Raw genomic sequence first — 130,926 nt, 5'->3', positions numbered from 1 at the left:
TATATATATATATAGATAGATAGATAGATAGTAATACATATAATATATATAGATAGATAGATAGATAGATAGATAGATAGATAGATAGATAGATACAGTAAAAAAATAGACAAAAAAAAAAAATATAGTATGTATGTATATATATATAAAAATAAAAAAAAAAAAAGAAAAGCAAATCAGCATATTATAGTGATTTCTGAATTATGTGACATTGAGGACTAGAGTAATAGTGCTGAAAATTTTATATTGTGTTGTATTTCTATTGTATTCGTCTGAAAGAAGAAAGTCATAAACACCTAGGATGCTTTGAGGGTGAGTAAGTCATGGGGTAATTTTCATTTTTTGGGTGAACTATCCCTTTAACTTCATCTAGAAACCCCCTTACCCCTACACTCTAAAAAAAGGTGGGTTGTTTTAACCATACTTCGGGTCAAATATTGACTAACCCAATTTTGGTTTAAAGATTTAATGAAAAAATGTAACCCAACACCTGTGTTAGTCCATATTTGACCCAACGTTGGGTTGAAACAACCCACCATTTTTAGAGTGTATCTACCTCCTCCATGTTAAATCACCTTCCACTTTCTACCCACCCTATCAATTCACCCACCTACCAACCCTACATACCCTGACCTAATCCAGTCCCCACCCCACCCATCTACCTACCCTTCCACGCACACTTAACCTAAACACCACCAACCACCTTCCCATCTACTCTATACCTCTCCCACTTCTTCTTTCTCTAACCCACCGATCTAACTGATCTACCTTCCTTACTTAAGTTAACCATCCCCTTACCAGCCATCACACTGTATGCACCAACGCCTCTATCTACCCAACCTAACCTACCAAACACACAAACTACTTAATGGCCTCACCCACACAAACTATCCTTACATTCTCTAAAATGTTACTTGCTCCTCAGTTGAGAACGGCCCTTGTGCAGTTGCTTGGAATTGCAGCTTATTCAGCCGTGATGAATGGGCACGGGATAACCTTTCTCACACCCAGCAGAAGCTTAAGCCAAATAACTAAAAATCTCTTTCATCATTCAGCCGCCTCTACCTCAATCATATGTTCTTTGAGACTGCCACATGTCAACATTTTGGCTCTGATTAATTAAGAATTTCAGAAAGAGCCTAAATACACACCACCTGCTTGCATCTAAATTGACAACAGAATGTGGCCTCTACAGAGGAAACAACTCACTCTGAGCAAGATGCGAGTGCCAGCACTCATTTCCTGTTCCCTGCAGTATGGCACATGCCTTGGGTGTGCCCTCTCCTCAATTCAGGAATTAAATAGCTGTAAAGTGTGTGAGGAGTAAGTTTTTATAAAAAGATATGGAAGGGCTAACAACCCCCACGCTGTGAAACACTCTTGAAATTCTTTTGAAGTTCAACTAGATAAAAGCAAGCTGTGTGAACTGTTTTCTCTGCATAACTTTTTTTTTTTTTTTTTTGTCATCTGAAATCTTTAAAGACCCCATGAAATGCCTCAGTGAACAATGAGCCAATAAACAATAATAATATATATTTTTCCTGTTATGATGTCAGTTTTATTAAGACAGTTGGGGCAGATGCTATTAGTCTGCCATTGGACATAAACACCACAAATGATGCACCTGATTGGTCAGTTAAATCATCAATATGTTTCATTTATTTTCCTTTTTTAGCTTTATTAACATTTAGCCATATACCATCATGTAGATGCCAAAAGGCGAACAGACAAATGCTAACAGTTCAGAGGTTCTCTGTTTGCAAAAAAAAAAGTACCAAAATGGCTTTCTCTTTCACTGAATATGGAGAACGGCTGGATTAAATTATGCATAATTCAATTACTAGAGCTGCCCACCAAGAAAAAAAAAATGTACAGGTGTGGCAGCTAAGGCTCTTAGCGTTATTGCGTTTCCAAAAGGAAAAATTTCCACTGGGAATCTCTCTTGTCTCGCCTCACCGCCTCATCAGAGATGAAATAATGGAACGCAGTGTCACACTCCGACGATTCGCTATACAACACCTCATTCACACACAGAAGATTAATCATGTGCTGAATACTAAACCGTTCAACAAATATGGTCTCTACAAACCCTAAATCTGGATTTAAGCCATTTCCAAGGGCCATCATAGTAATGATAACCTAGTAATAACTACACTCTCTAGCAATTCAAATGCCGTTTGAGTTTTGAGGGCATTATTTTCATCCTGATAAAAGGGGCCTTCATTTAGAGATGAAAAATAAACGCTGCTCATTATGATTAGGATCTTAGCCAAGTGTATAAATAATGTAGGAGTAATGCTGTGCAGTCTATCGCTGCTCCCCCTAGAGGTCCTTCACCTCAGTTGTAATGAGGGCAGCGCTGGCCTCACGCTGTGAATTATTAAAACCCTGAGCAATTACAAAAATTACACTACATGCCATAGAATGGCTATTAACATAAGCTGTGTTGGCTCTGATCGTGTTTGAAATGTGCAGAGGTTGGGTCATTTCTGCACTTAAAGTGGATTCCCAGTTAACTTTTGATTTCTTAGCATGAATTATTCTTGTTTACTGAATGGTGGACTTATGAACTCATGCATTTTGATCATTCTCTATTCTTGCTAATCAGGTCATATGAGAGGCACACATTAATTTGAAGTTCCATTTTGCTTGATGGTTTCTGGTTTTGGAATGGCATTGTATACTGTATGCACCTATGCAACATTTTAAGTGCAGGAAGAGTTTAATGTTTGATGTTTGTCCCAATGGTTGCCATTTTCCAATGTCAAGACTTGCCTGCCTAGCAGCTAGATTTGAACATTCTGTGGTTTGACCTTACAGGTCTGGGTTACTTTGTTGGAGTTGGATTTCCAATGAAATTCTTGGTAGAGGCTTGCAGAATGAGGAAAGAATGTGTCTCTAGTTTGTGTACAGTAACGGCATGAGGTTAGAGTTCCCTTTCTTCTGACACATAGATGTACACAAGCTCAATTTATATGGTTGCGGAAAGCTTTAACGCAAGATTGGCAATTTTGATGAGGTGCTTCTACTCAATGCCCAAAATGAGGGCTCAGAATTGGCCAAGCTCTTAAAACGCAGCATTCAAAGTACATACACCCTCTTCAACTTTTGAGAGAATTACCCCAACATCCCACTCTATAGTTAAACATCTTCAGCTTGTTATTTTTCATGCTAAACACCGGTATGCAGCTCCGAACAAGCAGTAATAAGTAGTTAGACATTTCCTGCGTCTGTCTGGCTCCATGTGATCCAACCTCTTAAACCAGCATGGAAGTCAAATCAGGTCTGGATGAAAGATGATAAATGCATAGCAGCGCATGACTGAGCCAACGTGTAAGTGATCTATCTGAAATCACGCCATATCCACAAAGTGTATGTGGAAATCCACCACCATACAAGAGCTGTTAATTTTTTTTTTTTTTTTGAGTGTGTAAATTAAGGGATTGTTGGCACATAAAAAGTAATATGTCCCTGATTTAACTAAAAACAAGTTAATAAAATGTTTTATTCATTTCAGTAAATGCATGTAGTCAGTTTCCAAAAATGCAAAAAGTTTACATAAATCTCCAATATATCTATTTATTTTTAAAGTGCCTAAAAGTTTTTTTTTTTTTTTTCCTCTCTAAAATATAACTCCTGTTTCAATATTTTGACAGATCACATTTGGTCTCTCAACATTTTATGAATACCACTTTTTTTATATAAAAAATCTTTAGAAAACTACCTTTACAAGGTTATATATTCTCTTATACGCGTCTCGTCATATTGATTTTATACTTCCAGCACAAGCACGCTCTACTCCGTGATATTCACAAGTGACTCAGTAGGACAATTGATTAATTGCCATCAATAAATCCATCAATGCATGGCTGTGTGCTAAAGTTCAGTGTGCAAGCAAAGCACACACAGGGCAGTGACGGTTCAGTGTTATTTGTAACTATGAGTGCTGTGTGTGTGTGTGTGTGTGTGTGTGTGTGTGTGTGTGTGTGTGTGTGTCTATGAGTGTGTGTGTGTGTGTGTGTGTGTGTGTGTGTGTGTGCGCTTTTAATTACTCTAAATTTTGGTTGTATATTCATACAGCTAACTGTAAATTAGATCTATGAGGTTACACAAGATACAAATTGGCTCAGTCTAAATAAACAGGACTGGCAGGTTTGATTGGCAGCCGAGAACATAATTATGTGAAGGAGAAAAAACGGAAGAGAAGTCGGCTGTCCTCTGCACACGAGCAATTCAATTAGTGGCCTTGTAGCCAGAAGACAATCCTAGATTGTGAAGCAGTGAATGAATATTCATTATGTGAAAGTTCATTACGAACACAATTATGAGGCAAGGACCTTGAAATAGAGTTTTTGTTAACCCAAATGATCAAATATACTGTACTGGATTTAAAAAAAAAAAAAAATCCTGTTAGTGTAAGCGGAAGCCAGTTTAGTTGACTTATTATACTGCAGAAAATAAGCATCTGTTTTGAATGCATGAGAACTTAATGTGCCACACATTTTGATATTGACGGACAGAGTAATTGATGAGACCGACCAGTCAATGCAATGTTGTCGGCAGTTGGTGACAATTTAGAAAGTCAGTCAAATCGACTGGAAGTTCATTGAGATTTTATCTCTTCGACTGCCCTCGGTTTGATCCTAATTTACTTCTGTGATTTCAAGGAGTCGTGGTTCAACTGAACTCTTAGATAAAGGTTGACTTCATTTTAAAGTTTCTAGGCTAAAAAGACTGTTTGACATGTTAAGTAAATGACAAGGTTAGAAATAAAAGATTGAGTTTCTCAGACTGTGAAGAATGAATTGCTAGGCACTGAATATGAAAGAGTTTTAATGTTGCTCAAATTGCCTGCCTATAATATTATACTTGAAGTTCTGTATTGTATTGAGAACTAGGAATAGAGCATAACTTAAAGGAATAGATTATTCAGAAAATTACAATTTCTCATCATTTACTCACCCTTATACTTTAAATTTGATGGCATTGTGGTGGCATTAAAAAAAGCTTGAACATTCTGCCTAAACATTAAGTTTTTAACAATAAATAAATAAATAAATAAAAAAGGAGTTTGGAATGACACAAGGATGAGAAAATGTTAACAAAATTTAATTATGCATGGAATGTTCCTTTAAAATCTGTTTCTATCTCTGTTTAGGAGGACGTTTTAATATTATTCCTTTATTTTTAAACAACACATACATTGCAAAGAAGAAATCCGGAAATGCTTCTGTTTAGATGCGGTTTTCATTGAAGCTCGGCACTTTTAGGATAAATCGAGGAGAGGTTATCTAGTTGTACCCCTTTTACGATTAAATGATTTTGATGTGTAAATCAGTTCTCTGGGAAGCACTGATATACTAATTATATCTAATTCAAAAACACATGGCCATTAAATAAGCAAATATTTCTCAGTTTAACCTAATTACAAATCCTATTGCTCAGACTAATGTTTATTCAGATGTAACCCCTCACTATTGGGTATATTCTGTTTCTCATTAGGGTTTGGCAGTGATCTAGAAGAGGAGTGATGATTATGTGGTCAGATTGTTTTCTCAATAGACCCTTGATGGTGCTTTAATGGGGAAATTGTTCGTGGTGCTCATAATGTCTGTGATTAGGGAAATGACAATAGACCCTTGACAATAGAGGAGTGAGGAAGCCATTCAAGTATTGATCATGCTGATGACATCATCATGCAAAACCCAAAGCACACACACATGCAAACATTCGTCTGTTCATGACCTTGGTACATGCTGTTTAGCAAATGCTGTTTGTCTGGAGTGACAGTATCATCTATCACAGAATGTTTCCTGGGGTTTAGTGGCGGCTCGATGGTAATAAAGCAGAATTGCGATTTCAGTAATTCTTCGTTGAATCACGTAATTGTCGATAAACTCGAAAGTGTTGTGTTGGCAGTGACGATCTAAAACTATTAGCTCACAACCTCCCCTTGACCTTTGCACAGTAGCAGAAACAACCTTCTACACATGATTATGATTTTGAAATACTGAAGTATTTGTATCATTTTATATGTTTAGACATAATGCAAATTAATGAATTTTATGCTTTAAAATGAACTTTTTATTAATTTATTAATATATTATAATCTCTGAAAACAACTCTTAATAGTTGATGCTGCTCAAGGGATTTTTTTTTTTTGGCAGTCTAACGGTATTAAACTTTATGCCATGCACATAATTGCATGTGTTCATGCATCTGTCTTCAATAAAAGGCTTTATTGGGTATTTAGCAAAATATTTTATATTGTTTTTAGCAAATATCACGGAAATGAAGTGAATTAAATGCTTAAAAATGAACATTATTTTATTAGAATATTTTATTCTCTGAAAACAAGCCTTGATATTTGATGCTGTAATACAAGACACATATATTGATTATTGAATATTTTATTGAATATTGATTTTTTTTTCAGCAGTCTTATTTTGTTAAGCTTTACTGCATGCACTTTATTGCATTCTGCATATAATGATATATATTAGGGTGTATAGCAAAATATCTTGTACTTTTTACATTCTCCGAAAATAAGTCTTTATATTTGATGCTGCTCAAGTGATTTTATCATGGCTTAAGAATATATGATGTTATACAAGACACGCTTTTAAATACTTGTGTGTTTAGCTAAATATTTTATATAGTTTTTACATAAAATATCACAAAAATTTGATTTTATGCTTAAAAAATGAACCTTAATTTATTAATTACATTCTCTTAATATCTTATGCTGTTTTGCTGCCCTGTTAATTTTATTTTGTTTTAAACAAGACTGCATATATCTTCAAAGCCTTTACTGGTGTGTTAAGCAAAATGTTGCATACATGCACACACATGTGGAAAGCATACAGTGTGTATATCATCAGGCAAATGCATGAATGATTAATATTTTATAAGTGTTTTTTGTTTTTGTTTTTTGTTTTGTTTTGCTTTCTCCGTTTTCAAGATCTAATGTTGCCCCACTCACAGCAATGCCCCAGAATATGGAAACTTTATTCCACATTAAAATATGGAAACTATGGAATCTTTTTTGAGATGAAAAATGGTAGTAGATAGCAACATCTGCATGAAAGATGACTCATAAAGTCCCAACGGTTTAAGTTGTATTTTATCATCGATCATTTTAAGACCTTAATTTAAGCTTTCATTTAAACCTGGCATGACTTAATCAGTGTAATAACAAGGGAACTGTATTCTCTTAGCAACACCAATTGGCAAACCAACGTATTTGGTGTCTTTAATACTCTTAGATCACATGAGGACATGGACCTTTTTAATTAAACAGGTCTATGTAAAACTGAAGCATGGCTTTTCTCTGCTTAGCATGCAAAATCAGCCATCAGTGGCTACAACGATCATAGGAAACATTAAAAAGAATGGTTCACCAAATGTATTTATTTTGTTTGTTCGTTCATTAATTTGTCACCATGTTGTTGTTCTAAACCTATATGCTGATATTTTTGTTGAGTGTGGCAAACATGGTTACTATTATAAAATATAACTATTCTTTTTACATAAATCTTTTCACACTGAGATCTCTGAAGCTCCAAGTCTATCGCCTTTCCAAGACGTTTGTTGTCATTGTAGCCAACTATATGGCAAAACCTGACTCAATGCTTGGACAAATCATGGTGATTCCTGGCTGTACCACATATTCATCTCCTTTGATTATGCTCCACAAAGGCATGGTGATGTGTGCTGAAAGGCTTCAGTCAGAGGCTGTCTTTTAGTGTCAAATGAAAAGAAGAGCAACCAGAGGAGCCACAGCATGGAAGAGCAGCGAGTGAAAAAATCCAGCTCTGCAGGACAGCATTCATGACTCCTTCCCAACAGATCAGTACGCTTCATGTAGAGGTTCTCCAATATGTTGGTGATCATCTCCCTCTGCTCTTGTACCTCATTTTCTTTCTGTCTGCTGCTCTTTGAATATATGGCGCCATTGATGTGGCTCTTTCAGCCTTCACACTGTATCTTTCTGTACATCCCAACTGTGAAGCCTTCAAAAAACTTTTGTTTCTTTCAGAGGACTATTTTGGTCGCCTATTCTCTTGCTGTTTCTTTTGCTTAATATCAAACCCAGTCTGACTGGAATCACAGGCAATCTACTTACTCCAAAATGGTACCTATACTTGCAATTCATTGCCGCTTTTTTAGCTGAAAGGACCACTAGTGACAGTAAAACACCAAGAATTTGTATTCTTTTTCACACAAATTATGATTATATGGGCAGATTGTAGATTAACAAAGACTTATTTTCATGCGCTTAGCACATGGTTTGCAAACTAATACATTATGATGTTTGCATCACATATACAGCTCCATATGTATGGCTTTTCTGATGTAGTAAACTTGCTTGGTAGCGCACCTGGTACATTGCACTTATGTTACAAACTTATGTTACAAAATGTCACAAATCATGATAAAAGTGCTCAAATGATTGTAAAATCAAGCTAAAATGACATGATTGCTTTAGTAAATGTATTTATTTATTTATGTATTTAATTTTATTTCACATTTGCTTTTGTAAACACTGTCAATTAGTTAAACTAGAAATGCTTTTAGTACCATGCACTGGGTATTTCACTTTGAAAGTGTCGTGAAACATAAAAGAAGCAATGTTAATATCATTTTTGCAGAAGTTTTTGCCACATATATGCTAAAAAAAATTTCCAGAGAGCTTGGGCTGTTAATAGCATTAAGAGAAATTGAATCCGCTGTAGCTAGTGTATTCGATCCATAAACTGCTATTTTAGTACAAATCAAGTATATCTTTTTAATGTTTGATTTTTATTTTATTTTATTTTTTTAGTATTATGTTTTATTGGACTAACCTACCATCATGACTAATATTTTAAACATATTCTTATTGTATGTTTGACATTACTTTAACAACACTTTTGCTTTACAAACAAAGAAAAACGTATCCAATGAAAGGAATGTGAGAGTGATTTTTACACTGAAGACAGGAAAAAGAAAAAAGTCTTCCATTATCAGGTGGAATTGTGGTTTGTGTAGCTTTGCACGCAATAATTAGCATTGTCACATTCCATCGCTATCCACAAACCAGAGCGGCGTCTTTTGATTCCTCCTTCACCCTCCCTCCATTCCCTGGCTGAAATTAGAATAGTAACACACATTGAGAAGTTGCTTTTATGTCTGTGGAAAAGTAACAGAAGAAATGTGGTGAGGTAATCCCCTTTGTGCCTCATTCATTTAAGAGATGTCCGGCTACATTTAGTGCTTTCAGACAGACTTTTTCCTTCCTTTCTCTGCCTGTTAGCATGATAGTGCATAACACTACGACAAACTGGCTTTTCCATGGCTGTATTTTTTTTATTTTAGCCTTGATAGTCCTTTTTAACATATTCTCTGGGGTTTACATTTGAGAGCTCTCTGCATTAAGTAAAAACCGTCAGTAATAGCAGAAGTGTTTCTTTCAGTGTCCCTAGCTACGTTAGTATGGGAAATTATGAGGTATGTTATTAATTTGGTAGACCTTTAACCATTAGCCTACCACAATGCACAATGTAATTTTTTAGTGTTTGCAGTATAAACTACTATTCACTGGGATATTTAAGATGTTTATGAAAGCAGTCTCTTATTCTTATCAAGAGTGCATTTACAGTATGTGACCAAACATATAGAAAAAATTAGTGTGCTCAAATTATTAATCGTGATTAATCGCATCCAAAATAAAAGTTTTTGCTTACGTAATATATGTATGTTTACTGTGTATATTTATTATGCATATGTAAATACACACACATACAGTATATATTTTGAAAATATTTACATGTATATACATTTATATATTTATATTCTTATAGTTTATATTATATATAAATGTATTTAATATCTAAACATATTATTTGATATTTTTCTTAAATGCATGCATGCATGTGTTTGCATTTATACATTTGTTTGTATTAAATAAATACGGTCATGTATAGAATTTACTATAATTTATACAAATTTGAGCTTTTCAAGAAAAAAACACACACGCACACACACACACACACACACACACACACACACACACACACACACACACACACTTGTCATGGCCCTATAAAACCAGTAATCTCAGTAACTTTCACATGATTTATGCAAGAATGCCAGAAAACAAATTTTTAATTGGAGAAATAAATAAACAGAAATACCTTCGCTGATGAATAACCTGAAGTTCAGACTGCCTAAAACTGAACATTTAGATATTTTAGAAGTTCACAGCTCAAATATTTCACATTTTAAATAAGAGGTCAAGTGCTTCAATTATCTCTGCTAATTGACTTTATGCCACAAGTACTGTCGATAGAGCTTAACTCATATTAAACCCTGAACATCCATTTAAAATAGCACAGAGTGGGTTTCCAGATGATCCACTCGTCTTGAATGTGTCCTAGATATAAGCTTCCTTTATTGCATCTGTCCAGTATATTTGGAATTTCTTGTAACGTATTGAAAATCAATGCTTTCTGAGTAGCTGATTAGCTGCTGCATTAATAAAACACAACCTGCCCCAATACCAATGATCTTTTACCATCTGATGTGTAATTACTGCTCTTACTTGACTCCATGTGTTTTTCCAGTAAGACATCATGTTAAAAAAAAAAAATATGTTAAGGTTATACAAACGGGAGCAATGATTTCTGCTGAATCGTTTATCCCTTATTTCCCATCTGTTAGAGTTCCTTGTATCCGAAGACTGGCGCCTGTTGCCCAGAATAAGACATTGCTCTGACACATGGGCACACAGTGCTGAGATCATGCCATCAAATAAGTGTAGAGATAGTGCAGGCAGTATGGCCATGGGCGCAGATTGGAAAAATCGCTATGTAATCTCCTAATCCCATTAATTATTACACACAGTCATTATGGGGAGCAGCGTAATCCCCCCACAAGACCCAGTCCATTCAGAGACACAACAACGCTGGAATAGAAGCCAGCCTTTCCTTCTTTTCTTTTTGTGATCTTGTGCAACAACAAATAATAGACTGTTTTTCTGAGGTGTTCCACTCCTCTGAAGCTGTTTCTAGATGTTTAGTTCAAGAATCAACATCTTAGAACTGGAAAAACAGCTCTGTTTTTGTTAGTCTGACCTTTTATGAACCGCAAAAGACTAATAAAGATCAATGAACTAATGTACATAGCCTGAAATAACTAGAACATAACTAGAAATTGCAGCAGTTGTAGTGAGTGTACTTTAAAAAAAAAAAAAAAAAAAGCACCGTTTTGATGGGAGATGTAACATTTAGGTGTTTGTGTGGTGTGTGCGTGCGTGCGTGCGTGCGTGCGTGCGTGTGTGTGTGTTTGAATGGCTATTTCACCAGCAATAATCTGAGTATATCAAAATTTCAAAGGCATTTCTGTTGTGTTTTTGACTGTAATCACTTTGATGAAATTAATATTTTAAATGAATGGCTTCTTTAATGAAAAAATGTAGGTTGGGTAAATAGTTTGTTATAAATATTCAATTATTTAAATATAATAATAATAATAATAATAATAATATAATACATGTCAGTTTTAATATCATGATGACTTTAATTGGATAGTTCACCCAAAAATGAAAATGTTGTCATAATATTTTGCTGTAATATTCGTTCCAAACCAGTATGACCAAAAGAGAAGATGTTTTGAAAAATGTCTGTGTTATGTACAGTATATATGGATGTATATACTGTATTTATTTTTTAGATCCAGTTGACTTTCAAAATATTTACTTTCTTTTGTGTTCTGCAGGAGAAAGATGTTCATACAAATTAGAACTGTCATGAGGGTGAGTTAAATAATAACAGAATTGTTATATTTAAATAAACTATCCCTACGACAATGCTTTGTGTGTGTGTGTGTGTGTGTGTGTGTGTGTGTGTGTGTGTGTGTGATCAAAAATCATATTGACAAACACTGGGAAAATCTATAAAGTTTAAATTATGATGTTACAGATGATTTAGTCTTCTCTCCAGAGCCTGATTAATTTAAAACTTTATGGTCCAGCTTTATGTGAAGGCTGTTTTTATTTACTCTCAGATTAAAGGCAGCTCTTTGAAAAAAAAAAAAAAAAAACAAAAAAAAAAACACCTTTGTTACATGGGGAAGGGCTATTTGAAATAGCGAATGCCGCATTTAATAAAAGAAGCAAAATTTAGTTCAAAATAACAAGCTTGTATTTTATAGATTGTTTCCTACTCTCTTCCTCTCTTGGTTTTGGTAAACTGTATTAATTATGGGCCAGACACACAAAAGTGCAGTGGGGGATTGGGTTTGATTCCTGCAGAACCTTCAGTCTGTGCAAAACTCTCTCTTGATGTTTTTTTTTTTTTTTTTTTTTCTCCCCCCGTTCCTTAAATTGCATTTTCCAATTTGTAAATAGACCAGATGTCTGCAAGTGAATCTGTCCGACTCTCTGGAGATGGAGAAGCCGACTGTCTGGAGAGCTCAGGTGATTTGTTCTCATTGTGGACATCGCTGCCATTAATTGAGACAGAGGACTGTGTGTCTGGCTAGCCCATAATTCCAGACCCTAATGAGAATTGCATATTTTGTCCAAATCGCTTGCCGCCATGCTGATCCAGACAGTCCTGAGCTTTGTGCAGGGTGAGGCAGCCTGCAGTGTGAGTAGTGAAATTTGTTGGAGCATGTATACAGATAATGAGCTGTTGGTTGAAGCATTAAATGCCAGAGATAGTGCTTGTATACAGTACGTCTGTTTGACCTCATTTTCCATATTGCCAAATGGAATGGATATAATATTGTTCTTAATCTATAGCATTCAAGATGAAATATAAAAACTAATATGCACTATGCTATACAAATAATGGTGTATAGCAAATTGCACTAATGCATAGATTTAACAGGGAAAAAAAATGTTGACTATTTGGATTTTTCTTAAACATCCTCTCCTCCTTAAGCAACCTCTTGGTCTCATCAGGATAAGAATGCCTGTATTTGTGAGGATAACATGCCTCGAGTACAGATACAAGATGCCATAATCAATTTTTAATGTCTTTAGCATGTACCCTACATTTTATGTTCAGCTTATGAAAGTCACTGCTGGGTGACTGCTTTGCTTCCATCGCATTCAAAAATAGTTTTTAGCCTCCTCTGAAATTACAACATTTTCAATCATTGTTGTGGTTATATCAGTTTGCGGCCATTACTTAAAAGCATTTCCGTTTGCATCAGTCTTACAAAATGCAATTTTCCTACAAAAACAGGGACAAGGGGGACGAGGTGCATGGAAGAAAGAGTGTTTAGCTCAAAGGGAAGTTTGGGTGCAAGGAGGCTGTGGTGGGGGTAAAACACTCTGAAGTCCATTCATGGTCCAGTGAATCAATGGAATTCCTTCTTTCTTATGTCTGGAGCACCCAGAGCAACCCTGAGCAACACATTCCCAAATGGCCACTGTCTCCCGGCTAAGTGTGTGATTTGTCATTTGGGACGGACCCTGGAGTTCTTTGCGATCGGGAATGTAGACTAAGCACAGCGTCCTCCGCTTTTGGGCCTTTGTGGGAGAGAATGTTTACACTGAGTTTGAAGCTGGCTTGAAAACCTTTATTTAACTTCATATCCTTTTTACAGAAATTACAGACATCTGTTGAACTGTGACTAATTTTTACTTGGCCCGAGCGTATTCCAAAGCTACAGCAGAGTCCTGATATCTAATTATAAGCAGAGGGATCGTTTATGCTGTCGTTGCGGTGTAGAAATTAAGTCCCCAATGCGATTCCTGCAGGGACTCTTGGCTTACCGATCAGAAATGTTAATCTGCCTGATATTTTCACAAGAACACCGCGGAGGAAAATGTCAGGAGAAACGGTAAATATTAAGGGGAACCATTCAACTTAACCTGTCATTTTCCTCTCAAAGAAAATTAGACTGAAATTAGAGAGCACTTTGTGCTCCAGCTGCCCCCATTAGAACTATTTCCACCCATTTTTTTAACCCTTGTATTACTTTTCATCTGGCAAGTGTTTCTCGGTTGAAGCCATTTTTCTTAGGCAAACCACAACTCTAGGGTTGCCCTTGTAGTAATAGAATCTCTATCCCACAGGTCAAAAGCCCTGGAGCAGTCAGGCCTATTAAAATTCTAGGTGAAATTGAGGAATTCCACCTTTGGGGAGCAGTGTTCATCTAACAGATTGATAAATTAAGCTGACAGGCAATGCTTGTGTCAGGAATTTGCCTGACAAATGCAAGCAAAAGGTTTGCAATTCATTCGCATTCCAGCATCCGTAAGAACTGCCCACCCAGAACTGATTGCCGGAAATGACACCTTTCTGGCTTTCATTTTCCACATCGAGATAAACATGCATTTTTAAGCCTTGAATCTATTCCCGAAACCCAGACTGGTATTTTGGACTAATCCTCTCACTAGGACTTCTAATCCTCGGTTTAAACTTTAACAGTCACTAATTAAACACCGAGTGCTAAATCCTGAGACCAACTTTGTGCCAGGATTAAATTTGCCAGACAGGAACTGAGCTGTCTACAAATACCAACGTGTCATTGGGGTTTTTTGGCCAAATGACTTTCCTGACACACATATTAGAGGCCATTACTTCACCTCACCTCACTGAAGATACATCTTAGCATCCTTCTCCATTATCTAGCCGACTGATGGACCACAACAGGATGAAAACAATCCTGCATACCCATGGGCTCCCGAAGCACCCATGTGGCGTTAAATTCCAATTGCGTTTGGGCCTGTCAGAGTAGATTACCTTAGTATTTTAAGCTGATTCACTCTCATCCCTGCTCGACCCACATGGCTTTAGATTGTCTTGGCGTACCAATTTTCAGCTCAATTGCTCAGGCTACTCGCATAATAAGAAGGCAGCGGCCACACTGTACACATCTGCAGGTGTCTACTGCAGACCTAGGTGGCTAAAATCTGCAGGTTCATTGCCCTAAGGCCAGAGTGAGTCAAAGAAAAATCTCTGCTGTCATTTTCAATGGATCAAACTCAACGGTCTGCACTTCAACCGCCAGTCCCCAGCTTACATATTGAACTGTCTTCCTTTTTTTCAGTTAAAAAGGGCTTTGCATGAGCAAATTCCTGACTGATCAGAAACAATGGTGATCAGCAGGGGTAGAGTGAATGTGGGCCAGCGTTCAAGCTTAGTGGTCTCAGGCAGAAACCCACCATCCTTCCCCTCACAGCACCCGCTTTTCTCAATATTTAACCCCCCAACCACTGCCCCTCCTAACTCAAACTCTAATAGCTGGGAAGGCTGTAGGACAAAGGGAACAAACAGGCATGTAATACCGCCCATTCCTTGCGGATGACACGGGGGACAGGAATGTGAAGGGACTGGAGGTGGTGGTGGGGGGCCATCAGGAAAAGGCAAGGAGCAAAGAGCCGACTGCCAGAGCCCACTGTCAGATTAGAGCCATTAGCATGACTGTGGAATGACAGGGAGCTCCATTCACACAATGAACACCATTTATCCCCTGCCTCTCTGTAGAATATTAGACTGGCTCTCCACTATCCCACACCCTACTGTAGACAGGACCAAACTTCCCAGCTGTTCAGAGACACTCATAAAAAAAACAAAAACAAAAAAACTGAAACACCATTTTGGGGGATTTAGAGGGAATATTGGATTGTTGAATAGCTTGATATTTCATTGAGGCCTGTCCATCCTCACCGCTAGTTAATCCTTGACTAATTGGAGAGCTGTGAGACATTGGAGACGATATGGTCTGTGAGCTACAACCATGCTTTCCTCTCTCCCTGCTTGAAAAAAGTCTTTGCTTCTCCAATCTGGTCGACTGGCTAGGCTGGTCTGTTTTGATGAGTTTTTGGCAATTGCTTGGCAGGCCAATAGGCAAAACCAGTTGAATAATACCTAAGCCTGGTTAGGAGTGGACCTAGATTTATAACCAACTTGGTCAGATTAAAAGACCAGCCAAACCATCTGAAAACAAGATTGGCAAAGCTGGGACAAGGTAAGGTGTAAGCTAAATTTCTCAATCTAATGGGATTTTGTTAAATGCGTATGTAATATTTCTATAATTGCACCAGTGACTTTAGTGTTAAACAGGCCCTTTACACCACATGGACAATGTAAGAGCCTCTCATTAGTGTTAACTTTCATGCTTTCGCATAATATGCAATACTTAATATGCATTTTTTTTTTTTTTTGGCACAGACACATCAAAGTTTGGCATTTGACTTGCTAATAAATGTGTCTAAGTGCAAACACATTGCCCAGTGTTCTCGATTAATAACACCCCTGTCAAGGCCCATCTATTCGGAATGCAGACACTATTGTTTCCCAGTAAGGCATGCATGATAATGATTAAACTGTACAAAATATAGAAACACACACTCATTCATATATACAGTAAGAGACCATTTGCTTAGCTTTTAGGGTATTGTTAAGGTAGAGCAAAGAAAAGCTCCCAGAAAGAGACCCTTTTCTCATGGGTGTCCTCAGTGGCTCTAAGACCACCCAAACACAGTTCAGGCTTTACTTCGTCCATGCTGTTGTCTACAAAAGCAGTCCATTTACCTCTCCCACCCCTCCTTCAACCATCAGCCCCTCCCTCTTTGTTTTACAACCACATGCTCAGCAGTCATCAGTCTTCATCCCTGCATTCTGTCAAATTAGCCCCTCATGATGGCCCACTTCAGAGGCTAACTCCCCCTGTTGACTTCCCCCCCCCCCTCCCCACACCCATGTTCCCATCAGATAATATTTCTGAAGCATTGTGTTCTTTGTGATTTCATTTCTACTTTGTGACTAAATGGGTGGAAGAGACAGAAAAGATTTACCGCTCTAGTTCTGTGGATCTCAGGGGATGCAAACCTTCAAGTTAAAGAAAACAAAAGCACCATAAATATCATAAAGAATAGTTAAAATAACGTGTGTTCTATAATATAGTAACTTTTAATAAACAAAAAAGTAAGTTATTACTCACAGAGAGTCTTCCCATTTACTTGGCTATTAAACTGTTAGTGGATCAGTTCAGTGAGTTGATCTCGAGAACCTGTCTGATTCATGACCAAATCATTCAGACTACTCTGAAAATATTGGATCAACTGATTTATTGAAAAGATTTGTTTCAAAAGAACAGTTCTCACATAAACTCGACAAGAGAGCTCGAGTGAATGCCAAGGTTTTTAATGCATGATACCTTGCATTTCTGTCTGTTCCTGACACAAGCAATCACATGGTTTTAGAAAATGTATGAATCACTTATATGATTTTTTTTTTTTTTTTATAACTTCTTTGGGGTCATTTTAAAGGCCAGGTCCTTCCTAAGCTGCCAGGACATTGCCCATAAATTTTCCTTTTGTATTCTATTGAAGAAAGAAAGTTAAAGTTACAGGACAGCAGTCCATTTAAGCAGGGGTGTCCGTTCCTGTTCCCGAAGGCCACCTTCCAGCAGAGTTTTGCTCTAATCCTAATTAAACACACCTGATCCAGCTAATCAAAGTCTCTGGGTTCACTGGAGATCAACTCTGTAGGAAATGTGCCTTTAGGAGCAGGACTGAACAGCCCTGCCTTTAAGGAAGACACAGATTTCATAATGCATGTTGAATAACATCTACCTAGAAGGCTGTAAACCATGATTACAGTTGTTAAAAATGTTGTCTAAAATGTTGACTGGTAAAGTTCTAAATTTTTGTGTTCATGACTTGCAAATGCAAAGATGCGGTCACAGGATAGACTATAGTCTACTTAGTCAACTCCGACTTGCATCCATTTTCTAATTCTATGCTGTGAATTATTACTAAATCCCAAGATGGGATTCACTCGCGAGCTAGGTCACAGAACCAAACCCTATCCGAGGAATTCCCTCGTGAGTGACTAGAACTTTTTACGTCCTCAAAATCTCTCAAACATCCCTTTGTCTCGATGATAATCGGATGGTTAAGGGACAGCGCAGGAGAGGGCCTGTGGAAACAGAGCTGCTATTTTTTCCACCGCACGCTAATGGCTTCAATATAAAATTACTGCCTTGAGGTTTAGAGCCTTGGAGTATTATTCATGTATTCCGCCCCTCTACAGATGGTCCTTGCTTTAGTCACTGCATATGTACAACGTGTGTTGCTACCTTTGAAAGTCACCTCAGAGAATTAAGTAGTATTTTCAATGAAGTGGATATAATCTTATACTGACTGGATTGGTCACAGAGGGCTAAAGGGGATGACTGGTGATAATGTAGACCCAGATGTGATGTGGATTTCTGGGAGTTCTCTGATTGGTCTGGAAAGATTGTAGCAGCATCACACATCTCAGCTGTTAACAAGAGTCAATTATAGTAATCTGTTTGAAAAGCTGGGGGCATGTTACATATTAAACTAATTGCTTGTTGTTCTACATTTAACCCATAACCACTTTATTACTTAATTACTACATTTTACCTTTAAAGGGATGGGAACGTGTCATGCTAAATAATTTTCATAGGTAAGAAAATGGTATAAATCTAGTGATCTAAAGCTGTCGAGAGCTGGTTTACCTTACTAGACCACCCTGACTGAACACACGTTGAGTGAAAACAACAGCACCTACCCCGTCAAAGCCATTGAGACCAGGGTTTTTAAAAACAAAGTATATCCCATGTTTTTTCTACGGCCTTCACAGTTAACGCCATGGTCTGTTAACGCTGCACAGTATATTACTCTTAGATTTATTGTCACAATACAGCGGTGGATTTCGCTCGTGCGATGCTTTGAAACTGTTTTGTTAAAGATCACTGACTGGCTTTTTCCCGTCCCATTTGCTCAGCTCGGTCTATCTCTACAGTTTGACGAAACATATGTTCTAGAGGAGAAATGTTTTACCGACAAAACACAGCGTGAGTAAAGTGCCGCCTTTTTAGTTCATGAAAGGAGAAACTGGACAGACTCTGCAGCTAGCGCTCAGTTTCTGTATATCCATGACGCAATACATCCTCAGAGGAGATTGATGATTTATTGGCACTCGTAAGAATACAATTCATTCAGCTGGTATATAGTAGTGGTCTTCTATAGGCCAGAATCAGGCTCACTCCGATTCATGCACCTCTGTCGAGGATTTATGGGGCTTTTTTTATATTGGACTTTCGATTAGGATCTGAGGCATAAGATGAATTTGCATGCATGCACAGACGGAGCAAAGCTGCTCCTTGAAAAGATGCCAGCCAGGCACTTTCTGCACAGGACAAGCACTGTGACTAATTTATGATGATGGTTTTGCCTGTTTGAAGACCCTACCCCCCGAACCCTGGTCTTCTAGAAAAGATGCAATAATAAAAGCACAATTTGGGGCAACCAAATAATAGAAAAAAAATGATTTTGTAGTTAAATGTGAGCACATCTTTAAAACCTTAAAACCTAAAACAATTGGGGGAATATAGCAGTTAAAAAGTTGTCTTTGTTAAACAGCGATGTTGGGATGCTTACTTTGGGAATGTAATAGGCTACAGATTACAAGTTACCCTGTTTAAAATGTAATAAGTAGTGTAACTATTTCAATTACTTTATTAAAGTAATGTAACATTAAATTTGATTGCTTTTCTAAATCTACTGAATGTTTTTTTAACTGTTAATCATTTTCAAAACTTTAAAGCAGACAGGGTTAACCTTACAGTAGTACTCAACACTTGTTACTGTCAGACTTTCAAAATCCTTCACCACTTGAATTAAGATTATATAAATTTAATTTTAAAAGCACAGCCACAACAAAATTAGACTTTAGCACCTGTCTTTACTTCGAGATCATTCTGAGGTTAAATACAGATTTAAAATCATAAGAAATCGTTTAATAGCCATGATACAATTTTTTTTTTTTTTTTTTTTTTTTTTCATAGTTCTGAGAGAAAACACTGGCATCTAACAATGCCTTCAGAAAAAAAAAAAAAAAAAAAAAAAAAAAAAAAGTATATACATAAAGCCAAATAGGAAATAAAAAGTTATCAAATAAGCATGTGTCATAAACTCCTGAATTATTGGTGTCTCATATTTTAGAGCAGTCGCAACCGTAAACTGCAATTTAATTACATGTTTTATCAGTAACTGTAACATATTACATTTGTTTTGTAATTAAATTACATAATTCCATTACATGTAACTAGTTACTCCCCAACACTGTTAAACACTGTAGTGTAACATGCATAAAGAAACAACAAATGTGGTAATAACTGCTTTATAACACGGTAATAATACAGTAATATAATGCACAAATAAGATTCTTAAAAATGAACTTAGAAATGGACCATATATCAAGATTCATTTAGATTTTGCTGCCCAGTTAACTAGAAAGTATTTAAAATCTTCAGAATCAGAATTAGCTTTATCGCCATAAAAAGAATAATGTTAAAAAAGAATAATATACAAATATACAAAATAGACAATGTGCAAAATAGCAAAAACAAAATATACAAAATAGACAATTTAGTATGTACAGGTATGTTAGGTGCAAATTTGAAATGTAAATAAGTATATGTGTTAAATAAATAAATGTATAATAGTGTTGTGTATTCCACGTTTATTGTCAAGTCTTCATGAGATGGATTGTCTGAGGGAAGAAACTGTTCCTGTGTCTGACCGTTCTGGTGCTCAGTGCTGTGTGCCGTCGAAGAGGAAGTGTGCTGGATGTAAGGGGTCCAGAGTGATTTTGCTATAGCCCCTTTGCTCACTCTGGATGAGTGTAGTTCTTGGAGAGTAGGGAGGGTTGTACCAATGATTCCCTCAGCAGTCCAAACTATCCAACGTCTTGCATGCATCATATTGATTTCACAGGTCAGGTGTTGTATAGAGCACCCTATGTTTAAAAATTATGCATGATCATTGCAAAAGCAGCTGCATTAGACCACACGTCTTTGTTTCAAGGCATTGTATTCAAATTAAATAATTATGGCTGTGCATGGTTTCAAACGCCCACAGCATGCTTCCAGATTAAGAACCACTTGTCAGCTGCATCAGACGGTGCATTAGCTGCCGGTCCAGAAAACATTAGGTGTTTCCTGCAGCTGATCTCCCTTTTTTCTGCAGGTAGAGGCCTTCTATGCAACTTGACCCCCGTTTCCCTCGCCGCGCTGCTTCCAATTGCCGAGCACATAGTGCACATTCCAGACGAGTCATGGAGGGGGGCTCCAACCCAGCTTTGACAGATCAGCAGTTAGTGATGAGAGTGGTGGTCGCCTGGGATTCGCTTGATCGCCTTTCATGTGACCCGGCGGCTTGACGTTTGCAAACTGACCCCTGAAACCGCGTCTTTCATTGTGCTGGCCTTTTAATGGCCTCAGATTAGGGAGCAGACAGCCGGCAACTCAGGGGAGCCAATAGCGCAGCCTTATCTTTTGTATTTTGTATGACCAGCTGGATTTGTTGAAAGTGTGAAAAGAGTTTACCTGATGCCTCTGGGGTCTTAGACTCGGTCAGAATCACACATGATGTTTTCAGCATCTTGAGTGACATGTAGGATTCAGATTTAAAGTGGGGTTAAAGAATAAGCATCCAAAGGTCAAAGCAAATGTTTTCGTATGTTTCATTTAAATTGCGTCAATATAGAAAAACGGGACTCTGGAAGGCTGAGAAGGACTGTTGTTGTTGTTTTTTTTCACCAGTAAGTGTACTTCGTCTGACAGCTAAATTGCACCTCTTCATTGACTTCTGCAATTATCCGCTTTTATTACAAATAGAATACTGAAGTTTCTCCTTTTGTACCAGGAGTTTGGAAGGTATTATTTGCTAGGCCTGCATATGATATGACAGCACTCTGAAGAGGTATGGCTATGTAAAGTGATGTTTTGCTGGCCATTTTGAAATCACAGATGTTGGGACATTTTTTGGACTAGTCTCTTCCTTATTTATTTATTTATTTATTTTCACATTCTTGTATTCAAGTGCAGTTTACACACTAAATCAATAATCCACACTTTATTAATGCAGATGATGTAACTGATCACTTTTTTTGAATTTCACAATAATGAGGCAAACAGTGTTATCTTTACATAAAGCATTATTGGTTTTAGTGTGTTGTTGTTGTTTTTTTTGATCATTTCTAGGATCATCTATAGAATCATCTATCTTTTTCTTCTGGAACTGATATATTGTCTTTTGTTTTTCACTTGTTTATTCATAAACCACAGCAAAATAAAATAAAATAAAATAAAATAAAATAAAATAAAATAAAATAAAATAAAACCTCTATAACCCAGATGTTCTTTTGTGAGATTCACCCTCCTAACTAAGCAATTTGAATAACTTTCCCATCTGTTTCATTCAATGCTAGTGTGATCAAAATGGCTCAAAGTGACACTTTTGTTTAGCTTCTCCACATCTCCGGCTAACGCTGTTCCTTTGGCACCGGTATCTTAGATGAAATCACTCGTAAGGAAGAACGCTCCCTAGAAAGTCTGAGATATGTCTTTTTGGTCACTTTTTCAAACAACATGTCTGTCCCTACAAAAAGGGGGGGAAAGAAAGAAAAAAAAAAAACCATTTCTTTTGTTTTGCCGTTGCAAATTCTCTCCAAAAACCAACCTAAAATCAACCTTCTTCCGGTTTTGCCGCTTTCGCTTCTTTGGAGAATGTCTTTGAGATCTTCCACTGTGCGGATGGCCATGCACTTTCTTTGGGGATGGGTGGGGAAGTGAAAGGGGAGGGTTCCGGTGTTGTTAGTAGCTGGGATGAGGGTCCATGAGCTGTCAGTGTGCCCATTTGGCCTGAGGGGGAGGAAGTCCACCTCCAGGACCAAAAACATTCAAAGCAATGCACCTCCCGACTAAAAAACTGAATAACATCTCAAACCCATCACAACAGATTGAACTCCTCCTCTCCTCTAACAACACTTCTCCTTTCTCCTGCATCCATGTTTCTTTTTTTTCTCCTGCATCCATGTTTCTCCACACAGTTAATTTCATCTCACTATTTTGGTCTAGCAATGAAGTATGCAACAAAAATCAGTCTAATAATTTGTTTTCAGCACCTCATCATTAAAAAAAAAAAATTTTTTTATCGGTATTCTTGTTTATTTCCTAACAGAAGAGTAAAACTCCATTGGATTGGTAATTGATTCTTCTTTGCTGAGTAATGAATTAAGCAAGATGTTTCCCCAAAATAACAGCAGGGTGATTTAAAAAAAATAAAAAATAAAAAATAAATAAAAAGTAAAATAAAAGGACAGCTTTTTCACAGCAGGCTATTTTAATAATTACATTCTGCTGTAAAATGAAATTAAATGAAATAAATTTATTAGACAAAAATGTGGAGAGGTCAGTTGAGAGGTTATTGAAGGAGGGATTATTAGATAATATTTGTTTCTACACTTCAGAAAATAATATTCTTTATAGTAATTTTTTTTATATAATTAAAAATTCTTAGAAATCATTCTAGAATCATCTAGAATGCAAACATATTTCTTTTCTTGTAGAACTGACATTTTCTTTTGTTTTTCACTTGTTTATCCATAAACCACTGTACAATAAAATGAAATAAAATAATTAGAATTAAAGTAAAAATGTGGAGAGGTCAGCTGAGAAGTTATTGAGGGAGGAATTATTAGGTTATATGTGTTTCCACACTTCAGAAAATAATATTCTTTATAGTATTTTTTAACAATTAAAACAAAATCTAAAAATTATCTCTTTACTGTACATGTTAAGGCTTATTTTTTGATAATTTCTAGAATCATCTAGAATGCAAATGTGTTTTTTTTCTTGTAGAACTGACATATTTTCTTTTTGGTCTTTTTGACACTTGTTTATGAATTAAAGTAAAAATGTGGAGAGATCAAAATAAATATTATTAAATAATTAGAATTAAAGTAAAAATGTGGAGAGATCAATTGAGAGGTTATTAAAGGAGGGATTATTAGGTTATATTTGCTTCTACACTTCAGAAATTAATATTCTTTTTAGTATAAACTCCACTGCAAAATAAAATAAAATAAAATAAAATAAATGTCAAGGCTTGTTTTTTGATAATTTCTAAAATCACCTAGAATAATCTTTTCCCCACTTGTTTATTTGTAAACTCCACTGCAAAATAAAATAAAATAAAATAAAATAAAATAAAATAAAATACACATAATAAAAATAAAATAAATAAAATAAAATCTAGTTGCAAGGGTGTTCTTGGTGATGTTAGGTTGTTGTAACATGGTGTTCCCAGTGAATTCAGGTTGTTATAAGCCAACTGGTCAAAAGTTCAAACACACAATATTTAATAATTATATTTCAAAATATAAAAAAATAAAGTTTTAATCTTTATATTTGGCTGTATATATATATATTGTATACAAAATCCATTTATACTATTGACATACTATATATACGATTATTTTCATTTTTTTTTTTTTAGTTTTCTGTGCACTGCACAGTTTAGGTTATTTGCCATGTCAGTTTAAACAAAAATACATAAACAATCACATACACTACCCTTTAACACAAAAAATGATAAATATTCACATACTTTTATATCAGGCCTTAAAAGCATTGCGAGTTCCCAAAAGTGCACAGATACTACACCACTGACTCTTTAATTGCCTTCTAAATAAAGCTTTAATAGAGTCTGTCGCCTTGTTATATCACGCGCCCTTAAAAGCATTGCGCAGTTCCCAAACAGTGCACGAGATACTTTGGCTGCAAATTCTCCATCAAAAATCTCCCAAAAGGCCCTGTTTCCACAACAACACTTCTCATTCGCAAAGCACGGCAAGGAAATAGAGCGGCGTGTAAGCTGGCAAGTTTTAGCGCAATCAGAGTCAAAAAGGAAGCCCATCAGAGTGATTCTTCTTGAAGCAGTTTTGTCTTCTTGCGGCGTTCTAGTTTTTGTAGTCCAGGAGTCCCCCTGCGGGGCCAACTGGAGAAGGAGGAAGGAAACGAAGGGGGCCCGGCGCTGCCGGGCAGCCCAATCGGAGCTTAAAAATCACATCCTCCATATTCAACACACAAGGAAACACAATGGGAAGGTAGATAATATTAATGCGTAAACCACTAAGGCAAAAAACACGGTCCAAGTCATCAGTTTCAACTTCTGGCAGCGGGTAGGCAACGGGTCCAGTGGCGCTGTAAAGAAAGCAACCCCTAATCTGGAAGGAGGGCATTTGGCGGTTTATCTTTTTTTTACTCATTTCCTTTCCCACTTGATGTTTGGAATGGGGAGGTTCAAGGGGTTACACGGCCACGGAAGCAGGGGAACATTCCTAAAAAAATGCCCCACTGATCTATTTACAAAGGCCACTTTGCTGACAAAGTACTTACATGTGTCTTGACAAAGTACTCTCAGTTCCACTCCCTTCTGCTTTCCCTCTTCCACAGTTGTCCTCCTGAAAGGAACCGCAGGTGACGTGTACGATTTCAATACACCTTATCCCAAAAGGCCTTCTAAACAACTGCGAGTTGGCACCTGTCAGCATCCCCACGTACATCCCTACGGACTTTTCGACAGGTCGATGTCCCAGTAAGATAATTTACCTTTTCCTGCTTTTCCTCTTTATTATTTATTTGCAAACTCCATCCTGTCAAGACTCGCGTCTTCCTCAGCTGTCTTTCCTTTCTGTCGGTCTCCCTCTCGCTCCTATTCGCGCTACTGTTCTCCTGTCATGTCAGCCTCTCGATGTTCGGCGGCCAGGGCTTTGAGACACACTGAGCCTCATCTGAAAATCAGTGAATTCTGTGCGGTCAGATACGCTGTCTGCTGAGAGCTGATTATTGGCCTGTCTGCTCCTCTGAGTGTTCCTGGACACTCAAGGGCAGTTTAGTCTAAGTGGACCTCTCCGTCGCGTCGAAAGCCCCTACGGAGCAACCCTACACACAATAGAGCTCCATCTCTCTCTCTTTCTCTCTATCCCTCATCTGTCCACATCTGTCTGGACAACCATAGAGTGGCGGTAAATATTCTTAATCCCTCATCAGTCCACCCAAATAGAAGCCTTGCACTAGTACTTACAAACGCAGCAGGCATTTTAAATAGCTAAAGACATTAATTCAATAAATAAATGATAAATACATAAATACAATAAATAAATAAAAAAATGGAGCACATGAAATGTGATATCGTAATATATGAACATATAGCTCATCTGAATCTAATGTATGAAGTGATATCAAACGATTAATCGCGATTAATCCCGAGCTTACTCCCATGTCATTTTTTACCTAATCGATGTATGTGTACTGTGTATTTTCATCAACTGTACATAAATATCATATATAAATAAAATTCATATACATATAAATTAATTATCATATAAAATATATACAATATAAAATAAACACAACCTAATATTCTCTGAACACTAACCTATGTTGAGTGCGATGAGTGCACTGGTAACTCGCCGACGATAGACGGTGTGTGTCCATTCGAATGTATCAATACTAAATCCCCACAGTCCACTATTCTATGCAATCTCGATATATCTATCTATTTCTATAATCTATATCGTAGTCTATATATATCTTCTAGTATACTATATAGTATATATATATATATAGATAATCTTTCTTGAGACATTGGATATGATTAATTGCGATTAATCATTTGACAGCACTAAGATAAACTAACCACAATTAAGCACACAAACAAACATATAAAAAAACAAAATCTACCTTAATAAAATAGCATTGACTTTGATTAACCTCTAGACTTGTAATAACATCGGCCCCTGACTTTGATTAACCTTATTCTTACAACTTATTCAGAATTAATAACCATAGTTTTCTGTAGCATTGTGCAGTTAGGTCATTCAAACACAATATATAAGATATATATATATATATATATATATATATCTATATAATATATATATCCATTGGATATGATTAATTTGCGATTAATCATTGATACAGCACTAAGATATACTCCCCAATTATGGCCATAACATAGTGGATAAATAATGTTCTTTTCTTGAGCAGGCATAAGGACTCCGCCATGCCTAGATCCAGCGGTGTGGGATTTCGAATCGGTTCCCCAGCCACCATGGAGGAACGGAGGGGGAGATTCCGAACTTAACCACCCTTCGCCAAAGGGGGAGTGAGGTGGGTGGCCTGGCGCAATTGTTTTGGACCATGGCGGTCGGGATGGGTTATAAATGATGCAGCACTGAAGGACTTTTTTTAACAACTGTCTGGATGACCCTTTACCTCAATGGGAGATGAAGGGGCTGGAGATCCTAGACTTTGGGGTTTACCCATTACCTGTGCCATCGCGGCTCAATGGGATACTTCGACCACACCTGTGTCTCCAGAGAAGAGGGCCGCCAGCCCAGCCACCACAGCACAAGATGGCCACCAACCCAGCCACAGCACAAGATGGTCACCAGCCCGGGCGCCACAGCACAAGATGGCCGCCAGTTCAGCACCACAGCACAAGATGGCCGCCAGCCCAGCCCACACAGCACAAGATGGTCAGCCAGCCCAGCACCACAGCACGAGATGACCACCAGCCCAGCACCACGGCACAGGAGGGTCGACCTACACCTGTGTTGGCAGACAAGATGGTTGACTCAACGCCTGAGTCTTCCGGCCAAGGAGCCACCGCACGCCATCATAGAGGCCGCAGGAGGAGGAGACAGGCGCCAGCCGTTCCTCAAAGCCCGGAGGATCGCCCCCAGCAGGCCGCCGTCAGCCCAGGAGGACGCCCCGAGCAGGCCGCCGTCGCCCAGGAGGATCGCCCCCAGCAGGCCGCTGCCAGCCCAGGAGGATCGCTCCCCAGCAGGCCGCTGCCGGCCCAGGAGGATCGCCCCGAGCAGGCAGCGGTCAGCCCAGGAGGATCGCCCCGAGCAGGCAGGTGGCCCAGGTGGGCGTCCCGGTGGTTCCCCGAGGCGGTGCCCGGGCGTGCCCCGAGGTCGCAGGCGGTGCCCGGCGTCGAGCCCGAGGCGGTTCCCCGATGCAATGCCCGAGGCCGAGAAGGTGGCCGAGACAGAAGCGGCGTTCCCGATGCTATGCACGAGGCCGGTAGGCGGTGCCCGAGGCGGTCCCGATGCCGAGGCGGTGCCCGATGCGAGGCGGTGTCCCGAGGAGGCGCCGGTATGCGGTGTCCCGATGCCCGAGGCGGTGCCCCCGAGGCGGTGCCCGATGCCAGGGCGGTGCCCGAGGCGGTGCCCGATGCCGAGGCGGCGGATGCCGGTGGCGGTGCCCGATGCGGTTCCCGATGCAAGGGCGGTGCCCGAGGCGGTCCCCCCGAGGCGCCCCGATGCCGAGGCGGTGCCCGATGCCGAGGCGGTGCCCCAGGCGGTGCCCGGTCGTAGGCGGTGCCCGAGGCGGTGCCCGATGCCGAATGCGGTGCCGATGCGAGGCGGTTCCCCGGCGCAATGTCCGATGTCCGATGGTGCCCGATGCGCGGTGCCCGATGCGGTGGCGGTGCCCGAGGCGGTGCCCGATGCCGAGGCGGTGCCCGATGCCGAGGATGCGAGTGCCGATGCCGCGGTCGAGGCGATGCCCGAGGCGGTGCCCGATGATGCGGCGCCCCGAGGCGCCCGAGGCGGTGCCCGAGCGCGGTGGCGCCGATGCGGTGCCCGCCGAGGCGGTGCCCGATGCCGAGCGGTGCCCGATGCCGCGGTGCCCGATGCGGCGGTGCCCGAGGCGGTGCCCGCCCGATGCCGGGCGGGTGCCCCGAGGCAGTCCCCGATGGTGCCCGATGCCGAGGCGGTGCCCGATGCCGGTGCGCGGTGCCCGATGCGTGCCCGAGGCGGTTCCCCGGCGCGGTGTCCGGATGCCGAGGCGGTGCCCGAGGCGGTGCCCGATGCCGAGGCGGTGCCCGATGCCGAGGCGGTGCCCGAGGCGGTGCCCGAGCGAGGCGGTGCCCGGGCGCCCCCGATGCCGAGGCGGTGCCCGATGCCGAGGCGCGGTGCCCGGCGCGGTGCCCGAGAGGCGGTGCCCGAGGTGTCCGTTCCCCGCCGGGCGGTGTCCCGAGGCCGCTCCTGAGGCCAATGTGCCCGGCGTAATGCGCTCCCGAGGCGGTGCCCCATGTTCCCGGCGGCCGAGGCGGTGCCTTGTCGCCCCGGTGCACCGGTCGGCCCGAGTGCCCCCAGGCCGTGCCCGGGCGGCCGTGACCGAGGCTGTTCCCGAGGCCGGCAGCCCCCTCAGGCCGCCCGAGGCTGCTCCCGAGGCCGGGTCCTTGTCCGATGCCGCTCCTGAGGCCGCTCCCGAGGCGGTGCCCGATGCCGAGGTCGCTCCCGAGGCGGGTGTCCTTGTCCAATGCCGCTCCTGAGGCCATTCCTGAGGCCGCTCCTGAGACCGCTCCCCGAGGCGGTGCCCGGCGCCGAGGTCGCTCCCGAGGCGGTGTCCTTGTCCGATGTCGAGCCCGAGGCTGTTCCCCGGTAGGCGGAGCCCGAGAGGCGTGCCCCCGAGGCCGCTCCCCGAGGCGGTGTCCTTGTCCAATGCCGCTCCTGAGGCCGCTCCTGAGACCGCTCCCCGAGGCGGTGCCCGATGCCGAGGTCGCTCCCCGAGGCGGGTCCTTGTCCACGCCGCTCCTGAGGCCATTCCTGAGGCCGCTCCTGAGACCGCTCCCCGAGGCGGTGCCCGATGCCGAGGTCGCTCCCGAGGCGGTGTCCTTGTCCGATGCCGCTCCTGAGGCCATTCCCCAGGCGGTGCCCGATGCTGTTCCGAGGCCGGCGCGGGCCCGAGATGGTTCCGAGGCGATACCCGCGGTCCAAGGCCGCTCCCCGAGGCGGTGCCCCTTGTCTGAGGCCGCCCCCGATGCCGCTCCCAATGCCGCGGACCTGGCCATCGCCACAGCCTGCTCCTTACTGGCTCCCCCGATTGGCAGGTTCCGCTCGGGCCACTCAAATGGCGAATTCCTCCCCTGGCCGCCTGCACAACGAGAATGGACTGATCCACCGCGGCCACCTGAACTGCCTGGCCCCTCGTGGGTCCCCTGAACTTTCGGGTCCACCGTGGCCACCTGAACTGCCTGGTCCCTCGTGGTCCCCTGAACTTTCGGGTCCACCATGGCCCCCCTGATCTGACCGGAGCCACCTGGGCTACCAGGGGAGCCATCACTGCCGGGTCCCAGTTCCCCACACGGCCTGGCCCGCCATCCCTCCCCTGTTCTGCCTCCACCAGTCCACCTCCCTCCTGGTCTCTTTTTTTTTTGGTTATTTTGTTCTGAGGAGCATCTGGAAGCTGCTCCTTAGAGGGGGGGGTAGTGTCACGGTGTCTGTTCTGTGTCTCCCCTGGGTGGCCACTAGAGGTCTCACTTCCCCTTATCGCCACCCCACTTTAGAACTGCATTTCCAATAGTCTTGTCTGTTTCATCACTGCTCATTGCACTCAGCTGTCCGTGGTTATCAATCATTGCACTCAGCCAATTCCCCGCTATGCTATTTTTAATTTTGTCAATATTGTAAAGTCATGTATCAATTGTGGACTGATTACAATTATTTTCCAAAAAATGTATATCATCTAATTAAATTTTTTGGAATCCTGATTACAGAGCCATTTGTAACATGTAAAACGTACTTACAGTAGTAACGTCAGCTCTGACAATACTAGTGGTCCCCGCCATTCTTCAACCTCAATTTACAATTAACCAAAATCCAAAAACATGTTTACCTGCATGTGCATGTGACCATTAGCCAAAATTTAAAAATGCAAAGACTTTCTGAATATACATAAGCAGAAGATGTTGTGAGGAAGAAAAATAAATAATAGAATAATAAAAGATTATACAATAATTTATTGCGCGCTATTTCTGTAATATAGATATGCTCAGTCATATGTAATCAACAGATGTCGTGAATCGCCGTATAAGTACTTCAAATTTTCAAATGTAATATAATCTAATTAAACTTTTTAACTGACAACTAAAAAAAGATAAAAAATAAAAAATTTATCTTACAGTAGTACTCAGCTCTGACTATAACTTAGTGTCGCCGTATAAGTACTTCAACCAAGAATTTAAAATCCATTGAAAATTATACAATTCTTACTAAATTCATGAAAAAAAAAAAATACATATATAATACTAATGTCATGTTAAAGGTATTATATCCTATATATTATAGTAAGCGATGTCTGATTGATAGCTAGTATGAGTACCCTAATAATGTCTTCATGTATTCATTTTTATTCAGCCACAAACCAGAGGCCCTTAGAGGTGACGAGGGATGAAGTTCATAAGAACAGATGCCACGTGAAGTTCCACCTGAACTTTTCACCAGTGAGCATTCCCTTACCGCCCGGTCGTCTTCACAACGTCACGGCAGTGAACTCACTGGGTCGGGCTTCCAGCGCCATCAGCTTCGAGGAGTCTTCAATAGGTACAGTGTTTATACTACACTAAAAAAAAAAAACATTGGAAAGTGCATTCACTCATAAAAAGTGCTGTCAAATGATTAATCGCGACTAATCCCATCCAAAATAAAAGTTATTGTTTACATAACATATGTTTGTGTACTGTGTATATTTATTGTGTATATATAAATACAAACACATGCATGCATGTATGTTATGTTTACATATTAAATATATGTATTTATAATATAAAATATAAGAATATATATAAATGTATACATGTAAACATTTTCAAAATATGTACAGTCTGTGTGTGTGTGTATGTGTATATATATATATAGATATTATATATATATATATTATATATATAGATATATATATATATATATATATATATATAGCTATATATATATACATACACACACACACACACACATAATAAATATACACAGTGCACATACATATATTATGTGGACAAAAACTTTCATTTTGGATGCGATTAATCATGATTAATCATTTGACAGCACTAAAAAAATACCAAGCAATTTTGGAATTTTGAAGTAGCAAAAAGGAGTAGTATTTTCTTGTAAAACATACTGCAATAATTGATATATATGGCTTCACTGCAGACACAGAAAATATCATTTACAAGTCAGTTTAATGTGAACACATTGAATTGCTTGAAAAAAAGGGTGAAAATAAGCCTTATTCCAAGAGTCATTTAGAAATTCCTATTCATTATTAACCTTGTATGATACACTGGGGTTGAGCAAAAACACCTAGCTCATATTTGCCAGACACTCTTGTAGCTTATAATCATCTACCGTGTTTTTTTTTTTTTTTTTTTTTTTTTGAAAGAACAAAACCCATGCTGGCAAACAGAAATGAAGAAAATATCTCCAATATATTGTCTGGTTGATGGTGGTGTTGTTGTTGAAGTGGCTTCTGGCAACTGAATAAGATGCTTACATGCATGGCTACATGTGTGCTTGATAGTAATAAAAATGCTAATGCAGTCTGGATCACTGGATTGACAACAAAAATATTTTCCCTCTGGTTCTAGTGTATATTTTATAGAAAATGGATTCCTTTTAAAATGCATTTCATATGTAACAGCTATTTGATTGCATTAAAAAAAAAAAAAAAAGCAACTTATGATTAGCATATATTCTTGTGACAAGTAGGGAACATATCGATGAAAGTACATCAACGAAGTAAATTGCCTTATAATGGAACTTAAGAATGCAGACTATTACATTTTGACCACAATTTCAAGATACATGGGAACTAAATATACTGAATACACTGAAAAATAATTTTCTTTATCAGATTTTTTTTTTTTTATTATTAAAAATATGTGCTGTCAAATGATTAATCACAATCACATCCAAAATAAAAGTTTTTGTTTACATAATATTTGTATGTGTACTATGCATATTTATTATGCATATATAAATACACAAACATGCATGTATATATTTCAGAAAATAATATATTTAAAAATATATTTATTTATAATATGAATTATATGAATATAAATATATGAATGTAAATGCATGTCAATATTTTCAAAATATATACTGTATCTGTGTGTATTTATATATACATAATAAATATACACAGAACACACATATACATTGTGCAAACAAAAACTGTTAATAAAAATACTAAAAATCACAACACTTATTTTTCTTACCTCTTTTTTCCCCTTGTTTGCTTTTAAAGTGAGAAATTTGTCTTGTCTACATGATGTTTAGATACTAACAAAACAATATTTTTATATATCACTCAAAAAACTATCTTGTCTACAGGATGTTTAGATATTTCTTAAAAAATTTGGAATTATTTTTTATTTTTTTTTCATTCCTTCCTCTTAGCATGCCCAGACACAAAAATTAGCATCCGAATAGCCGACATCTAAACAACATCAACAGTGTTTGAAAGTCGTAAAGAGTGTTTCGCTCAAGCCAGGTCAAGGCCTGAGCTATAAATCCTGAGGCCACTATGTGTCTGCTATGAATAGTAAAGAGAACGTAGCTCAGAAACATCTCTTTGTCCTCGTGTGTATGTGTTTGTGTGTGAGTGAAGCTAAAACCGCAGAGCAGTTGATCCTTGGACACTGCAGCTCGAGAAGAAGAGAAAGGCCACTCTGTTGCTCTCTGCTTATTTCCCATAAACCTTAGCTCCAAACGGCTTTCCCAATATTCAAGAGACGCCGCTGCTCAAAAGATATCTTGAGAAATGTCACAGTGTGGCTTCTTTAGGAGACGTGTGTTATTACAAAAAAATTATCTTCTCATAAGAACGACCAGCCGCATAACAAAAAGAAGATATCACCACCACTAATCATCAATCACCTCTTTCCACCATAATATTCTCTCGCTAGTGGCATTTGTCATGAGTGATTCTTTCTGCGTAGCCACTAAAACTGTGTTCTTTTTGTACTGAGCCTTGTCACAACTCATATACCATTAGCATCTCATTAGTATTTTCACACTTCCAAGCTATGTTAGAGGAATAGTTTGCCCAAGAATATCTCATGACTATTATGACATTACTAAACCTGTATAGCTTATTTTTTATTTTAATTTTTTTTTTCTGATAAAAACTAAATGAGAAATTTAGAAGAATGTTCAAGCTGCTCTATTCCATACAGTGAAAGCAAGTTTCAAATGACAGCTTCAAGCTTTAAAAAGACAAAGATAACCCACAAGTCTTCCCAATCCCAAAAGCTTTTGTTTTTCCATGCACTTGTCAAATCTTTAACTTTTGAAATTTTGAAATTTTGCTTCAATAACATGTCTTCATGTAGATTAGTTGAATATGAACATGTCAGCAAAATGAAACATGAATTTTGAACCTGGCTCAATCCAATGTTCATATTTCTGTTCTAGAATTTTATGCAAACTAGTGAATATGTAATTATATAATGTCTCATTTGCATATTTAAACATAAAAATTCAGAAAACTTCTATTACAAAACAGTTGCATTCATGTACTGTGATTAATGAACTAGGGATATTATGCTAAGTTACCCTATTATTATTATTATTATTATTATTATTATTATTATTATTATTATTATTATTACCCTACTTACCTTTAGTATCTTGCATTTAAGAAATACTATATATATATATATATATAGATACTATATATATATATATATATATATAATATTTTTTTTTTTTTTTTTTTTTTGTTTTTTTTTTTTGCATATTCAAACCATACCATGCACATTCTGCTATGAGATACATGAAAAGAAATGCCATTTGGAGTCAATTACATCAAACATGCCGAGATGCGTTTTGACGTGACCCATTTGAATATGGCCATGTGTGGATACGATTTGAGGACTTTTCTCCCATCTGTTTTCCCAGAAGAACGAAATGAAATTCTGATGACAAAATTAATTTGGGGGGATTTATTCCTTTGAATATGATACCTGAGATTGGTCATGAGCTTACATCGAGGTCTCTTTGGTCCAACAGTGAAACCTGACCCCCCTGAGAAGGTGGTGGCCAAACCCGTAGCCAACAATGCACGAAGACTAGAGGTGACCTGGAACAGTCCCAGTACGTGGCCCGATGTGGAGACCTTCCCGCTGAAGTACTTCCTGCGCTACCGGCCGCTTATCCGAGACCAGTGGCAACACGTAAGTGGGGAACATGGCTTTTCTAGCTTCTTGGCATCTTTAATGTTTATATAAAGTGCATATGCTATGTGGCCTCAAACTATAAATGACACAGTTTTCATAAACTCAACCTTCTAGGTATTTTAAGTTGATCAAACAGCGCAGTCTTGTTGGTCAAATAACAAACTCCTACTATATATATATATATATATAATATAAGCCAGTTTTCTGAAGCCAAACATCCTTGTCACAACAAACCCAACAAACTAAACCAAACAAAATATTTTTTTTTTATAAGCCAGTTTTCTGTGGCTCAACATTCTGGTGATGATAAATCCAACCATCTATTGCACATAACATAGCGTATTCTGGTATCCAACTATATACGTCTTTTCTGCATGGTTAAGAATAGTGTTTCAACCACGTCTCATTTTGTACAAGAATACAGGGGTCAACGTGGGCGACTGAGATTTGGTTCCATTGTCAGCTCTCCACATGAGTCCAATTGTGTCCCTCAGCTCTACAGAATGAGACCAGACATGTTTTTTTTGGAAACTGATTTGCTCACCAAGATGTCAATCAGAGTTTTGGACAGTTGAAAATAGGTGATTTATGTCCCATAGTCTGAGCTCATATAGGTTGCCATACTACTGAATGAGAGCACCAGCCAGTCAGTCAGAGAAGATTTCTTAAGAAGCCTGTTGGGTTTATTGAATTTATTCCTCTTACATATCAAGGCTGAAAGTAGATGTTGTGTCATGCTTATTTCCATTAAGCTCCTTAAGTAGATGAGCACATCTCACTCTATAATCTAGTTACTGTTCACGGTGCACCTGGGTCTGTGTTGTCCTGTCTGTTCGGCCAGCTCGTATTAAGTGTTTCAGAACGCCGCTGAGTTTCAAATCTGTTCGGGAGTAATTTGACATTAGACTACCTGCTTTTTCCGTCTCTGGATGAAGTTTTGCCTTGATACTGGAACTTCCAAAATGAACAAAATAAAAACACAAACAATTAAACTTGAACCTGTCAAAATTTTACAGATAAAATACAAAATTAATACTTCAATGAACGCAGTTGAATTTGTTTTTGCGGGCCTTGATACGGCTGTAACTTGTATTACATGGGAAAAAAATGGAAAAAAAAACATCAATATACTGGTCAAAATGAGTATTGGAGACGTTTCAAATATTCATTGATATGTATCAAAAAGTCAATATTTTTGGCAACACTAGCACTATTGGGAAAAAAATGGAATGTAAAACTGCAATATTGAAGTTGTGATGAAATCGAACTCCCAACTAGTGTTGTTAAAAGTACCAACATCTATACCAGTCAGTACTGACATTTTTAAAAAAATTCTATTTCCCGCTAACATTTGAGCGAATTCTTAAACACAGCTGATTGGTCATTGTGTTCACGCGCTAAACAGATATGACTTTTATTGGCTTCAATGATCATTGCTTCACACTCTTCACTGAGCGCTCACACGGAAGCACACGGGGTTGAGTGCATGAACACAATGGCCAATCATCTGTGTTTAAGAATCCGCTCAACAGCGCTCAAATGTTAGCGGAAAATGGACATTTTTAAAATATTAGTAAAGACCGGTACCGAAGTCAGGACTTTTGACAACACTACTAGCAACAGATCTTTTTCTTCCATATAGTGATATACAACAGTGTAACAAGTTATCGAGAGAAAAAAAAAACAAACAAACAAACAAACAAACAAACAAAAACAATGTAATGCGGGGATTTAGTTCTATGTGCTGGTTATTGATTGGATTTTGAGATGGGGGCATGGCATTAAAAATTAATGTGAACTTGCAGTCGGTTGAAGAGGGGGCAGGGTTTAAGTGGACTAATTAATCAGAGAATTTCTGCTTGCGTTACTAAAGAGAAATCTGTTGGAAGATCATGTTACAATATTTTGATACAGTGTCGATTAAGAAAAATCGTATATGTATGAATTGTTTGCAATGACATCTACAAAAGTCATTTACATTAAAAGAAATGTTTATTTCATGCCAACGTTAACTGCACCAGGCTAATACATTAACAACAGGTTTTGTGAAAATGTCGCATTTTATAATAAGGCTTATTTGCATAAAAAGGCATGTGTGCACTGAAAAGAATGTCTTTCTAGTAAAGCAACTAAATCTACATGCAAACACCAATGTTATGTAGCTGGAGTCATGATGCCATACTTCACTACAGAGCGCATCTCATCCCTCCTTACAAAGAATCCAACTAAATTTCCAAAACAACTATTACTCAGTGCCATACAAATCCTATTTGAGTTCTCTGAGACCACTACTCCTCCGAAACAAACCATATCAGCCCGAACACAAGCTCATATCAGCTTGCAGCAAAGGCCATATTGAGCTCCATCACGACAAGGTGGAAACCTCATCAGTCTTCGGCAGAGCCGGGTTTCAGCTGCGCCTCACATGTGCACTCACGTAGTGTATCACGACGAGAGGGCTTCAGAGAGATGAAAGAGCCAGCTCGGCACGGGGAGCATGGTGTAGGGAAGCCATTCATTCTGCTGAGGAATGAGGGGATGGCAGCTGGAACAGTCCTTGCTGAGCGATGGATGCCTCAAAGCTGCCTGGGATCAGACGGCAAAATGTGGCATGGAAAAAATCAAGCGCTCGCGGCTAGCCAACGGTGTCCCTGGGTTTAAGAAGTGGACATGTTTAGTATTTGCTTTTTTAATATTAATAACATCAATTCCAGTTGAATTGAGGTGGGGGTATGCAAACATGGCTCAGATTTGAGTACCTCCGATTCTGTTGCCAGAATTGTCTAAACAGACACGCTTTTACTATTCTGTGCAGTGCACTTTTTTTCCTTTTCTTTTCTTTTTCTTTAAGATTTACAATTCTAACATAATAATACTTTTTGACAGTAATATCAGAGGCCTTTCGTCATGAAGGAATCAGTAGATAGATCGATAGGCAGTCAGACAGGCACAAATTCAAAGTACCGCATGTATGCAAAAGTATGCGTATGGATCCATAGTCTGGTAATTAGGACTTTTTTTTTTTTTAACAGTCAGCCATCTGTTCGGAAATCATGCATTAAAAGAACACAGTGAATCCACTAAATTAAGACTCATTTTGGATTCATCGCAACTGTTTTGACACAGATAATGCAGTCTTTCACAAATGCTTACTGAAAAGTTTTATCTAAAGTGGACTAAAGTGTAATCCACTGCATGCAGGTTTGGAATGACATTACAATTTTAAGATGAACTTTCCTTTTAATATATCAAAGGCATATTTCAAGATCAGAAAAACAAACATTAAACATGTACCATAAGTAATAGTTCATTCCTAAATTACTATTGAAACCTAACATTAGAAATAACAAAAGCAAAATGTGTGGCCTCGCATTGACATATACAGTACATGCCTATATAGTAGAAATGTCATTTTTGTTGAGCGGCTCAGATAAATGAGTGGACTGAGATAGTCAATGGATCAATGTTTCTGCTCAGTTGTAATTGATTGAGCTGAGCTGAAGAGACATATGGTGCAGCGGAGCTTTAAAAAGCACTGACATTTAACAGATGACTCTAAGAGCAACGGAAGTGTGGAGTAATTATAAGAAAGATATGCATACATTCACACCCGCTGAGTGATGAACTTTGAAACTTTTTATTCGCTCGAAGGTGTGAAGAAGAGATTATAAGATGTCTATTTGTAGTGGGAATATATATGCTGAAAAATATCAGTATTTTGAGTGCCAAATTTACTAACAATAAATAGGTCTGCTTTTAATAAATAGCAGTGTTTCTTTGCATGTTTTGTCTGAATTGTTTTAGTGCTTTTCTGTGATCACTTTTTAAGAGAAAAATGACAAATTATTCATGATGTTCTTTCTCTTTGGATAAAAGTATTGCTGTAATGATGCGTCAACCTAATTGATGGTGTCAATTATGTAAATGCATCATTTTGCATTGATTGCATGAATACATCCGACTTTTATGTTCATCCCAATGATGCCGACTCATGGGCATGATGGAAATTTTCAGTACTCACTGCATTCTCAGAAAATTTAAACTGTTTGAGTGAAACATGGATAGATGAATGGCAGAAGTTCTATTTTTTTGTATTGTTTGGGAAGTTGAACTAATGGAGTAATCAGAAAAGAATCAATAGATTTATTAGATGGTTTGGGGAAAATAATCATTAGATTCATCGATTAATCTAAAAAAATAACCGAAATATTAATTGATTTAAAAAAAAAAATCAAAGTTAAACATATGACTAATGGACTAATCAGAAAAAAAATCAATAGATTTATTAGAGTGTTTGGTAATAATAAAAGAAAATTGTTCGACTAATCGAAAAAATAATCGAGAGATTAATTGATTACTAAAAGAAAAAAAAAGTTGCAGCCTTAGCTAAAAGTTGCTGCTAAAGTAATAAATGTTAATTTCATGTATGTATGTATTTAATTTTTTTTTATTATTTTTAAAAAATGGCGTAGTTACAACATCTACCAGCAGGGGTTAAAGGCCTATGCTAACCAGCAAAACTTTGACCATGTTAAATCTGCGCATTTAGTGCCTGGTGTGCTAGTTAATGTATAAATGGCAGGTTTTTTGTATGTAAATACCTCAGACTAAAAAGCGCAGATGTTTTTCATTTTCCCAATGGGTTAAACACAACAAAAATAATAGTTGCAGTATTAAGGTTGTACGCGCATTTCTTTAGCACATGCATTTAAAGAACAGGTGAAATCCTGTTAATCGCAAGTTATTCTGGAGAGAGATGTGAATGATGTATTGAAATAGATGGGAGCGGCGAAAAGACACGAGACAGCTGTGAAATGACTGCATATGTTTCACGCTCTGTCTTTTGTCCAGGAAAGCAGCAGCATGGAGTGTGAAAAAAAGAAAGGAGGCTGGGGCTGCGGAGGAGGAAAAAAATGTTGTTTTTTTTTCTTCTTCGCTCCTTTCATTCCCAGAAATGATGTATTTAAACTCAAGCTTTAACAAGCCGCTGTGGTGCCACTCAGCAAAATGAGAAACAATCTGCTCTTGACCAGTGGGGGCTTCTGGGAGTCGCTGCTCAGAATGAATGTGCTGTGTTACAGGCCAGGCTTCATAGAGCTCCATCCAGTTTCAGGTGACTGATATGTGACTGCAGATCTAATGGAGTTTGGCTCAATGTTGCATCGGGTTATTGCAATGATGGATAAAATTAAAGCTACAGAAGGAGTGCACTATTCCAAAATGGAGTAGTTTTAAAAGATTAATGGAATTTGAACAAGATTTAGAATGTTATTTTTGAAATTGTGTAGTATAGCAAACATTTTGACTGTGAACATAAAGTCTGGTCCACATTGTAGATCATTCTCAACAAGTGTTGCTTGTTTTGTTGGTTAGCATGGCCTTGTTAAAACCTCTGCTAGTAGATGCCTGGTTCCCTTTCAGTCGGTCATTCTCGGCGTCACGTCGGTGACCAACGAATTGAGATCCCAATTCGTCGGTCACTGATGTGACGTCTCTGTTCCCTCCTTCAGGAAACGAGGGTTACCATATGTAACCGAGACATTTTTTAGAATGCAAGTTTATTTTATTTTTATTTTTTTTCATAGCACCCATTCAAAACAAAGAGTGTAAAGAAAATTCAAAGATGTAAAGTATAAAGAAATATATTGGGGGCAGGAAAAAAATGATTTACCATAGCAGATATTTAAAGTCTAGATTTTTGGAGGCCCCTTGAAAAGTGTAAAATGTTAAATTGATTTTATGTATATTTTTCATTAAAACTATACCACTTATTGTGTTTTTGAACAATAAATGTTAATCGCGATTAATAAAAAAAAATTATTTACATAATATATGTGTGTGTACTTTGTATATTTATTATGTATATATAAATGCAAACACATGCATGTATATATTTAAGAAAAAATATGTTACGTTTATATATTAAATATATTTATATGTAATATAAAATATAATAACAATAAATGTAAATATTTTTGAAATATATACTGTATGTGTGTGCATTTATATTCACATAATAAATATACACAGTGCACACACATATATTATGTAAACAAAACTTTTATTTACGATGCAATTAATTGTGATTAATCTTTGACAGCACTAATACATAATAAATAAACAGTACACATGCATATATTATGTAAACGAAAACTTTTATTTTGGATACGATTAACAGCACTTTGATGGCACTTTTGTATCATTTTAGTTTTCTTTTTTTAAGTATTTCATGAATTTTATTGTGCAATGATTCAGAAAATTAATCTAAAGTAAAGACGTATAATGTTACACAATAATTCAGTTTTCAAATCAATGCAGTTCATTAAATGTTCTATTCATCAAAGTATTCGTCAATTCGTAATTAATAACATACTATTATTGTGTTGACATACCTGCTACTAAACAAAAACAGTTGAAACACACACAAAAAAAAAAAAAATTCACAGTGGTTGTATCAGCCTGGTTTCTTTTTAAACAAAACATTGTTTGGTTTCACACTGCAATATTCATGTGTCCTTGAATAGTGCAAATAACTTTTCATTTTTATATCTTCCCATTTATTTCAAAAGTTTTAGTTTATGTTTATGAATAAACTGCAGCTTTGCAAAACAGCCTTTTCTTTAATATCTAATTTCATGAAGAAACTGCAAGCATACACAACAGCGTAGCGCAATAATTGCCTTGTCCTTAGTTTTCCTTTGTTCTTTTTTTTTTTTTTTAATGGAGAGACAGGTTCAAATAACAGTGCACTTATGCTGATTTATTGACTACTAGACTGTGTTTCATAGGACCCATTAGCCATTAGCGTGTGATGTCAGTTAGCAGTCACAGTTATGATATCATCCACGGCTGTCCGTGCTGCAGATATCAAACAGCAGTGAACCGGGGGGAATCAGATGCCTCCCTGGCTGTTTTGCAGTTTGGGTGTGTGTATGTATGTGTGTGAGCCATTGTGAACTTCCAAAACACCTCACTATAGCTAACAGTGGCTCAGGACTCAGTTTATAACTGCACAGAGGCGGATTGCAGCTAATTAACCACCAGTACAGAGGGGGGGAAAAGGCCATATATACAAAATGTGGGTGTTTGGGGACTCTGAGATGTGTGAGTCTTGTGAAAGTATGCTCAGTCACGCTGTGGTGCGGCGTTTTGCCTGAACGCTATCATGACCTGTCCCTTCTCACGGTCCCGTCGGCCACAGCCTCCATTCCCCTTCTTATTTATGGATCTCATCAGAATTCAGGGTTTGAAGATGCTCCCTAGAAGACACACAAGAGGTTTACTTCATGTCAACAAACACATTGACTTCTGCTGAGCTCATGATGTTATTTTCTGTCTTCTTTTTGTGTGATTTGTTTCAAACTGCTATTTTGCAGTTGTGACTTGAAATAGACACCAAGACAGATTTGTTGAATGCCTTTTGAATCGCAGTTTAATTTGTTGTTGAGTGGAGACCTCAGCCTGAACCTGTCTGTCACCTTACAAATTAGAGTTAATTGAGAATCTTGCACTAGGGGACATTTTATTTTATTTTATTTTATTTTATTTTATTTTATTTTATTTTATTTTATTTTATTTTATTTTATTTTATTTTATTTGTGGAAACCATAATACATTGTCATTATTCTTTTTTTAATGAATAGAATGTTCAAAACATGCATGCATAAACAACAGCATTTATTTGAAATATACATATATTTGTATACATGTATACATAAATGTAAATATAGATTTTATATATAAGTATTGCTTCCTTGAAACACATAAACAATGTGGTAATTCCAACCAGAAGAATGTGCTAGTCTCTGATTTCCATGTAATTACAATAAACATGCTTTCTAGTTTCAAAAGAGATGCAAAAACACCATAAAAACACCATAAAATGTTCCATGCGATGTGTGAGCTATATTCTAAGTCCTAATTTTAAATCACATCTTTTTACTTCATCACAAAACCATTCTGAATGAATCATTCACGAATTAGATTCAGTGATCCGGTCAAAACAGTTAACAGCATGCTTGAGGCCAAGATTATAAATGAATAACAACCTTCAGTCTGTTTTTGACACAAATCTATCATATGACTTCAGAAAACTTGGACTGTAGTCAGATGGACTACATTTATAAGACTTTCATGTTACTTGTGTGTCCTTTCTGATGCTCAAAATCATCCTTCATTCTCCAGCACAGTCTTCAGAATTTAATTTTAATTTTTTTTTTTTTTTTTTATGTTCCACAGAAGAAACACTGGTGTAGGGATTCAGAACAACACGAGGGAGAATAAATGATGACTGAATTTACATTCTTGTGTGAACTATCCCTTCAGTCCTGCTTTGTGCTTTTCACACCAGTTTCAGTTCACTTCTCGATTGTCAGATTTATTCTTACGCAGAAGGACCAGCCGCCATCATCGTCTCGCTTACCATGTGCTAAATTACCCACAATTCTCTTCTTTGATTGGTTCAACCGTTGATTTGTCTCTCTCCGCCCGATGCACTGCGTTCCCCGTCTCCCCCGGCTGCCCCGTGTTTAATGGCCTTTTGTGCATCTGCCAGCAGAGCCTCTCATCCTCCAGCCGCACTTAGATTAATCAATAGCACCGGCAGTGCAGTGCCATAGGCATGGTAAAGGACATTAGAGGCAGAAAGAGGGGTATTCAGCCATCCTGTGCTCCACCCCAGCCGGCCCCCGTCTGCTCCACACACACACCGGACAAACATTTACACTTCTGCATGCTGCTGCTCTTTTTGTGCAACAAGACTAGAACACTTCTGTTGGAATACTACATCGCAAGTGTACAAGTAAAGAGGGGAATTCACCTGATTTTATTGTTCATGGGTGTTACTTCTGCTGGATATCCTAATAATAATTGAACATCTGACCTGACCCATAGAAATAAACTGTTGAAAACATTGGCTGACCAATTGAAGAAACCAATTTTTATTGTTTGTTTGTTTGTTTTTTTGTTGTTGTTTTTTTGGTGGGGGCATTATATGCCTTTATTTCAGTAGGAAAGTAGGAGAACAGGAAGCAAAGTGAGAGACAGAGAAGTGGGGATAGGATCGGCGCTCGAACTCGGGACGCTCAAAGTGCAGCGGCGAAACAGTTTATAAGTTAACTTTTTTTTTTTTCTGCTGAAGCTAATAAATGCAACAGTGCATCATAAATAAAATAACTATTTAAATAAATAAATAAATAAATAAATTCCTTTATACTGCTTTCATACTTATAAAAAATAAACAAATAAACTGTCTGGGCAAGATGTATTTGTGAGATTTATTTATTTAAATAATATTAAATAAATAAAAAAAAAAAAATTAACAAATAAAATCCAACATACACAAACCAAAATACATAAAATAAATAATAGTAGTATTATTAGTTTGTTTGTTTGTTTTTTTTTTTTTTTGTTTAACACTCTTTTTTTTTTTTTTTTTTTTGGTAACACTCTGACAGGCCAACACAATCTCATGGCATTTCATAACAATTTTATACTTTGAAAAGTGGCAGCCAATTTGTATGAATTCTTATCTCATTTGTTCTATGTTTTCTTTTTTTAACAAACTGTTTATGAGTTTCAAATGGTTAGGTTTAGGGTGGACCTTCATGCGTACTTTTTCCTTTTTTTTGTTTTGGTAAAATATTACATACATCTTATAAATTCACATCACATCACATCTTATGAATTCATGCACACCAATTACAAGTAGTAGTTTGGCTATTTTTCACAAATTTCATCTGGAATTCCACGTGAGTGTGAAAAACTTCAAAATCCAAATCTGAAATTCCGCTAACATGAACACACCTTAAGTATGTGTTGTCTGAAATCCAGTTCACTGTAAACACACCTCAAAAGCTCACCTTTATTGCATGCCCTTTATTACATTTTGTCCAGAGTCTCATCAGAGTCCTTCTCTCATGTATTTAGTGTAATCATCACAGGTCTGGTTCAGTGAATGCTGTGGCTGCTCTCAGTGGAGATGGATTGTGTGTCACGCTCTGGCCTCTGCTGAACAGATGCTCTTCTCTTTGGCTGTAATTGCCCCATCGCAGGCCTGTCATCAGAGATGCTGGACTTCTGATTATTTCAGAGACAAGTGATATTACGCATCATTATCTGTCATCAGGATGGTGATGCCCCTAGCGTGCAAAATGGACACACATTCATGTACACACACGAGTAAGTGCTGATGGGTCTGGCTCTCAGGCTGTTCCTCCTCAATGCAGAGTTTAATACATTTGTGCTGAAAACCATTATTCCCTCTCCACAAATATCCTGGCCTTGTACCTTTTCCCCCTCTATCAGAGAGACCACTTCTTCAAAGAATTGTGAAAATATTTTATTACTTTATTTACATTAATTACTGGTTAATAGCTGGTTAAGAGCCTCAAAACAAACAATAACAATAATAATAATAATAATAAAACATTAAAATAATAATTAAAAACATAAAAATAAAAATGATGCAAGTATAATTATTATTATTATTATTATTATTATTATATCTTGTTTTAATTCTGAAAAATAAAATGATGCAAGTAAAGGATAATGTGTGTCAGTTGAAAGTTAACATATTGAAGTTTAAATTGTTAATGTAGCCTATTTGTAAATTATCTTATGTTTTATAAGATTTACATTTATACATAGTTTTACAACATAAAAGAAAATCAGATAATTTCTACAATATGCTAATGGATAATGTAATATGCTACTGTAATATATTTGGCTAATAATAATAATAATAATAATAATAATAATAATAATTTGGCTAATAATAATAATATGCTTCTAATAATAATAATTACAATAATAACTAATAATAATAATAATAATAATAATTATAATAATAATTTGGCTACAATGTGACAAGTTAAAAAAAAATATTTGAACTTATCATCGTTATTTGCTGTTGTTATAATTATTTCGAATAGTTATTTATATATTTTTTTATGTTTTTTTTGTTTGTTTGTTTGTTTGTTTTGAGGCTCTTAACCAGCTCTTTCAGTGTTACACTAAAAATTATTTTTTTAAATAATTCTTCACACGATTTGTAGAAAAGTAATAGCACAACTGATTGTTGCAGCATTGACTTACCATTTATGTCTATATCACAAATTGTGCAGAAAATGTATGAGGGAGCGAGGGAGGAAGACACTTGAGAAGCATGAAGGCCTCTCTTTATTCTTCATTAATCTCATTTCTGTCCAGGAGAAAACATAGAGATATTAAAGAGATTTCACTTTTGATTTTCCTTTCCTTTGGGATTCAGTGCAAGCTTTAGGTTAAGAAATCTATTTGATCATTAATAATTTCCCAAAGCCCTGAATATCTCCTAACCAGGATGTTACAGTGTTACCTACATTACAGATTGATCAAATGCTTGCATGTCAACCATTCACATGCATGCATGAGCCAGTGGCAGAATCAGAGCTCTTCAGTCATCTCTCCTATTGCATTATACTGCATTAACATTAACATTCACCTCTGACAGCTTCAACAGTGTGATGAAGTAGTTTGTTCAGCTCTAAGGTTATTTTTCCTCGGGGCACTGTAAGCTGTTTCTTGACGCTCAGAGCATAGAGTTTGAAAAATGCACCTTGGCTCCGTATCTGCCGCCCATATTGATTCTGGGATCAGCAGGGGCATCCTTGAGATGTCGACGTATAAAGGTTTGTGTATTCACACGCCTTATTCAGTGTCACAACCCCCTAAGGGCTGCTGTCTTATGATCTGACTCTGCACAGCGAGGGGAGCATCTGTCTGGAGCACTGGATCAGTGTGTGTGTGTGTGTGTGTGTGTGTGCGTCAATAAAATGTGTTAGACGACAAATGAGAAGATAAAAACATATATTTTATTATTTTATTTGTAATATAATTTATTAATTCTTATTTGCGGGTTCTAACAATTTGAAAAAAAAAAATAAATAAAAAAAAAAAAAAAAAATATATAGATATTATATATATATATATATATATATATATAGATATATATATATATATAGAATAATTATAATAGAATATTATAGCTAACATCACTATTTTATTGATTTTATTTTTTTTTATTATTTTAGTTAACATTTTAGGGTTAACTTGTTCATGCATTTTTTTTTTAAATATGCTTTATATGTCTATTTCTAGTTTTATTTATTTGTAGTATTTATTTTGGTAACTTTATTTTTTTGTTTTTTTATATACCCGATATCCTTCTCAATTATAATAGAAAAGAATAGAATAGAATAGTTTTTTTTAGAATTGTATAACGTTTCATAACTTGAAGTGTAATAATTGCAATAATACAATAGCATGTTTAGTGTAACTTTTATTTATAACTATTTCCTTCTCAATTATATTTATTATTTTATTTTATTTTATTTATTTTTTTAATTATTATTATTTAACTCAAATGAAAAAAATCCCAAACAAATGTAATGATGCTCACAAAAACTGAGATGAAACTGTTATGCAAGCAGTAGTCAAAAACAGCTCCTTGATAGGCTTTTTGGTTATTATTAATTCTGACTACATGTTCTGACGAAAATTGTTCATTTAATATCTAATCTGACTGATTCTACTGAAAAATGATGTACACATTAATATTTAATATAATTTTTGTTTTTTCATACTTTTTTTTTTTTTTTTGATGTGAATTTTTGATGTGACACTACATCCAGTGCCTCTTTGAGGAATGTGTTTACGTGTATGTATTTTTCTAAGGCATTCCATCTTCTTTGTTGATATTCAACCCAAATAATGAGACATCTCATTAGTGCCTGCTTGCATGGTTTCCTCTTAAAAAGCATAAAATGGTTCACGCACTCAACACAGGAGCACTGAAAGAATTCCTGTAGTTTCACACAGTCAGTTCTGTGTGATAAGCGCTGAGGTGTTCCCACTACCTTTCATATTAATTGCACCGATGTTGGCTGGGCATCAAAGGGGGTCTGGAACCACGAACAATTATCTATTAAACCTGTTGGTCAGCAGTAGCGATCTCACTGAAGGGGGACTGAGGGAATAGCTCTCATTAGCTTGAGTGACAGAACCTGCGTCGGCCTGCTTCTTTTATCCCGTCAGTAGAAAGTCAAACGTGAATTTTGGAAGTGGCACTTAATTGCTTTTTCTCTCCACAACAGTGGACACGCTCTCCAACTGGGCGTATTTATATTCCCTAAAGGGAGGGCAAGGAGGAGTATACGCCACTACAGTATATACTCAAATGAGTTTTCTTATCTACTGTAGCCTTAAGTATGCTAATGGTCCTGTGCATGTGTATGTGACTCATGTTTGACTAAAGAAGGGCTTCTCAAGTGGTTTTGCTTCAGGACCCAGATTTTTTTTTTTTTTTATTGAAAATCAAGTGGCAATCATAAATTATGCAAAATTATTAACATGACATACACTGCATTGAGAAATTGACCAGTTTGGTTTCTAACAAAAACAGAAGACATGAAAAATATTTTCTATGAAAGTCCATTTTGTGCAATTGCAATTTTATTTCTCATTATAACATTCTTTCTTCTCTGCTGCGACTTACTTTCTCACAACGTGAATTTATGTGTTGAACTGACTTCATATTTGGTGTTGAACTGACTTCATATTTGACTTTCTCACAATATGATGTCCCATAGTGTGACTTCATATCTCTTAATATTATTTGATGTCTCATAATGTGATTTCTTGCCATGTGACTCTATATCTCATAACTGCGACTTTATATTCTACAATATGACTTTATATCTCATAATTGCACCTTTATATCCGATAATGTGACTCTATATCTCATAACTGCGACTTTATATTCTATAGGACTTTATATCTCATAATTGCACCTTTATATCCGATAATGTGACTCTATATCTCATAACTGCGACTTTATATCCTACAATGTAACTTTATATCTCATAATTGTGATTTTTTTATCTAACAATGTGAGTCAGTCACATACTCAGTATCTCTACAAGAAATCCCCTTATGAGAAATAAAGTCACATTGTAGGATATAAAGTCGCAATTATGAGATATAAAGTCACACTACAAGAACTCATTAAATTCACAGTTGTGCAGTATAAAGTTACACTACATAATTGTGACTTAAAATTCTACATTGTGACTTTATATCTCATAATTATGACTTTATATCCTACACTGTAACTTTATGCCTCATAAATGAGACTTCACATTTTACAATGTGATTTATATCTCATAATTGTGAATTATATCCTACCATGTGACTTTATATCTCATAATTGCAACTTCACATCCTATAATGTGATTTATATCTTATAATCTTATCCTACCATGTAACTTTATACCATATAAGTCACACTGCAAGAAATCACATTATGAGATATAAAGTCACAGTTGTGAAATATAAAGCCACACTTCAAGAAATCACATTATATCTCATAATTGCGACTTGTATACTACAATGTGACTTCATCTTATCATTCTGACTTTATATCCTACAGTATGACTTGATATCTTCTATCATAACTTTATATATCATAATGTGATTTCTTGTAGTGTGATTTTAAATCTAAGAACTAATCAACTTCATATCCTACAATATGAATTTATATATCATAATTGTGACTTTATAACCTACAATGTAACTTTATATCTTATTATTCCAACTTTATTGTATGTCCTACAGTGTGACTTTATATATTGTATTTACGACTTTATATCTCACAATGTGACTGTCATAAATTGACTTAAAATCCTACAATGTGAATTTATTTTTCAGTGTGATTTTATATATCAAAATATGACTTTTTCATAATTGTGACATCTCACAATATGATTTTTTTTCAGTCTAACTTTATATACACTGTAAAAAATAAGTGTCATTTTAACTGTACAATTTTGTAAAAACGCTACAAAAAAAAAGTGTTAATAGGTTAACAGTAAGTTCCTGTACTATATACAGGGAAAAACTGTAAAAGATCTAACCAGACATTTCATGTAATTTTACAGTAAAATGCTGTTAATTTTACAGTTTTTAGAAATAAAAAAAGAACAAATCAATGTATAATTTACAGTCAAAAACTGTAAACTGATATTCCCAGAATTCCCTGTGACGCTCCACATTTGAAAGTATTTTGTTTAAATAATCATGTTTTTTAATAGTTGTTTTGTTATCAGTTGTACATTTGGGCTTTATGTTACATCTTCTGCTGTTTAATGAAAGTTTATTGAATTTTTTAAGTATCGTGTGTCACCATGATGGTGTTTTTGTGTTTGCATGAATGACTTTGTGCACCTTCTATATATTAATATAAACTTCTGCTTGTGGCGAAGCTACTTGTGATGAACTTCGATTCTTCATGTGGCTTTCTCTTTTACCACCTGCATTATTATGGTGGTTGTCAGTATGTTAAAGGTACAAAAACAGATTTTAATAGCAGTGTGCGTTGTTGAATTTAACTGGTTTACATATAAAATTTTCTTGTTTGTAAATAACAGTTTTATACTGTAAATTTACAGTTTTTGGCCGTAATTGTGTTTACAGTTTTTCTGTATTTTTTACAAAAGTATTCTGGCAACCACAGCTGCCAAAATTATTTTGTAAAAACTACAGACTTTTTTTTACAGTGTAACACAATTGTGCCTTTATATCTCACTATGTGACTTTAAATCTGACAATATGACTTTATATCTCGCTATTTATCACAGCTGCAACTTTGTATTTTACAATGTGGTTTTATTTCCCATCATATGACTTTATATCTTACTGTTTTATCTTTCAATGTGCTTTTTTTTTAACTGTATCACACAATTGCGTTTTTATGTTTCACTCTAAGGTGACAACAGGCTTCCATTATTTTCTTCTTTCTTTTTTAGAAGTTGATAAATCAACGCATTGTGCAGTCCTATCTATGCACAATTTTATTATTTGTCATTAGTTGCCTTATTATTTGCCATTAGTCTTGCGACTCACTTTATAGATTTGACCCACCATTTGAGAACCATTGGTTCTAAATATGAATAAAAAAACTAAATAAAAGTTGCCTTCCTTCTTGCTAGGATACTTACATGGAATTGTCCTTGGATACACAACGGCAAGTAAAAAGCCCAAGAATTTAAGGCCCTGATAAAAGAATCCACATCCCTTAAATCCATGATTTCCATACCAAAAGCCTTAAGTCAGGAAAGGGTGCTATAGTTAAATGGGACAGGATACTGGGGGGAGAAAGGGGTCACCATGCCCTCCCTTATGTAATCTCTCAAGAATGTAGAAATCACCCATTCCTCCGGGCCTCCCCTCCACTCACGGTATAGGCAAAGCTGTTTTCAACAGTCATCTTTGATGCTAAGATGAAAATACAGACTGTAGATATAATACACAATGAGCGGCAGATCTGAGCGCTGCTGCTTTGAGCACCTTTTTGCACCTTTTAGAAATGGGATGAATTTATAATGTCCCCGCTGATACAGCTCAACAGATGAGGAAGGTGCTATTGTGTAGCTTTCAATGCCGAGGGGAACTTGAAAGCTGGAGCTATCACATGCAATTAATAGATCAAGAGATTATGTTATACTCTGTGAATTATCAGTTGCAGGCTTTATCCAGGCTTGAGGAGTAACAGAATACCTGTAACTGTAACAAGACTGTCAGTTTAAAGGGATGGGTGTCAAATTCTGCCATCATTTGCTCATCCTTATGTTGTTTCAAACATATATTGTTTTTATATATTATTTTGTGTTCCACAGAAGACAGAACGTCAAATAGAATCAGTGTGTTCAATACTGAAAGACAATTTTAAAATAGCCTTTCCATCTGATTATAGCATAGCTACAGACGCGAGAACTGATTTATAGCATATTTTTCTCAATTTATCATCCTATCTTTCAAGTGCATCTATTTATATAGATACAAAAAATGTAATTAAGCTTACAGTGAAAATCTTTTAAAGCAAAAATACATGAACACATGAAAAGTAGCATTGGATAATGAAACCAGACACAAAGTAAACAGACATTAGATCAGCTGTCAGAATGAGAGTCCAAACAGCTGATAAAAACATCACAATAATCCACAGTAATCATGTTTTATGAAGTGAAAAATTGCATGTTTGTAAGAAACAAATCCATCATTGGGATGATTCTAACTTTAAACCTTTGCTTCTGGCTTAAAGTCCACAATCCATAACAGCGTTAGTTAGTAGCTGTTAAGTTTAGGGATTGGGTAGGATTAGGGATGTAGCATATGGTCATGCAGAATATCTGCTTTATAAGTACTAATAAACAGATAATATGTTAATAACAGTTGTATTTTTATATCAGTATGGTACAAGATTATCCAATCCAAAAAAATAAGATATACCTATTAAGGATATTAAAGATGCTTATTATACATACTGTATATTAGATATTTAGGATAGTATTATGAGCCATAGTACACATGGGAAAATAAATAAATCACTAAACAAATTGCTTTTCAGCATATTTTAGACCTTCTGTCTGCTAAGACACTGCAACTACGCTGACATATGTTGGTATAAAGTTCTCATAGGCAGAATCAACGAAGATAGAGAAAATAACACTTTCTGACTTGCATGTCGGCAACTGAGCAGCAAATGGAGCTGCCAGACTCCCAGCAGTCACTGTTGGCTGATTACTGTCACCATGCTGTGATATTTTCTAAATTCTGCTCACCTCCCCGCATTCATGCCTCCAGCCCAGCTGTGCTTAAAGCTGACGGCGGTGGAGTGCGGCCCACCCCACCTGATGCCTGCTTGACCAAACATGAAAGACTGTAAACAGCTTCTGTTGATAATATAGCAGGGAAAGCGGACTAGGCCAAACAGGTGTAAGTGGGATTTTGCACAGTTTTCTTTCAAAGTGACTTTCAGTGCATCGTGAACACAGAATGGAAATGACTGCGAAAGAGTTGTGTGCAATGGACATACAGTAGGTCAGGGTGCGAACTTCTCTTATTCTTTTAACTCTCTTTCAGCTCTCATGTTTTGCTGTGATTTCATCAGTTATTTATTTCCAACTGGGTCACTGAGATTTGAAACCCTGACACTGCAGAATGTTTGAGACTGAAACTGTATTCACAAGTATTTACATTAGTATGCACTCAAAACATTAAGACCTAAATTTAAGATGTATATTTTTGAAATTCATATAAAATGTCTGTACATTTGTAGTACACAGTTGATGCATATTTGTCAGTTATACATAAATGAAACAAATACAATTTCTGTAATAGTACTAAAAAAAATACAGTTTTAATAACCAAGTTTGCATATTGATCATCAACAACGGTAAATCAAACTGAATATTGCGTGTTCCACAGCTAGCCATATTTTAACCCTGTTTCTACTGAATAAATGTATTATTTTTATTTATTTATTTTTTGAAGTGCAAATCTTAAATTTTTTTGTAACTGTTTATTTCATTTTATCTACTGTCAGATTTGTTAAACCTCTGTAATCTAAATAGATGGACATTCTATATTCAATTTAAAAATTGTAAATCATTTATTTGTTTGTTTACTTATTTATTTATGGTATGTTATTGTAAGTACACTGCAGCTGATTGTCTTTCTAATAACTTGAAATTGTCTCAGCTCAAATAATGCATAAAGGGGTTCTAATAATAATAAAAAAAAGTATTGAATGTGTGTGGCCCAAAATATTCATGTAGTGCCAGATTTAAGTCTTTAAAGCCTATAAGTGGCCTTTTTGATGTGATTCAAGTGTTCTCTGTTACAAGCTCACACTCTCAAACATGATATGCTAAACTCCATAGCACCAGATAAAAATAAATAAATAAATAAATAAATCACTTTCATTTCCTGACCCAAAACCGAGTGTGCTGTAACTCATTACTGCACTCTGATTCGGCTTTTTATCTTCAAAGGCTGAACTCTTGAAAAGGAAATGTTGTATCTGACTGTATCTGGACACTTGAGCTTTACATTTGCAGGACTAATTTTATTTGCACTTAGCACTAACAACTTCCCTCATTTTGTCAGTTCGCCTTTCTTTTTTCTTGATGTGTCCGTTCCTATCACTACAGGAAGTCTAGCAGAACAGGAAGTGTTCAAAATTAGTATCACAGATCATTGACGACTAATTCCAGCTGATGGTTTACAGCTCCCATGCCCATCTTCTGCAAACGACGAGAGTGCAAACAAACACAGTTAATTCTCAAAGTAACTGATTTAGAACTTGTGGTTCGCCAAGTATGCACATTAACCTGAACTGCATGGAATGATGGTTTGAAATACACAGCGAGGGAAGTGTTTGTTGTTCCAAGAATACACACACGGGTGCGTTCTGCATTTTAGAGGAACAGATGGGAATAAACTAACTAACTGATTAAAGTCATTCCAGAAAAGTTTTTTGTTGTTGTTGTTATTGTTCTTGTTTTACTGGATCTGAACACAAAGACTATGCAGTTTTCTATAAAGGATGTAACCTGTAAACAAAGAATTAGCAAAGAATTAGAGGATGGCAAGTGAAAAGCGAGAAAAAAAAACAGAAAAAAAAAACTGTTAAGACTAGCTGAATAAAAGAAGTGCTAATGTGGTCCAATTCAGTTTAATCCCCGAGTAAACACAAGCTTTACTCCGAGGTTCAAATCCACAGTTCCAAGTTGCTAAATACCAGCGCAGAGATCCATTTGTCTGTATGCAACATGAGCACTAATGAAATATGCACGAGATCTGAATAGCAACTCAATAAATAAATAATTGATATCATCCCCGGAATGGGCAGACGAAGAGAGACCAAAAAAAGAAAAATAATAATAATAAATAAAAAAAGAACAATGAGTTTGTTTAATAGATTCTAATGTCTGTTTACTTTGTGTCTAGTTTCATTATGCAGTGCTATGTTTTACATTTTAACTCTAAAAGATTTTCATTATAAGCTCATTTAAAATCATTTTATCTAAATATAAATTAATGCACTTGAAATCCACTTGGTGAATTGTATAATCTGTTCCCTTATCTGTAATAGCTAAAAGCAAATGGGAAGGATATTTGAAATTTGTATACCAGTATAAATGACTAATTGTTTGAAAATTGTGCTAAATTAGAGGAATAGCTCACCCCAAAAAATGAATATTTGCTGAAGCACTAACCTCCAGGCTATCCAATATCCAGAAGAGTTTGTTTCTTCATCAGATGTGGAGAAATTGCTCACCAATGTAAAATAATTTTGTAAATAATCTTCAGTTTTCACTTCATAAGACCTCAATATATGTTCAGGAGCCACATGGATTAATTTTGTGTTGCCTGATAAGTTGTTGTTTTTTTTTGGGGGGGGGGGGGGTGTAGTGTAGCCATTGATTTGCATTTCAGCAAAAAAACTTCTTTACTGTTCCACTCAAGAAAAAAAAAAAAAAAAACAAGTCACCTACATTTTGGATGGCTATATATAGATGGATTTTGGGCCAATAAAATGTGAACATGGGTGTAACTCTGCAGAAACCAATCGACTGGTTGGGACAAAAGCTCAGATTTACATGAGAAATACAGCTTTTATCTTGTCTCATGAGGACCCAGTGATATTGTGTGCAGCTGATTCATTGTTTCACTCACTGCAGTATGTGATGTAGGACAGAAATCCTCTCCTCGCTGTTCCAATGACAAGACTTACACCTAATCTTATTTATGGGCTTTGGCCGCACTGAACGAAGCCCTGGATGCAGCGAGGCGCCTGGTATTGTTGAGGCGTAGCTGTGTATGAGGGTCAGAGCGTGTTTGGTACATAATGATACGGCTATATAAATAGCTCTCTCTAATAGTACATCTCAGACATCAGATGCATACTGTCTTGTTTGTCTCGATTCTTCATATCTGTCTTCCTCTCTGTCTCTCTCGGCACTGTGCAATGTTACCTGATCTAGCAGTTAACAACAGGAAGCCAAAGATCAAATTTCTAGCTTTAAAGACTCATCTTTAGCTAGGGGTTTCCACCAGCTAGTTATTTTTTAACTGATGGTAGTGTTTTATTTGAGGGTTTACAGTATGTATCCTAAAATTACAGGGCTTACAAAGGGCATTCTGACACCCACTACCAGTTCTGGTGTTGACAGCTTTCACAAAAGGATAACAATTGGGAAATGGTTCGTTGAAGAGAATTGCAGGTGGAACCAAACATTAAATGTTCATTGACATTTCTCCAAATGGCTACAGCAAATCTGATTCCATCAGATACATCCATCTCCGTATTGTTTCAAAACAGCCTTGTAAATAAAATCAGCTGATGTATGTAACCGAACAAACTAAACTGCAAATATAATGACTGTTACCAGACACGTTTCCAGCCTAGGCTCATTGGAAATATGTGCTTGTGGTTATGTTTTTGCAGCACCGATATTATGTACCTTATTAAAGTGAAATGTCCAGTGAGTAGCGCTACAGCACATGTTTAATGCGTGACTGTGGCCACAATTTTATTTATTTTGCTTAAGGCACATTTTACAGTGTTTTTATTACGTTGGTTCAGGTACGTATTGCGGTGATTCAGAATTCAAATGTCCGGGAAGTGTCACTAAAGTTTATTTTCATGTTGGAAAATAACACCAAACCAAATCCTAAACCTACCCGATAGTGTTAACGAATGCAAAAGTGATATCAAGACGCATTGGCTTTATTGCTTTATTTTCATTCTACACAGGTTTGAACTGTATTTCACACAGGAGCGCTTCACCTGTGTGCAACACCGTATCGGGTGGGCTATCGAGCAAACCTACTGCATTAAAAACCCATACATACTGTACATGATGCTAATATTCAAAAGTATCAGTTTTCAAATTTCAAAGCATGTTAAAATTGTTTTGAAGTCATAACATAATAATGTTCAATCACCACAAACTCACCACACCTGAAAAAAACGATAGGTGTGTAGGTCGAAAATATAAAAAGATGCATGTTGCTTGTGATAACAAACTTCTACATTTAGCAAATATAGTTGTGTGGGGGATTGCATCTTTTTATACCATAAGAATGTGCAAGGAATTGTGTGAAAATTAGGCTTTCTTAATTGTAACTACTTTTACTTTTGCTGCCTTATGTGTTCATTTCAACTGGAAACTGCAGTGATTCTCATGTATAGGTGTTTTTTTTTTGTTTTGAGTTTTGAGTTTTGCAGACATGTATTAGTAAAGCAATATATTTCCAATGAGCCTGGGTACTACATTTCACAAACACTCCCCATCTGCCATTGTTTAGTCAAACGAATGCCATCGGTTGAGGGTTCAGCAGGTCAATGCCATATCTATACTGTTCTTTGTCCAGTAGCATCCATTCAGAAATAGCCATGCCAACTGAGAAACTGTCATTGATGTGAATGGGATTTTGAGAATGAATAGCACACATTTACAATTCAAAGCCATTTTAGTTTATTTCAGCTTGAAATATAGTACAATAGATGTACGAAACATTGCAGTTTGATAATAATCGAATAAAACACTTGACAGCCCCAGGTGCTCAGTGGCCACTGTGGGGAAAGCGCGGAGAACGTGGTTTAATCTGAAATGAAAAGGATGCAGCTTTTGTTTTGTGGGTTTTGAGGAGCACTTGGGAAATGAGCAATGCTCTCTTTCCCAATTATCAAAGATAAAGTTCAATTAAAATGTAAATGTGGAAACTAACCGCCACACAGGCTGCATTTGTCTGCGCACGCTAGATGGAAAGACTTGCAGATGCTGCTAGTGGAAATTCACAGAAGAAAAAACTCTTTTGGTCTTTGTTGTGAGCAACTCAGGTGCAGATGAGGTATTCTCTGAGTCTCACAGCAAACACACTCCAATTTTCCCGCTCACTCTTTCTCTGTGTTGTACAGCTGTACTTAGGAGACCTGGGAGCCAATGAACTAATAGTAAATTCTTCAGAAAATATGCTTTGCACTTTGTATACTGCACTGGGATCTCACTTTGTGGGCGAAGCAATTCTCCCGTTCCACTGTTTCACCTACACCAGGCATGTGTGCGAGAGGTCTGTGCACCATTCAGAACTGAACTGAGAACGCCTTTTGCATTTTAACTGAATTCCACAATTTAAAATGATTTTCAAAGGAGTTAGCAAACATAGGCAGAATATATATATATATATATATATATATATATATATATATATATATATATATATATATATATATATATATATATATATATATATATATATATATATACATATACACAATATATGTTGCCATTACATATTTGTGTATAATGGCACTTTATAATTATGTTAACTTTTTTGTGTATTTTCCTTGCTCTGCGGATTCAAATTAATTGCTTTGACAACAATTCAACTACTAAGCCTTATCATTTGATAAAATGTACACATCAGAGAAAAAAAAGGCATAATTAGTCAAAATAAATAATGAAAACTAGACACATACTGTCAAAAAACTCTTACATTTAAAATTTACATGTAAAATTAAATTCAAAATTGCCATTCCTGTCATTCCAGTTCAACATTATGTGGTCAGTGCCAATTAAATTCACATTCCAACTCATAAATTGAAAAAGAAAGCTCAGAATTTTCTGGAGTCCTGCTGTGTGACAGATAAAGAGCGAGAAAAGCACTGATTTTGAGTTCCAGACCGGAGCTTCAGCAGTGTGGGACAGGCCAGTGATGGATGCGCGGGATGAGTCATAGACGCTGGGCCGTCTCTACCATCACTCATCTCCCTCCACAGGCCTCAGCTGCAGTGCATTAGTCAAATTTCCCCCTCCTCAAAGCGGCCAAGACATGCACGGGACTTCCCAGCCTCTTTGTGCCCTCCTCTGTTGTGGTCAAGTGACCCTCAATACTCACAGGCACCAAAGAGTCCACAGGTGGTCCTCAGGTGTGTGCAAATCCACTGCAGCACACAAACAGGAAGTGAACTATCAACAGACTTGAGGACACATTGTTTGGTCATATTGCATTTTCTATGAGATTTTCTATGAGAATGAGCAAAAATTGTTTTATTTTAACTGAAGTATTAAAGTAATTATAAAGTGCCATTATTCAAATGCAAGTACAAATGCAAATCCAGTGGTAAGAAACCATAAAAAAAAAAAAAAAAAAAAAAAAAAAATAATAGCACATGATTTATTATTATTATTATTATTATTAGTAGTAGTAGACTGAAGTCAATTCATTCAAATTGTTGTTAAATGCAATTATTTAAATAATAATTATTTGTTTTGTATAATAATAATAATAATAATAATAATCTATTATTATTATTATTATTATTATTATTATTATTATTATTATTATTACACAAAACAAATAATCTATATTAAATATACAGTATAAATTATCAATACAACAATATATTGAGATATAAATGTTTTATTTAATTTATTATAATTGTAATATTATTATCATTTCAATATTATTAAATAGATATTTGCTGTACTGATAATTTTATAGAAATGTGAACATCTTATTTATTTATTTATTTATGTTGTTTGTTTGTTTGTTTGTTTGTTTGTTTTTATACCAGATTAATGTTTGCATTTACGTAATCTCCTAAATTCCAATTATTGAAATTCCATCTTGTTTATGTGGAAGATGCATATTCAAATCCAGCCTGCATCATGGTCTCAACCCACCCCTGCACCCATCATTTCCTGTTAGCTATGGCAAGAAGCCCCCCTCACCCACCCAAAAGCCGCTGATCAACCCTTTCCCACAAACACCTCTAATGAAACATTCCTCATAGTGTGCATCTCATATGTAATCATCTCAACAACACGCATCATTCCCATAAGTTCCATATCCCTGATTGGCTCTTGTTGTTGATTGACAGGTGGAGCTCTCTGACAGCACCTCCCACACCATTACCGACGCCTACGCAGGGAAAGAGTACATCATCCAACTGGCGGCCAAGGACATGGAGATCGGCACTTGGAGCGACTGGAGCGTGGCAGTCCACGCCACCCCCTGGATGGAGGAACCCAAGCCCATCACCTCCACCACTGAGAGCGACATTATCCCAGGTATGCATGAGCTGCCAACCGTACGCACACTACTCTCATATTCACTGTAATGGCAGGCCCGTCTGCCCCCCATGATCTCTGTTCTCCCATAAAACAATAATAGTGGCTGATAATGAGGAGACAGTGTCTGTAGCACTGCATCTCAAAGTCACGCTGCCCTCTGCTGTCAGAGAGCTTCAACAACAAATGAATAGTTGATGCGCTCTGAGGTTAATGAGGAATTGACATCAGGTTCTGTTAAGTTTAAGGATGAATATTATAAAGGAGATGCCATATTTAATCTGACACCAGAAATAGCCATGTACAGTCTGTTTAGTCAGTGTGAACTCAAATCAAACCTGTTTACCTCCTCAGCACATGTTCCTGGTCAAATTGTGTTCACTTCTTCAGTCCATTTATCCAAAAGAAAACTTCTCTTGGTAGCTTGGCCTTCGGCCTCCAGTCACAAAGCCTTCTCAGAACTGAGAGTTGTCCTTCACAGTCCACTGCAAAGGTCTGGATTCAGCCCTGACTCCATTCTACAGACACTTTTCACCATCCAATCTGTTCCTGGAATAAAATTACAAAAATAAAATAAAATAAAAAATCCTCACTGACAACTCTGTTTCCCTGAAATGCATCATATGATAGAAGTAAATGGCTTTCGAATGCCACTTCATCTTGAAAACCATGTTTTTTATTATTATTATTATTATTATTATCTCCTCAATCACAGAATCTTTCAAAGTCACGTCTCTTCAGTTTATCGATCAATGCATACATTCTCAACTGTACAATGTATTTTATGGACTGTACCACTACCACTTCATTCACATTATAGGGGTGTCGCAATATAATTTAGTTAAGCACGTACTCCGAGTTCCGCACTCTTGCTATTTTTTTCATAAACAGTGCAGATGCAATGTAAAAAGATATTTATTTTGCAGTATAGAAAATATCTCAGATTATAATTGTAACTAGCCATGGAGATGATGATGTGATGAGGAACGTCCTTTGCATGGTTTAAGTATATAATGTATAATTAATAAAAAAACATATATAATAATAATAACTAAAACAATTTGGATTTCATCGTGAGACAACCAATGTGAAATCTTTCTCAAAATGGTTTAATCTTAAAATAAATAAATAAACAAACAAACAAATGGTCACGCTTTATTTTAAGGTCCTATTCTTGCTATTAACAAACATGCAAAACATGCAAAAATGTTTTTTGTTGATTTTTATTGATAATCTCTATTGAATCAATCAATTACATGTATGTATTTGTCATAAAAGACAACACAGATACACATAATGAAGTAATTATAAAACATTTTCCTTACAAAGGTAAAACATTCTCCTGCAAATCAATTCCAGGGGAGCAAATATTGGCCCTTGATGGTGCAGTGTAGCTACTACTGCCGCACAAAATCATATCATCAGAATTGAAAGATAAAAGTAAAACACACTTTTAAAGAAATAATAATAATAAAATGTAATCCAGTTTTTTTAGATTGCATCATACTAGTCAACCCAGTGTGCAGAAAGTTCAGATCAACAGTAAGTAATTTCAGTATGCTTTTGTATAGTTATGGTAACAAACTCCCTTTGTGCTTGTATTTTAAATGATTCAGTGGCCAAAAAGAGAACACAATAAATAAAGCAAAAATGCTGATGGCCTATGTGCAATATTAGTTTCACTGCGTCCCAGTTTGGGATTTACGAGTTCTGATACTGTGGTCCTTTCAGGGCGGACAAAGAGAATCCTGACTTGAAAACCCTAGTGATAGGCTATGTACATTTTATTTTATAAATAGCACTGACAACTTGATGACTGCTATTAGAAGTAATATCTAGTGACGGCTGCCCGGCTCGGTTTGATCCAGCAGACAGTATTGAGTTTCTACCCCTCCATGCACTCAGCGTATTTAATCCACACTATACTTGGAACGGAGGAAAGAATTAAAAACTCAGCAGAATTGCATGCTAGTTTTGTGACTTGTGTGTCAAAACACTCTCTCTAAAAGCTTTTCTTTCTTTTTTCCTGGGTAAAACAGGAGAATGTCCTTGTAATAATTCCTCCTTTGTCTGTTATTTCAGCATTTTATTTGCTTAATTTGAGATCAGAGTCATTGCGCGAGACAGCTCTTTCTACTTTATCTGCAGTGTTTTTCAGGGAGTCATTGCACACATTGTCACACTGCTTAAAATAATACAATAAACAAGCGATATAAAAACAATAACTTATATCTACTTGCAGTTGTGAAGTCAATTGCATTTAAAATTGCACAGCATGAAAATGTTCAGATGGCAGTGGAGCAGTTGTTTAGTTAACTCAAAATATTGTTCTCATGGTATTGTATTATGAGTTACAGATATAAAGTTTATGTTATTACAATGAATGTCTCATGTAACCAGACTTTTGACTCTTGGTTTAAAATCGGGTCCAATAATTGGGCCAAGACCCACTCACTTACACAGGAAGATATGTAAATGATATATAAAGTGACCAATCACGGTTCATTTTGTTTTTATGTACTATTAAGGGGTGTTTTTATGTACTGTTAGGGGTGAGTAAATATGTTTTATTAATGTTTTCCAACATCTATACATTTATTTTTAATGGCTTTTTTTAATCATTTAATATTTATACACCATCAAACAAAAGTGGCATAATCAAAGTAAAAAGCAATATGATATTTTTCTTACACTATGAAAATAAATGTATCTTTGTATCTTAATTATTTCTATTTATTTATTTATTTATTTATTTTTGTGGATGCACCAACATGGTTGCACCACATGACATTTAATAACCTGAAATCACCTTGCCTAGTCATAAAAAGGTCAAATTATTCAATATTGTAAGTGACTTATTCACCTTGACACATAGTCATGAGGGTCTGTTGGGAGTTATTGGTGTTGGTCGCACCACATGACTTTTTTTTTTTTTTTTTGTAATAGCTAAAACGTTTTTAAAAAAGATTAAAAACACATTTAAAAACGTTCATTGTATTCAAGTCATTAAATGTATTTCTTTTTAATGTATTTTTGAAGGAATTAACTAATTAATAAAATGTCATTTTGTGTCATTCATCCATATTTTGTACACAAACCATGGATTTACAAACCCATTCCTGTTAAAATACTTAGAAATAATGACTATTTTCCTCACCCCTGGCAGAAACCACCCCTGGACCGCCTTCAGCCGCACCACGAGTGGGTGAACCCACAGCGGCCTGCTCCACCCTTCTCTGGTCAACCCACCTCCTCCTGGCCTGCGTCCTGTTGTCCATCATGTGGTACGTGACCTCACTGCAATGCTATTTCCATGCATCTCATTCACTGATCTTATGTGAGAAAGGATCATGAGCTTTCAATGAAACAGTGCGAACAATGCATGAGGTATGAACAATGAGCAATGTATGAGCATAATCTCTGAAATAGCATTTATAAATCATAAGAGGCTTACCATATTATTCATGCAGCTGGACTACACTTTTCCTAATTATGTAAAATACAAGCTCACAATACACTTGAGACACCAATAACTAACTAATAGTCAGAACTTATGCACATAGTTTATTAAAGAGATACTGTAACTCGGTGAGTAACCAAAGCTGTGTCATGCTTGTTCCCCTCATTATCAGAGTTGGAGTCTTGATTTTGTGGTTTTGGTTTTCAGACCTCTATAAACCACATTAAGTATGCCTTGGTCTGGGTTTTATTGCTTAATGTCTTGGTTTGGGTCTTAAAACTTGAAGTAGTTCACTGAAAGTTCACCAAATGTATAAATGTTCAATTCGTCTGAAGTCATGGTCACATTAGGGAATTGTTGGCTAAATTTGGCTAAAAAGGTTCATTGTCAATAGTGTAGGGAGGCATGAAGCACAGCTCACACAAAAATCATTCAAGCAGGTATCTGTTGGTCAACATGGTGAATCCACATTACCAACTTGAACCTGTTATGAAATATATATGGGAAAACCTTTCGCCTTCATGCAAAATTCCTAATCGTTTGGATTCCTATTGAAATGACTGCAGCTTATAAAGGTAAATGTGACCGCACATCTAGTAGGGGTCTGGGTCTCATATACAATTATCTATTTGCAAGGTACTAATGGTAATAATTAAGTCAACCACTAGTTGGCACTGTATTGCCATACCCTTATGAAGAATTCAGAAGAATGGCTAAGCAGCCCATTTACAAAATGTCTTTATACTAGTAAATGAGTGCTGCAACACATATAGCAATTTCTCAATTCAGTTTACTGAAATAGACAAACTTTTTTCTTAGTCTTAAAGTAGTTTAAGTCTTAAAGTATTTCACCAAAAAATTTAAATTATGTCATTAATTACTCCCTAATTACTCCATTAACGACCCCCCTCATATCGTTCCAAACTTTTAAGACCTTCATTAATCTTCGGAAAATAAATTAAGATATTTTTGATGAAATCTGAGAGCTTTCTGACCCTGCATAGACAGCAATGCAATTTTAATTTTTGGGTGAACTATCCCTTTAAGGTATGTTTACACGACAACAATGTAATAAAAAACTGAAAAGTTTGACCTTTGCATTTTTTAAAAGTTTCACATACAGATAACAATGTTGTCAAAATGGTTCGCATTCACACGGATTACCAAAAACAACGGCAGTAGTTGGTGATGTAAAGTAACAGTATGTGCATATATGCATTTCACGCATTCCAATAGACTGAATACCTTATAAGCATGTGCATGGCATCATTGGGCCTCATTCATGAAACTTGGGTAAATATATGAGTAAATTCTGGGAAACTCTCCTCCGGATTCACAAACTCTTCGTAAACGTCCGATTTGATAGTTAAACATGTACAGGTATGTTAATGAATTCCAATCATTCGTAAATAGGGCGCTCGTGGATGCTCGTTCACAATTAGCATAATCCCCACCTATGAATTACAGCTATGCAAATTGCATGTCCAGGAACGCAGTGGAATATTCTGGTCTACTTTCTCAGGTTTGGCTCCAGTATATTGCATAAATGCAAAAAAGACTAAGCCATATGCCCATCAATAAATATTCAATAATGTGTGAACACCAAAGTGTTTTTAGCCAGCTGAAAAAAAATGTCAGGCGCTCTTAAAACGACTGGCTGGAGACCGCTTTGGTGGCACAGCCTTTTTCTAACTGAGACGCTTTAGTTGCTATGGTATGGAATATAAATGGCGGAAATGTATTAGCCTAAAAATATCAAATTTTTTAGAATTTTACTAAATATGATAAAGCAGTAACCAGTAATATTGACTTCTCCATTGTTGTAGGCAGTCGTTGTACAAATAGGATGTTTAGGTATTTGTCCCACCCCTCCTCTATTTACGGCTGGGTAAATAGTGACAGTGACGAGCACTGTGATTTACAATTATCAACTCAGCTGCAAAAATAAATGAATCAATTAATTAATTAAAAATTTAAAAATAAAAATTTAAAAATTTAAAAAGATGGCAAGGGCAAATTAACTTGTAATTATTATGGCAGTGCATCAAAATTCAGTGTCATCAGTTTGCCAAAAAGAACAAAGAACATTTTATGCACCATTTACACGTGGTAGTGAGCAGGAGTACATTTTTTCGTATCAACTAACATTTTGAAAAAATGAACATTTTCATGAATTCGAAAGTTTACATCAGAGCGGTTTTACGAATAATTTACACAAAAATTTGTTCTGCTCGTGTTTCATAAATGAGGCCCTTTGTTTTCATAAATTCAAGATTTTGTAGTTTACATCAAGAGGATAATGGTATCCTTTACAAAAACTTGAACATTTCCAAAATGCTGTTGTCGAGTTAATGGACAATAAAAAGAGATACAACTTTTTGTTGAAAACGGTGTTGTGTAAATGCCCCTTTGGCTGGATGCAGGCCTTGAGAGGTCTAGTCTTAGTGTAGATCTGGATCTTAGTGGCTCTGGTGTTGATCTGGATCTTAGTGGGTCTGGTATTTGTCTAGGTTTGGATCTTAGGGTTCTGGTTTTTGTCTGGATCACAGTGCGTTGGTATTGCTTTTATTGCTTAAAGCTTCATCTTTTAGACCATTCTTTTCAAAGGCTCAAATCACTTCCACATGCGCTGTTGTCTCTGCACAAGTCCACCCGGACTCAAAAACTAGGACGTGTGTGCAGACATCAACAGACAGTTCTGATGACAAAAATTATGTCACGCAAACAGTCCGTGAGCCCAAGCGGAACGCGAACAAGGGAAGTATATTTTCAGCTTTAGTGGTTCTGCTATAGATCTGGATCTTAGGAGGTCTGGTCTGGGAATTGGGGGTGTGCTAGTGATGTAGGTATGAAAGTGATCTGGTATTGTTCTGGGTCTTAAGGAGACTGGTATTGATCATAGTCTCACGAGTCTGGTATCGATCTTGGTCTCAGGAGGTCTGGTTTTGATTTAGGTCTTAGTGGATCTGGGTTTGAGTCTAGAAGGTGGTGGTCTTAACTCCACTCAGACGTATGCATTTTCCAAGTGCTCACAGTACTTCCAGAACGTGATTTTGTATCGCTCTTGACAGTCATAAGTACTACACCTAATGGACTAGATATCGGCAGACTACTGGAAGAGTTTCCCTCTCAAAACAAAGACTATTGGGCTTTCTGAGAATTATGTGAAATGGACACTCTTTGACACCATTAAATTGTGGCTTCCATCGTGAAAAACTGTAGAGATACAATACAGGACCCAACCAGAGACCATCGGCTCATTAGACTGGCACAATCCACCCAGAACGCCTGAGAAACTCAGGGACGGACCCAGTTACTGGTGCTTACAGCCACATAAACCTCATCGATCCCCTGCACGAGTCAGAAAGCAAGAGGAGATAGTCGAGTAACAAGCCTGAGATTCATTAGCACTCGGGCCATATGTTTACAGCACGCCTGTTATCTCCAACTCAGCAACACGGCATAACAAGCCTATCTCTAATTAAAGCAAGCTCATGCATGGAGCTGGAACGCAGGAGGAAGTGTATGATAGCGCCTCAGGGGTGGGATGTGTTCGCCCTCCCGAGACAGCCACGTTCACGCAGAAATACCTTCGCCTTATACCTCTGCACCCAGCCGTTCTGAGCAAGATTTAATTGGTCAGCCCGTAACAGGCCAAGACAAAATTAAAGGCAACATCATGGGTGGCTGCTCACCAATTACATCTTCCCACTGGCATGAAGTGGGAGCCATTTGGATATTGCTCTCTTTGGCCCCTGTTTGTTCTCATTTGCAATACTGTCTTGGTAATTTAAACTCTAGTAGGCTGACCGCTGTATAAAAGTACTCAGCTGGGGAATGTTTTCAGATCCGTTTAAGGAGTTGACTTTGCCCTTTATTTGAAGTTAAACTAGCATGGTGACTAAATCTAGCAGCAATTCAAAGGTTCAGAAGTTATGTGTCATGCAAAATCTGTCAAGTTCATGTCCAAGTCGTATTTCACACCAAATCATAATGTAATAGGAAATGGTTTTGTGTAAAGAAAATGCAGCCTACTTTAGAGCCATTCTAACTCTGTATTATTACAATTATTTTCATGACAATTAAGCTCATATTTCTCCACTCCACTTTTTATTACAATTACACCACAAATGTCATTGTAATTATGCTAACATGAAAAATGGTGCATTGTTTAAATTGTAAATTATTTATACATCATGTTTAAATGATGACATCATGTTTTAATTTCTGCATAAATAAATAAATACTGTTATGTACTGTTATGAAAAAAACAAACATGAAAAAAATAAATATATAAAAAAAAAGGATGGATGGATGGATGGATGGATGGATGGATGGATGGATGGATGGATAGATGAAACAATATATATATATAAACATAAATAAACAGATAAACACACAGAAAGATAGATAGATTTTTTTAAAGTTTTAAGAAACCTTCTATATTATTTATTTAGATGACACTTACAGCTAGTTAGTTACCACAGTTTTACTCTAGTAATAATAAATGATATTTCGGGGGAATGCTATAGTTATCATTTTTGCAAGATGTATTTTTGCCCTTGAGTAAGATATGAATGATCGCACAAAGCTAACATCTATTTTCTTTTCTTCATTTTTCCAGATGTGTAAGCTTCATTCCTGTGGAAAAAAAATGAGGAGTCTTCTATTTCTATTTTGCACATGTTAATAGATATCGTGCATTGATAATTTAATTCAAGTTCATTTTCTCACGAAAGAAAAAAGACCTAGGAAGATTAATAAATGCTTACATTTACAAAAGGAAGACAAAAGAACAATAAAACATCTCAACATCTCTGACGATGACAGACCAGACACAGACACAGGAACCGAGCCCCAGGGGAGCAAAAGATTTGGGGACACGAGACTCACCGGCCTGGCAGCACAAGAAGAAAACAAACAAAACAAAACAAAATGCATCCACCTCATTTTCTTTTGTCACAAGGTTTTTCAGCCCATTTCGATTCTTCAAACTGTTCCATGGACAGAAAAAGCTCATTTTGTGTAACATCGATTTCCACGACATACAGCTAACTCATCATGCCAAAGACTTGGACTGTTTTTCTTTTCTTTTTTTCCCATGATCCTTAGCTTCCCCAAGCCTGTGTCTGTAAGGGATTGAAACTGGCAGTACAAAATCTTCACGAGCTTCAAAGACTGAAGAGTAACACATTTATTTTGAAGGCCATCATTTGATATCTGTTGTATTCTTTTTGTTTACCGCTTTTTCTTTTATCATTTTTTGGCCCCTGAACACAGAGAAGTTGAAACTGTAAATAACAAATTGGTTTGGACTGTTCTGGACCGCCTTTTGTAACAGGAAGAACAATGTGTCATGTCAGACCATCTGAAGATTAAGCACCGTTCGGAAACATCTTTTCATTCTTTGCCTATTTGCCTTTCACCATCTGTTTTTGCAGACTTTTCTAGTCAATATCACAGTTTAATACTACCTTCTTCAAGAAATATCGTTTCGCTTTGTTTTGGTTATCAATGAATAAAATATAATTTTAGAACCTTAGAACCTTATTGTTTATTTGTTTGTGCTTTGCTTTTTATCTTCTCCCTCTTTCTTTTCAAACCTTCATAACTGCTTAATTCTCCTTGATCATATTTTGTAAACTATGATATGTATCTTTAACATGAGAAAAGTTTATTATTTAATAATGTATGTATTAGCTTTAGATTCTTGTAACCTGTATCTGGGTTCTTTTTATAGATGTATATAAAATGAGAAGTTGTTCATTAAATGTGACCATTTCACAATGAGTAGAACCTGTCAGTCTTTTGTTCATGTCTATCATTGATCTTCGTGTGGCATTTCTCAACTGGTTTAATATTGGCGATCCAACACAATACCAAAATTCTTTACAAAATAGTCCTTCAAACCTGATTTAACGAAGTCTGGGTAATATTTATTTTACATGGCATAGTTTTGTTTGTGTTTTTGGTTCCACCAGCCAACCCTACAACATAACTATTTTATAAACTACCGAGTTTGTTGACATTTTATAAACTACCGATTTCATATGGATTCAATCTTTTGAATAACAGCACCAGCCAACCCTACAACATAACTATTTTATAAACTACCGATTTCATATGGATTCAATCTTTTGAATAACAGTAATTATGAAGGTCTACTCCCAAACCCAACTATAAGTAGATGCAAGCAAACATATAAAAAAATTAATGAGTAATGCCCTGTTCACACCAACAACAATAACTATAAAGATAACGATATTATCATCCACACCAGCTAACCAAATCGCACTTTCATCCTATGCTTTGAATTCTCGAGCTCGTTATAGCAGGATGGATTCTGATTCGCTGTCAATGTTTGTATTGTTCAAAAGCTTAAAAAAAAAAGTCACCATCCTAAAAAAAAAAATGATTCCAACTATATCGTTATATTGAGAACAATTTTTAAAACTATATCTTTATTGTTATCTTTATAGCTATCGTGCTTGGTGTGAATGGGCCTTAAGGCTATATAAATTTGCAACTAATTTGCCAAAATGTAAAATATTAACAAACTGTCATATGTGTTTTGAAAAGAACTGACCTCTGAACCAATTTTGAGTCAGGACCCACCAGTTGAGAAGCACTTTTCTGACTATTACAGAGTGTGGATAAAGTCTCTTGACAAATGTTTTTCTTTGACTGTGAGCTAACACTGGAAGATGAGGTTGAAGAAGATTACAGATGATGGCATTTGAAACGTTCAATTAAAGCATCCTGTGTCTCTGCAAAACATCCATAAAACCATAAAACGCTGTGCAGTAATTTATATAAATGGCTCGTGGTACTTTTTTTTTCTTCATATCTTTTTTGTAGGCTGTAATTTGTGTTTATGCTCACTTGCAAATACCATTCTGTTAAAGTAGTAGTTTAGCTCAAAAAGAAAATTAGAATCATTTACTCACCGTTTCAAACCCATGACCTTTCTTCTAATGAAACAAGAGCACCATTAGGTAAGTAAAATAAAAGTTTGCGCTATATTCCAAGTCTTCTGAAGCCATACAAGAGATTTTTGTATGGAGACAAATACCTCCTGTCGGCTCTGAAATGAGCTACAAGCTACATTCAGACTGTCAGTGTTTGGGATTGACTACCACATTTACTTACAGGTGTGAGTATTGAAATGTCCTGTTCACAAGAAGTATTTTCTGCATGAAGTCGAGCCTGACTATCGCATGCAACCATAGGGACAGTTTACTAAAGTAATATCAGAAATGGTTGACCCCCATTAAACTGTAATGTCTCCTCACATTTCAAGTCAATTTCAAGTGTCCAATTGAGATGTGAGTTCATTGGTCAAAACCTGACCGAAAGCAGCTTTTATATTACAGCAGATAAACAACCACAAAACTGATGGAAGCAGGTCCTGTGGAAACAGTGACTGTATGCAGCTCGATTCTACAAAGCCTGTTTCCACCAAGAAAGAAAGAAAGAAAGAAAGAACAAATAATAATAATACAGTAGTTGTGATTGTTGAGTTAATATTTTACAATTCTGCGGTTTTCCTCAGTCAGAATTGTAAGTGTATATCACACAGTATACCACAATTCAGCCTTTTTTTTAAATAGAGTTTATAATAGTTTTAACTTTATTTCTCGCAATTTTGAGTTAATGTCTCACCAATTAAAGTGAGAAGCTTAAAAATTGAAAGAGAACACAATTGTGACTTTAGAAGATATAGTAGTTTATACCTCTCAGTGCTGCGCTTTTTTCCAAGATTGAAAGTTTTATTTTACACTACAACCTTTTATTTTCCCCCAGAATTTTATGTTCGTATTTCTCAATTCAGACTTTTTTCCCTCAGAATTGCACGTTTATATCTAACAATTCAAACTTTTTATTAGAATTGCGGGATTATAATGTAGCTCTGACTTTCTCACTAATAAAATTTTATATCTCACAATTTTGAGTTCATTTTGCATCTTGGAAATTTGTTATTATTATTTTTTTTTTCTTAAAATTTTAATTCCAACTTTTTTTTTTTTTTATTGACAAAAAATTCTGACAAAAAATGCAAGTTTTATATCTCACAATTTGGATGTGAGCAGACTCTCCTATGGAAGCCTGTTTCCGCTACTGCATAAAAAATAAAAATGTAATTGTGACTTTTTTATCTCACAATTCTGACTTTTTTTTCTCATAACTGAGTGATACAAATTTGCAATTCTGACATTTTTTCTCATAATTGCGTTATACAAACTCATAATTCTGCCTTTTTTCTCTTAATTGCGTGATATAAACTCACAATTGCAAGTTAAAAAGTCATAATAGTGAGATATAAATGCAATTCTGAGAAATAAAGTCAGAACTGTGTGATATAAACTCTCAATTACGAGACATAAAGTCGCAATTCTGAGAAATAAAGTCAGAACTTCGAGATATAAACTAAAAATTCTGACTTTTTTCTCAGAATTGCGAGTTTATATGTGTAACGCAACTGCGATTTATAAAGTCAGAATTGTGAGATATAAACTCGCAATTCTGAGAACATATCAGTCCCCCCAAAAAACTGGACTTTAACGCGCAATTTTTGACTTTATATCTCACAATTCTGTAAAAAAAATAAAAAGAAAAGAAAAAAAAAACAGTCAGAATTGTGAGATTAAAAGTCACAATAACCTTTTTTTTTTTTTTTTTTTTTTTTTATTCAGTGGTGGAAACGGGCTTCCATACTCTACCACACTGCATGATGTAACAGACAGCTAGTTGCCCAGTCTGGTTCTGTTCACACAGCAGGGCTACACTAAAAATACGGTTACAAGCCCTGAAAATGTATGGGTGTGAACTTGATTATAGAATGCGGTCTTTACTCCCATAAAATGTGTGAATTTATCCATATTTTGGACTCAAATACAGGACTGATGGCCATATACTGCTCTGTAAACATAGCCAACACAGAACCAAACAGCACTGATTCCAACATCCCTCAGCATTGCAATGGCGCCATAGTTGGGGGAAGATATTTGACCTTTTAACTTTGTGTTCCAAAGAATAAGTGAGATCATGCCGGTTTTGAACAGCAAATGACAATTTCAAGTAAACAATAACAGAAGTTTCATTTTGGGTGAACTATTCCGTTAAGAGAAAAGAACATTTCCTTATTGGATTTTCTTTCATATCTCCTTCAGGTTCGTCCACAAACAACTGAGATGTGAGTTACTACAGTATGTCTGTGAGAACCTTAACTCTCCTTCAAGCATCAATCTCTCTGTCTGTACACCTGGGGGCACACTGTTGACTTACCCTTCACTTAAAGTCTTTTAAAGTCCAGACTCAAGAACCCTTATTAGCTGGTGAGGGAGAGGAGAAACTCACAGGAAAATCAATGGCTCGCAGGCTCGTGGTCTCCAGCAGCCGTCTAGCCAGGCATTACGATGACTGATTGGCCATGCAAGGCCTGTAGCATTCAGGGGAAGCGGGAGAGGCTGGGTTAGTTATGGGGCTAGATTTGAGTTCTCTGATGGACAGCTGGCAGCCTGGGATATTAGGGAGCTTTTTTGGCTTTTTAAGCGCGCCACTCGGTTCGCACAGAAGCACGTCTTTGACACAGCTGGTGCTCATGGGGCTCGCTGTTGGCATCTTGATTGGCAGATGAAATAGCACTGATTTGTTGTAAACGAGTTGAATCAAGATGTCTGTGAAGTGAATAGAAATGATTTATATTTTTAGAGAGAGGCTGCACAGAGGCTGTGCACAAAACTTTGCAATTTTAACAACGTTTTCGCTCTCCACAAAGAAGCACAGACCTGCCTGTTTCAGTTTTAATATAACTGAATTCCAACAACTGAATTCCAACAAGGCATCTATTTACAAGTTATTACTACGGCGTTACACATATTGTAATACATTAATTATTATTTATTCATGTTAACTCAAAACACACAACTGATGTTATATAGTACAAGGCATTATAATCTGTTAACATGAAACTGAATTCTCAAACAGTTTGTGAATCTGGTTATCTAATGGGAGAAAAGAATAGTGGGAGACTTTATTTTATTTATCTGCAATTGACTGGATTGTGAAAAATGAATGTTGGAAGCTGAAGGCATACATTGCATATTGAATATTGAATTGCAAAGGAAAGAAATACACTGCATTGTTCTTTTTTTACATCAAAACCAGAATATATTAAAATATATAATCTTTTCAACAGAAAAAAAAAGTATACTTCAAGTTCATTTTATTCAGCATACTTAAGTGAAGTTCCAGAACATTTTCCAAGAATACTTTATGAAGAAGTTTACTATTCTGTATCAATGTAAAATTTTTGGGATTAAATTGGCCCACTTTTTAGTTTATAAATGTATACCTTTCAGTGTTCAATTCGTTAATTTTTTTTGTGAATAATGCAATATTGTAATGCATTAAACTTTTAAAATAAACTTTCTCCAAAACTGCTTATAGCTATACTGTTAGTTTACAAGTTACATACCGTACCTCTAGCCCACTTATTAGTTTATGAAAGTATACACTGAAGTGTACTCTCAGTCAAAGACTGGCACGGAAGAGAAAAAAAAAAATGTTGACTAAAGACATTATTTTTGTTTTCTTTGCGCACAAAAAGTTTTATTGCAGCTTCATAAAATTACAGTTGAACTGATGTCACATGGACTGATTTATGATGTCCTTATTATCTTTCTGGGCCTTGAATGTTCCAGTTGTGTTGCTGTCTATAAAGGGTCAGAAAGCTCTCGGATTTCATCAGAAATATCTTAATTTGTGTTCCGAAGATGAACGAAGGTCTTGTGGGGTTGGAACAACATGAGGGTGAGTAATTAATGACAGAATTTTCATTTTTGGGTGATTCAAACCTTTTGAGCATGACACATGGTGCTTTTTTGTTGTTGCCAGCCACTTCATTAGACACATGGTTAAGATATAAGCATTATGGGTGCACTCTGTCTACACCATTATATAAATGTGCTCAAAACATAAGCTGCCTTAAATTTGAATTTCATGATCACAATGCAGTATCTTCTCTTTAAAGTACCACATTTTCAATCAGTTTTTCCTGTGTCAAATGCTGAAAGTATTCAAACTACACCAGTCTGCTATTTTGACATCCTTTGTCAGACCTAAAGTTTAAGCCTCTGACAGTGCATTGGAGAAAATCAATAGAGCATTGCATGCCTGTCTACACCTCGGCCCGTCTAATGACATCCTCAACCTTTCAGAGGCACTAACTATATGAATGACACCTAATAACTGCAGGGCAAATGCAGTTTTGCCCCTCCCTCTGTTTTCAGTAGGTTTGGGAATCCTGACACAGATTCAATCTCAATCTCCAGGGATAATCTCCCAACTGATCTTTAATATTTACTGCTCAGCACTGCATGGAGTATCTACTCGAGGAATAGATATAATATTTACTTAAAAAATGTTAAATAAATCTCTATTTTAATATGTTTTGGATGAGTTCTGTAAGTTTATAGGCAGCAAAAGTTGACATTTAGACATTTAGTTTGAACCCACAAAAAAAAAAAAAAAAAAAAAAAAAAAATAAATTACTGCCTTTTTAATCAAACTTCAGTGACTTTGAGCTCAATCTCTTTTGTTTCCGAAACTCTGGAAATATAACTGACAAAAAATATTGCTAATATTGTATCAAGACAAATGGATGGAAACTATTTATTATATATATACAAATGGATGGAAACTATTATATATATACATACATAATTATATATATGGGTGACCAATTAATGTTGCAAAAAAATAAATATATATATGTATATATATATATATGTGTATATATATATATATATATATATATATATATATAGATATATATATATATGTACTATATAATATATATATATCTCTATATAAATATATATATATATATATATATTATATATATATATATATATATATATATATATATATATATATATATATATATATATATATATATATATATATATATATATATATATATATATATGCTTTTTAAAGTGACCTCAAAATTACAAGAATTTGTGTAGCAAAACCAAAGAAAGTTTTTTAAGCAGTAAAAGCAATAACATTTATTATTGACTACATACGATTCATGATTATCGACTACATATAGTTCTTTACATTTGAAAGCTAAATGTCAAATGGATAAGATTATAGAAATATCAAAATAAGATTTGATGTACTGCTTCTCTGAAAATGGAAATGTTCCCCACTTTTTAAAACGTAACAGGCTTGTTTGAAATGTAGTGGATTTTGCGTAAATTATTGCCTGAAGTGGGCCACAAACAAACTCTAATGAAGAACTTCATGTGACTTTGTAATTGTTGCAAAGACTAGTTTGTGGATCCTTGAATGCCTGACTGCTGGAGACTTTCATCTGGCAGATGACGGAGCAGCAGGTACACCCTCATAAACGCTGTGCCCATCTGAAACCTCTTTTTCATGCAGAGCCAACTGTTGGATATATTTCTTTTTCAGTGCTGGGTGTTTAGTGGGGGTGTGATTCTTCTAATTGTAGATCTTCATTTGACAGTTTTTGTAGCACATTTCATGCTTGTTTTAAATCTTTTGAAAACTGGTACTGTGTGCAGTATGCAGCTGTCATAACCCAGAAGGCATTAAGTGGCTCACAGTAACCTTAATAAGATGGCTCATATGCACTGCCCTAAAAAGATGATTACAACACATTTAAAAACCTCTGTGGCATTACATAACGAAATATCAAACACGGTATTATCTTCAACAAATGATTATAGATATTTTCTCAGTTCTAACTGTACTGTGCATGCCAGTTTCATATATAGCGATATTTAAATAGATTTAATCTCGTCATCTGTTAAGCATTAAATAATGTTTGTCAGTGACTTATTAATATAAGTTATTTTAATGACAAAGAATGCACAAGAGTTTGATGTTAATGTGTTGCATGTATAATAATACATGCATGAAATACACATGGCATACAAATATTGGGTGAAATAGCATAGACAACTGAATCAATACGTTTAGATATTCAATCAAAAGCAAATTTCTTTTTTAACTGCACCAATGGCTTTTTTTTTTTTTTTTTTTTTTTGTCCTTGGAAGGATGAAACAACGTTTGTCTACTGTACTATTCACTTACCTTAGGAGACTTGGCAAATGTAGCATATCTCAGATTTAGATGTCATAATTATGTGCAATTAAGTAATTTTCGTTAAAAAAAAACAAAAAAAAAACAAGGCAATTTCTTGTCAAAACAGGTAGCCTTTTAGCACTTACACAACAAAACAAAGCGCAAAGGATGCAGATAAGATGCATAATTGCTGCTTTACTTGTATTTTTCCATGTACCCACAGGGAATTATGGGAAATGTCGTTTTATCACACAAACCTGATGTCTCGTAAACATTTAAATTTACATATATGCATTATGCAGAAGCTATATTTTTCTCTATGCATCAAAACCTGCTAAATTAGCATAAAGTGAGTTAAATGCCCTACAGCCCATTTCATTGCTCAACTCAGTCACTCAGTCACCTATGTAGAAAACTTCATGGATCCAGTTAATAAAAATAATGGATGGATATGATTGCAACAAACAGTAACGCTATGAGGACATACCAGCACTTTATTAAGATCAACGTGCGTGTGTGTGTGTGTGTGTGTGTGTGTGTGTGTGTGTGTGTGTGTGTGTGTGTGTGTGTGTGTGTGTGTGTGTGTGTGTGTGTATCTATACAAACAAATGCTAATCTGTTAATTAGTTCATTATAGTTCCATTTATTTATATAGCACATTTAAAAACAACCATGGTTGACCAAAGTGCTTAACGATATCAGGATACACACACAAACAAAACACACAGTAGAAAAAGTCTCAGTGTCCAAACTCAACTCCAAATGAAAGCTAAGGAATACATGTGTGTCTTAATGGGATACTCCACCCCAAAATGAAATTTTTGTCATTAATCACTTACCCCCATGTCGTTCCAAACCTGTAAAAGCTCTGTCCGTCTTCGGAACACAATTTAAGGTATTTTGGATGAAAGCCGGGAGGCTCGTGACTGTCCCATAGACTGCCAAGTAAATACCAGAGTCAGGTATGAAAGTCGTCATCAGAATACTCCATCTGCCATCAGACGTGCAATCTGGGTTATATGAAGTGATGGGAATTCTTGAATAAAGTCGTTATTTTTGTTTTCTTCGCTTACAAAAAGTGTTCACGTCGCTTCATATAACCCATATTGCACATCTGATGGCAGATAGAGTATTCTGACGACAACTTTTATACCTTTTATGGACCTTAACACTGTTATTTATTTGGCAGTCTATGGGACAGTCACAGGTCTCCCGGTTTTCATCCAGAATATCTTAAATTGTGTTCCGAAAATGAACAAAGCTTTTATGGGTTTGGGATGACATGGGGGTAAGTGATTAATGACAAAATTTTCATTTTGGTGTGGAATATCCCTTAAAGAAACGACTTAAAAATTTCAACCATCCAAGCAGTTCTTATGTGAACAGGTAAACTCAAACTGAAAAGGCTCAGTCACCTTTATTTTTTACCCTGGATTTTGGAACCTCGAGGAGCATCTGATTGGCTTTAACAGGAGTGTGGACATTTAAAAGCTCTGATAAATTAGAAGGCACCAACCCATTTAAAATCTTAAAAACAAACAATAAATCTTAAAATCAATCCTCAAGTGAATGGGAAGACCGTGGAGTGAAGCTAAAACTGGGGTAATGTGCTCGCGCTTTTTAGTCCCAGTAAGTAGCCGAGCTGCTGCATTCTGCACTAACTTTAGCGTTGAAGCGACAACTGATCCAGTCCAACATATAAAGAGTTACAGTAACCTAGTCTAGACTCTATAAAAACATGAATTACTCTTACTCCTTACGCAGCAGGTAGGGCTTGACTTTAGCCAACAGTCTCAGCTGGAAGAAACTGACTTTTACAACAGAACTAATAATTTTTTTTTTTTTTAAAGCACTGTCAAAAATCACACCAAGACTCTTGGTAAATGGACAAACATACAATCCTAAATTACCAAGAGCATCTACACAAGCAATTAAATCCCCAGGATGACAAACCACAACAATTTCAAGAAAGTTCTGATCCAACCATATTTTAAATCTCTCAGGCAATTAAGCAATGACAGAAAGACTTTGTCATTTGTTTTGACAGGCAAAATAAATGTGTACATCATCCGCATAACAATAGAAGGACATTGTGTTTTCTGAAAATATACCCCAAGGGCAACATATACAAAGAAAACAACCTGGGGCCCAATATGGACCCTTGGGGGATGCCACAAAGAAGAGGGGCAGCAGATGTGAAAAATTCACTAAGGTGAACAGAAAAACTTCTGTACCATTTAAGGGCTATGCCCTTAATGCTGACACACTGTTCAGTAATAAGTTAAGTTAGTTGCAATGGTAATTTGCAATAGCAATGGTAAGTTACCTTAATATACCAAACCACTACACTCTCAAAAATAAAGGTGCTTCACGATGACATAAAATAATCTTTTTGTCTAAATGGTTCCATAAAAATCTTTAACATCTGAAGAACCTTTCTGTTTCCAAAAAGGTTCTTTGTGGTGAAAGAATGTTCTTCAAATTATAAGGTAAGAAAAAGATGGTTCTTCAAAGAACCTCTGAATGAATGGTTCTTTGTGGAACCAAAAATGGTTCTTCTACAGCAATTTTTATTGCTATTCTTCATCAGTCCCCACCAAGATTCTTTGATTGACACATTCCAAACTCAAACATGACTTAAAACCAGTATGTTCTGCATTGGTCGAGCTCTCTCAAGTGTCCGTATAGAGCACATCTGATGCACATCAAGTGTGAATCTCGCTGTGTGATCAGCAGCAGAGAGAGGAGAACCCCACGACCGCCCTGACAGATGATCCTGGCCCCCGCAGACGTCCCGGGACAGCTGAGAAGGGCCCTGTTCATCTTCCTCCAACTCCTGCACCTCCCAACGGCAGAAGCGGAGCTTGATGAATTGGTTCGGATGAAGGCGGCCCCTCTTTTATGGCCGGTGTTGAGCGCCAAGTCTGTGCTGAGGAAGGAGGGGGGCCGGGTTAAGGTGGGAAGGTGCTAATTAATTTCAGTCTTGTCCAGGTGACCGGCTGGATTCCAGCTCGGACAGCCAGAGGCAGACGTGAGGGGTGGCAAAGCACTCCGGGGTCATGAGGTTAGCGGGGGGAAACGGGCCAGACGACCAACAAGAAAAGGCCAGTTTCCTCCCTTTCGTCTTCCTGAGACTGATTTACGGTCCACTCCTTCAGCATGAACCGCGTTTGGCATTCCCAGTCCTGCCAGAGCAGCCCAGATCTTGGCTGTGATGTTTGTATCTGGTACCAGAGCGGAGACGGAGCTCAAGGGGCCACAGTGAAGCCCGACACTTCACAGGCGGGGAGGGCCGCCGGGTGTCCCGTGACAGTCTTCAAAGACTCCCCACTGGCCAGGCGCGCCATGACTGGCACTTTTATGACTTGGCAAAAAAATAGCCGCTGTCAGGGGAGGATATAGCACTCTTCTGTAAAGTTTAAGGTGTGCCTGATTCACGGTCACTGTCAGGGCCAAGACACAAATACTAGCAGCCACACTCAAACCCTAAACCGCACGTGTTGGCAGAAAACAGAAAACACACCGTTACCATGATCAGACTCCTGCCGAAGTGACAGGGGTACAACCGCTATTCTGTTAAGTACATCGACCTCAGCAAATCTGAAGGAACTGGCTGGGATTTTAAAGAAAATACGCCAAATTATTGCAGTATTTTAACCCTCATCTTTTTCCAAACTCATGCTGTTTGGAACAGAAAATGAGATGTTCTGAAGCAGTCCTGATTTTACATTTCAGTGGAGGCTGCTAATATTTATCAAACCATAACAAACCATATTTTATATATTCAAATTATTAAATATATTATTCTCCAGACACAAAACTATGATTAAAATTATACAATATCACCTGTTTGCAAATAATTATGATCTTATGTTCTAAATAATTTTTGATAATTCATATATTGCTCTGACATTCAGTCATTTTGAATTAATTAATTTAATTTATTCAGACTTCATCTTGGATAACTATGGAAATCCAAGGGGGCTGCAGGCTGACTTAAAATCATTTTAAAAATATATTTATATATTATATTTTTTTTACTATATATAGATATATATATATATATATATATATATATATATATATATATATTTTATTAATTTATTTACTTTTTTATATTATCAAAACCTTTCCTTTCCCTTTTCTAATACATTTTTGTAAAATATGTAAAGTTTATTTATTAATTTATTTACTTTTTTATATGATTAAAACTGGTCCGGGCCCTTTTCTTCTTCTTTGTTTTTTTTTTTTTAATACATTTTTGAGAAGGCTCAGTCCCCCTTGTCTTATTTGACACCAGCATTATTTTAAAGTATCGTCACATAGTTTTATTCCCCCATACAATGACAGTTCACGTCTGTCGAGTGCCAAAGACACATGCAGAAAGTACAGTGAAAACACTGCATGTCAAAACCAAATATACAGTAACATGCAACCATATGGAAAATAAAATTAGCATATTGGTCTGGCATGACATGGAGGTGAGTAAATAATGACAGAATATCATTTTTAGGTGAACTTTTCCTGAAAAAGTCCAGAAAGACTGACCGCAGAGGGAGTGAACTGTCCAATGCGTCTGTCAGCAACATCAGACGATGCCTTAAAATGGATAATATGCTGTGCAATTATATGACAGACGAGGCAGCGTGCTTGATTAACTTTGATTGCTGGCCCATTATCCAGCAAATAACAGCTGATGTGGCCATTAGAGAAGTTAGTGAGACACAGCTTTGCACCTTTTAATTTTAGACATTTAAATCACATCTCGTAGACACCCCATAATTACTGCTCAACACATCAGAAATTAAAATGCACTGACTCATAGGTTATTAATTATATATATATATATATATATATATATATATATATATATATATATATATATATATATATATATATATATATATATATACGTATATATTGCAACACTGTATTATAACTTTTACAAACAAACAAATAAATAAATAACAGTTGAAATATTCATACAGAACTTCTTAATATTTGGTACTGTATATTGCTTTGCTTCAATGGCACTAGCACTGAATGCACTATCTGAGAATGTTTTAAAGAGCATTTTCAGATCTGAACCCTAGTGTCACTAAAGTTACTATAATTTCACGGTTGGTCTGATTTAACAAAATAAATCTCTAATAAACTAGAATGTTAGAATGTTTTTGTCTTTGACGTTGGTCTTCAGGCATGGCTTATTGCTCTTTATTAGTTGTGTGTTTTACTCTACTTGTCTGCACCCACATAAAAGTGTGCCACTCATCTGAAGCAGCCACCATTAAATTTTACTGTCACAGTTACACTGTCTCCTCTATCCAAACATGTCGAAGTTAGTACCTAATAAAAGCAGCTTCATCCCATTCTCTAGGTAGAGACTGACACCTGCTGGACACACACTGAAAATGCCTTTTCATGGAACATTTATCTTCTATACAATGTATGGCATCAACAGAATAGAGTTAGGTCCATAAATATTTGGACACTGACAGTTTTCATAATTTTGCCTCTGTATCCCACAAGAATAGAATTAAAATGAAACAATCAAGACGAAATTGGATTGCAGACTTTAACCCTCTGGAGTCTAAGGGTATTTTTGGGGCCTGTAGAAGTTTTGTCATGCCCTGACATTTGTGTTTTTTTCAGTTTCTTATAAATATCTAAAAGTCTAATCTCACTGTAATCAGCACAAACTAGGCTATAATAATAGGTGAGCAGCATGTATGTACATGATTGTGTTTTTGAGAAAAAAAAATGTTATGCATGGTTAGTGAAAAACTAAAAATGTTAAATCACTTGAATAAGGCAATAAAACACATAAAGAACATTGGTTCCTGGGACTATTGAGAACTGGAGCTTGTAGCCTAGAATTTTTTTTTTCTAAATGATGTGTGAAATCATCTTTTTTACTCACTTACAGAAAACAATATATTGATTTAAATTTTCTAAGACACACTTTGTTGGTAAAAAGTCATATGCGAGTAGGTGTCAACTATCATGAATTCACACCTGAGAAGACAAAGACCTGCATAATGAGCTGCATAATGAGCCATTCAGTCAGCTGTGTCACTGAGAGGGATGAGTTACAAGAAAGAATGTGAGGACAAAATAAATGTATATCATTTTATGTTTGTAGTTTATTTAGAATATATTTAACTATCCCACAACATAATTTAATATTCACTTGTGAGTGCAGTTAAACAGTTTATTAGGAACAATCAAAGCTGACTTTCAAACTGAATTATTTGCATCATTACTCCAGTCACACAATCCTTCAGAAATCCTTTTAACAATCTTATTTTCTACAAAAAAAAAAAAAAACATTTATTGTTATTATCATCATCATTATTATTATTATTAATGTTGAAAAAGAGCTGAGAATATTTTTTTTTTTTTTGTTTTTTTAGGGGGGGTAAATTGAAAGAACAGCAATGTTTATTACACATCTAACAAATACATTTACTGATAAATTTATACTAACTACACCAATCTTTTGAATGTAATAGTAGTGTATATTGTTATTGAAACTTCATAATATTTCACTTGATTATACATTTAGTCAGGAATTATAGTTTGGAAAAAGTCTTTGGAAAAAGTCTAACTAGTAAAATGTTTACACGTTATGTGAAAACTAGTACAAGTATATAAATAAATAAAAGAGACTTACTCATGTTTCTGATCTCTGCTGAAAAAGTGCTTCATTCTTTTTTCTGAGGAAATCCAAATCTCAAATCCTCAACCACATCACATCTTTTTGGGGTGAATTATGTCTTATTCCTCTCATCGCGAAGCAACACAGTAAAATAAAAAAAAACTTGAAGAACAGTCTCGCTGCGTTGTCTTCTGTTGTGTGGGCGTATTTAAAAGCCGCGCGCTTCAGTGAAACATTTGAATCTCAAAAGCGCGCTCGGCGCGGGGGCGTGGTCGCATTAGAAGATAATGAAGGGAGACGTGAAAAACGGACATCGCGTTGTTTTCATATGGATTACTTTATCACAGAATATTTGTTTTCGGCAGCACTTGTTTAGTTTAAAAGTAGACATGCCAGGCTTTCTATAGATATCTCTCTCATGTCTCTTCGTTGAGTATTCACTGAGTTACAGTTCATTTTATGACGCGTTTGTAACTGAAGATCAGCGCAGACAAAGGCTGCAGACAGCACTCCTTGTTTGTTATCTTTATTTTATAAGTGCACAAAGTTTTGTTGTTATTATGTCTGTATACAAAAAAAAGTAGACTCTTTACAGATTCGATTGATGTATTGCTCTTATCTGTACGATCAAAACTGAAAGTGTAATTTAAGTTCTTTTCGGGGTTATCAGGAGAAAATACCCCAAAACGCGTATACGCGTTAATCGACTCCAGAGGGTTAAGCTTTAATTCAAGGGGTTGAACAAAAATATAAAATTCTTAGGAATTACAACCATTTTAATTCACAGTCCCCCCATTTTCAGGGGTTTAAATGTAACGGGACAAAATATTCATTAATCAAATGTTCATTTTTAATATTTTGTTGAGATTCCTAAGTCTGGAACTCATGGACATCAGCAGAGACTGGGTTTCCCCTCTTTTGATACTCTTCCACACCCCTACTGAATCCAACTTAATTCATTGTTTGCTTGTGGCTCTTTCTGCCTTTAGTTTTGTCTTCAGCGAGTGAAATGCAGCTCAATCGGGTAGAGATCAGGAGACTGACCTGGCCATTGCAGAATATTCATGGTCCATTTGTACTATGTAGCACTGCCCAATCAACTTTTCTGCATTTGAATGAATCTGGACAGACAATATATCACTATACACTTCAGAATTCATCCGGCTGCTTCTGTCCTCGATCATCATCACTAAACACCAGTGACACAGTGCCACTGGAAGCCTCATGCATCACACTGCTCCATGTTTCACAGATGATGTTGTGTGCTTTGGATCATGAGCTGTTCCAAGCCTTCTCCATACTTCTTTCTTCACTTCATTCTGGTACAGGTTGATCTTAATTTCAGCCGTCCAAAGATGCTTTTCCAGAAGTGGTCTGGCTTTTTTAGATGTTTTTTTTTTTGACATGGTCTAATCAGGCCTTGTTTGCACCTTGTGGTGAAGCCTCTGTATTTCCTCTGGTGAAGTCTTCTCTTGATTGTAGACTTTGACAGTGACACGTCTGCCTCCTGGAGAGTGTTCTTCTCTTGGCTGGATGTTGTGAAAGGGATGTTCTTTACCATGGAGAGGATCCTCCGATCATCCATCACTGTTGTCCTCCGTGGACGTCCAGGCTTTTTTGTGTTGCTGAGTTCATCAGTGCATTGTTTGTTTGTTTTGTTTTTTTCTCAGAATGTACCAAACTGTTGGCCACTCCTAATGTGCCTGCTATCTCTCTGATGGATTTGTTTTGATTTTGAAGCCTAATAATTGTCTGTTTCACTTGTATGAAGAGCTGCTTTGACAACAAGATGACATGCTTCCAAACGCAAATGGCACACTTAGGATCAACTCCAGATCTTTTACCTGCTTAATTGATGTAGAAAAAAAATAAAGTAATAGCCCACATCTGTCCACAAAATGGATTTTGAGTCAACTAACCAAAAACATATCCACCTTAAAAAAATACCCTCAAATAAAAACTAAAAATCTGAAATTCATTAACATATCCATCATATAAATGTGAATACCCTCAAATTAAAGCTCAGAGTGTGCACTTTAAGCCTATATTCATTATATAACTGTAAATTGAATATGTTTTGGTCAGCAGCTAAAATAACAAAAATTGTGCCTTTATTCAAATATAACTGTATGTGGCTGGCCACAGCAGATGATAGATAGATAGATAGATAGATAGATAGATAGATTGATAGATAGATAGATAGATAGATAGATAGATAGATAGATAGATAGATAGATTTAATTAAACCAGAGATTGTGGGTCACATTCAGCAGACAGACACAATTACACATACTGTACGTTTATATTTATTTCAACAAATGACAACTAAAATTATATCCCTGGAAGCTTTGAACAGTTTTGTAGCATTTTAAAATGCTGGTTTAATGTAGTAAGACATGCAGAGGCCAGAATATCAATAAAACTTGTTTTTCGTCCCTTTAGAAAATCAAAAATAAGAAAACGCTTATGCATTAAGACAGTATTTAAAGTTCATATTTTGGGTTCATCAGTTTTTCTGCAGATGTTATGCTTCATTAGTGTGTACAGAATGTGGTCTTTTAATATCACTGTCCCGGTACATTAAGCATTCTATATATGAGAGGAAAATGCTTAACGTGTAAATAAACACATTGCGTTCACGTTTTGGGCTTATGTGTGTATCTGCACGTAGTATATGCTTTATCACTGTCTTGGTACATTAAAGGGTTAGTTCAGCCAAAAATGAAAATTAGTCTGCGTTTTACTCACCCCCGAGGCATCCTAGGTGTATATGACTTTCTTCTTTCAGACGAATCCAGTTGGAATTATATTAAAGATTTTCTTTGATCTTTCAAGCTCTGTCATTGCAGTCAGCAGGTGTAGCATTGCTTCAGTCCAAAACAATAAAAAAAAAAACCAACACGGCTCCAGGGGGTGAATAAAAGCCTTCTGTAGCGAATCAATGCATTTTTGTAAGAAAAATATCCATATTCAAAACAAGAAAAATATCAATAACCAAAACCAGCAATGATAGAGCTTGAAAGATCAAAGACAATTTTTTATATAACTCCAACTGGATTCGTTTGAAAGAATAAAGTCATATACACCTAGGATGCCTCGGGGGTGAGTAAAACGCAGCCTAATTTTCATTTTTGAGTGAACTAACCCTTTAAGCGACATGAAGTGTTATTTGTGTTAAGCATTTTAATGTCCCTGTTCAAGTTCTGCTTCTGAAGGTGATGTTATTTATTAAACCAAACAAAATCAAAATCAAAATCTGCTTCCATTGGGATTTTTAGACATAGAAAAGGTGAAAAAATACACTGCATTGTCCAGTTTTCCCTCAGAACGATGTTCAGAGTTACTTTTGCAATTCTCGATGCAGCATGAATGACATACAATGGTGAAATTTTCCACAATCAAGACAGAAAATCAAAATACTGCCCTGAACTCAGTAGCGGCGAGGTAGCGTGATCCTCCCAGTATGGCAGATAAACAAAGCAGTTTACCAGAACTCAACGCGGCTTGACGTCAGCTTCACATTCTCTATTACTTACCTTTTCTCAGTACATGATTACGTAAACAAACTGGTGAATCGGTTATTTGAAGCAGAAACGAACTGTTCGAAAGAATCAGTTCGCAGAAAAGAATTGTAAAAAAAGTTCATAAATTAACAGCAACTGTTATTATTTGGATGAACTGTTCCTTTAAAATAAGTTTCAAGAGCCGTGCTCAAAATGGAGGAAAAGTGCACAACAAAACATAAACTTTTAAAATATAATTTGAGCTTTTTTTATTATTATTATTTTGTATTGTAGGCCTACTTATGCAGATCATATTACTAATAAATCCATATTTCACTGGAGATTACCATACAGTGACCTGGGAGTAATTTTCCCTGATAAATGATCATGCATGTGCATGCCATCATCTGTTTGAAATCAGAACAAGCTATGCAAGGCTCGCGAATGAATCACTCATTTGATCTAAAGTCTGAAAGGATTCAGTCTGATTCATTCCGACAGTTCACTCACGCACTGAATTGTTTACAGTGGTTTCTCACAGCGTAACGGGATACTTTATAAGACAAAAACCAGCACTGATAGAAAGATAGAAAAGAGTGTTGGATGAGTTGAATACTTTAACTCAGTGGTCTCAAACTCAATTCCTGGAGGGCCACAGCTCTGCACAGTTTAGCTCCAACCCTAATCATACACACCTGATCCAGCTAATCAAGCTCTTCAGGATCACTAGAAACTTCCAAGCAGGTGTGAGTTGGAGCTGGTTGGATCTAAACTCTGCAAAGCTGTGGCCCTCCAGGAATTGAGTTTGAGACCTCTGCTTTAACTTGAGATTTGCTAAAATGTTATTAAAAAGTGTTTTATAAGATATTTCCAGAAGATGTCGCCAAACAGCTGTTAAGAAACGGACAAAGTAAATCCCTCTCAGATTCAGAAAACAGAAGCTATAAACTAAACACTTCAAGTCTACCATGTAAATGTAACAGAATTTGATTGGAACAATCATAGATGGACATTCAAATGGATAATCAACTAATAATTGGCAGCCATTGTTAGATCAGGCTTACATGAAATGAAATAAGCCTGACTGCAGATTCTGATATAGTTTCAAAGAAACACATTGTGTTGTTCTGTTCTATGAAAACGAGACTGAAATGTTCATTTGTAAATAATGCAAGATTAGCCAACAGCTTTTGTGATGTCTGAGGTTTCAGTTTAAAGGCCACAGCATCATTTGAAGATTAATATATAGCCTATTGGGTAGCATATTTGTGGGGATGTTGATGTGGCGAGACATCTGCTGCATCTGGTTCTCTTGCTCAGATTACAGACTGCAAATGTAACTTCTGAAATGCAGTACTGGACAAGTTGAAGACAAAATAGCATCATCTGAATTTTGATATGCTGTTATGAAGCATCCACTCACTCCATATAAAAATCACCTGTGCTCCAGTGAATGCTTCTATTGTCAAGATGAAACATGTTCCAGTGTTTAAAAGGGGAAAATATTCATTCACTTCTCCTCCACTCTGTGGTTTAACAGATTAAAGGTTTTAGATGATTATTATCCACCAACAGTTTCTGCCACTGTACTTTTGAATTGGGAAAACAAAAATATTTGCTCGAGGAGGAGGAACCTTCTTGGAATAAATGAAGACATGAACACTTTAATAATAAGTGATGTAACAGTTTATTTAGAAGAATGACACGTTATGGGCTACTGTAGTATAATTTTGGTAATTCTTCTTATTGACTATACTTTTGAAAATAATAAGGACATGCCCTAGTAATTTCAACAATCAGTGTTTTGTGTGTTCATCATGATCAAAGCTGTTCACTGATTTTTTTCCCCCTGTTGTTTTCTATAGTTGATTAAAGGATAGCCATTAGATTATATAATGCAGCCAGCAAACAAACAAGAGACCTAGATATCTCACTCCACAAACGAACAGTTTTGTATCCATCCAGTAGTTTTTATTTGTATACTATAGACAGAAAAAGAACATAACGTACTGTATAAAATTATGTATTGAAAGATATAGCTTCTGGTTACATTACACCATATAAAGGTATTCAGGTGTGTCAAAGCAAGATTGCAACTAAAATCTCTTAGAAATCACCCCTATTCATTTCCTTCACTCTGGTATGCAAATCTGTCACTATAACGTCTTTGGAAACTTGTTTTTGTAGGCCTATTTTGTATGTTTTTATTTTCATCATGACAGTAATTCTCACTGATGTGTAATGTTATGGTACTCAACTTTGATATTATTATGAAAAAAATGTTTTATGAGGTACTATTTTTATTTCATTTGAGATTATGATTTTTGAGATTATGTATAGTGCTAAGTGTTTGTTTAATTGTTTATTTATAAGGAATGGTTCACCTAAAAAAAAAAATGAGATGCATTCCCCCTTAGGCCATCCGAGATATAGATGAGTTTGTTTCTTCATCAAATTTGGAGAAATGTAGCATTGCATCACTTACTCACCAATGGATGCTCTGCAGTGAATGGGTGCCGTCAGAATGAGAGTCCAAACAGCTGATAAAAACATCACAATAATCCACACCACTCCAGTCCATCAAGTAATGACTTGAGACGCCAAAAGATGCATGTTTGTAAGAACCAAATACATCATTAAGACATTTTTAACTTTAAACTGACGGCACCCATTCACTGCAGAGGATCCATTCATGAGCAAGTGATGTAATGCTACGTTTATACATATATGATGAAGATAAACTCATCTACAAATTTTATTTTTTGAGTAAATTATTTCTTTAAGCCATCATTTTTGGGAGAACTATTCCTTTAACATAAAACTTTGTTAAACATCAAAAGAAATAGCATACCTGACACTAATTTACAGAGAATGACAGCATGTAAACGGCTATGAGCGAATGCCAATATGATGAAACAGAGCTGCATAGAGAATAAAGCACATGATGCATAACAGGATGTGACAGCTGTTTATCACATCTGGGTGTTTCTGGCACAACGACTTGCTAGATTATCTGTAGATTACACTTAAGCACAATCATCAAAACTGCATTATTATGACATCTCTGAAAAATGAATACATGTGATGGCTTTATCAAAAGTTTAACATTTCAGAAACCACACCTAATATTCAAATGTCACCCAAACAAGAGCATAACAATGCCAAGATCATGGATTTGATTCAAAACAAGAACTGATTAAAACTGATCAAACTTTAAAATATCAATATAACGTATTTACTACAAAAACAATAAACTACAGTGATTGAATGAATACAATGAATGTTGGAATTAAAAAGAGCATATTCTGAATGGCATGCTTTAAAAACAGCGAAAACACCAAAATAAAACAAGGCCACGTAACATTTCACTGAAAAAACAAGCGCAGCTTACAATGGCAAATCTGTGGAAACAACAGGAAATTTATCACAACTGCCAAACAATACACAAAAGTCATTATCCCTCTTTCAGCTTTATGACTGGAAGAGTGTTTTGAATGGGCAAACCGACTGAACAAGTTCATACACAGGAGTCTGACAGGAAACACGTTTTCTGACGTATGACACGTTTACCTCTCGGCAAATTGAATCAGGAACTTAATAAAGGATATACAATTCAAGCTCAACTTCACTTACTTCTAAATGTTATTGCTGGTATAAAATGAGATTCTTAAAACTGCGTGAGGGGGATGTGATGATAACATCATAGTTTCATTTCTGCAATGTTGTCAATGTGCATTATGTGAAACAAATCCTGAATAAACATTTTCACGGCTCAACTGGATAAACACTGTATGACTTGCTTTTATGATAGTTTCTTGTCAGATTGTGAGAAATTACACCAGTGAGATATTGTGTACAAGCCTGTCTTTCATGTGAGACAATACATAAACATCTATCTAAAATGCAAAATTTAGACTGCAGGGTAAAGACCCACACAAATGCTTATGTTAATGTTGACAAAAATGTAAAAAAAAAAAAAAAAAAAAAAAAAAAAAAATACTGAGTGTTGGATCTGATTGGGAGAATGATTTTAATATTAGCATTGAGCTAATATTTATGTTGGAAAGTGTGTATGCAAATGCAGATATTAATATCACTGGTGAAACACTTTAAATAATTGGCCAACATTGTACATGAATCATAGCATTACTCATCATGTATTGCTTCCATGGTGGCAAATCACTCTCTCACACTCTCTCTCTCAAACACACTCTAAAAAAAAAAAAAAAAAACAAGTAATTGCTAAAATAAGTAATTGCTCTTTTGACCCAAAAGCTAAAATATGTATGTTTTCAAATATACTGTTTTTTTTTTTTTTTTTTTTTTTTTTTTTCTCCAAAAGTCAGAGATTACTACAATGCTACTGCTATAAAAACCATATAATTAATACAGCATTACATTGTATAAAAGTACCTGCCAGATGTGAAAATAAGTTTTATTTAGGTTATTTTATTATGTTATAATTTCATTTTACTTTATTTTATATTTTATTTTATCGTATTTGATTTGATTTGTGGTAGATGGCCTAGTGGTAACAGTTTTTGGAGGAGGGGGAAAAACGTTACTTAATTTTCAGGGGGTTTTTGGCAGTACAGTACAATTTTCATCAGGGGATTCTAGACAGTACAGAAAATACTTTGCAGAAGACATAGTGCATACTTGGAAAGCAGTGCGTAAGGAATGGTAGTATGGCATTGGAAACACCGCCCAGGATTGTTCTGTGACAGGAAATGCTGGCGCGAGCGCGTGAGTACTGACAGAGCTCCTCTCCAATGGGAGCCGCGCAGGGGAAGGCGCAGCGAACTCCTCTGACTTTACTACGAAGCTGAAGCGCAGCCAAGGCGATGGAGAGAAACCGCGTCAAAATGCTCGTTTAATGCTTGAAGATAAGTAAGGTAAGGATTGACAAGAAACACTTGAAAACTTGCACTTTGGGAAAAAGGTTTAATGTATTAGTAATAGCATCACAGTGAAAGCGAGAGGAAAGTTTTGGCGACTCAAGGGAGATCATATAACTGCGCTCTGGGAGCTGCGCTTGGAAATCTGTCCGCTATAGTGAAGATAAACAGTTTCTCATGTTAAAAACTACATGCTTTAAGTCTTCACATTTGAAAAACGGAAATAACGTCGCGTGTAGTAGCTTGGAACCTGTTGAATACACGATGATGTTTAATGTAGAGTGTTGTGGATTAGAGGAACGTACTAACTTGTGTACTACGATAAATCTGTTTATCCTGTAGCTGTTAAAGACGGGGACATTTACTATAATAATAATAATAATAATAATAATAATAATAATAATACATACTTTTAAAGAATAAACACTTTTAGAAACATTTTAAACGAGTATTTATTTATCTATCTTTTTTAACATTTTAAAAAATGTTTAACGATTTTTTGACAAGTAGATTTTTTTCTTGTTTGTATTGCATTGCACTTGTAATCTATTTTTAATTTCTATTTATCTAATTATCTTCATCATTAATGTAACCACATATGATAATGTTAGGAATGAAGTAACTGTTTTGGCAATAGTAGGCAGTGCACAGGAAAACGCTGTGTCCAAGTATTAACTGTGCCAGTGTCACATGACTAAATCCCTGCTGCATTATAGGGCTGGGTTTTGACACAATTTTCACGATTTGATTAGATTCTAATTCACAAGCTTTCGATTCGATTCAATATCGAATACAGTACTTGCCAGATTTTCTCAAGGAGAAAGAAAATGTCTCAACTAATGCTGTAAAATATACATGAGTCATTTGGTACTTCATTACTATAATATTGAAGGTTAAAATGGACTGATTTGTAAGCTGTAGCATACAACTGTTAAAATTACACAATGAAGTTTTTAAGTTACAATTACATAATAATACTTCTACTTCAATTCGTATTTTTAAATATAAAAATGTAAATGTGGCTGTCATGAAAAATGATGGATTTATTCAAACATAAATTAAACATAAAAACAGTAAAAATTATAACGGATATGTTATATGGTGCATATATTTAGCAAAATACCCCTCTCTACAGTTTATTTTTCTGTGATTAATGAGTTTATGGTCACCGAATATGTTTGTTTCTGAGGTAAATGTGATGTTACGTGACATTGTTTACGGGACTTTATATTGATGTCTTTGCGCGGCTGAAACACTGATTGAGCGATTACATGAGACAGGATACGGATTGTAAAGTTGTGCTCTTTCTTTTAACTTACCTTCGGATGTTTAATCATGTTTATTTTGTGCTGAAACTGGTATTAATGTGGAAGAGATGATTGGTTCACGTGCGCTACGCGCTGATGCGCTCTACAGCGATCTGTCACTCCACATTAAACAGCGCCACAACGGCATTTATTGTTTTAATACTGCAATACAATGGACATAAATTGAAACCTGAGACTTTGTTTCATATTAAAAGCACCAAAGCACTGGAGTATGAAAATTATATATCAAGATATCATATTTTTTTACCCAGCCCTACTGCATTATAATAGAGAGAACGGACAATTATAACATTTTTTTTTTTTACTCTTTTATTTTTATTTAACATATTAGCAGTCATTAAATGTAAAACGTGCCATTATACAGTTAAATTAAATGTTACATTTGTTACACTGATTATTATTGAATAGAAATTTTGATAAATGTAACAGTGTCACACTTTTTTTTTATTGCCTTTTTCCCCAACAGACATTTCAGCATTCAAAATCTAAACACTCAAAATTCATCCTGTAAAAACAGTTTTGAAATCAGACATTGCATTAGCATGGAAGTTATAGGCTACTTTAAATTCCACTTTAAGGTTCTGCGTTTCCAAGGATCCGTATTTAGTGTTTATTTTGTGATAGAAGTAATATTGTGAAAGAATTTATTAATATGTGACAGGAAAATGCAAAATAATAATAATAATAATAATAAATAAAAATAATAATAATAAAAAAAAAAAAAAAAATTGGGTGTCATCCGGTTAGTATTTTTGGCAAAGTGCCTAAACAAAATTGCACAAGAACCTCAATTTTTGTGATATCAACTTCAAATTTGGAACATAACTAATTAGATATATGGCTTTGATTTTTTTAAAAAACTTTTTTTTTTTTTTTGTGTAGCTTTTTATTTTAGAAAATACTTATTATACTTATTATAAAAGTAAAAATAGTACATTATTTTTTTTATTTACAGTAAACTGTCTCTTTTTTACGCTTTATTTTTGTTAATTCTTTCATGAAGTTCAGATGGTGTATTTTAATGTCTAATGGACATATTTTAAGAGTTTAAGTTATATGAGACTACATAAACAAGCAAGACAAATAACCTGTAATGGGAAATACATGGCAAAAAGTTACTAAAAAAAAAAGTGTTACACTTGTCCCTGCTTTCTTTCTCTTCTTTACTCCAATGTGTTTTCATAAGCACAACAGTTTGTCAGTTATAGTGAACTTTAATCATAGTTTGAACATCTATACATAAAGCAGTGAGACAGTTAATGCTTCTTATATTTTGGAAAGGTCTTTGTTTTTAGCTTGTTTGGGAACAGTGTCTCCAGTCAGTCTCTCTGTGTATTTTAACCTTGGATCAGCTGTACACTGGTTGCACAATCCAGACTTTTAAAACTCTCTTAGTTTCCACACCAGGCCTTGCTTTAGCCAGGTATTAGGAACATCATCTTCTCAAGAAACTGAACCCTATATGGAGAACATCTTCCCAGATGTGCATTCCTCAGGTCTCGAACGTTTATATACAGTAAATACTAGAAGCGGAATGCAATCATGGCAAAAGCACGTTAAAAAAAGCCTCTAAATGCAGGAAAGTGAAACGCCTGTGAAGTTAGTTCGGCGGTGGAATGCGCGGCTCCAACCCCTCTCTCCACTCTTTAACTGAATCCTCTATGGTTTTCCGACTCGCCAAGTTCTGTTCCTCATTCAGCACACTCGTCTCCAACGCATATTTCAGCACGCATTATGAGTGTCTGTAATCAATTTCAAATTAAATTTGAGTGCTCTGTGTTCTGTCAGGGGAAAAGGGCCTCAGCGAAGGGGACGTGGTCGACTATCTCGCTGGCACACTGACGGTGTGTTGGCTCTTGGCTGCTCCAAGACTTTGCTTGCTTGAGGCCCTAGATGGGATTTCATACATTGTGCTTAGGCTGCCTAAAAGTTTTCATATGTATTCGCTCAAGCTTAGGTATAATATACATACACACACACACACACCGGACAGTTGCTGTGTGACTAATTATGCAGCGTGAAACTTCAGTTTTTGTTTTTTTCCATGAAACTGTTATGCGAGGGCAGGGTGAGTCATTGCAGAAGAGTTCAAGTTCGTTAAGGATTTGTTTATGAGTTGAAAGTGTCGAGGCCTAGTGAAGCCCTGCAATTGGCAAATGCCTTAATTATGCTGAAATAGAGGCCCCTTGTCCTGGTCTTTGATGTCCTGTAATGCAGGACATGGCATGTTGCGCAAGAAGTGCATTTATTCTTGTGTTTTGAATTTTTTTTTTTTGTTCTCTCAGTACACATTTAGTTTTTCTCTAATGAAACGATCCACATGCTCTTTCCTTGTAAACCAGGTGAGGTTTTTGCATATGTACTCTGATCACCTGAAAACATTTCCATCTGGCATTTACATTGTATGATCTGGACTGATTGTGATTGTTCTATAGATGTCTTTAAAGCTAACTGACATGAACTAAAAGCCTCAAACTGCCAGTTTTTAATAATGGGGTTTATTCTCACAAATATTTCTTCTATATCTTTGGATTCAGTTTGGTTGAAAACAACAATCTTTAATGTAGTAGTTGGAATTTTGTTAGGACGATCAAATCTGTAAAACATTTAGTGGTTAAAATAGACCCAACACGCTCCATTTAGTTTGTTGTCCACTAGCCGCACATTTTATAGTGTATTTCATCTTTTTCCATTTTATATAAAGCCTAAATGGTTTTTAATGAGAGGCAGATCTTTTTCCCAAACTGGTATCTGGAGGCTCTCTGCTAACGTAATGCTGTCTAATATGTTTAGTTTCACTATTAATATTCTATCCATGATACTTTTCTCAAAAGGCAATACAACAACCAGATCTACAGTACTAAATAAGCACACATATTTTTGTCCTTTCCTGAGACCCGAGTAGCACTTAAATGTCTGCAAACTGAACGTTTAAAAACAAAGAAAAAAAACAAGTAGATAAAACAGGAATAGAATAGAGTGCACTTGTTAGAGGGTCACTTTTTTAAATAAATAAAAAGAAAACAAGTAGATAAAATAGAAATAGAGTAGAGAGTGCAAGTGTTAGAGGATCAAGTGTACATGAAAGAGATGTGTTTTTAGTTTTATTTATTTTGAGTAAACATATGCTTTTAAAGCTTTATTCTTTTATAGAGTGTTTGAGAATCTGACTGGGGGACCAACATTCTTAAAAATGAGCGAAACAATAGACTCAACAAAGTTTTTTAAAAAAGCATATTATCCATCTATTGAAAACAGTATGAAAAATTTTTTTTTATTTTTTTTTTTTTTTTGAATTTGTCTCTTAACATCAAGATACAGAAGGGCTCTAATTACTGTATAAGTGTTGGCAGTTTGATTTTAAGCGGTAAAATTTTCATGGCTCGGGCCTGTCATGGCAAATCACTTTGATTCCTCTAAAGCCTTTTATCTCTGAAGTTCTCTCGCTGCCACTCAGATTTAATAAGGAGTTTCAAATGGTTGTAATCTGTTTGAGGAATGGCCTCACTATGTACACATTACAAGAATAAATGTTTGGTAGACATATGACTTCTATCAGTAAGGATAGTCAAACAAAGTTCTGTTTGCAGAGGGTTCGATTGTGCAGCAGTGTTCTTGTCTGGATGCTGTACATTTCCCCCCCTCTCATGCCGAAGACTGGCTCTCTATGAGCCAAGCGTGTTGGAACAGTGGTAACAGAATATGTGTGCCGTTTCCCAGCAGGTGTGAGTCATAGGCACAAAGAAAGTACTTTATCTTCTGGAGCGCTACCCTCTGTTTGAGAACCATATACAAATACATATACCTGCAGGCAAAATCTGATACCCTATCTGTCATGCTGTTTGATACTCAGCAAACCTTTACCGACGGATCATCTTCAGTTGTTCGTGAGACCTTTTCTTCATCGCGTGAAGCAGGTCAAACAGTGTCGCCTCTGCAGGGAGTTGTGTCAATTTCATCCGGTCTGAGAATGTCACCTGCTTGATAAATGACACTAGAGAACGTTCAACAAGCTGTTCAGGGCACTTCACAATTCACTCCTGGGCTTTATGCTCCCCATGACTCACTTGGCACTGCTTGGGTATTGAAATCAGACACGAGACTCTGCGGATCCAGTCCCATATTCCTCGTGCCAGATACAGGACTCAAGAAACAGGCTGCTGGTCTGGGCTTAGTGTTGTCTGACATTTATTTGCTTTCGCTCGTTTGCTGAAATGACATGTTGGCCTTGTGGAGTTTGCGCTGTTCGTGATGTGGTAGCTCGTCGAAGTGAGCTTTGGCCCATTCGGCCTCCATAATTACATGCAGGGGGACTGTGGCGCCATTTTAAATGCCAAGCAACCCAGGCTGGTGTTGAGCTGTCATTGTCAATGAGGTCCTCGTGCTTGAGAGATCTTCGAAATCTTCGGTCTGCTTTCGAAGAGCAGGTAGCGGCTTTCCGAGGTTGTTGGGTCAATGAACGTTTCCAAGTTTGCTTGTAACCATGACTCACGACTGCGGTATACGGAAACCTCTTGTACGAGGTAAATGACTGGTGTTCTTCACGAGAAACGGATCCATGAAAGGCGCTGCTTCCAAGAGAATGTTTGTGCCATACCAAGTTGTAATCAAGTCTTCAGGCCATGTTTGGAACCGCAGAACTAGGCAATCCATCAGCTGAGGATGCTTTTGTCCTTTTTGTTTAATCCTGTGTTGAGTAAAGTGAGGGTAAGTCTTCACGCACAGTCTACCTTCAAGTAGAACTGGCTGAGGCTGCAATTCTCCCGGGAAACCAGCCAAGAGTTCAGTGAATAGCTGGCATCTGGTAGCCATCTTATTCTGGCCAGTGCCTGAGGAAATTCCAGCCTTGAGTGGCTATGATAGCTCTGGTGTAGAGCGCTGCTCCACGGCCTTATCCCCGCTTCACGTCAAACTGATGTCTGTTTTCAAAGCCGGGTCCAAAATGCTCGTAATTTGCCTCTTTTGCGAAGACTTTTAGCTGGATCTGTCAAGCTGCACAAACATTGTCTGTGAGAGGTCCACAAACAGATGGCGTTTTCTTTCTTTGACTTATTAGATCAGCAGCTTGCTCCAAGTAGAAGGGTATCATGGAGGCTTGGGCAACTCCAAATATGCATTGGCTCGCTTGTTTGTTTGCTTTCTGTGTCATTATCCAGGCTAAGTTACTTCTGCATTTCCTTAGGAACGCTGGAGTCTTGCAGATAAGTTTATGTCTTTATGGATGATGACTGCAACTATAATTGTTGTGGATTCTATCTGGTCTACCTGGTTTGGAGTTTTACGCTTCAGCTAAACTTTAAAGAATTGATTCACTAAAAGATTAAAATTCTTTTATCAGATACTCACTGTTCCAAACCCTTTTTAAAGGGGCCATGAACTGCATGCATTTTTATTTTTTTATAATGTTTTCTGAGATCCACTTACAATGTTATTCTATATATATATATAAGTAATAGGCTATTTCCTAAGCTGTTTTTGAGCCTCTCTGCAGAATAGTCTGTTTTTAAAGGTGAGTCGCATTCAAGACTCAGAAGTAAACACCCGCTGCTATGATTGGCTAACAGTTTCACACATTAAGATAATAGATGGATGCTGCTGTGATGTACACTAAAAACAACATGGGTACCATACTGGTAGACGCGATTAACCGGCACAAATTAGTCCACCGGTAAGAGATTTTGGACTATCGACTCTATTGCGGTTACATGCTCACTTGATTTTGCTGTGCTACATGGTCACAGAATCCTAGCATTTGCATGTGTTTTAAGCATTACAGTTTAAAACATGATTTTAAGCCATTGAAACGCAGTCAGTGGCGAAAGAGAACTCATTGTGCTCTATGCAAGCACTGTCTGAGAGACTGTTTCTGAGCGCTGTCAAAGAGTCGCATACATGTGACGTGAATTATAGACCTTTTCTAATCCTGCATTATAGACCGTGAACGGTTAAATACACACACTTGTATTTGTCAAAATGCCCATCTTTGCAAGTATCCTCGTAAACACAGTTATTTACAGCGTAAACACAGTTATCAGCAAACAGCTGTGAAAGAAAACACATGTAACGGTATATTGGATCCGGGCAGCTCTTAAAATGACAGCAGTCTAGTATTCCTGCTGTCTGTAATTCATGCTAATCAGACAACAAAAGAGAGAACACCTCTCACTGCTCTTTTTGTAACTTCAATAAGAAGAAATATATATTTAATTTTCACTGAATAATATGCAGTGTTTTATAAATTTGATTACTTAATACAATGTAGCATTTTTTATTTATTTGTTCTTCTGTAGTTTTGTTGTCCTATTGCTTGTAATTATTTTTTTTTTCTTAAAAAATGTATTTTTTATTTTTTTTATTTTATTTGTATTAATCTCTGACTGTTTGCTTGTCTTACGTTTTTTTTGTGTGTAGCTTTTGTGATATTGACACATAAAGAATTATGAAATTTCTATGGTATCAAAAATGTTGATATCTTACAGACTGCACTGCGTCTTCTTTTACTTTCAGTCTTTTTGAAAAGCCTGCATCAAACTGTCTCCTTTAAAAAACAATCCACAGTAAAGTAAAGCAAACAAACAAATAGTGTTGTCAGATACCAGTTGGTAATGAAATTTTAAAAACGTCCATTTACTGCTAGCATTCGAGCGCTGTTGAGCGGATTTTTAGACACCGCTGATTGGCCATTGTGTTCATGCGCTCAACAGATATGACTGTGCTTGGCTGATAGATGCAGCTTTCAACCACCTGTGAGCTTCTGTGTAAGCGCTCAGTGAAGAGTGTGAAGTGATGATCATTGTAGCCAATCACAGTCATATCTGTTGAGCGCGTGAAGATAATGACCAATCAGCGGTTTTTAAGAATCCGCTCAACAGATGTTTTTAAAATTTCAGTACCGACTAGTATCATGGTTGGTACTTTTGACAACACTATAAAACAAACAAACGTTTCATCTTCATGTTTGAGCTTCACCTGCAGAGACAGGCTTTTGTTCTACTATGATGTCATAATGTGACGATTGCAAAATGAGTTGTTTTTCAGCTTGGCTTTAGTAAAAGCTGTTTTTGAACTAACAAGAAGTTTTGATATGTGAAACTTGCAGGATGTTTTTATTCTATAGTGACCCATTATATGTCAAAAGATCAAGGGAAATGTGACTTCTCTGTTCATGACCACTTTAAACTTACTTTCTTCTGTGGGATACAAATGGAGTAACTTTGAGTTATGCACTAGGCCTAGTTGTTCTGTTCCAGGCAGTTGTGATTAATGAGGAAAGGAGTTTTCAAACTTCTTTCAGGACAGCAGCAGTCCTCATTTCTTTCAAAAGAATGGGCAAGAGTATTCTTCAAAACTCCTTCCTTTGTGTTTCTGGGAATAAATAAATTGCAAAAGTTTTGGAATAACATGAAGGTAAATAAATAAGAACAGAACTTGCATTTTTGGAAGAACAGTTGATCTCCATTAAGTGGTTGTCGTTGAAGTTTTCATTACTTTTCTACAGACGTTGAACCAACCTGGACAGTCCACACAAGTTTTTAATAATCTATCCTGCATATACAGTGAATTCATAAAGGAGGTTGATTGGCTGATTTGTGATAAAAGTTACATCAGGTTTTGCTTCCAGATCCAGGAGAAGTTAAAGTCATTAAATCTTTGCCTTAGGCAGGCTGGCAGTGCACACAGCATAATTTCAGTGTTGTTCCCATGGTAACAGAAATTCCAGAGTGTCTTTGTAAGACTGAAAACAAACTACTAGTTGTTGCCCAACTAGACTTCATCTTATATCTAGGGTTTACATCTGAATAAAGTCCATTTCTTGGGATGAAGAACCTTTCCGACTCGTTCTGCCTGAAATGGGCAACGTTTCAGTAGACCCCTACCTGCCACCATTCCTCTAGACTAATGCTGTATATTTGGGCTCAGTTTCTGCAAGCCCTGCCAGTCAGCTATCTGTAAACCACACCTTTATCTGAAGGGCCCTGGGTGGTCTGTGTTAAAGTTACGAAGAGAGAACACATGCCACGGTCCCCTGTGTATCCACATCCTGGACTGTTTAGCAAACTCTGCCCATCCAAACAACAGGGAAGATTACTTGCAGCTTTATTTTCCTTGAATCCCTTGAAACTCGTCTCTTGTTGCGAAGATGTGCTTGGAGCACTCTCTTTCTTTTCCCGAAGACCTGCAGTGGCCCTGCACCGCAGGCAACTCTGGGAAAACGCATCCGATTATCTCGGACTTAGAAGGACACGAGTGAAAATCAACCAAAATGTAGCTAAAAGGCTTTTAAGAAGGGTGTGGTTAAACTACATTAGCAAGACATTAAAGAAATGTTTGTTTTTTATGTATTTCATTTATTTGTTTATGTATTTTCTTTGGCTTCTCTGATCTTTTTCTGTTATATTTCAAGAAGTTAAGCTTTGCCAACACAATGCATTGACAATATGTTTAGACATCGTTTAGCTATTCACAAGTGAAAAAAACGAGCCACTGCAATAGAGTTACGAGGAAGGAGTGTTCTAATAATAATAATAATAAAATAAGAATTGATTAATCTGCCAACTAATATAGTATTCCATTGTTTACTTTTGCTGGTTGGATAGCAATGGGCCAATGGAAAATAAGGGGGATAAAAAATCATTTTAAAACACATGCGCCAAGTTCTAAAAAATGCAATCTTCATGTTAGTTTTGAAAAAAAAAAAAAAAAATTTAAAGAAAAATTTAAATGTAATGTCAATGTGGTGTAACCATAACGTATGAAGTAAAAACATATTTTTCTTACATTTAAGCAAATTTTTGGCCAGTCACACCACATGAGATTGTACAGCCTAAACACACCTTGCCTACACAAAAAAATCAAAAACTCTCATATATTAAAAGACACTTTCACATAAACCAATAAAAACCCCAAATGATCATTGTGTGTGTGTGTACATGTGACGTGTGACATTACTGAATGCTCTAAACATATCAAAGTGAATTTTAATGCATCAATTCAAAAATGCTTTAATAAGTTTGATGTGATTACAGTCAGAATTAGAAATCTTTATAGTCTAAACTTTACCTTTATAAACAGCTGTGATACCAAGTATATTTACTTTAATGTCAATAAAAACGACTACATGTTATTTTCAGCTTCCATCAAGCAGCTGTTGCCAAACTGAGATGCTGCCAGCTCAAGTGTTAAAGTTCAAACTCATTTTATTTTCCTGTTGACCAGGCTCATTAAGCACAGGAGATTAATGGAAATGCCAGTTTTGTCCAGTGCACCATCAATGCCGTCAACCCAACGTCATAGTGTGATTGTTCTGTCCTCCCATCCTTTGTAAAGTGATAATCTAGAGAAATGTCGCTCGCACTGATCATTTAGTTAGTCTAAAACTCTCACGGTGGGATAGGAAACAACTGAAGTCTCAGAAGAATGCATGAAAATCAGGGCAAAAATGCATCGCATTCCTCACGTGAGTGTTTCCATTTATCAGGTTGTCAGTTTTCCATTCAGGCGTGTTGGATGAGCTGGAATGTGCCAAAGAGGGAACACTGTCTATTTTCGGCCGTCCTCTCTGCATTTTCCCTCGTAAAAAGACTGCATGTTACTTCGTGAGTCATCTTTGCGATCTCTGCTCAGACTTGCATGGCTGTGAATGGATCCTAATAATTAGTGCTGGAAAGAAAGACAAACAGCCTCAGAAATGAGTGAACTTGTTCCCTGGCTCTACAAACTGTGTATGCACCAAAAAGTGCACTTGGAGTCAGCAAAGGCGATTCAAGAAGGTATTGTTCTTTTTAAAGCGAGCAACAAGGCCACAGGATGTCTTTACTTCTACGCCTTTTATCAACAATGCCTCTTCAATTTTCCATATACAAACATCGGCAACGGGCGATAAGCTTGTGAAGCAGATGGAGATACAATTGTTGCAGCTCGACTGACGCTGAAAATGATATTATATCAGAAAAGACTTTCGAAGGAGTCTAATCTCTTGTTATCACAGCACTTTCAAGAGCCGGCCTCACTATTGGCAAGTGTAGCAACCCCGTGGAGCAAACGCTGGAATTCAGTGGAAAGAAACAAAAAATATTGGCGAGACTTGAACATTCCTTCGCACTTTCTTGGCTGTCTTTCCTGCTTTGAGGCAACTTGCGTCCCCCAAGCTCCCCCGACCCTCCTTCAGCTCTCATTTTCTCTTCTGGTCCTTTGTCTTTCCTGCAAAATAATTAATGAATAAGTACTGGAAACTTATTTTGACCTTTAGGGAAGTGTTTTAAGAAAGCACACTAATTTAATAAGACTTGTTAGTGGGTGGTCTCATGGTATATTCTGTGCAACAGCAGAATATACCACAATAATAGCACAATAGTTACACATAAGATGACAAATATATATATATATATATATATATATATATATATATATATATATATATATATATATATATATATATATATATATATATATTAATGTGAAAATCCACAACATTACTTGTACTAAACAAGTCAAAATTGGATTGAAATTTTTATTAGGAGTTTTTATTAGGCACATTTCAAAATGGAGTTTGTTTATGGTTGTTGAACTACAATGCAACTTGCTTTGTGTTTTGATTTTAACTCCAGTGTTGCATAATGTGAAGCTGTTTTAACGCTGATGCCAAACTATCATTTGTTTGTCAATAAAACTATCTACCTATCTATCTAACCCAGCTATCTATCTATCTATCTATCTATCTATCTATCTATCTATCTATCTATCTATCTATCTATATATCTATCTATCTATATATCTATATCTATATATATATATATATGAAAGTGAAAGAAAGTGACGTGACATACAGTCAAGTATGGTGACCCATACTCAGAATTCGTGCTCTGCATTTAACCCATCCAAAGTGCACACACACAGCAGTGAACACACACACACTGTGAACACACACCCAGAACTTCATAACATTCGACACTACACTATACCTTAGAAACTCAGTAAACTACTATAAAATATAATTTCCGTTAATTGAAATAAAGCTGAAATTAAATATAAATACTATATGAAAAACCTATCAAACTAATTTGAAATAAAATTAGTTTAATTTGAAGCGTTAAAATTTACGGAGCCCCGCACATGGCATGCAGGAAAAAATAGTAGGCTAAAACGTGCACACGATTTACTAATTCGTTCCCTCAATGTACTAAAACGTGCACACGATTACTATAGCATTCCCTCGATTTACTATTGTGTTTACTCGATTTATAAATTGTGCAAATGATTTACTAATTCGTGCGCACGATTTAGCAAATCGAGTGAACACAATAGTAAATCGAGGGAACGCAATAGTAATCGTGTGCACCTTTTAGTACACTGAGGGAACGAATTAGTAAATCATGCGCACAATTTATTTATTTTTTCTTGCATGTCATGTGCGGGGCTCCGTAAAAATTACTAAAACCTAAACTGAAATAAGAATAAATTAAAGATTACTAGAAAAAAAAAAAAAAAACTTAAATTAACATTTCAATTAAAACAGAATAAAAAAAATAACAATAAAAGCTGACTCAAAATATTAATAAATAGTATGTAGTGTAAATAATACTAAACTAATACTTTCAAAACTTAGTTTGCAGCCTACTTAGCATTATAAGGTTTCAAAGAGGAAAAATGTAAGTTGCGACCATATTGTGCCTTCTAAACAACCTTATTTTTTTTGCAGATATAGAAGAATCATGCCGTTAATATAGCAACACGCTGAAAGCAAAACTTATTTTAAGTTTTAGTAATGTTATGTGCCTTTGTCATTTATGTATGTATGTGTGTATTGTTAGTTTGCTTTAGTAATGTTGTTTTGTAGTTTTGTAGTTTAGTAGTTTTGGGACCAATTCTCACTAAAAACAAGTTGCTTATTAGCATGTATATTACTGTTGCATATTGGCTGTTTTTCCTCCATGTAGTGTTTTATTTCAGACTTTTTTCAATTAACATTTTTTTGTATAGTTTTAGTTAACAATAACAACGCTGAGTTCACCTATGGATGCTGTCTTAGGAGCAGCAGTCTAGGTTGGTAGTAGAAAGCACGGCAGTTCTCTAGGTTTTGGCAGGGAGCCACACTATCAGTGCGGACTCATAGCTGGATTGGTGTTGTGATGTGATGTGAGCCTGATTCTGATGAGTAGAGGTAGTGGTACATTTGTACATGTGGCTATTCTGATGAGTCAGTTTTTGGGAAGGTTATTCTTGTGTGTGTGTTTGTCTTCCAGAACCTGCCATTAATCCTCAGTTTTTTACCCTTGCCTTACAGTCGTAAAATTTTCGCTTGCTTGAATATGCAAACTCAACATCTGGTTGGCATATGTGCACTTGTGTGTATATGTGTTTGTTTTGGCGCTGAATATTCATATATGAAAACTTGTGGTTGGAAAAATTCTCCAAAACCATCAAATTTTCATAAAGGAACATTTGGTACCGCTGTGTAATACGGTCTTGTAATGCCGTATAAACAAAATGTGAAACTGTGAATTATGGTCTTTCACAGAACTTTTGCTGCAGGATATTCATAGTAGATACTATCATTATTCTCATGCAATATGTATTGTAACTGAAAGACAATGGTTACATGCATGACTAATGTTGCACGTTCCTATATTAGTCACTAGTTTTAAAATATTTATGCAAAACTAATTGTAAGGGAATAAAATAAAAGGGTATTTTAAAGTATGTATATAACATGAAGTTTATTCACAACAGTAATTTGCATCAATTTCTCACAGTTTCTTTATTTAAAAGACTGATAAACCTAGAAGAGTAATATAGCAGTGTCACACTGGCCATATTGTTGGAAAGTTACGGGTACCGAGGGGCTGTTTTTAACAGCTCTATTTTTATCTTCACCAGATGCGTTATCGTTCTGTAGTGTTCAAGCCAGCCGTCCTGAACAACAACAGAAAACAGACTAAATAATATATAAGGATATGGCCCTGACATATAATTTACCACTGGCTTGTGGTCAGCGTTTAGCTCTGGGTTTTTCACGCTGTGGGCTTGTGTGGAGATGCATTTTTGTGGTTAAGGAAAAGTCGAAGCATTGAGTTGGGAGGGGGCTGATGAACTGGAATTAAAACTCTGCCCCTTTTGGCTCCGTCACAAAGAACCGCAGGTGCATCTATTTTGTGGCTCGAAAGGCAAACGCGTCTCACGGCAGGAGATTTGTTGGTGTACTGGTATGATCCTGTCTTCAGTGTAATATCTTTGCCAGTGGAATGCGGGGATCAGTTTTATTTGTAAAACTAAACAATTTAGTATCATTTACAAATAATTGCCTTTTTTGTTATAATTACCATTTTTACTATTTTATGTATATATGTATATATTTCCTAAAATTTATTCAATAATTAAATAAATTATTAATAAATAATATGTGCCTTATGATTAATATAAAAACTATAACTATATCATATAACTATAATTATAATGTAATACTTAAAAAATACAACATAAAATCAAAATAAGCAAATTTATGCATATAATAAAAAAAATAAAATAATTAAATATATATAAATATATGATTTTTTATCAGATAATGTCTGACTTCACAAGTTAACCATCAAATCAGAGGAAGCATATTGAGGTAGCAAAGAACATGGGGGTAAGTGATTAATGACAAAAGTTTCATTTTGGGGTGGAGTATCCCTTTAAACAAACTTCTGTATGTCTGTCAGAAAAAAGTACTTCTGCTTTTTTAATACTTGAGTACAATTTAAAGTTGTACTTTTTCACTTTTACTCAAGTATGTTTTTGGCCAGATACTTGTACTTTTAATTGAGTAAAATTTTCACTGAGTATCTGTACTTTCAGTTGAGTAAAATTTTTGAAAACTTTTTACACCTCTGTAACAAAGTAAGTTGATCCACATACGACAGCCTCTGAACTTGGTCAATATTAATCTTATTAATAGCTTATGTTTCTTCCCCACCACAGAAACTGCCACAGGTTCATCAGAATTATTCATTTTTTTTTTTTTTTTAGGGCTGCACGATAAATCGGATGCAATTGTCATGTGCATCTTGTCAGTAAAGTATCGAAAGCCAAATGGTTCAGAATTTGCATGCTTTTAACCACCGTATCAATATTAAAACGCTGTTTTCATAATGCCGCTAGGTGTTAAATAAATGCCGTTAGCCGATAAGTTAACGGCAGAGACCACCACACGTTGAAATAACGCCACATGCCGACCAACGTTAAGTTAACGCCTCACGCCACTTTAGATGCAGATTTATTTGCTCATCTACATGGACACACCTCTCATGGCTACGAGGACTCTATGGCAAGTTGGAGCATCTAGTTTGCAACAGCGCAAAGATGGCAAGGACAGCCCTTACAATTCTAGATATATGCCAGAGGCAGTCCTAAACCCTTTTTAGGCTTCAGCCCCACTATGTGTTATCTTAGCCCCCCAAAACTGTCTGAACAATCAGGCCAGTGCTGCTTCCTCGAGAAAGTTTTATCATTCTCACGTGTTTTAAGTCTTGTCAGTTTAAACATTAAAGTAATTTTAAGCCATTTACGCGTAAGACATCTCAATGCGGTACTCACACGCTGTGAAAGATTGTTTCTGTGCGCACCGTGCACTCAACTGAAGCGCACAAACAAAGCCGTCTCAGATCCGTGAGATCCGTGCATTTCTTATGTTAAGAAAAAAGAACAATAGAAAAATCATTCACTGCTCTTAAGTAAGTAACGTCTGTGTGGACATTTAATGGATATTTATGTATATGGTAATGTTAAAGAAATTTGGTGTGAATACAGTAATGGGGGGTGCTTGGGGGGGCGCAAGTGAAATAAGACAAACTTGGGGGGGGGGGGGGGGGGGGGGGGGGGGGCGCGTGAACGAAAAGGTTGAAAACCCCTGCTCTAGTGAATGCTTGATGATAATGTGCAAAAGCTGCACCTTGCTGCTGAATTTGACAGTCTCTTGAGAGTGGAGAACATGGAGGCCATCCAGATAACAAACTACGTCACACGTGCACAGGACTGAGTGCCCATACTGTGAGATTAAAGTCACAGCTCCCGTTATGAGACTTTTAAGGGATTATTAGCCTGTGTTTTAGATTAATAGTGAGCGAATAACATTGCTGACTGGTGCAGCCCTGCTATAAAGTAGCATAAAAACGGACGGGTAACAACTCCAGCCTGCGGTTTTGAGAAGTCAAGTGCTTCAGACGTTTTCTGATGCAGTAAGGAAAATTCCTATGTTCCCAATTACCAAGAGATGTCAGATAATAATGATGGCTAAACCATATGGAAATAAAAATCAAACGTGTTTTCACTGCGCTGTAGGTTTTAAACTTACTTGCCCCCTCTGAAATCTGATTTACTGTGGAGGATTGATGATTATATGTGTCTCTTGATTGCTACTACACATAATCTTCTACAATCAGGCTGCTCAGTTATGGGTTACAGCTGCCAGGAATGTTGACAAACTCCTGAGCGTTTCTCGAGCAGTGCCTCTGTACGTGGATAAACGCACATCTCGAGATGCTCAAGGAGTTTCTCCATGCGGCGTGCATGTTACTGATGAAGAGAAAGGACAAAACCTAGGGCTTAATGACTAAAGGGTAGAGTACAACTCAGTTCAAAAATGGTTTTCTTTACAAACATATCAAAAGTTGTATGTTTGTTTTGATTGTGTGTAAATCACCACACATTGTGGTTTTAGCACACCACTCGTCTAAAAACTGACAGCAGTTGATGTGTTATGTGTGAGTCATTGAGACAATGTGATTTCATTAACAAATTTATGTTCTGTTAAGCTAAATACGGAAGGTGATGCTATAAAGTAAAAATAAAAAAACAAGCAATCAACATTAAAATTCTAATTTAACAACAATCTAAAAAATGCTAAAAACACTAACAACATGGTAATCATGCTAAAAACATGCTAGCAACATGTTAATTTTGTGTTAACAATGTGCTAAATCATGTTATCAACATTCGGTCAACATCTATCTAATCTATCTAAAATTTCAAACTTTAAGCTTTTACAAGTGATTCAAACTTTCAGGCTTGGCTTTCTCAAGCCAACTTCAAAGTTTGTTCACAAACTTTACTAATCTATTTAAGCTTTGTTGGTTTTGTTAATAAATATACAACTGTTAATTATTTGCTTATGTTAGCTCCATTAAATAATATTAATAGATAAAACTTTTGATTGTAAAAATGTATTAATAAATGTTAAAATTAACGTTAACAATAATAAATGCTTTAGAAGAATTTTGTTTGTTCATGAGGACTAATGTAGTATATAATGTCAATTAATGGAACCTAGTTGTAAAGAAGAAGAACCAGACTTGTGATTAAGTTATTAAATGGTCATAACTTTCACTTTAATTTTATCACTTTAATTTGGCAATACTTTTCCGCTGTTAATGAATTAAATGATCTCTCCTGAGTCTTGTTGTGAGGTTTAGTGACTTCAGCTCTCGGATTGTGGCGATGTTTCCTGCATTTACTTTGCTTTTCCTCAGGTTTTAGATGCATCCGTTTGCCATAAACCGATGCCTTCCAGGCAAATCCCAGCTGCATTGACAGATGTATCCTGTCAGTTACGCTATTTGTTTAAAATGTTTACAGTCTGTTGATACAAGGCTCCCCGAGGCCGTATTTCAGATAGTGGACCTTTTTCATTTGACGTCATTACCCAGAATGTCCTGAGCAATTAATGAATGTGAATGGACTTGCAAAACAACTTCCTTGACGTCGTCAGAGCTGTTCAAATCAGCTATCATTCATGCGAACACCATTTTGTGGAGATGTTGATTCTCTGTGCTGTTTATACGGAAATATCCAACGGTCATACACGTATTGCCATGGTGTCTTGTTTGCCTATATCCAAATTAGAGTGGCTAATTGTTATGTTGTTTCACAACCTGGCTGGTTGCTAAGCAGGTGAACCATTTACACAGAATGATACTCATTAACTCTTAAAATGGCACTTCCCCTTGAGTAACTCTTGTTTTATTCTCCCTTACAGATGCCCGGTTTAGTGTCATGCCTTGGCGATCTAATAGTCACTGGAATCCTCATCCTCTTTTCTGACCACGTCCAATCAGAGATATGGACCAATGAAGGTACATTCTGCTTTTATTTGGGCCAAAGGGCTTCAGGACAGCGAGCCACGTTAGCATTTAAATTATGTTGTTGCTAGTATGTGGATTTGTATTCAGCATATGGAACTCGTCAGAAGTCTTTGTAGCATGTCTTTGTTTAGACAAAGCAGGATGAAAATATACCCAACAACTGCACCAGATAGTAAAGAGACTGTAATTTTAATCCATGAAGGGGGAAAAAAGTTATTTAGCCATTGTATTGCTACTTTGCTAATTCTTTGGAAAAGTAGATAAAAAGCACACTTTTGAGAACACCTAAAAATATGAAAGTAAGTATGTGTGTGTGTATAAGTGTGTAAATTAATATGCAAATTCATGTCCCATTTACACTTAATGGTGTCACATTAAAAAAAAAAAAGTTAAAAAAAAAAAAAATTGTTTTACGTTTTTACTCTATTCATTAAAACCAAGTATCTCAAATTAATAACTCAAAATTAATAACTCAAGGCAGTAACAATTTAAACTGTACAAACAATACATCTTATTTGTGAACTAATGTTAAGCTGTTCGTTTTAATAGTCAAATTATTTTCAGTCATCAAAGCTTGGTGAACAGTAGTCACAGAAATGGAGATGTACCTTTAATTTCACCAGGATGATTGATCACTGAAACACCCTCAGATCATGTTTTCAGGCCATTACAAGTTTTATTTTGAAATGACAAAGTGGTGATATCAAAGGGTGCGTTTGGCAACAACGAATGTACTAAAAAACGTTTTTCCTTTGCGTTTTTGAAAGGTTTTGCACACAGATGACAACATTGTCAAAACGATCCCTGTTTACATGGATCCAAAAAACAACTAAAGAAAGTTTTCCATTTTTAGTTGAAAATGTTGTGTAAACACCCCCCTAAATATATGAGTTGTTTACTTGAATCTTCCCATCACTTTGTTTATTCAGTTTAACTGTTGGATCAAATATCATCAACACAGTATTGTCTTTTAGTTTCAATATTTTAAACACGTTGAATTGTGCCTTGTTTGTAAACGATTCCGCGGTAAAATGAAGTGAACAAAGGACCAAGTTCTTACTGACGCGGTCTAGGACTTCATTAAAAATAAAGTAATATAAAAGTAAAAAAAAAAATTGAGATCATGATTTTCCCACGAATCTGAAAAAGACAAAAATGTCTAAACAAAATAACATGTAATTTACTAGAGGTTCTGAAAAAATAAAAATAAAATAAAAAATTTAATTTTAACAAAATATTTTAAGAAACATTTTAATGAATGAGTCCATGTCTCATTCATAACGACTTGTTTGGTTATCGGATGAATCAGTGTTTGTGTTTGCAGTGACAAACATTTTGCTGCCACCTACTGGTGTACCAAGATGACCAATACAATACATACAAGTGTAAAAATGCTTTGAAAATTCTCTATTTTGGTACTACAGACATCAGTATTTCTACCCAAACTATTTTATCCCAGTTCTTCTGTTGTTCAAATGTTTGTAACACAGAAATAACAGTAATGTGTGGTTAAAAAGATGTCTGTGAAGCTGTTTCATTGTACAATTACATGGCAGCTGCTCTCACTGGATCAGCGGCATCGCGAACACAGATTTTAATGTTGCATTGTGACAATCATTCTTTTTAAAAGTTTGACCAAAGTCACTAAAGTCTTTGGTATAAAGCCTGTTTCATCAGATTTTTGAAAATGTTTTGGGAAACGATGCTTTCTGATGCTCAGAAAGACTGCATTTATTTGACCAAAATACAGTAACATTATAGTATTGTGAAATTATATTACAATTCAAAATAACTATTTTTTTTTTTATTATTATTTTAACAGTTTAAAATGTGGTTTATTCATGTGATCGATAACTTCACGACAGCTGGCCACGTTAGCATTCACATTTTGTTGCTGTTAGCATTTGGATTTGTGTTCCACCATATGGATCTCGTCAGAAGTCTTTGTAGCGTTTCTTTGTTGACAAAGCAGGATGGTATTATACAGAACAACTAGAGCAGATACCACAAAGTTTTATCATGTGAACATTTTATTTTAATGCACACCAGGAACATAGCCATTGCTTTGTTTTGTGGAACAATAAACATCTCTGTTTAAAGTCCCCAGTTCTTCATTGCCCCACATATGGATTGCTCAATTAATGCATGCAGCTCTGCTCTGTGTGTGTTATGGCTGCGATTTCGCTGGCCAGAGAGGGAGAAATTTGAGAAATGTGGTGGGATTTCAAAAAATATGCTTTTGCCAATATTTCCTGAAAGCCGACATTGAGCATGAGCGTTTCGTGAGTGCAGTTAAACCCTGGGCACTGGATCGACGCCACTCTGTGTGTGTGTGTGTCTGTGTGTGTCTGCTCTTTGTTTAACGCTTGGCAGTAAATGTCTGATATAAATACTGAAATCTGACTATGCAGAAAAGCACAGTAACGTAAACACCTTGATTCTTGCTATAGAATCTCTGCAAGCCTTATAATGATGAACGGATGAAGCAGATTTTGAGGAAGCAACTCAAACTGGAGCTTGTCAAGCTGAATATAATTTAAAGACGTTGAAATACAGTCAAGCTCCCATTGCAAAATAATTGCATTATAGTCTCTGCCTGACTATTAAATATCAGCACAAAGTCTGGTCCACTTTTTAACTCATTCTTCCCAAGAATAGGCCTGACTGTCTTTTTATGTAACCAACCACAGATTTTCACTGCATTCCAAACGGGATAACTTTGCCTCCTAAGGGCACTTTGTTGTGAGAACAATCATGGATGCCATATTGAAGTGTTGTTCCAAACCAAACGGGCCCTTTCAGAACTGTTTGACACATTTTGGTCCCATAATTCTTTGTGCAGTTTTAATTTATGACACAAGATGATGCAGAAGAGCGTTCCAAAGAACAGCTTTCTTCCTTTCAAAACTCTCACTCTGAAGGGTAAATGCTTTTAAGTGATTCGAGCAGATGGGATGAGCCCTTCAGATTGGAACGCAGCCTTTGTTTTTTTCGTTCTGTAAAGGGAAGGGTTTATTTGAAATTATTGATAATAACAGGCTGAATGCTACTGTTAGATGTTATTTATTTATTTATTTATTTTTCCTACAAATATATCATAGTCTGCTATTAAATTATTCCTAGGAATCACCCCCCCCCCCCCCAAAAAAAAAAGTTTGGATTTTGAAATGTCTGAAAATTAGAAAAAAAAAAACACTTATGAAGTATATACTGTATGTTAATTATATATTGTTTGTAATAAAACTAAAAGTATGACAATCCTTTAAAATTTTGATACAAAATACACAAAGAGATTACAAATACACATAAATATACACAACCGTTAAAAAAGTTTGCATTCTTTATGGTTTTTGCAAGAAGTCTATCTCCACAAAAATCTGTGTAATTGATTTTTTTTTATATTTTATTTATTTACATTTTTATGTGTATATTTCTATATTTCTATTTATTTCTATATTATATATGAGAAACTATTAGTTATTGTATTTACAGCTGTTAGTTAATTATTTAATTGATATTTTCTGTAGTATTTCGTTCCACATTAAGTTTCTTTTTTAAACAAAATGTTTATTAGCCTACATATATGGAAATCTTTTGGGTATATGCATATACAAACCGTTCTTTTTTTTTTTTTTTTTTTTTTTTTTTTTTGAGACCTACACCAATATGCTCGTAACATGCAAATCAGCAACAAATCAAATAAACAAACATTTCCAGACACATTACGGTTTTAATTTTACATGTAAAAAGTTGTTTTGTATAAATGTCCAGTGCTCCCATGAAATCTCAGCTCTGTTGGCTGGTTGATAACGTATCACTTGATGAAATGTCTCTTGTCACTTCAGGAATAGCACAGCTCTCATGTCTCCTGCTTTCAGTTTCAGACGTCCAGTACGGTGGACTGGGCTCCAGGGTCACGCTCACATGTGGAGGCGCTCACGGCGGGTACGTTCTCCTGTCTATATTAAGCTCCATTAGACTCCAGAGCTAAGCTTTCCTGTAAGGAGTGATAATAGTGTGCTTAACCACCCTCTGTAGGGGCACGGGGCCAGTCCTTACAGGGTTTGGACACATCGAGGCTATTTACTGTGGGTAGGGGGGCTTGAATCCCCAGCCTCAGATTTTGGCAAGCCTTGTGTTTCATATAAATGTGTATTTCCTGCCAGTAAAGACACTGTCCAAGAGAATCCAGGGGCCAAAAACAAGATTTGCACAACCCACGAATGAGTAACACAATACGCAGGTCCAGTTGACGTTGATAGCAGTTATTTTGTGGGCCTGTCTTTGATTAGAGCAGGTTTGCGAGGAAAGCAGGTGAAGGTTGTTGTTGACTGAGTTGTGGATGGGTTCGCAGGTCTCCGGTGGAATGGCGGTTCAATGGGAGCTCAGTACCGACGGGGCAAACACACAAGGGCTCGCTTACGCTACTGAACACCACACACTCGATGGAAGGCAACTACAGCTGCCATGATGAACGAGGAACTTTACTGCAGTCCATCAAACTACGGCTGGGCCGTAAGTCCGCTTCAACCATACAAGAGTCCTTTGTTTCGTGTTTTGACTCACAATGTGATTCATTTGTTAAAATATTTGAGAATAAGGGTTTAAAGAATTGCTACCCTTAGGACAGATGCCATATTTAATTTAGTGTTAATGAAACATAAGCCCCAAAGGATAGATTTGTTGTACCTTGTGCCTTGGCATCCATTACTAAGACCAAAAAAAATAAAAATACATCATTTGTTGGAGTGTTTTTGGGGGCCATGCTATGCCTGATGAAATATTCATTTTCACTGAAATAGTTTTACTTTAACTTTTCTTTTTCTTTCTTTCTTTTTCTTTCTTTCCAGCCACATCCATCCTCATTATTTCTCTCTTTCTTTCTTTCCTTCTTTCTTTCTTTCTTTCTTTCTTTTTTCACGATTTGTATGTTTCATTTATAAATATTCATTTATTATTTATTCATTTATTTATATATGCTCTTATTAAAGTATGCTTTTGTATATTCCTGTATTTATTTATTTATTTATGCTTGTATTTATTTGTAAGTTTTTAATTATGCTTGTATTATTGTTATTGTTAATAATAATAATAATAATAATAATAATAATAATTGTTTGTTTATTTTGTACTTTAATATATTTATTTGTTTAATTATATATTTATATTAAGATTAAATAAAAAAAAATGTTTTTATGTATACTTTTTTTTAAGAAAGTGCAAATCTATATGATTTTTCTGTCAGTCAGCATTTTTTGTACAAGTGCTCTTGACTGTCCTTAAGTTGTATTGAAGCAGGACATTCCTTCCTAACACCGTGTGACAAATTGAACAGACTATATGTTTATCCCTCACAGCCTTGTTTTCATTAGCTTTGAATTTAACATGGCATCTACCACGACTACGTTCCATTGCTTCTGATTGAAAATGTCATCTTAAGAACATTGTTGGCTTAAACCAACAAAAGTGTTGTAGCAACATAAACATAATGGATCTGATAAACTTTGAATCATGCTCTTGACTCATTGGAAATCTAATCTCAGAAGTGCACATGTGTGCTTGAAGCCGCTAAAAAGGTGCTTCTATGGAAAAGTGTTTAAAGTCAAATTAAACTTGTTTTAAATCATTCAGTTTTAAAGAAGCTTTAACGAAGTACACTCACTGACAGTGGTATTGACATTGACAACTGAAATACTGGTATCTGTAATTGTACACGTCTCATAGTTTCTCTGAAATGCTGGAAATGTTCTAGTAAAAAGGAAGCCCTTTGTGCCCTGGGAGATTTAGAAAGTGTGCAGTTGTACGCCCTTGCTGTTTAACTCAGGGCACTTCCTCTGACAGGAAGTCGCTGCATCACAGCTCCACAGTTTCCTGAGAGGAAGGGTGAGATTGCTGCTTCTAGCGTGTGTGTGTGTGAGTTCAGTGTAGCGTATCACATTCCCTTCCCTCATGTTCTTGAAGGCAGCACTTGAGTTGAACAGCTGTCTTGTGTAGTCTGTCTGTTTGGGTGTTCACAGATAAAGTCTCATGAGATATTCAGTGTCTTCTTCTTCTTTTAGATCCGCCTCATTTCGTCAGAGTTTCTTGTCGTGTGCCGAATCATATGAACATCTACTGCTCCTGGGTACAAACTAAGACAACACACCTGCCCACGATATACACAACCTCCTACAGGTGCACTCTCATCTCCATTCGTGAATAATAATAATTGTATAAAATATTGATTTAAACACCTTCCTTCACTGTTCTGCTGTTTTCTGCAGTGTTAATAAAGCCAGGGAGGTGGATCCCTGCAAGCAGGAGCACATTGGGGTGAATGAGTGTATGATTACTAACCCACCGTTCTGGACCTCAAAGGTCCTGGTGAACATCACCGAAATCAACCCTCTGGGATCCAACTCCACCATCATCCAGATAGATGTTCATGAACTCTGTGAGTTTGCCTTCATACTGTTAGCAAGTTCATTGAATCCTTTCATGTATTCTGATTTATGTTATAAGAGAAATGTATTCACACATGTCCACTTCCCCACCTCCACAAGTATTGAGGACTGTTAAAAGGCTTTCTTTAAAGCTTTCTTCAGCTCTTTTAGAGTAGCATTTGAATCTTTTGTTCTGTTTTATGTAATAAGAATGCATGTCTGTGATTGTGTGTTTTCAGTGAAGCCGGATCCTCCCGAGGACGTCCGAGTTCTTCAGGTGGAAGGTCAGCCCACTCAGTTACTGGTGCAGTGGAGTTGTCCTTCATCCTGGCCGGCTAAAATCCTGCCCGCTTTTCCCTTAACCTTCTCACTGCGCTACCGGCCGATCGGCTCCAGCTACTGGTCGACAGTAAGAACCTTATACAAACAATCATTACTTATTAATTAGATTGATTGTGCGTGTTGCAGAAGATATTTTGAAGAATGTTGATAGCCATTGACTTCCATAGTGTTGGAAGCATACTATGGAAGTCAGTCAAGACTTTGGTTACCAACATTCTTCAAAATATCTTCTTTTGTGTTCAACAGAAGAAAGAAATTCATACAGATTTGGAACAACATGAGAGTGAGTAAATGATGACAGATTTTTTTTTTTTTTTTTTCAATCATCCCTTTAAATTCTGAGTAATTATTTTCTGTCATCGTTTACGCACCTTCACGTTGTTCAAACCTTAATTTAACCTAAAAGACAATATTTTTTGTCAATATAATGAAATTCATTGTGGTCCAAAACAACACTGGAACCCATTTGTCTTTCATTGTATGAAGAAAAGGTCATTTTCTTGGTTAACAACCAACATGCAACCCTCATATCATATGAGTCTTCAATAAACAGTCCTGTAGTCCAGCCCTCTCTGCACACACTCACACACACATACACACACTCACACACAGTGTTGTCTTATCTCAGAGCCCCACAGTCATCTCTGCATGGGCTGATCTTATCTGCTTTCACCAGGCTGCTTGGCCTTACATCAGACAACCAGATGTTGGCTGTCTCCAGATCTGTGTGTGTGTGTGTGCATGTGTGTGTGTGTTTGTGTGTGTGTGTGTGTGTGTGTGTGTGTGCGTGTGTGTGTGCGTGTGCGTGTGTTTTTGTTTTTTTGTGTGTGTGTGTGTGTGTGCGTGTGTGTGTGTGTGTGTGTGTGTGTGTGTGTGTGTTGCCAGCACAGTAAGGGTTGGTTTTGCTTTATAGAAAAAATATCAAGCCAGTAATAAACATGCTAATGCTTTTTGTAAAATAAATTAATGAATAAATAATAAATGTAGCATTTGTTCATTAGTTAAAAAAAAAATGTTCATGAATGACAGTATGTACTTGTGATGTGTGTGTGTGTGTACATAATCCAAGACCTTAATGGTCCTGGTTATCATTCATATCATAATAAATTCATATGATTTATTTCATGACAGTATTACATGTCATACATTCATTCATTCATTCATTCATGCATTCATACATTAATTCATTCATTCATGCATTCATACATACATTCATTCATTCATTCATATATTCGTTCATGCATTCATTCATTCCTTCATCCATTCATATATTCATTCATTCATTCATGCATTTAATCATTCATTCCTTCATTCATTCATTCATTCATTCATTCATTCATTCATTCATTCATTCATTCAATCAATCAATCATTCATTCATTCATTCATTCAATCAATCAATCAATCAATCATTCATTCATAAATTCATTCATTCATACATCATTCATTCATTCATTCATTCATGCATTCATTCCGAAAGCTTTAAATGAAAGAAGAAAATACATATATATATATTACAATGCCAATTTCTTCATTCAAAAATTCAATAATTAATAAATGAATTCATTCATTCATTCATACATACATACATACCAAAATCCCAAAATTAAAAAATAAAATATATATACATATATATATATTACAATGCCAATTTTTTTATTTGATAGTCCCTATTGGACCTTATTGTCTGTCAACACTTTAAAATGAGGATCTGTTATATAAATGTGACTCTTACTGTATGCATGAAAATGACTCTTTATTATGCACCAAAACCTCTCAAGTACAGATCAGTTGAAACATGGTTGATGAGTTCTCAATACTTTGAGTGATCTGACTCTGTCTCTACAGAGTTGTGCTGTGTTAAGTAGATGTATCTGTTGATGATTTCTCAGCTGGAGACAGAGGAGAACACTAGTCTAAAGATCATGGACGCTCTAGTGGGTCACCTGCATCAGATCCAGATCAGAGCTCAGGACGCCCTGATCAACCACAGCCAGTGGAGTGAATGGAGTCATGTGGTAGAGGCCCGGCCGTGGATCCGTGAGTAAACACACACACATTGGTTTCCATGTGTTTTATAGGGACATTCCATAGACACAATGGCTTTTTTACTGTACACACTGTATTTTCTGTCCCCTCACACAAAACTACAGGCTTTTTTTACATTTGCAAACCACTTAATTCTGTGTGATTTATAATCTGTTTTCCTCATGGGGACCAAAAATATCCCCACAAGGCCAAAAATGATTAAATTATTATAATGGGGATATTTGGTCCCCATAATGTAGGCAATACCAGGCACAAACACTCATTAACTCTCACTAACGAACATAACTAGTGTCAATTAAATATGCAGTCAGAGGCATTATGCACCAATGGCATGATATGACCAGAAAATCCTGATTTTATTTTAATAGTTGTATGCAATGTAATGTTTATATGTGTAGAAATCTTAGACAACATTTTTCAGTTTGTATTATAATTATGATGCATGCATTTTTTCATTGAGCTCATATTAATGAGATGGTAACACTTCAGCTTAGGGACCAAATCTGCTAATTATCGTGCATTTACTCACATATTGGCTGTTTATTAGTACTTATAAAGCACATATTAATGTCTTATTCTGCAAGACCATATTTTAGATCCATTAATCCACCACATACCTAAACTTAGCAACTACCATACTATTAATAAACAGCAAATTAGGAGTTTATTGAGGCAAAAGGTGTAGTTAATAGTTAGTTAATAGTGAGAATTGGTCTCTAAAGTGTGACCGTTGAGATACTAGATGGAATATTTCAGTTAAGTTCCATTAGTTAATGCATTAACTTACATCATTAACAATGAGCCATACATGTATTGCTGTATGCATTAATCTTTGTTAATGTTAGTAATCTTAGTAAATTTTTGACTTGGTCTAATAATATACAACTTTTTATTTTCATAATTAATAATTGAGAAGTGCTTTAATGTACTATATATTACCCATCATCCATCAGATCCTTCAGATATCTAATGTAATAATGGAGTAAATCAAATTTTGCATCTAGCATGATGCTTCAGGATATTGGACTGTGTTCTATGGCAGATATCTGATAAATCTAATAAAGGAAGATAATTATATTTGGATGTTGGCAACTCATGGTCAGAATGTTTTTTTTTTTTTTTTGTTTTTTTTATGAAACGTGTCTTGTGGTTGAGTATGGCACACAATGCACTACGATTCAGCCGTCTTTTTACATCAGTTTTGCAGTACAAGAAAAAAACTAGCTGCAGAATAATGTTTTGTCCAGCAAAATGCACGCTGTCCACTGAGGGAAAGTAAATGAAATGATGAGCTTTGGATCGTCTAGGGGAAAACTGTTGAGGAAAACTTATTCTGACATGACTTTTGAGCAGAACTGGTCATGAATAATTCAGAGGTAGTATAAATATATATAATTATATTTGTTTTGCAATTTTAGAGCCTTGGGAAGAGCCAACCGAGGAACTGGTGGATTTTAGCTTTCCATTTTTCAACTTGTCATTTCCAGTGAGGACCACTGACAAGTCTCCAGGTATTTGCTTGAAATTTCACACTCGGCAAGTTGAAGGAATTCAAAGAATTTTGTTCACACTGCAGCGTTGTTTCTCCGTTGACAGTGTATCTTTCCACTCATAGTAAGTGAGAGGTTTTGGCAGGGGCTCGTTATACGCTTTCACAGATTAAACACAAAGTATCAGATGCTTTTGAGATCTTAGCCAGGGTTTTCCCCACTCTTAAGCGTTATCCAGATGGTTTGGGCTTGTTTGTGGTGGGCGGAGTTTTCCCCATCATCTGGCTCTGACCAATCAAAGCGTGCCTGTCTTCCCTAATGCAGTCATGTGGCAGACCAGCATGACTCAGTCTGCTCTTCATTAGCTAACTGTTTCCAGGCCATTTATTTATAACCACTTATCAGCTCAAGACTGGAATGAAGTTTGTGTATTTGATTAGTCGTGGCCTAATGGTTAGAGAGTCGGAACTCCCAATCGAAGGGTGTGTTGAGTTCTGCCGGCAGGAATTGTGGGTGGGGGGAAAGTGATGTAACAGCGCTCTCTCCCACCCTCAATACCAGACTTAGGTGCCCTTGAGCAAAGGCACTGAACCCACCCCCCAACCTCCACGGGCGAGCCCAGCATATGCTGACCACTGCTCCGGGGTGTTGTTCCACAGTGTGTGTCTGTGTGCACTGCTCTGTGTGTGTGCACTTCGGATGGGTTAACAGTGCAGAGCCCAATTCTGAGGTATGGGGTACCATACTTGTTGCTGAAGTGTCACTTCACTTTCACACTTTCACTTTCACTTTCACTTTCACACTTTCACTTTCATTTCATTTTGTTTTTTGTTGTTGCTTGTTTTTATCAGCTCAAGACTGGAATGAAGTTTGTGTATTTGATTCATAATGTACTCTAACAAGGTGTTTTTTGTTGTTGTTGTTTTTAATGAATGTGTGACGGTACATTGTGTAATGACAAATAAATAATACTTATAATTTGTTGAGCTCTTCAGAGTAGCCAGCCTTTGCCTGGACTAACTGAAGCATAAAAGCATTGCTCACACAAGAATATCTTCATTTCTAACTGCACTCTAAAAAAATAAAAACAAAAATAAGTATATTAATGAATGCAATCAATATTCAAACAAAAAAAAAATCAAAATAAAATAAATAACTATCACAACAACAAATGAAGTAAATAAAGATGGACATATTATTATTTTAATTAATGTTTCTTTCTCAAGGCTTATTTAGTTTTTGTTTCTTTTCTTTCTTTTTTAAAACTAGTTTTAGAAATGCTATAACAGTAATATTTACAAAAAATGTACAATCACTAAATAATATTTGTCTCATTTTCTTTATTTTTGTTGTTTTGTTTAATTTTGTCTTTTGTTTTGTTGTTTTATTTTGTTTTGTGTTGCTTTTCATTGTTTATTTATTTTTTGCATTGTATTTTTGTTTTGTTTATTCGTTTTTTGAGTATTTGTGTTTTGTTTACATGTGTTTTGTGTTGTTTTTTTGTATTGTTTTGTTTATTTTGAGTATTTGTGTGTTGTGCTCTCTTCGTGTGTTTTATTTGTGTTTTCTATTTGTGTTGCTTTGTTGTGTTTTATTGTTTCGTTTACATGTTTTGATTTATGTTTGTGTTGTTTCATTTGTTTTGTTTTATTGTTTTTTATTTTTGTTGTGTTGTTTTTTTCTGTTGTTTGTGTCTGTGCTGTTTTTGTTGTTGTTTTGTGTATTTGTGTTTTGTTTTATGTTTTGTGTTGTATTTATTTGTTTTGGTTGTATTGTTTTGTGTTGTTTTTTTGTTTGTTTGTTTATTTGAGTCATGTTGTTTTATTTATTTGTGTTTTGTGTTGTTTCTGTTTTATTTGTGTCTTGTTTTTTTGTGTTATGTTTATTTGTGTTTTATGTTGTGATTTGTGTATGTGTGTGCGCATTGTTTTGTATTACATTATGTTTTGTTTTTGCCTCAGATTCATCATTACACCAGAATGGAAGCCTCGGACTGATGATTTTGTTGGGGCTGTTTGCAGCGGTCATGGTGGCTGTGTTATTAACTATCATCGCACTTCTACGGTAAAAATTGTGCTTCGTTTACATTTATCTATATTTCATAACTAAATCCATACAAAGAGTTTGCAACAATTAGACAGAGACGTGAGACGATCTGTTATCTCATCTCTTAATTGTTCCCTTTATAGGGTCAGACAAAGAAAACAGGACAATGTGAAGAAACAAGAACTGACTTCCATGGTGAAGATGAAGTCCATACCGATCTAAAGTAAGCTGGCGCAGGCGTCTGACATTCCCTCCATCTGCTGTTTTGGCAATTGGCCCATCTCAGTTTAAACAGTTTGGAAGAGAAAGCATGCTAAATGATCCGTTTATGGCTACTGTGTTGATACTTTGAATATATCATTGGTTGGCTGTCCTCTATTTTTACTGCACAGAAAACAAACTCAGTCACAAATGCAGTCAACAAAACCAACTAGACTATTAAACTTTTCCTTAAATTCAAGGAAGTCCAAAAGGTCACATACACACTGCAGATTTTGTGAGTGAGAGCAACATATAAATGTGGGAGTGAATCCCCTAAATGACTGTTTCGGGTGTGTATGGAATATAATAGTCATTGCTGATGCGTGACATAAGAAATGTTTTGGCATCTTGCGGCTCTGAACAAGAAACAGCTTAATCCGATAATTCTGAATAAGTAATATTAGTGACTTGAGATGTTTTATTGTTTGTAAATCGCTGTCAACAGGCGAGTGTGTTGTTTATGTTGTTGTTGAGTCGCTGCTTTTAAATAGCACACTCTGTCTGTAGCCTAGTTTAATGTGGTTTGCAGATAGACCGCAGGACTGGTGTGGAGACAGTAATTTACAAACGAGTCAAGACAAATACCTGTTTCTGTATTTATTTTTGCATCCTACCTCAGCCAAGTTGTTCAAATAGACACCTATTTTTAAAACAATGCAAATAACTTAACTTCAAGTGATTAAAATATCGATTTGTCATGTTTATGCCAATAGCAGCTAAGGAGTTCACATTAAAATAGTGAACGTATTGTAGAAATGGCTCATTCTGTTAGTTTAAGTGAGTAACGTTAACAAAGGGGGCGGAGCTTATTGATTGACATGGAACTTAATTTACATAGGAATGGTTTTATCTATGATTGATATAAATTGGTTTTGCTGGTGTTGTATGAATGAGGTCGTATGTGAGTACAGGAGCTCTCAAAGAGGAGTGACGATCATATTCAGCTCATATAAAAACCGTGAAGCTGTTGATTAGGACAACAACTGTGGTTTATAGCACATGATCCATTTACAGTAATAGCTAACTTACAGTCGACTTTATATGAGCTTTGAATGTTGTAAATTAGTCTAGCAAAAAAACAAAGATATAGACGTAAACAGCATCTGTTCACTTTGAACTTAGCGAGTTTTCATTCATCTTTAGATCTGAATTTGACAAGTGTGAAAATGTGAAGATGTAAACACGATTTATATGAGAGACGTCTGCTCTATATTAGCCTGTAAACTTCTTGACTCTCCCACATGATGTAATAATTAATAGCTGAATGAAAATGAACATTGTCAGTATTTACTTACTCTCATGTCATTCCAAGTAAGTATGCTGTTTTTATTTTATTTTTTATTTTTTTATAAAACAGCATTCATGCTTCATAAGACATGAGGGTGGATAAATGATTCTAAAAAATTTTTTTTTTGCATGAGCTGTTCTGTTTTTGTTCTGTTTTATGTTATTTATTTAGTATTAGTAGTAGTATTTTATTATTTAAACAGAAATTTTAGGACAATATAAATATCATGTTCAAAGCAAATATAAAATATACAACAAATATACAAACCCGATTCCAAAAAAGTTGGGACACTGTAAAAAATGTGAATAAAAACAGAATGCAATGATGTGGAAGTTTCAAATTTCAATATTTTTTTCAGAATACAACATAGATGACATATCAAATGTTTAAACTGAGAAAATGTATAATTTAAAGGGAAAAATAAGTTGATTTTAAATTTCATGGCATCAACACATCTCAAAAAAGTTGGGACAAGGCCATGTTTACCACTGTGTGGGCATCTCCTCTTCTTTTTTATAACAGTCTGCAAACGTCTGGGGACTGATGAGACAAGTTGCTCAAGTTTAGGAATAGGAATGTTGTCCCATTCTTGTCTAATACAGGCTTCTAGATGCTCAACTGTCTTAGGTCTTCTTTGTCACATCTTCCTCTTTATTATGCACCAAATGTTTACTATGGGTGAAAGATCTGGACTGCAGGCTGGCCATTTCAGTACCCGGATCCTTCTTCTACGCCAGCCATGATGTTGTAATTGATGCAGTATGTGGTCTGGCATTGTCATGTTGGAAAATGCAAGGTCTTCCCTGAAAGAGACGACGTCTGGATGGGAGCATATGTTGTTCTAGAACTTGGATATACCTTTCAGCATTGATGGTGCCTTTCCAGATGTGTAAGCTGCCCATGCCACACGCACTCATGCAACCCCATACCATCAGAGATGCAGGCTTCTGAACTGAGCGCTGATAACAACTTGGGTTGTCCTTGTCCTCTTTAGTCTGGATGACATGGTGTCCCAGATTTCCAAAAAGAACTTCAAATTTTGATTTGTCTGACCACAGAACAGTTTTCCCACTTTGCCACAGTCCATTTTAAATGAGCCTTGGCCCAGAGAAAATGCCTGCGCTTCTGGATCATGTTTAGATATGGCTTCTTTTTTGACCTACAGAGTTTTAGCCGGCAACGGCGAATGGCACGGTGGATTGTGTTCAGCGACAATGTTTTCTGGAAAGTATTCCTGAGCCCATGTTGTGATTTCCATTACAGCAGCATTCCTGTATGTGATGCAGTGCCGTCTAAGAGCCCGAAGATCACGGGCATCCAGTATGGTTTCCGGCCTTGACCCTTACACACAGAGATTGTTTCAGATTCTCTGAATCTTTGGATGATATTCTGCACTGTAGATGATGATAACTTCAAACACTTTACAATTTTTCTCTGAGAAACTCCTTTCTGATATTGCTCCACTATTTTTCGCCGCAGCATTGGGGAATTGGTGATCCTCTGCCCATCTTGACTTCTGAGAGACACTGCCACTCTGAGAGGCTCTTTTTATACCCAATCATGTTGCCAATTGACCTAATAAGTTGCAAATTGGTCCTCCAGCTGTTTCTTATATGTACATTTAACTTTTCTGGACTCTTATTGCTACCTGTCCCAACTTTTTTTGGAATGTGTAGCTCTCATGAAATCCAAAATGAGCCAATATTTGGCATGACATTCAAAATGTCTCACTTTCAACATTTGATATGTTATCTATATTCTGCTGTGAATAAAATATAAGTTTATGAGATTTGTAAATTATTCCATTCCCTTTTTACTCACAATTTGTACAGTGTCCCAACTTTTCTGGAATCGGGTTTGTACATCTATACAACACACTACTGTTCAAAAGTTTGGGGTCAGTACAATTTTTAATGTTTTCTGCTCATCAAAGCTGTATTTATTTGATCAAAAATACAGTAAAATCAGTAAAATTGTGAAATATTATTACAATTTAAAATAACTTATATCTATGTGAATATATTGTAAAATGTAATTTATTCCTATGATCGAAGCTGAATTTTCAGCATCATTACTCAAGTCTTCAGTGTCACATGATCCTTCAAAAAAATCATTCTAATATGCCGATTATTTTCAAAAGCTGGTGAGAAACCACGATAAATCAAAAGAACAGTGTTTATTTGACAGAAATCTTTTGTAATGTTATAAAATGTCTTTACTGTCATTTTTCATAAATTTGATGCATATAAAATATGCATTTTATACTGACACCAAAACACTGAACTCTAGTTTTTTAAGAAAAGTTCACATTGTGTTTTTATTACAGAATCGCTGCCCTAAAAGAGTTTAATTTTGTTGTTTACCTCTAGATCTGAGAAGTTGGCCGTCTCCAGTTCGGCCCTCATAGGGCATCAGTATAGGGAATCAGCACCACTGACAGACTCCATTACCCACAATCCACCTCTCCTCACTCTGAGTCCCGTGAACTGTGAACATGAACAGTCTCCAATGTAGCACAATGCAATGGAAAAAACACAAGGATTTCCTTCCTCTTTTTATAGCAAAATCTTGGACAATGTAAAGCATATTTTTGTATTGTTCTTTTCCTTCCCATATTCCCCGCACTCCACTGGACTCCACTTCTGACACACGCTGTGCTGTGAAAGGCATTTGGCCGGACGCACGCAGCATACGGGGCATTATGGAGAAAGTGGCGAAAAAGACACTCTGTAACCTTTAGACAGCTGCTATCTTTGGAAGACAGAAGGTTGGCGAAGGAAGCGTAGTCTTTCTGTTGAGAGACAAAGACTGCTTTGTCTTTCTTCCTGCGAGATTCCTTCACAGAAAGCGCCGCCCAGAACCGGTGGACAGACACATCTGCAGTTGATTGGCGTCGTCTGGTTAGTTCCCATCCAGATGTGGCATCTAAAGCATCGAGTTCTCGCTAACAAACTCCCGTAAAATGCATTTCACCATGACATCAGCCTCGGAGTTCATGTCTTGACCGTAAACGCCGGCGACGGTTACGAACTCGCTTCAATGCCATAAATGCATTTGGTTTCTCTGGACTTTCTCTGCATTGAATCGAGACATGAATGTAAATCAGTCTTACAGCGTCACATTTGGAAGGTGATTAAAGCTGATTGTTTTTATGTTGAAGCTAGTAAATATTCACAATATTAAATTCTATTGAAGCTCATCTATAAAGTGATATCGTTAGACATTTATGCAGTTATATTGTATGATAGTTTGTATACAGCATACTGTTCTGTTGTACATTGCTCTCCAGTGACATAAAGCTCGATGCATGCGTTTTTGTAATTCTTTTAAAATGTATGATTTTATTGAATGATAAGATTTTAGTATGCATATCCTTTCTATAGGTACACACAAACAAAAATAAGAAACGTTGTCCAAAGAAAGACATAAAGTGGTTCATGTCTGGAATATGTATCTGTGGAAGCTTGTTTTTTTATCCATGGGATAAAAAAATTAATTGTGACTTTTTTTAATCTCGCAAATCGGTTTTGTTTTTTGTTTTTTTTTCGCGCAATTCTGACTTTTTTCCCCGTCACAATTCTAAGTTTACATTTTTACAATTTTCTGTATTTTTTTTTAAGTAATTGTGAGTTTATATCTCACAATTCCAACTTCTCAGATTTTAAGATATCACAAAATGTTTTTTTTTTTTCTTTTTGAGGAAAATAAGTCAGAAGTGTGAGTGAGTGAATGAATAAATAAAATAAAAAAATATATATATATTTTTTATCTCCCTATCCAGTTACACAAAAATGTTTATATATATATATATATCACATTCTAAAAAAAAAACACAAAATATATATATATATACATATATATGTATATGTATGTATGTATGTATGTGTATAAAATATATATAGACCAAAAGTTGAACTAACAATTTTTTTTTTTTTTACATAAAGACCAAAAGTTGAACTAACAATAACTGGGTTTTTAGTTTTTGGATTTTTATAAAATATGTCACTGTGATTCTTTCTTCTTGATAATTCTGATAATTCATTGAAGATGTTTGCCAGGTATTTTTTGTACATTTCTTCATGCATTTTTGCACCATTTGCTCATAACCTCTACCGTTCGTGTGCCTTAACGTTTCACCAGCAAGATGATTTGTGTTTTTGTAGTATTCATAACGCACGTGCCTATGAGATTGGTGCTCTGATAATACTTCGCTTTAAGACAGATTGTGATTGAATAGTGAATCATTTATGCATAAATCTTTTTTTCAATGTAAGAAAAAGGGCTTTTGTTTTGTCAGTCATATTTGAGACTATACTCTTGGTTTAGCCGGTCATATATTCTTCTTTCCCTGCTTTGATTAAAGTGCTCCTGCGTGTGAGAGTATGTGTTCATTTAGGCTGAAGTTTGGATTTGATAGACATGATGATCAGCAGTGTCCAGTAAATGGCTGGTTCTCAACTGGTTTTGTTTCAGGACTTAGATTTTAAATGGGACGTCCAATGCAGTACTAACCCTCATGTTGTGTTCCCGTCATTTTGACCTGGAAAGGATTTTCTTTTTCCCAAAAATGCTACTTTAATGTTAATGCATTGGACTAAAACTTGCTGACTTTGCTCATACAGGATATAACAATTTCCTCCCTCCAAAAATGGATGATTTTGGGATTAATTTCCCACCCAATAAAAATAAAAAATGACCAGCCTACAAAAAAATTCTTATACATTTATTGTTATTTTATGTTATTGCCAAATATTGGATTACATTTTCGGTATACTTGTTTTCTTTCAGTTAACACAGCTTTTGTATTTCTTTTTGCAACTGATCGCTTGTAGACCTCATTGATCTGAGCTTATGCGTCAGCTTATGAGTGAGTCAGGTTTTGAGTGAACATTGCCAAAATTATCCACAAATAAAGGTGTTTTTTTCATTCTCAAAAAACTGGGCATGCGCCAGATCAACAAGACCTATGAAAAATCAGTTCCAAATAGAAATATCAAGCCTGTGCTGATTGAAAGTAAAAAAAAATTGATAAAAAGGTGGAATCCAACATTTTATTATAAATAATAAATCAAAGCCAGTAATTTTTTTCCTCAGTTTTTTCCCCCCAGTTTTAAATGTATTTTATTTTATTTTTAATTTATTTTATTTTTAACAGCATAAGGCCTTAATTGTAGAATAATTTATAAGCATTAAAAAATAAAATAAAATTAAGATTTTTTTTTTCCCAGTTTTAAATTTTTACTTTAATTATTTTTACTTAGATTTTTGGTTTTTTATTTTATCTTATTTTATTTTATTTTATTTTATTTTATTTTATTTTACAGTAAAGGCCTAAATTGTTTATCACACAAAGTAAATAAAAAAGATTAAATTCAAATTATGGAAATGTTTTAATAAAAATCAGTAATTCTTTTTTTTTCGGTTTTAAATTTTTACTTTAATTATTTTTACTTAAATTTATTTAATTTAATTTCATTACATTTTATTTTATTTTACAGCAAAGGCCTACACTGTTTATCACACAAACTAAACAAAGATTGATTCAATTCAAATATGGAAATGTTTTAATATATCCATAAACTGCTCAGGCACAATTTCCCCAGTTTTAAATGCATTTTGTTTTATTTTATTTTTAACAGCGTAAGGCCTAAATTGTAGAATAATATAAGCATTTAAAACAACAACAACAAAAAATCAGTAATTTAAGATTCTTAATTTTATTTTATTTCATTTCATTATTTCATTTAATTTTATTTCACAGCAAAGGCCTACATTGTTTATCACACAACGTAAACAAAAATGATTCAATTCAAATATGGAAATGTTTTAATATATCCATAAACTGCTCAGGCACAACGGCACACAAACTTTTCTATGCATTGGGAGCCAAAAAAATTAAATAGGTATCTAATTCTGCTAGCGTCTTGTGTTTGTGATATGCACAATTGTATGGTTTTGTTGCATCTAATTTTCCGCATTCAGCACGTTTGGGTCGTGACCAGTTGAGAACGGCTTCAGCAAAGCATCTGAACACTGAAACACGCCGAAAATAACCTCTTGCCGCTGATTTCTCTTTATTTTTAGCCCTCTGTGGTATGATTCCATCTGTAAACGCACTCATTAACGGCTGTGTGTTACAGTCACTCCACACTGACCATCACGTCTTGCATCAGAGAAATTCAATCTGGCGCTGAAGGAAACTGATGCATGATTCCAGAAAAGCCAAGCAAAGCAAACAAGCCAGTCGATCAGCAATCATCTGTTACTGGCAGGACGGAGAGACTTTATACTTCAAGCAGGACAGGTTCTTGGAGAAAAAATGCGTATATTTCCCGCTTCCTCTCTGCATTTTGTACGATGTTGCATGTATGGTCAAATCCAGATGAATTTGTATAAGACTGGACTACTGTTGCCTGTCAAATAGGGGAAGGTGAACACAAGACGTCCGCAGTAAATGTATATATACATATTTCTTTTCTTTTTTTTTCTCTCTGTACAACATAAGCTGTTTTATTATTCCTCTGTCTATATTTTGTGAAATAAAAGTTATTTTATCTGAAGAAAACAGCTGTTTGTGGTCAGTTTAGTGACTGATATCGTCCGTTTGTTTGCAGTGGAAAATTCAGCAAGTCGCTTCCAATTACTCGTACAGATTTACAAATATTTAATCATGAAAATCAGGCCAGGGCTTTAGCAGCTTGTTGAATTTCTTCAGCTAAAGTACTGTTACTCGGCCAAGGCTCTGATGAAATCATATACCTCCAATATTTGAGTATGGCCATTTGTAGACTGGGGATTTACACGTTATATTGACTTAAATCACATAATCCTAATATTTACATGTTCACCTCAATCATTTATGCTGCAGATCAAGACGTGGATTATTGGCTTTTAAACAATGTCAATGACTGCATCAGGTTAGTTTTGGCCATCTGGGCAATGGACTAAAGCCAGTGGGATATAGAAAAGCCCTTTTTTTCTGAAGGATTTGAGGGAACATAAAAGTCCTGTTAAATTCCACTAATTTAACTAAAATATTTACCTTAAACTTTTCACAATCATAAAAGTCACTAAACATTTTATTCACATATTTATTAAATGTCTGTGACCATATTAATCTTAACTTTTCATTATGTTTCATTA

General features: G+C 36.2%; 2 protein-coding genes across 2 annotated transcripts; both read left to right on the top strand.

Moving 5' to 3' along the window:
• The first annotated feature begins 29,248 nt into the window (after positions 1-29,248).
• LOC109053628 (ciliary neurotrophic factor receptor subunit alpha-like) lies at positions 29,249-69,055 on the top strand. Its single transcript, XM_042731976.1, has 6 exons — positions 29,249-29,471; positions 31,029-31,214; positions 34,680-34,843; positions 59,616-59,805; positions 62,972-63,089; positions 67,890-69,055. Coding segments are annotated over exons 1-6 (882 nt in total). The 3' UTR covers positions 67,891-69,055.
• A 22,226-nt stretch (positions 69,056-91,281) lies between these two features.
• Positions 91,282-127,304, top strand: LOC109097487 (ciliary neurotrophic factor receptor subunit alpha-like). Its single transcript, XM_042732164.1, has 12 exons — positions 91,282-91,438; positions 109,781-109,877; positions 113,765-113,831; positions 114,241-114,401; positions 115,946-116,060; positions 116,150-116,319; positions 116,548-116,717; positions 118,542-118,689; positions 120,117-120,209; positions 122,150-122,252; positions 122,378-122,457; positions 126,153-127,304. Exons 2-11 carry the CDS (start codon positions 109,781-109,783, stop codon positions 122,454-122,456), a joined length of 1,203 nt encoding a protein of 400 aa, XP_042588098.1. The 5' UTR covers positions 91,282-91,438; the 3' UTR covers position 122,457; positions 126,153-127,304.
• Positions 127,305-130,926: the final 3,622 nt, after the last annotated feature.

The sequence above is a fragment of the Cyprinus carpio genome, chromosome B10 (genome assembly GCF_018340385.1).
Source record: "Cyprinus carpio isolate SPL01 chromosome B10, ASM1834038v1, whole genome shotgun sequence".
NCBI classification, from domain to species: Eukaryota; Metazoa; Chordata; class Actinopteri; order Cypriniformes; family Cyprinidae; genus Cyprinus; species Cyprinus carpio.
This window is presented reverse-complemented; position numbering and strand designations above follow the sequence as displayed.

What these genes read in the sequence shown, in the direction of transcription:
- LOC109053628 (XM_042731976.1), top strand. Translation starts at nt 29,249, where the DNA reads ATGTCGAGCCCGAGGCTGTTCCCCGGTAGGCGGAGCCCGAGAGGCGTG. An exon ending in CTTCGAGGAGTCTTCAATAG is followed by an intron (nt 31,215 to 34,679) that starts GTACAGTGTTTA and finishes TTGGTCCAACAG; the next exon opens with TGAAACCTGACCCCCCTGAG. An exon ending in TCCGAGACCAGTGGCAACAC is followed by an intron (nt 34,844 to 59,615) that starts GTAAGTGGGGAA and finishes GTTGATTGACAG; the next exon opens with GTGGAGCTCTCTGACAGCAC.
- LOC109097487 (XM_042732164.1), top strand. Translation starts at nt 109,781, where the DNA reads ATGCCCGGTTTAGTGTCATGCCTTGGCGATCTAATAGTCACTGGAATC. An exon ending in AGAGATATGGACCAATGAAG is followed by an intron (nt 109,878 to 113,764) that starts GTACATTCTGCT and finishes TCCTGCTTTCAG; the next exon opens with TTTCAGACGTCCAGTACGGT. An exon ending in GATAGATGTTCATGAACTCT is followed by an intron (nt 116,320 to 116,547) that starts GTGAGTTTGCCT and finishes GTGTGTTTTCAG; the next exon opens with TGAAGCCGGATCCTCCCGAG.